The sequence below is a fragment of the Falco punctatus genome (genome assembly GCF_963210335.1).
Source record: "Falco punctatus genome assembly, chromosome: 6".
In the NCBI taxonomy this organism is placed as follows: Eukaryota; Metazoa; Chordata; class Aves; order Falconiformes; family Falconidae; genus Falco; species Falco punctatus.
In genome coordinates this window covers 9,660,516-9,804,694 of record NC_137585.1, presented here as the reverse complement: position 1 = coordinate 9,804,694, position 144,179 = coordinate 9,660,516, and the positions used below count along the sequence as shown (strand labels likewise).

At 44.4% G+C, this 144,179-nt stretch overlaps 1 protein-coding gene across 3 annotated transcripts; it reads left to right on the top strand.

Moving 5' to 3' along the window:
• The first annotated feature begins 98,841 nt into the window (after positions 1-98,841).
• On the top strand, positions 98,842-140,125 carry CCND2 (cyclin D2). Of its 3 annotated transcripts, none has more exons than XM_080391650.1 (6): positions 98,842-100,167; positions 102,008-102,228; positions 103,798-104,013; positions 106,650-106,809; positions 117,944-118,074; positions 135,941-140,125. In XM_080391650.1, the coding sequence occupies exons 2-6, from the start codon at positions 102,034-102,036 to the stop codon at positions 136,094-136,096; spliced, it is 858 nt and encodes a 285-aa protein (XP_080247776.1). In that variant the 5' UTR covers positions 98,842-100,167; positions 102,008-102,033; the 3' UTR covers positions 136,097-140,125. The 3 variants fall into 3 exon arrangements, 2 of the variants coding, with proteins under 2 accessions (XP_080247776.1, XP_080247777.1); XR_013928803.1 differs by lacking the exon at positions 98,842-100,167 and having other exon boundaries at positions 101,921-102,228; positions 135,941-137,645; positions 138,313-140,125; XM_080391651.1 differs by lacking the exon at positions 98,842-100,167 and having other exon boundaries at positions 101,800-102,228.
• Positions 140,126-144,179: the final 4,054 nt, after the last annotated feature.

Here is a 144,179-nt window from a genome sequence, read left to right as displayed (position 1 = left end):
TTTGGTGGCTTTCTACAGTTTGATGTTCTGAATAGTAAGACCGAGTTTACTAGCCATGCTTTTTTGTAACGTCTTAGTGTCTGTAAAAAGCCCCGAGGCCTGTACAGACTTGCTGGCGGATGCAGTCCCAGTTCTGGGAAACTTTCGTTCTCCATCAAGAGCCACAAGGCGTGGAAAAGCATACAAGCAAAGCTATGAGAACAAGGATAAAGTTAAGCACACCAGCCATGGCTTTCCAGAAGTATGTGGATGCTCAAGGTGACATCAAGTCCCGATACAAACGCATAATAAAAATGCACAAGACAACCTATTAATTGGGTTGGGTGTTTAACTTCCATGGAGGATTAGCAGAACTTAAATGAATTCTTCCCTCCATGCCACCACAGTGCCTAAGGCACGTAATCAGATACCTGCTGACTTTTAAAAATGTGCATCCATTTTTTTAACCAATTTTTTAATGTAGAGATTTCATGGGTTTATACAAGGAAAATAATCACTGGTGGAGGCGTTACTGGAGATGGACAGAGGATGAGAAATGGATGTAGAAGTAGTGCAGAAGAGAAAATAAAAGTGAGAGGGGAGAAGATAAAAGCAAGAAGAGAGAGGGGTTAGGGTGGGGTTTGCAGTGAGAACAGCTGAGTGTTTTCAGCAACAGAGAAGAGCAGGATAAAGAAATTAGGACCAGCAGCACTGCAGGAAAGAAATAAGTAAAAAACACAAAGAAAATATCCAAGTGAGTCCTGAGACTAAGAGACCAGTTTTGCTGGCTTTCTGCAGCTCGGCTCTCAGCAGCAGCCATGAGCTTTATGGTAACAGCAACTACTCCCTGCCGCCTCACCCCACCCCACCCCACCCCCCCCCAATAAAAGCAAAAGCAGCAAGTTGCACAGTAGACATAAATGCACTTTCTTACAACTCCAACCCTGAGCCTACCTGCCGTGACTCCTTTCATTTCTTTTCTCCAAGGACTGCAACATTTCACGCTGTGCAGACTGATACGGATTGTATTTGCTGTATAAACATTAGCAGTTGTGGGCACGGAGCTCAGAAACAGAGAATCTCCTTGGATCCAAATACCGTAGGTCTGTCCCCCAGATTTGCACCATGACCTTAACGATGTGAATGACACCATGTTTCCCAAGCAGGAGCCTTGAGTCTTCTGTCTTGGAGAGGGTATTTGAGATGGAGCGGGGAAGACTGCAGGGTGAGAAGGAGAGGAAAAGGAAGAGAAAGCCAAGCTTCTGCCTCAAGAGAAAGCCGTGCACTCGTGAAAGCCCTTGCCCATAACAAGCCATGCCATTTGAAGCCTGTAACTCCCCAAATGGCTGGCTCAGCCCCGAGCAGGCTCAGAAAGGTATTGGGGCTACGACTGACAGATGGGAGATGGCAGAGGGGAACCATTGGCTCAATGTACAAGGATCTTAGGCATGCACACCTGAGGTATGGAAATACTTTGCTTAGCATGTGTTCCCGCCAGAAAACATGTTACAGTATGTCTTTGGCCTTGATGATGATGAAAGAAGGATGGGTGCCACCACCTTGTGCATAACCAGACTCCTCTCTTGCAGAGCAGAGGCGAGTGCCCACAGACCGCAGGCACAGCAGCCTGAGCCCTCTGCAAGGGTTCGCCAGGCAGCGCAACCGGCAGCCACTGGAAGGTTTTCATCCAGGTGACTCTGTGTGTAGCTGCGCTTTACTTTTTCATTGTTTTTTGGTTGGTGGTGGTACTTTTGTTTGGGTTTTTTTTTTTTTCTTTTTTTGGATATCTAACGTCCTGGTGTGCTGACTGATCTCAGTATCAGCCTAAGAGAGCGGACCACTTAGTGACACAGAGAAACCTTCCCTTTGATAAAGGAGAAGAAAACTTCATCTGCAGAGCCCAATTGTAAAAAGCCATGCTTTTACTCCAAACTTGTGCCCTGATTAGGTGGTCGGGAGTGTCATGGAAACCAGGAACATTGAGCATAGCAAGAGACAAGTCCAAGTGCAGATTGAAGAGTGTCCTCACATCAAGCCTCACTGGAAGGCTTATAAAGTACTGACAATACTTAAAAACTCCTGCAATGTTCTTTTTGGAGCTTTAACAACAGAAATTGAGAAGCTAGCCAGCTACAATAATTTCTACTGCTGTGGTCATTGTCCCTTGTTTAAAACTGACCTGGTTAGGACAAATAGCAAGATGTCACTGGAGATTGAAACACTGTGGTTTTGGTTTTGAAATTTCTGTAAAAAGTAAATATGTTTGATTTGGAGAAGTCCTGATCACAAGGTATGTATTACAGCCACAGAGGCAGACCCATCCTTTAAAATCCTCATTTGAAGCTATCAAACTTGCTCTCCACTCAGTTTATTCTAAACAGAGCCTTAACCACATGCAGAACTTGGCCAGCCAAGCCAAGCCTTTCACCTCTTGATGCTTTCTTGATCTCTTATAACTCACTGCTGACCATATTGTTTTGCCTTTTTTTATTATTATTTCTCAGTATGTGTGGGTGTGTATTAGCTGTTAAAAAGCAATTGACATACCTAAGCTTCACTCAGCCAAGCAGCAGCCGCAGAACCCAACCCAATAAATCACAACAAGGAGAAAACAAAGAGGAGGCAGCGGGGAGGTGCGGAGCCAGGGCAGCAGGGCACTCACGCTGCCTTTGGGGCTCTGGGGGCTGCCTGGCTCGTGCTCCAGAAGGATCTGTCCCCCAGCATGGGCAGCTACCACAGCCCTGGCTGAGCACGGCAAACAATTTTGGCCCAAAGGAAAGGGACACGAGTGTTTCCAGCAGTTTCTGTAAAACAGTACTCGCTTATTCAAACTCTGCCCCAGTTCTGCTCCAGAGTGGTCTCTGTTATCTGGCCAGCTCTCATCAGTACTTTCTTCTGGACCCATAAACCCCAGGCACATAGAAAGAAAATACTCTCCTGACAGATGTACCAGGCTCTTTTCAGAAAGAAAAGGTAAGAGGAAGAATGAAACTGCTTTTTTGGAGCATGTTGGCCACTGTTTCCCCCACCTCCATCACCAGGAGAGCACACCTGGTTTCAGTGAAGGCAGGTGATTTCATGGTCTCCCTTATCACAGCTCCACTAATGAAAGCAGCATTGAATAAAACTGTACCAAAGGCCAAAGAAGAACTGTGGTGAGCATGGCCATAAGCTCACAGCTTTGCCACCATGTGTGGAAATACGGCTTTCCACAGAAAATGCCATGGACAGGTTTTTATCCACCGTCTACCTTAGGATATACAAAAGGTCCAGGGTGATTTGAAAGCTTTTCAGTTTTCCAGTGGTATCAGGGATTCCAGCAAAGCAGACTGTCATCTTAGACCCCTTGCTTTACTTGTCATCTGAGATGGTATTAACTGTACCTCTGTTAGCTTAGAAATACCAACAGCCTTTTCTTCTTTCTACACACTGGGGCAGTGGTCTTGGTGAGATCTCCCAGGTGCCACTTGCTAGTCACCCGTCATGAAAAGTATCAGAGTGCTTCACCCTGCTGGTCTGTGCCAGCCAGCCTGCCAGAAAGCAAAGTGCAAGCCAGCCAGCAGAACAAAATGCAACATCTTCGGCTTCTGTGTTAAAAAAACCAACCAAGCAAGCCCAGAAACTGGGCCCGTGCCTAGAAATAAATAAATCTTTAAGATCTATGGAAATTGGAAAAGAAGAATACTTTAAAGTGGTCTGTATGTAGATTTTGTCTATTCTATGAAGTTTGATGGTGACCAAAGCCTTGAACTTTGGCTTTGATTTTAAAAACATTCTAGTGCCTGGTCTGTTTTTCAGTGATGCAACAAATCCAGCCCTGGAGTTCCTGGCCTGGGATCAAAAACTCCAAAATAAATGAGGCATGAAGCTGTGATCTTATACAAAATGCACTCTGCCAATTCATTTTTGCCAAGAAAACCTGATAGCTAGCATTCCAGGAACAGGCTTTGTGCCGGACCAGGGCAGGCCTGGGTGAAGGCTGGCGTAACAGCAGCGACGTCAGCATATCGCATACTCCATCTCCTTTGGTAGAAAAGGCACTAGACATCCGTGCCTAATTTGGATCTTGCAAAGGGGTTTAGTGAGCAGGAGGTGCACACATCCAATGTTAACGATGGTGGAAAGATGCTCTCATTGTGATGGGTGAGTAATTAGAGGCAGAGCTATGGTCCCTGTGGTCTGCTGTTGCATTAATGTTTTCCCAGTTAGCAAAATCAACGTGAGGCAGTTTGACCCTCAGCGTTTCCCCACCCAGCCCAATCAACCCTTCCCTCCCTGAGGTGCAGGTCACCACACCAATTCTGCCAGTACAAGCGTTCACCACAGATTGAAACAAGGTACATGGAGAAAGGCACCTTCAACAGTAGTCCTTTATTCATACATTCATACCTAACTAAACCCAGTTAATTTAAAAATACAGATTAAAACATTTATTTTTAATTAAAAAAAGGGTCAGAAAGCCACTATATAGGGGAGGGTAGCTGCCGTCATGTCTTGCTCCTCCTTCTTTCTGCACATTGCCCAGCCATGTGCCTTCCCAGCCATGTGCTTTCACTTCTGTGAGCCGCTGTGACTAACTGAACAGAAAGCTACCCAGCTGGGCTAGCTTTCTACTGCCCTAGCACATAACAGCAGCTTAGGCAACTGGGCAGATGAGCAGTGCCTCCCCAGTATCTTAGGGAGCTATGCCTTTAGCGTGGAGACTCCTCTTCTGGCCGAGCCAGATGGAGAGTGAGCTGCGGTCCATTCCCCGCAGCCCATCTATTCGTCTATTCCCGTTCCTCCCACTTGTGCTCGATGTAGCCACCGATCCCCCCCTAGAACAAGTCATTTTGGTTCCCCGCTGTTAAGTAACTCTATTTGCTGTTGCCAAATGAGTTTTCGGTCAGATAAGCCACTGGAAGTGACTCACGCGGCGGCCACGCGACAGCTGCTTTCAGCCCAAGGGGAGCAGAGGCACCACGTACCTGAAGATGTGCAACTCCCCTTCAAAGACACAGCTTCCACCCAGGCAGCAGAACTTACATTAAGAGCTGCTCTGGTCCCTGGCTCGTTCCTGCCCATAGCTATGTGTTTTTCTCCTTTCTTTTGCACCAGCACTGATGCTCATCCCACACAGAACTGTTCCAGCTTGCTAAATGGAAGAAAACTATTTGATGACTTTTTCGAAGGTGTTTGCTGCAGGTTTAGCAGGCTGGACTAGGTTACCTGGTGAAATACAGAAGGGAAATGAGGAGAGGCAGAGGGCAGCCCTGGTTCAGATCGGCTGCAGTCACTGTGGAAGCTCAGCTACAAGCAGAGCCCTCAGTGAGTCTGAGACGAACGATGACGCTCAGGATTTACCCGCTTCTCGTGGAAGGGGTTGTTAGCTCTGAAACTGCACAGTGGTAATACAGATAAGCTCACTGGCTGCTGGTAGTTTTATTAGAAACATCCATCTAATAGGATAATCCCTAACTCAAACAGCTCTCTCCAGGGTCAGAAGCCACAACTATGCTCAGCCCATACAGAAAAACCTCAGATTTTCTCCACAACAGCTTCCTGTAAATGTCACACATTTGTCAATACAAAAATCTGCTGGATATTGGAAACAGAGAATGTGGAGACAGTATGAAATTGAATATAATTTAAAACAAATATCACAGGAATTACCACCAAGTGTACTACTGAGTTTTATACACAACCTAGCGAAACCCACTGGACTTTTCCCATTTAAATGAAGCTGCCACATAATTTTCAGTCTGCTGCCCCCGGTGCCACACATTTTAGGAATGTGGGAAGAGACTTTGGCTCCATCTGGCCACAGATCACATGCAGTCTTACCCAAAACCTAAATTCAAGCACAGAAATGGATAAAATTAAATACAAAGGGACAATGACAAATAACTTAGGCTTTAAGAGCAACCAGAGATGAGAAAATGGAAAGTGAGGCACAGATAACCTATGAATAGAATTTCTTCCCTCAACACTGTATTTTAAAACAAGATTCTTTATACAGGCATATTAGAAACAAAGCAGAAGCAAGCTGGAAACAGCAAGCGACATTGTGCTGCCCACTTCATTTTCACTGAGCAAAAGTGCAGAGTGAACAAAAAGTGCAGTGAGAGAATGCAAAGTTTAGTTCAAGACGCTTTTTAGCTTTAAATTATCAGCACTACATTAGCTTTAACTCCGTATGTGTCTCTTTGATCAAGGGAAGCTTATTTTAATATTTTTTTTGAGTGCTCCAAAGTTCTGTCTCTATTTACATCATTGCTTTGTGGGTTATTCTGACGCTTTACTTAGCATGTGCTTGCCTTTCTAACAAGCCAGGGCAGCCAGAGCGATGCACTCCTCAGTAGCATTAAAAAAGAAGAAAACCACTGCAGAAATACATGGCAGGGATGAGTAAGCAAGCCTTCCTGATTGTTGATCTGTGATATACTCAGCAATTCCAGCAGAGGAAATATTTATCTTAGAAGGGTGCATAGCTTCCGCTGGGTTTTCCCTCCCGCGCTGCAACTTGGTGCTGAAAGCTTTAATGATCAGATGATTTTCTTTCCCCTTTGAGCCACAGCAGTGACTTTTGCTGTGTGCTTTACCTGCTTAAGCAAACAGCGAGGGCTATTTTGTGTATTTCAGGGGTTGGAGCAGGAAATTTCTCGCAACGTGCAATGACAGCGCAGAATGTTCGCCTCCCTCGCAAGTTAGCAACATGGATAAATAGCAGAGCAGATTGGCTGGGTCACAGGTAGGCGACCTCCCCTCCTCCAATAAAATCTGCCTTCCTAGGCTGGGTCGCTGGAATCCTAACAGTGCTGTTAGGCCAAGAGCAGAGATCCTCATGCCTGTGGTATTTGCTCAGAGGGCATGACCACTTTGGGCAAGTCTTTCATGTGAGTCAGCTTTAGCTGATCCATGGGAAAATTCCTTTGTGTTGTCAGGCAGGGTTTGCTCACAGTTTCAAAGGATAATCCGACTGAAAGGAAAATGCATCTAAATTTTGTTGTATTTCGGTCAGCTTTTTGATTAAACTTGGTGCAAAGCAAAGGATGCTCAGTTTTCTTTGCAGATCAATTTTAATAAGGACAGCCCGCAGTAAGGGACCTGTGTTTTCTGAAATACACCACCCTCTCACGGGATTCTACATCATCTCTGACCACACCAAACGTCATACATGCAAATACCATCAAAATAATTCAGAAGAGAAGTATAAGCTCTGGCTATGACGCCTGAAGAAAGTAAACTAAAGAGCTAATCCTGCAAATGTTTATTCATTTGGCTACCCTGTGTCCTGTCAGGTTCTTTAGTACCAAAGAAGAGGCAGCAGGGTCAGGGCAAAATCAGAGCAGGGTACCTTCCACTCCCCGTCCATATTCCTGTGTGAGGCACATCCAGGAGCCTCCACTCCCCGTCGCTGCAGAAGAGCTGTTCATTCAGGACTGGCCACAGGCACTGGAAATCCTTGTGGCATTTTATTGCCCAGTCAATGGCTGTGACAGTCAGGTCTCCGTCAGTTGAATTCACTGCTGATGATGTGCAGCATGAATAAGAATGGCAGAATACGGGCTCACCTTTTTCTTACAAAGCCTACAGTAATGCACACCTTGTCCATCCTTGGGATCCTATGCATTACTGCCATGTAAAAAAATGGTGGTCACTGTATGATGGTAACACGTACTGGACTTTCACAGCAATTCTGCGCTGATTCTGCAACCTGGCTGAGTTATTTTCTAGTGCAGTTACTGCATTCCTGAAAAAAACACCGTTCCTATTCCATGATACCTCACCTAAAGACAAGGTCAGGAACTAGAAGGGTTTCATATGTAGGTCAGCAGAGAAATCCTGCTCTTCTGACACAAAGAAGTTGAGGACAAGTGCAGAGAATAAAGAACTGACAGACTGGGTGCATGGACACAGTAGTTCCATTGCAGACCTTTGGCTGGTATGAACTATCATAGCAGATTGACTTCAGAGGATGAAGTTGCTCCACACTGGCTGAGAAGGGCAATAGAATGTATTGTAATCACTCAGCCATTAGTCATGTCAAGAAATAAGTTGCTAATCACATTTCTTTTTTTCCAGTGTGAGTTGCCAGTGCTTTTTTTATGAAGATAACCTTCAAAATGCCTTCAAACTCACTACCACCAAAAGCCTGTCAAGGTGAGCTTTCTTACACAAACCAGATTAGCCACAGCTCCTCTTACCTCTTCTCACAGCAGGCTCTGAATCTTCAGACAGTCAAAAGCACAAAATCCACAGTCTGAATCACAGTCAAGCCCCCACAACCTCATGAAGTGATAGTGCTTCAGGGATCTGTGTGCTGATCTGAAGACGCATTGGTCTGTTACTGGACCTCAACCACGGCATTGGACAAGTCACTTCAGGCTGACTTGTGGAAGAAATTAGCATAGCTCGACAAGTTACTGGGCATCCACTGAGCTCCAAGGAAAAGCATGGTTTCTTAAACCTTCTCCATAGGAACATCAGTATTTCACCTTGTTCTTGCAGGGAGCTCTTCCTGATGTAGTAAGTCACAGGTAAGGTGAACCCTATGGGAAGATTTCTGATGGCCTGCAAATGCAGAGAGAGTGGTAATCCCACTAGATGTCCTTCTGCCCCTTCATGCACTTGCATAGCTTTAACATTATGAACTGTCACAGCTGTGTTCAGGTACTGGACCTGTACAATGGGATCAGTAGATACTTCCGTCTTACACAGAGCTTAAGGAAGGAGCACTACATAAACAGCTAGGAGATGCTTGGATACTGCAGTAATGGCAATTCATAAACAGGTCTTGTACGTGCCTGATGGCTGATGGCCGCCCTTGCAAATGACTACAAATTACTAGATTCTGCCACGCTTGTTTCTCATAAGAGTCTTCCTGCAGTTTCTCCTGTCTGACACCAAGAGTACTATTTGCAAAGAAGAAGGAACAGCCTGTGGTCCTCTGGTGCTATAAAGGATGTCCTCATGGGTACTGGAACTCTGCATATGACCAAATACAATATTTGGTATGCAGCCCTATCCAACTTCTAAGCTGTTGATGAAGAATTTCTTGTGGCTACTCTTTGCATACTTGCTGTTCCCACAGATGTTTGCAAAGACTTTGTGTGTATGTTACTCACTACAACATGAAGAACATGAAAAGTAAATACAGTGAGAAATTCAGGACATAATGGTCTTCAACACAAGGCACTGGAAAATTGTTTGGAGATACTGTCATATATGCAGAAGCTTCCAGACGTACTCTCTATAAAATGCTGAAACAAAGTCCTTGTCTTACGAAGGCTCCTATACAACCAGTCTAAAGTCCCACACGTTCAGACCCTTCCAGTTGTGTGAGGCTTCTCTGAGGCCAACCAGGTTATTGTTTTGCTACCACGGCCCCCGTCCACTCACATTTTGGAAGATGACTGAGTCTGTTCCAAAGTGTGGAGGCATCTAAAACCCATTGAAATAGTTGACAATTAGACACTTAACCTCACTACAGAATTTGATTTGTGGAGAGTGTACCAGGTGGAACAGGGCACAGCATTCACATTCACAGACACAAAACAGTAAATGGCAAAATGACAGCTGACTGAGGTATTATCCTAGAATTGGCATCAAAGTGATCAGTTGCATAACAAATTAATTTGTGAACCAGCAGGGGAAAAACCCCCAAACAAATAAATGATTCTGAATCAGAGACAGCTGTAGAACCATGCATGAGAGTCATGGGATAGTCTTGTGTGAGAATCAGACTCAAATTTCTTTTCATAGCATTTTTCTGAGATGCTGTTACAGTAGGACTGCTCTCTGGAAGCTATCAAGTCCTACCACCACTCATCAAAAAATGAAAAATTAAACTGTTGAGCCAGAGAACATTTGCCTTGTATCTCTGAAATAAGCTCAGTTCTTCTGAGAGCATCCCCCACACAAACCGTCTCTGCAGGGATTGCCATGTATTTCAAGACCCCGTGTTCAGAGCTGCATTTGGCTTTGAACTTTTGGTCTTCCACTGCTTACATCCTCCTCTGTCAGTCATCCTTGGCCACCTTATATGGCTAGTGCTCTGAATTTCATCCAGCAGTCCCCCAAGCCCTGTTCTGTAGCTGAGGGGAGCAGCCTACATCAAACTTTCCTCCCTCTACCACTGAAGTCCAGCACTCAGCTATTCAGTATCTTTGGTTCCTGTAGAAGTGAACGTAGGCTTCCTTTAAAGACAGAGGAATTAGAGAATTAAAGGGCAGGTGATTAAATAATCATGTAACCGTTTTGTGTTCCGAGTAACTCAATTGTTTTATGGAAAGATAATGTGTGGTCACACAGCTATAAGCTGTATCGTAACGGGGCTGGGGTGAGAAAGGAATAGAATTAGGCTCATGTCTATAGCCTTGACTCTGACATTTCTCATCTTTTGAATGTGAGGCACCCTTTAGACAAGGCGTTTTCTGTGATAATGACCATCTGCTTACTTAATTTCTTACTGAAGGGACCCTCTCATTTTGGTGATTTTATGTCCTCTATCACACTTCTCATGACTGTTGAAAATTATTTGGAAGTGACCTTAGTGTCACCATGAAAACACAATAGCTTGCCTACTAACACTGCACACCAGGCTTTACTAAAGGTACTACTCAACTGTTTCATCTTTGATACATGTGATAATTTCTGCCTGATTTTTTCAGGCTTACAAACTATTAGCAGCACACTTTTGCCAGTCAGTAATTCAGGTACCCACACTCATCCTCACAAGCATATTAAGTGTAAGCCAAAGGGTGTTTACAGATACGTGCTTACTAGTATTTCTGATACCAGGGCGGAGAATAATTTGCATATGACATAGGATCCAGTGCTCAAGTTTGGGCCTGTAGAGCACATGACTTTCACCTTTAGTTTTGAAAGCAGGGATTGCTTTCTGGGGTACTGAGATTACTTTCACAGAGTCTGGCAATAAAGAAGCCACCTGTCTGCCAATGCCCAGCTTCTTTCTGAGTCACTGCGCTACAGTGTTGTCCAAAGACCTCGCTAAAAGGCAAAGCTGTGGGCTCCCGCACCCATTAGTGAAAATGAGATCTAGGAGGCAGGGCAGGTAGCTGGCAGGGCACGGAGACAGAGGGCAGGGAAAAGGCATCATCCCAACACCTCTGAAGGAGTCAGAGGGGAAAGAAACAATGGGACTTGGAGTCTCTGTTGTGGGGACCTGCCGCTGAAGAGCCATAGCCAGAGTCCTGAGCTTGCTGCCCAGTTTTTGGCATAGCCTTCTCTTCATCAAAATCTCCACAGAACAGCTATATCAGGTCATCAAAGTCCCTGCTTACAGATAACTGTGCCTTCTGCAAAGTATCCGACCCCGCAAAGGCACGTCTGCAATAGTCAAAGACAGTGGCCAATTCACCCGAGTAGAAGGACGTAGAGCAGAGACCAGTAAGCTTCTGGCACTAATAAAGAGCTTTCTGAAAGTCTGCAGCATTTTTCTTTCCCCCTTGCTTTACACTTAGTTCACAGCTTGGGCTTTTCTAGCAATGGCTGCGAGCCAAATTCCCTAAAACTGCTAGAAAGGCAGTTCTCATACTATTTACAGCATAACCGGAAGCCAGAATTAGCAGATATCTCATGAGTAAGCTCATTCTCATGAGATTTCTCATCCAACTTTGCACACTGGAGGAGATAGAAGTGTTATGGCAGGACCACGTTAAGCTCCATACAAATATTACATGCCCAGACCAGTGCATTGCTTTAAACCCAAACATTTTAATAAAAGGTGTGCCAGCACCCAAGAAATAGAAGTGAGGGAGTTCCCTAACAACCAGGTTATCTCGTGTTCTGGTGGGGAGAGCTTTTCAAAGCCACTTGGCTATGTGCTACCCACAGATGGGGCCAGAAAACAAGATGTTTGCTGACTACTTTTGGTGAGGTGGTCTTTTTCCAGGAGATAAGAGATGCAGTTTTGATTTCTCCCACTTTTTTCCCAAACAGACCTCTTTCTTTCTCTATATGAATATTTAGTTATTGGGCTATGAGGAACAAAGAATACAAACCAGATCAGTCCACTGGGCTTCTCCTGCATGCCAGTTTTTCTGAGGATCCCTCTGGTTTGGACTCAGAGGTGAGAAAAGCTGGGGTGAGAAGCCCACTCCATGAAGGAGAACAGGTATGCTGACAGCTGCAGGTCATGGGGGTTTGCTGCATGCCCCCCACCACAAAAAATTCAACCAAGCAATGTACCTGGAGAGCTATGGTGCAGTAAGAATTGAGTATTTAAATACAAATGTATTTATTTTTTTAAATGACCTAAGGACCCAATAAGCACATTTTATGGTTTGGGACAAATGTTGTTTCCCTTTTCCAGTTTCTGGATTTGATTCCACTGTCTGCATTTTGTCCCAATTTACTTTCAGGTAGCAAAAGTGAATACCACACAATTATTCTAGGTGAACTCCCAATCTAAATTATCTCTTTCTTTAATCTGAAAACACAAGATAAACCTAAATTCTTAATAGCTTCTTCTTGCTAAACAGATACTTATTGAATGATTCACTAGCACTTAAGGATCTCATGTCAAGCTTTAAAGCAATTTGAAATGATGACTTATGAACTAAAATGGTATAGAAAAGTCAAGAGACACATATTTTCATGGGCCTTCCTCAACAGCAGCAGTAGGAGTTCCATATATTTCAGTGTATTTAAACCTAACTTTTAAGTTGTGTTTTGTGAAGAGGGCTTTTTTTGTTACCCTTTTTGTTAGAAAGAAAGATCTGTTTCTATGCATACTACAGGCAAGGGCAAAATTATTATTTTTTTATATATGTTTAAGAGCAGGATCAGACCTCTATTTGTTTATACACCAGTTAAAAAGTTCCATCCTTCTAGCTGGGAAAATGCTGTCAGACCAAATTTGTTACGTACAGTACATTTTATTTTTGGAGCAGAGAGCTAACAGTAAGTTGAGAGATTTTTTTCCCAGCAGAAAAGATATAGCGTATGTTTTTAGACATTCCTGGAATTAGATCAAGTTTTGAACTGGCAGCAAAATAAAGTGGCTCACATCATGGAAAAAAAAAAAAAAAAAGGAAAAAGCAAAACCTGTGCAATTATATTAGATAAACTACTATTAACATCAATTATTTTGGCTGTTATTTATTGACCTATAGCTATCTCAATTGGCATTTGTGAGACAAAACTGATTTACATCTACCTGAGAGATAGATCTCTGTGTTTTCAGGAAAAATGTGGCAATTCTTCAGAAAATTTTCATTCACTGTTTCCAGCACGTCAGTTTCAATTCTGCATCTCCTTCATGTTTGGTCTTCATAAGAATCAGTACAGTGCACTTTTGATGGAAAAGCTTTTATGTTGCAGGGTAAGTTCTAAGCAAATGCTGCAAAATATTCTGTGTACCGTCTGGAATGCACATTTGTGATATGCTTTAGAAACCTAACTGCAGAATTTACATTCCTCAGGGAATGGGAACATTAGCTCTAATGACATTTTTCCAGTAAACCAGCTTGAAGTTCAAATATTTGCAGCAAAACGTTTCTGTTGACCATTGGGGTATGTGTATGGATCAGAACACTGATACAAATAAATACTAAATAAGTCAATGAGACAATTTCTAGAGCTAGTCAGGAAACAAGGTTTCCATTCCACACCTAAGACAAAATTGGCACCATTGAGAAAGGAACTTTACACATCAGTGAAACTACATTTCCCAACAAAAGCTGAAATCCAGCAAAAATATATGATCACCATTTGCAATTCAAAAGAACGAAGGTTAATAAATTATTTCTTTTTATCAAAAATAAATAATTAAAATTGTTTCTTTTACCTCCATTAATCTTACTGGACAAAACACCCAAATTATGCTTTTTGAATCACATTCTGGAAGAAATTTTCTCAATCTGAAATAGTTTTCTGACAGCTCCTCTTTTGACCCTGGGACATGAAGAGAAATGGGGTAGCTAAAGAAAATATTTTTACATCGTGTCCCTTTGAAAAAAGCAAACAGTTACTTAATTTTCTGATTTGTGGTTATAAAAAGAAGGAAAAAAAAAATAATTGTAAAAGCAGTCTGATCTAGAAACTCCACAAACTTTTTGTACGCTGGCATCAATGCAACAGCAAAAGGGATATGGCAGCAAGGGCATCACATGCTGTGGTAATACCTGATGCATGAGCAAGTGCTCAGAGGGAAGGATGCCCAAAGCTTTTTATAATGCCTACAGTAAACCCATATAGACTCATGCCTCTGGCTAGTACTTCATTAAACTTGATACATTGGACCACCATATAAAGACCTTGATGTAGTAAAATTCTGAGAAACTCTCACATTACTAGTAGGGAAATGTTAGGATAAGAGCACTTTTAATTTCCTCAGTCATTGCTAAGAAGTGACAACTTTCAGCCAAAGGAGAGGCAGCAGGACTTTCCAAAAGCAACTCATGCTCAATCAAAACAAGTTCTGAAGGGAGATTTTGGACATGCAACCGACACGTGTATTTGTGTCTATTACACCTGTGCTAGAAATGCAGCTTCAAGGCAGTGGGTTCATTCTGCTCACCCTGCCCAAACAAATCACATTGGTCTGAAAGCAAAATCCAGCCTCACAGATGTGATCTGCCTGCGCATCCTCACTGTGCGAGAGATGCTATTACTCCACCTCCAGGACCTCAGCAGATAAGCAAAAAAGAAGGCGATATGCCTGAGAATGTCTTTATCGTGAAAAATTTGAAATCTTGGTTAGTTTTTATTATTCCCGAAGCAAAAGAAGGTCATCCTTTCTTTTTAATGCCAGAAGCATTTTTTTATTCAAAAACTTCTAACAAAATTACATCTTTGGGATTCTAAACTTCTATGAAATTTCACCTTTTCCCAGACTGAGACAGGAAAATAACCTCCTCAAAAATGAAAGCTTTGGAAAGCTGTAAATGTCAGAAATCAACGTGTTTTAACAGATCACTGCAGTTCTTAATGACAGCAGAGCCAAAAGATGCTACACTCAGGACAAAAAAACAATCCCACCTCAGTTTAGTATACCTGACTTCTTTTGTTTTTAAATCTCCATAGGTTGTTTGTTTTGGCAACCTGAGAAAGGCTTTATAGCATATATGTATCCTGGCCCCTGCTGTTTTTCTCCAAAATTCTAAATTTCTTTTGTGGGAAGCATGAGCTGCTGGTGTGAGGAGCAGGAAGAGGAGCAGGTCCACTTGGGTTCTGTCCATGTCACTTGGCCTCTGAAGTTCCCCTCAGTTTTTTATATTGTCAGATTTTGTCAGTGCCAGACATCTTGTTTTATCAATTTTATTAAAGCTAACTCAACTGTGTGGTCTGTAACTGACCAAATATCTTTGTGTTGGATCACTGGGACAGTGTAGAAAAAATAAAAAATATTTGAAAACTTGCTCATTAACTTCTCTCAAAGTCTAGCATTTGTCTGAGTGGGAGCTCGACTCTGCTGCTTTGCAATAGGAGAGACAAGAATTTACTGTTTGTGATCTGGTATCTCACAAGCACTTCTCAAAAGGAGACAGTAGAAAAGTTGCTTAAATATCCCGACCTGCTAATGTGTTGATCCTGCACCAAGTTGCGCTCTCCCCCTGCCATCTGTTCGGTGAGGAGTCAGAGCACCGTAAGAGTTCTTCGTTTCAGCCTGCCAGATCGAAAGACACTTTTATCGGGGAGAAACATGCCCTCAGGGGGAAAAGCTAAGAGATAAGCCTTCTGCTAAGACCGAGCTTGCTCACATGCTGGCATCGCGGACAATATTCAGGAGCGCTGAAGAAAAGTGGGATTAGAGTAAAACTGCTGACACATGTTTGAATGAGACTTACACAAGACCATTGGTCAAATAGCACTTTGCCTAAATTTGCATCTCTTCCAGGTGCATGCCATGATCGGTCTCTGCAGGGGGGAGGGGCAAGCCAAAGGGAAGCAGATCAGAGAGTTCGTTTTTGATATCCATGGATTTGATTGCACAGCCACACGCAAGTGTGACCTTAGGTTGCCATATGGACAGGGCATCTCCGTGAGGCAGATTCATCTTCACAGCCTGGGTGAGCAAACAGAGCATCAGGAAACGATGCCAGTGCAGGAAGCCAAAGACTTGCTCAACCGAGAGTGTCTACAGGGGTGGCTGCTTCCATCAAACAGCCTCAGCCTGAAGCGACAAATTTTGGGCGAGGACAGCTATTGCTAGAGATGTAGCAAAGCTGGTCAAGAGCCAGAGCGGGTTCCTTGCGTCCATTCCACCATTTCCAATGCAGGTTCGTGGAATGCAGGTTTGTGGAAGCAGTAGAATGGTTGTCACCTCTGCACCTATCCAGCTGCTTGCTAGGCACCGGTGCACCCCCCCAGGCTTTGGCTGCCTGCGCTCAAGGCCTGCTCAGCTGTGGTGCAGCTGTGTGACCTTGGATCTGACTGCTGAGAAAGAGCTCTGTGGGAAAGAGCTGGGAGAAACCCCACTGGGAGAACTCTCCTGTTCCCTTGGAAGCTGCCTTTTTGCTCAGGCCTTCAGTCCTGGTCCTTCCGTGAGCTATATAGTAGCTGTGCCTGTGCCTGGCTATGCACTTCACTGCTCTGGACCTTGACTCTGCACCCGGGTCCTGCCTCATTTCTCCAGACTTGTCTGGTCATCATTGGTCAGCTGGGTGCTCCTGCTCACCTGAGTTCAGGTCCTGTGGCCCTTGGTGTTGAGGTGCTGCAGGGCTGCACCCCGGTGGGTGACATACCGCCCTGCCCACCTGCGGTCACCATCGGCTCCCAGCCTGCCTTCCCATGGGGAGCAGCCCTCTTCTGCTGCTCCCTGACACCCTTCAGCTCTCTGCTGTAGCCACCTGCTTCGTCACATCAGCTGACGGTCGGGACTCAGCACAGAGAACAGCTAAGCCAGGTTTATTTTTCATTGCTTTAAATCCACTGGTTTTAGGGACCTGTTTCTGATGCCTGGTAACCAGAAGAGAACCACTGGATGTACATTAAGGGTGGGAAAGGCTTGCTCATTTGTTTTTACTATCAGTACTGTTCTCTGCAGTGTATTCTCCAGAGATGTGTCCTGCTCATCTTCACATGATCAAGAGATTGGAAATTTTGTCATTTCCTAGGAAGACTACCATACAACCTAAAAAAAATCTTACTCGTAGGAAATACTAAGCAAGCAAACATCTTCTGGGGAAAATAAATGTAATCAGAAGCCTGTGAATTGAGCTGTTGATCCAGGAACAATTGCTGTGTTAACCTGGGCAATGTTTGTTAACTCTGTGACTCATGGACTACTGGAAGTGTGGCCCACAAAAGTCCCAGAGAAACCAACCGTGTTCCAGGGACCAGCAGAAGAGCCCAGCTCTCCCCATTGCTGAATGCACAAGGACCACAGAAAGCTATAGGAACTAGGATATCTGAGTTGACAAGTCTGTACATTCCCACCCCTTTGAGGACTTGGCATGGGTTCCGAAGCAGTTTGGGGACCTCCAGAGATTGACCTGTTGCCTCGTGGTTTGTTGCAGTTAAAGTAAACAAAACAGGTAAAGGTGTGTTTCAGGTGAGATTTCATGGATGTTCATAAAGACAGTTTGCTGTTTAGGGAGAACTATCTTCATGCAGCTCATGAAGACCTGATCTTCAATGATTTTTCTCTGTGGTTCGACCTGTATAAAAAAGCCAAAGTCCCATGCAACCACTTCTTTTCTTGTTTCAGTGACCAACTCAACCTGACACAGTTGTCCGCTAATGTCCTTCCCCTTTTAAGGCTATACACTTATTATCTCCTATTGGCACAGTATTTTTTAAGCATTATTGCTGAAAGAAGGTGAGAGAAAAGAGCTTTTTTTTAAAGGCAGTGCAGTGCCTGCCTGGAAGCTCCTTGCCCAGTCCCCGTCCAGGTGTTGGAGGGTATGTTTCTTTAAGGCTGGTTATGTGTTCATATAACAGGGCAAGTGCATACGTGAAACAAGCTTTTGCTGAAGCTTTAAGTCTGCGGGGGAATTTTCTAATGATCGTTTTTAGTTAATAGGCACAAGTTGTTAGCCTGAGTTGGGAAAGCCTTTTTTTGTGTGTGCCAATTCCACCCACTCTTTTTTTTTTTTTTTTTTTTTGTCATGGATTTAGTTCCCACAGCTAATGCACCTAATAATGAGACTGGGCAAGCGAATGCCAGCGTAATGATATGGAGCTTGTTTGGCCTTGACAAAGAACACAGAGAGCGGCTGGATGGCCTAAACGACAGGCCAAGGGCTCTATTCATCCCAAATGATCTCTCGCCTTGCATGCCACCGAATCCCACAGACGGAAGGCTGCGTGGCCGGGCTGCACCTCGGGATGGGAGAGGTGTCCAGCAGGGACTCAGCTGTGCCCCACAATGCCCCCCCGAGCCCCTGGCGTGGGGCTTTTCACTAAATGGAGGTCGAAACAGAGAAACAATCAAGGGTTAAGCCCTTGACTGAACATTTTAATCGCTGTTTCCTAACACGCATACACACCAACCAGTTACAGAGAGGGAAAACATCCTTTAAAACTTACCAGACAGGTTACAAGGACTTTGCTCAGCCCTGCTCCCCCAGCTTCGGTGGAAAGCGGGGAGGGGGTGGGTGGTATTCTGTCGTTAACCAGCATTTTCCCTTCAGTGTTTTTTCTCTCCTCTTCCCCTCCTTTTTCAGACTGAGTTAATAAACACCTAGCGACTTATCCCATGGCGTCTGTGTGCAAACAGCTCCCACTGAGCCAGTGAAAACTACTCCTGCGAGAATTCCATTAGGGCCTTTTCCTCCCCAGCCTCCCAGAGCACTCTGCAAAGGAAGGTGGTGTTCCTGCCTACGCTCTGCTTCATGGATCAGGCCAGCCCCAACCCTTCCCACGGCTCATGGCCCGCCAGTGATGGACATCCCGAGTGGATGGAACACCAACCAAGCCTCCTAACTGCCAGACGTCCTCTGTTTCTATGGCTTCAGCTTCGCGTTTGTTGCAGCCCACCAAATCCTCCTCGACACAAGGAGCTCCGAGCACGTGAGAAAAGAAGGTTAAAATCACTGTGGGCATGAAAGATGTCAGGGTGGAGTAGGGCTGGCAGCAGCTGAAAGCTTAGTTGTGTCCTAGAAGACCCTGTTAGGACTCCTTCTCTTTAACAGGGATCAACACTGAGGAAACTATTATGGGCTAAGCCTTGAAGTGATAATCAGAAATATTTTGCAGCACATAAAATGTATTCTAAATGATGCATTTTCCCATAGATAACATTTTTCTGAAAATCTTTCTTTTTATAGAAAACGTGCCTGATATTTAAAGAAAAAAAAAAAACAAAAAAACAAAAAACAAAAAACAAAAACAAAACAAAATTTTTTCATCAACTGTAGATCTTCTTTCAAGAAAGAGAATTAACAGAAAAAAGTCCATCTAATACTCTCATTTTTGTTCTATCAACATTTTTGGTAGGAGTAAACAACATCATTTTAAAGTAGTTCTATGGATAAGTAATTTGAAAGAAACCATTAACTTTAATGTATTTTACTGCTTACGGGGTATCTGCCAGCAAATGGTCTTATTCTCCATATTGTACAAAAACATTCGTCACTGAGGAGATTTTTGAATAGTTTACATAGTATGCATTGTTTTAAATAGATTTCTCTCTTCACTAGAGGAAATAAGTTGCTTTGGTGTAATTGGTCAGCTGAGTCTATGGCATATGTTTCTTGTCCCCAGCTGGATGACCATGTTTCCTCTATGGACATTAACGTCCATATGCGAAAAAACTGACCTATCCAAAGTTGAAACCTGTATAGACTGGTATAAACTGAACTGTGTGAACGCTCACAGGAAGCTGAAATGAGTGGAATATTAGTACGGCTGAAGCAAATTCACGTATAGATTTTAACAAACGCTCATGGAGAAATGTTTGCAGAGCCAGTTTGATCTGAAAGTATCTGGTGAGATGCTTCTATGTGCAATCGGCACTTGACACATCAACAGGGCCTCTGTAAAACTGCCTTGCACACTAATTATGATTTTGTTATCAGGCACAGGGTAAAATGCCATTACACAGACACATTAGGTTCTTTGCTTCTCTGGGAAGAAAAATACTAATATTGGCATTGCCTGTGGTTATGACAGGCAGGTAGATTGCACATGAGGTTATGGATTCTGCTTTGCTACTACATGCTCTAGGAGGAAGCTCTCAAGAAACAATAGTCTGGGTTAGAGGTAGTATTTGAGGTGTAGCGTTATTATTTTTTTAATCAGAGCCTTTTACTGTACACTATAAAAACCCCTATTAGCATTTTCTTTTCAGATGCTTTTCTGCACCACAGCTGCTATGACTCTGCAGTCAGGAAAGCAGAACTGGTGTGACTGCAATTCAGGAAAGAAGTTGAAAAGAGAGAAGAAAAAAAAAAATAAGGCTTTCTAAGACAGCTAGAAGAAAGCATGCCAATTAAATTTTTAAAAAGAGACAGAGGGTGGGAAGAAAAAAAGAGCTAAAAAGCTGGAGAAACCTGGGGAAAGTTGGGGAGGGGAGAGGGGAAGGAGCACAAGAGAACCATAGAAATGAGAAATGGAATGAAGGACAAAGTGAGGAAAGTTAAGGCACTGTACAGCAGCAGTGCACACATTGAACCCGATTACTGAGGGAGAAGAAGGAAAGGAGGACCAGAAGACATGATGAAACAGGGAAAGTCCATGCAAAGAAAGAAGGGAATCCACACAGAAATGAGAGAGAAAGCAAAGAGGAACATGACCAGGACAAGAATCCTTTTTCAGAGCAGTGGTGTCTGCTGAGCTGGGAGGGAACAAGTGAGAACTGATATGCAATTGGTGTTACTAATGCAGTGGGTTCCCTGCATGTGCTCAGTCTATGTACTTGATTGCAAATTTAAGTGATCAGGAGTCATTGAAGATGCATTTCTTGGATTTGGTAGCATGCTTCTGAAAAGGCAATCTAATATGAAGAACATTTTACTGAAATGAGTACAAGAAGACTCATCCTTCATCATAATCATGTTAGAGTGAATACTAATGCATACGCCAAGAACACACCAATGTTAATATTATTTTAGAAAATCCTAGCTAATTTTCTACAACCTGTTAAGTTAGTACAATGAAGAAACATAGCTTGTTCTCTCCTTAGGGCAAGCCTCACGTATCATACAGCACAGTTAGATACTTAACTTTACTGACAAATAATTTAATCAAAGAAAATGCGATTTCTTGTGCCCACAAGGGTAAGCACATACAGAAAGCTTTGCCAAGTCAGAACTTAGACTTCCTGCCACCAAATCAGCCCCTTTCCATTAAAACCTTCAGAACTGCAGATTAACTCTCAGGCATTAAACCATGGATCATGTACAAATACTCATTTTGCTAACTATATACCATTGCTTCTGTAAGAAAGTCTCGGAATTCAGGGCTGATAAAAGTAAGGCAGGAAGCTTACTAGTGTTAGTAAGCTTCACAGTTGTGCTCAAAGCTAGGGAAGGATGGAGTTTTGCTTCATCCTCTGGTGATTAAGGAGCAATATAAGAAGCAAGAGAATAAATATATCCCAGGAACCATCCCCTACAGACACACATTCCCAGCAACTACTGAATTAGAATACGAAGTCCCATTTTCGTCATTCTCTAACCTACTAAAGATTTTAAATTCTAATAGAAGTCAAAGAGATTTGGGCCCTTTCCCACACTTTCTTTTCAGGAATATGACACCTAGAAAGTCTGTTCTCCATGTATACCTTATATTTTACTCAATTGTTACCCTTGTATTTCAAAGGAACTTGATACTAAGCTTTTGGCTGTGATTAAGCTAAATTTTTCAGGTATGTAGGTGCTTAGAAACGAAGATGAACATTAGTTCTAGACAGGATCTAGAAATCCCTGTCAATGAGGGACTGTCAAAAATTATATTCCTTCCCTTCAAAAGAACCCAGAATCAAACATGTGAAGAAGTGTGTGCAGATGGACTTGTGCACACAGCCAAATACATGGCTTGTTTGTGGCTGCGCTTCCTATCCCGGCAGCCATAAATTCAGAATTCCCAAGAGAGGTGGCCCATGGTCACACACGTAGCATATACAGTTTGAGAATTTTCCCTCTTTGAGGAAAAATTTGAAATACTTCATACAATTTCCTGTGCTTTCTGAGGACTTCACAGCAGCTCAAAGGCACCAGTTACAGGACAACAAATCAGTAAAAGAAAATCAACTGTCTTCTGATTACAGCGTCACATATTTTGAGGACAGATGAGAACACTGGCCCATCTGAGCCATCACTATTACAAGTCTCAAACTGTCACCCATCTCAACAGTGGCTTGTCAGAGAATGACATCTGGTCACAGCACCAGTGCCTTTGAACACAACCCCTGCAACCCATGCATGAGGCTCCAAGAAACCACAAGTTTTTGTAAGCAGCACCTTGTTTTGATCTAGCACTTCTCACCCAGAACTCTCAGCTTCTACCAGTAAGGTCAGTGCCTCCTCCAGTGCACGAACAGGAAAGCAGAGGGATAAGAAGGCGTACAGCCTGATTAGCCCGAGAATGGCACTGAACCCCTGTCCTCCTCTTTCTGCAATCTTCCTGTGCTTTGACATCTATATGGAATATAGACATATGATCCATTTCACTTCTGTGGCACCAGAAAATCTGAAAGATATTTTTACTTGTCTCCTACGTTCACTGTGCCTTTTCTTCCTCTCTTCATTCTCTGACTTTTTATGTTTTCACCTTTGTGAAACAAGTTAACAATTTGGGTTAAAAGACCTGTACTGCATAAGCAGCCCCATGAATGCAGGTATCAGCTAGACCTTCACATGTTGTAAATTATTATGTATCTGCTAACCGTTAGGACAATTGAAACAATCTGAAGATCCTGTTGACTTACCACCAAGTTCCTTTGCAGTAGGAGGGTAATAATTGAGTATAATATGTGGTGTGCGTGGAGCACAGAATTTCCAGGCATTAGTGTTTCTTGGAGGATGCTGAAGCACTCAAATGAAAATGAGTCATTACCTTACAACAGTATTAGGGAAAGAGCTACTTCTGTTGGTTTGAGGTTTATTAAACTAAAGCACATGTTGAATGCAGGCAGTAGCTCTAAAGGGGACGTCTCAAACATAGCTGAAATCACAGCACAGCCATGTAAATGATTTGCACACTGGTACCAAGAATAAATATTTATTAAGCCTTCCTTAAAAAATGTTACAATTGTTTTGCTTATCACTATTGTAGATTGCAGGATGTCACGTATAAATATTTACATTTTCTCATTGTTCCCACCAGTGAGCATTTGAATTTCACTGTAAACAATGGCTTTGCATTTGGTGGGGAATGTCGTGTTTCACATCCCACCAGTGGTGGCAGGCACAGCCGTTCACATGGCACGCTCAGGTGCAGGGAGCCAGCCTGCCATCAGCCTCACAGTTCAGGTGAGAAACCTCTTCAAGGAAAGGTGTCTCCAGGAGGGATGGGGGTCAGCCTGCAAGACTTTGCTTGTTCTTTGCAATGCTCGTTGCGATGCCATGCGTACCACAGGGATGTGACACTACAGACTGCCACAGGGTAACTCCTGGCAGAGTAGCTGTGCTGTAACAACATTTAAAGCAGCCACTGAGAAATGACGGGGTTAAAGTTTTACTGCCTACAAATGGCATTTCTGGGGCTCCCTTGGATTTCCCACCCAGCTCAGTTTAACCACATCCTGGGATCTCAAGAAGGAAAAGGGGGCAGCTTCTGTGCTCCCTGTGCCTGTCCAAGGGAGCCTCTGAGTTACAGCTGCTCTGGAGACCTCTCCTTTGGCCAGAGAAACAAATCATAGCAGCAGACTGTTGAAGGTATGTGGGCACCTAAAAGCATAGCCAAACACCCACAGGATTTTTCAAGAACACCTCAGCTGCCTCGGCACTTTCAGAAAACCTTCCTAGTGCCTATCTGCATCTTTAGGCGCCAACGTGCCTTTGAAAAGTTGGCCTTTAGCCCCTTATCCTTATAAAAGTATTTCCCCTGGAATAAATGACTGGCAATTAGTTTAAGAACGAGGCGCTCCCTTTTGAATCCAGTACAAATAGCTACAGTAGATAAATCACCACAAGACCAGTGACTCCAGATAGATATTCTGCCAAAGTAACTCATAAGAATATAATTTTTAAGCTGCCTGACTATGTTAATGCATGGATAAAGTGTTTAAATCCTGTACAGGAGGATTTAAAACATAGTTGTCACTTAGCAACTGTTTTCCAAAATTAAGGTGCTAATGTCAGAATTAAAGAGTGTTAAAAAGAAGTTTCCTGAAAACTGATTTCCACAATGGTTTAGTAAGTTGCAGAAGTGAATGAACAATTTGATGTTTTAAATAATAAAAATCTGATAATATAGAAAAGAAGGGACATAAGATCCATTAACTAGCTGGAGCAAGGAAGAAACTTCCTTCACAAGCACAATGGTGCAATGTTCTCCATTACAATGAATGCTACCAGCTCCTTTCAAAAATACCAAACTAGACGGGTACCTGATCAGATACAATGTGCTAATCCCCACAGGGACGTTTTTCACACGTATGTGAGTGGCATCTGTGTGTTCTCTTCGCAACACTGAGCTGCTGTAATTCTCCAAAGTGATTAGGTTTTGAAGTCCTGAGACCTTTCTACATGCTACAAGTTTCCTGCAGCTGAATGAGCACCCTAGAGTTTGTACTGGACTTCTAATCCCTTTTGGCATTATGAGAACAGCAGACTGTCCGTAAACCAGGCAGAGAAAAGGTAAATGCATCTTTACTGAGACATCCTCATTACAACTACATCAGACTATAGTAATTACTTCCTGCCAGAAATATGCAAAGGAATGGAAAATCACTCCTCAAAAATTGTCATTATGTTTTTGAACTTGAAGTTATAACAAAGACATAAAAAGAAAGCAAATACAGTGTACTCTTTCTGCGTCAGCTCTATATTCAGGGCAGCATGCGCTCCTTTTTTATATCAGGGCAACAATGTTTTTCATGCCCATCTGGGAGGGAAAAGAAAGGATATCATACTTGCCTTTCCCCCACATTGAGTAAGAAGTTGTAGTAGAGCAAATGAACACAAAAGGGGCAAAGAGGTACCTGGACCTCCTGAGCATGACTGACTCATTTCAAAGATGAATGTCTAAGGTGCAAATACACTTTGCAGTATATGATTAGTCTAGGCTACACACTTCTGTTTCTCAATAATTCAAATTAGGTGATGAACTGGAGAACTATGCAAACAACGGGACAGCATGATTCAAAGTATTCACCATGGCAATGCCCTTACTTCCCAAAGTACACTTCACATCATGGATCATGTGCTGGGTTTAACTACTACATGCACATTGGTATCCTATGAATTTTTAAAAGATGCTTTATGGAGGCACAAGCAAGTTCCCCCTGCAAAACAGACAAAACAAAGAACAAGAAGAGTCCAATACAGCTTTGTGATTGCTTGTGCCAAGATCTCCAAAGCAGAAGAAAAACCAGTAGCAAAGATGAAGTAAATCAACTAAAGATGGCTAATTTGAATACTAATTCCCTGGACTTTGAAGCAATGGTACCCATTAAGACAAAGATTGTCCCTCCTTTGATTAGCAAGACTTTTTTTTACTTAACCAATCCCAGTTTCTACAATTTTCAGCCAATACTCTGTTCCTCAACACCTTCATTCACATAGTCAATGTTCACATTCTCATGGAGTGGCTGCCACTGGCCATATGCAGCATTCGGGATTACTCCCATGCTGCAACTAGATAACCAGGAATATAAATGGCAAAATTCTTGTACTGGTTTCTGGACAAAAAGTTGTTTGTGCTAAGAAATGTGGAAATGTGGGATTCACACTGATATTGCAAGGTCCTTTGAATTAGCAAATGTTTCCCCAGCCAGAAATCATACTTATTTTCTAAAAGATATTTCTGAATCAGCTGGTGTCACACCAGTTCTGGCTCACAGATATGTAAAGGGATAAAGACACATACATGTCAACAAGTTAATTCTGACGAAGAGGTGGGGGGACTACAGAAGGTATTGAAATACACTCAAAATACTGAACTATCTCATATTTTTGTGACCTATCATTATCTCCCACCCAAACACTCATTCCTTTTGTGCATTCAATGCACCTTTTCTTAAAGTTTGTAAGACCTGTGAAACAGTATGTACTGGCTGTGTAGAGTGCACCCTGACCTAGGTGAGCTCCCTTGGCATTGCTGCAGTACAAACATTAATAATAATAATAACAATAAAAATACCAAAGTTTACATTCATCTCTATTAATGCTCATTGTCAAAGATTCCAAACGACCACCAGTTATAAAAAAAAACAACTTACAGCCAATTCACACATTCACAGATGACTAACTTCTAAGGAGGAATGAAGTCCATTAACAAATGAGGACAAGGGGGAGGAAAGTTATTGTTGAGTTAAAGTGAGCAACAATGAACTCCTTTTCAAACTGTATCATCAGCTCCAGAAGATGGACAATAAGCCAGAGTTCCCTATAAAGGAATGAACATCCTGTAAGTATAAACTGTTGGTAAATGGCAGGAAAGAGAGCTCCTGGCACTTGTGAACATGTATAAAACATCTGGTGCTGGCAATAGACGTACCAAACTTCAGCTAACATGCAGTGCACAATGACACCATGGACTTCAGATGGCAAGTAGTGCGATGAAATTACAAAACCAGCGGATGAGAGGGTGTTGGAGATATATTTGGATTTTAGTACATCATGTGTTTGTCTAGTGAAATTAAAAAAAATAATAGTCAAAAGTTCTTAAAGTTTGCTTGAAATTGAATGGTCTTGCCAAGACAGAAAGCCCTCTGAATCCCACTGAGATTATATTTACCTTGCTGTAATTTAAAAATTTTTGGCTGCAAAAACCTGATGCTGATTTACACCTTCTGAAGTACCAGCCCCATTTCTAGAAAGTGTTAAAAAAAAAATAGAAAAATGCTGAGCATGGGAGAAGTCTAAAGGGTTGATTTGGGTTTGGTTGCATTTCAAGAGTGCCCAAGGGGGGAGATGAGCAAAAAAATGCTGTAATATGAGTTGTGAGTCTCTCCACATTAGGAGAAGAAGGGATGAATAACAGAGGAGAAAGGGAAATAGTCAAAAGAGACAGTGCCTTAAAAAACAGAGATAGGAAATAAAATAACTTTGTTGGGAAGCACATCTACTTTAGTTAAGAACTTCCTATGTTTTATTTTGACTGATTACATTACTGGGGAAAATAGTTTGGGGTCCTTAGAAGAGAAGAGATGATGGGAAACCAACGCAAAGAAAAAGACCCTGGGAGAAGGAAAGAGAGAAACACGAGCAAGAGATATTGCAGGCAAGAGTTGTGGCAGTAAACTTCTCTTTACTGAACCATAACCATAATGAGATCCAATTGCTGGAACAGTGAGCAAGGCCAGCTTCACAAATAAGTCGTATCAAGACTAATAATGGCAACCACCCACCAAGGGAACTGGTAGAGACTCCAACACCGTAGGTACTTAAGTCAAGAATGTTTTTCTAAAAGCTTTGCTTTCAGTTGTCTGAAGTGTGTGGGGCTTTCTGCAGAACAGAAGAAAGCTCTAAATCCTGCACCACATAGATGATCACACTGATCTTTGCTGTCCTCATGCCGTGACCATGAGACTTTTAGCCCTGTTGCTGGGATCGGCATCCTCAGGTGGATCCCTCACAGTGGTCAGTCGCGCTTCCCAGACCCCATTCACTGCCTGCTGAGAGATCTTTTGAAGTAACTGAAACCCAGGAGGTCTCCCAGAGAAGACCTCATCTGAGCACCATACTTACACCATAAGCTTCTTGGTACACAGAGGCAAAGGCTGAAAGATACCATGATGAATTCACAGCTCCTCGGTCGCTGGCACAGCTTCCAGCTCCCTGCAGTGGTGCCAGAACTACCTATTAAAATAACTGTAATTTGAGCAAATATAACTGTCCTTCCAGAAAGTCATAAGGCTCCTCAAAAGCACACTCCCCTCCATTTCTCAATTTGTGGACAAGATTTTCTTCTTATTACTAGAGCTATTCAGCACAGCTCCACAGAAACACGTGGAGCAACAACAGTGTAAAGCATGTGCAAGTGAGAAAGAAACCAGCCCTCTCACATTCAGTCTTCCCCGCTCAGAAAGCAGGGCAGCAGCAGAGGCTCAGCGTAAAGGCGTGGTGCGTGCAGTGGTGACCCAAGCCACAGACTCTGGTTATAAATGCATGCTTCTTCAATGTAGAACAGAAAACGCTGGAAGAATTTTTATGCTGGAAATGTGCTTCAACCTCATACCAAGACAATAACCTTTTGTGACACCCAGATATAGACTTAAACTTGCTGTTCCTCCAAAGTATAGGTATGTCCAGTGAGCACTGTATCTCGTTTTCGTATAATTTTCTAGTTACCTAGCACTGAAACGTAGAAATGTATGTAAATATACATATACATGTATATACAAGTAGCCTTGGCTACTTCTCTGATGCTACCTCAGGAAAGAGGGGTTTTTTTATTTGTTTATTTTGTGTGGGGGAAAGTGTCTCCCCAAGCATGCTCATATTCTTTAGGCACACCAGTTTTGTCCTTCCTCATCTGCCACCAGGTGACTTCAGCTCCCACCTTAGCATCTGCAGCATTAGTTCTTACCTTGTGATGGCCTTTTCACCAATTTGGCCCAAGACTTGACATTCCCTTTGCATTTGTACCGTGCCTCTGGTCACTTAAACACCACGGCCACCAGCAGAGCTATGATCCAGAACTCTGGAGATACAGATCCTCATCGGTCAGGCTGGGAAATAATGAGGGAAGAGCTTGCATCTGTATATGCTTCTCACACAAAACAGTGCCATGTAACAGATTTTCAGACCAAAGGGGTTTCATTACGATCGCCTAAGACTGCAGAACCTAGGCAATAACATCAGTATTAAGGCCAGAACTTCTAGTTGAGTAAGGTCAAATCATTTACCGTAATCCAGGGAGGCAACACAGACCCCCTCAGAACTCCCCTGAGAAGCTGTGCCAACAGTTCATGCTCCTCCTTGTCAAAAATGGGCATCTTATTTCAGACATGAGCTATCCGGGGAGCTTTACGATGGCTGGATTTTGTTATGCTTTTGTCTACATGATTAAATGGCCCTCTCCCGCCACAGCTATCCCCCGACCTGGAGGAACTCTCAACCGTTATAGCCAGCACTTCACCTGAAGCGGGTGGTTTGTGGGTCCCACCACCCCGATCACAGGCTGGCACCAGCACGCGTGACTGTCAGTACTGCACCCAAAGCATCTTCCTGGGCTCTCCCTGCCAGTCGAAGCTCCAGCTCACCGGCAGCAGCCATAGCCTGAACAGTGCCATGCTCAGCCACCGCCGTGGCTTAATGGTGAAAAAGCCGCATGTGTGGGGGGTGTGTGTGTGTCCATGGGATCTGCTGGTTAAATGTTTTCCTTTCCCAGGGGATATATTTGACATCAAGATAAAGGGGCAGCGTGGAAAACAAACTTACTTTCCCCCCCCCCCTCTCCTTGGAGTTTGGTATTGTAAAACAAGCCGCGCTAGCTGGGATTCTTTTTGAAAGCTCCTGGTTATCTTAGCAGCTGCAATATAAACCACAGTCTCCTTGAAGTATCTCCCTGCCACAGCTCCCTTCCTAGTGGGGGGTGGAGGGACAACACATACCATACCATTCACAGGGAATAACGTACTTTTTTGTAAGTTCAGGCATTTTTTTAAGCCGGCTAATGCAATACCGTATGTTTTCTTTTGGAGCTCTGTTAAACCCGCTGGTTACATATGTGCAAAATGTGATAGCGTCCGTCTCTCTGCACCTCGTTAACGGTATCTCCCTTGCCTTTTGTTTCAGTCATGACAAACTACAGTGGGAAGTAAAAGGGGTGATGGTTATGAAGTGTGTGGGTGAAGGGCATAATCAGAGCGGTTCTGCATGAGTGTTGCTTGTTTTGATGTTAAGGCTGTTCGAGGTGCCTCCTGCTGAACCATGTCCCATGCAAGCCGGCTCACATCCGTGTGCCGCAGAGGAAACACTCCTGTGATTTTGGCACCCTGCAAGGATGATGCCTGGAGTACAAGCACCTGTGTGTTTAGTGGTCACAAGACTTCCAGCCGGTACCTCTTGTGGCTGCCCAAGGGAGCCTTCCTCCCCTTGCAGCCCCTGGCCTTTGAAGGCAAGGGACCTGGCCCCATGGGAGGCTCAAAGAGCTGGTTGGGCTGTCTGGCAGGCAGCGATCACACCCGTGCTCCTTAACCCACTCCAGTTTTATTCTTTCTTCTCTGTGGGTGTGAAAATGACTGGGGAAGAAAGAGGGAAGTGGAGGTGCCAGGCTGGAGAAGACATTGGCTCCCTCTTCTGCAGCTGATTTGCCACTACAAGCGGTAGCCAAAACCTTCCCCCTCCTCCTCCTCCTCCTCCTCCTCCTCCTCCTCCTCCAGCCCTGGGCCCCCTGCCAGGCCGGGCTGGATGTTCCCAGCCATGCAGCGGCGGAAGCCCTGCGCTGGGTCAAGCCGAAGGCACAGCAATAAAGGAGCAGGTCATGGAAACCTGTTTCCATTATGGTGCTTGTAAATAGCCTGCCAGATTATCTTCTTGATTATCGTACCCTACCTGTGCTGTTTCCAGCTCTGAGGAGCTGAGCACTTTTAGACCTCACAGCAGCCAGTTACCTGCAGGGGCAGAGGGCCAGCAGGAGCCCAGCTCAGGGGTTTCGTTGTCAGAGGGTTTCTCCCTCCTCTCAGGCAAGTCCATTCTTGACTTCCTAAAAGCACTGGAGGAAGGAAAGGCGACAGATCTGGAGACCACCCCTCAATCAAGTGCATCATTAGTGACCCTCTTAAAAGCTACCTCTGTCTTATCCCATCTTACTCTACAAGCTGTGTCCTACAACTGAAACCTTTTCCTCTGGAAAACAGATCTGTCACTCTTTCAAGTCCTTCAAAAAAGAAAATAAATGAGTAATATTTCCAAAGCTACTCAAGTAACTCAGGAGTTTGCATCCCATTATTTTTCATGCTAACCAATTCTGATTAAAAAAAACAAACAAAAAAAAAAAACAACCAACAAACTCGGACCAAAATCTAATTTCCCAAAGTAATTAAGGTGGTTTGGAGTCACAAAATCTAACTGTAAATTGAATTTGGTCTAGTAAGACACTTGCCTGCTTTGGAAACACTAACCTTGATGTGGCAGACATGGTGTAACTGGCAGCACTTGTTACAGGCTGAGTTTTTTTTGCCTCGTTCAATGGTGGGACTAGAGGGTTCAAACACCACCAGATTAAAGCACCCCAGCTGAGCCAGGGTAGCTGGGTATGTGCATATGCCCTTACTCCCTGGCCAACATGAAGTGAAAAGCGCTTAAACTTCTGCCACTTTCTTCTGAGGTTTAACACAACCTGCTTTACCTCACATTTGCCAAAGGCTAAGAGCATGCACGCAGTTGCCATCGTGCAGACGACAACCGACAACCGTTAAATCATTAAGCAGCAGTAACATCCATGCATTTGTGCTCCTCCCTTCCAGTCTGGTCCTCAGGCTGGGTCCCTCTAGCCCTGCGGGACCCACCTCCAATGATCTGCTGGGACCTCTGTTTACGGGCTCAGCCAATATGTCACACATTGGCATGGATGTGTTTCAGTAATGAAAAATAAAAATGCTTTTGTCAGCTTTTCAAACCAGGGTGAAATTTCTCTTTATGACATGTAGCGATGGCTTATTGTTTTTCCTTTTCTCCAGGTGCCCTGAGGCACCATGATAAATGGAGCTGTGCTGCATCAGTGACCCACGGACCCCAGGAAAGGGGCAGCTCCTGCTGCAAAGAGTGGCCAGCCAGCATGGATGGGAGAGGTGAGGATGGGGGATGTGGCACAACCAAGAAAACAAAGAGATGGGAGAAAAAAGGCAAAAAGCTCCCCAGCTTCTTGGTGTTCATTCTCATCTTTCTCTAGCGCCACCAAGGAGATGGAGAGTCTGAGGAAAAGAGAGGGCAGCAAGAGCTGGAAAAGACCATAGCAGGAAAAACTTCAAGAATGGCACAGGGGACATCACCAGCTTCCATCCATCTTTGCCTCAGCTGCTTTCTTCAAGTGCTGAGCTTGTGACAGCATCTGCCCAGCTCCTTGCTGCCTCCTTCCAGAGGTCAGAGTGAGGGAGGACACCACAGGGTTCCTTCCTCTGTGCCCTTTTTCCAATGATGCTTCATAAACTGCAGGTAATCTCAGCCAAGGCAATCATTTTGTCGAAGTCAGGGAAAAGGGCGTCATGAAAACTGAGGAAATGCACATTGTCTGGTAGCACCAAACAGTGAGCAAGTGTAACAGGGGGAAAAGAAAGAGACATGCTGTAGGGTAATCATCAAGGTGCTGTTGGTGGTCTTATGGTATAAGCTGGCAGAAACCTCTGCAAAATCAGTGGAAATATACCAGGACACCATATCCATAATACAAAACTGAGCCCACAAAGTCTGTGCTGTCAATTCTCAGATATTTCATTTCTTTATTTTAAATTTGAATGAAAACAAAAGAGCTTTCATGCCTCCAGAGAAAGCCTTAAGCTTTTATTTTTGCTACCTGCAGCAACAGAGATGTGTTGTATTTCTGAATTTCTACATTAATGTATTTCTGAAATTCCTCTAGTCTTTATCGCTCCACGTGTTTTGCACAAAAAGGTGCTTCACAGAAGTGCTCTGACATGCCACATCTGCACAACCCCATGAATAACAATGAAATGTGAAAACCCACGGATAACTGCAGAGAGAAAAATTCACAAAATAAAGAGCTTCTCAGCTGTTAAAACAAAATTGTTGCTTTGACATTAGTCCATTGTGCAGCACATCAGAACAAGATGTAGCTGATGCTGACTTGTGTTCATGCCCCTGGCATTGGTGTCTCTGCAACTCTGGCCAGCTTTTTAAAATTCTCTCTTCCTCGACTAATACTTTAGAATAAAAAGTGTGAAAAATGTTAAGGACTATTAAGGACTTTAAAAAAAAATATATATATATATATATATAAATTGCCAATACCCCAAACCCAAAAGTTTTTTAGGGAAATGGCAAAGTTTTGAGAAAACCTTGGGAATGGTTAATGGTTTCTAGGGTCCTGGACTAAGCCTGCTGCAGCAAGACAAACCCAAGGGCAACGGTGGGTGGGTCGAGCACTTGTGCTGTCCCACTCCCCTCCTAGGGAGCCATGTAATCCCATGGCAATTCCAGTGGCAGAGCTTCCCCTCCTGAGCCACCCACTGCCTTCTCATTTGCAGCTGAAGCACCCCCGCAGGTATTTACAGGCTGAGGAAGCCAGGTGACCTCTTGACAAATGGTGAATTTAAATTCCTTCCATCACTATCGATAGTTGCTTTTTTCCCCACTCCCAAATGAATACTTCAGCTTGCATCAAATAAAAGTACTCTAGACTTGAAACAGGATGCTCTCACTTTCCAGTTAAAAACCTCCAAAAAATGAGATAGAATGAACAGTGAAAAATGTTGACCAGGGAGAGAAAGTAGTTGTGTCCCCCATTTCCCAGTAGTAAGTGGCAGAGCTGTTCAGGTTTAGAGGTTTAGACCCCTCCTTTTGCCTTAGGAGACACATCTCGGGGCAGTGCCTGCACCCTCTCGCTGCTTTCACTGGGAGAGGAGGAGTGAAAGCTGCTCTCAATCCCTTGGCTGACCTGAGTCCTCTTTCCCTAAACAAACATGCAAGAGATCAGTCTGTGACTCAGATGCTCCCTCTCTTCGATAAGCGTCCTCGGGAGGGGCTGGCGATCGCTATTTCTCACCCACATCTCCCCTTCCCCACTTCTGCCCACCCACCCCCCCCCCACCCCCCCCCCCCGGCCTGGTGAATATTTAAGTATTCCTGACAGAGCAGGATGGCTCCTGTAAGAGCAACTGTGAACATCACCAACCCAAATACCCGAAACATGACATTACGATGCAAAGTGATTTAGGATCACATCACCTCAGGAAAAGGAGAGGCTTGATCTTGTCTCTCCCACAGCATTGATGCTAACAGATAAAAAGGGGGACATATGTTTTCCCTTTGGTTTTGTCAGTGTATCTTAATAATTTTTTTCTCTGAACATCTTTTCAGCAAATACCATTAAAATTTGTGAATGATATTGTAGACAATAAAACTGCATTTTTTCAGCAAAATTCCCATTCGCCACAAAAAGGAATGAAACATCACCCAGCTCTGGTTTTCTATGTGCACATGAGCTACAATTTCACATAGGCTCGCATCCTAGCGTGAAATTCACCCAGCCTCGGCCCAAAGAAAAGCTGCAATTAACCAAGACCAGCACATATGCTTGAGGGACCTCAGCATGGTGGTCAGAAGGTCCTGACACACCAATCTCATTTTGAACATTTCCTGCAATGACAGGGAGGATCTGGGGCAGGGAGAGGGTTGCGTCCCCTCCCATTTTACTGGAGCGGTGAACACCACCTCCCTTGCACGCCCCCAAGTATTATATTCCACTTCTCCTGGTCACGCTCCATATAATGTTGTTTCTGTGCTGTGAAGGGTGTCTGGCTCTCCCCTTGACTAATCACCGGCCACTGGAGGGTTCTCTCTGGAGCTTGAGAACTTGACCTCTGATGACACCCATTTGACAGGGATGCAGATACATGTGGCTCCCCTCACTCATCCCCACTCGCCCCAGGAGTTCTCCTCCGATGCCCTGTCAGCACAGGCTTTCAGACAAAAGATACTGGTGAAATCAACAACAGCCAAAGGAATGTGGCCTTCTGGCCTAACAGCCTTTGATTGATATTCTTTATTTCAACAAAATCTTAACTTGGTTAAAAATATAGCGTACAACCTGTTTTGGCATTTCCAGGCAGGACGTGCCTGCAGAACTAGCAGGGTCACTGAGGCAATGTCTTCAAAGCAAACAATGGGTCTCGCTTTCAAAATCACAAGGTCGCTTTATCTGTACATATTTCTTTTGTAGTCTGCCAAGCTGCCGCTTTAAAAAATAATCATGTCAATACTCTTATTTACTATCCGCCTCACAATAAAGCCCGGAGGCCCAGCAAACGAAGGGTTTCCCAGTGCCAGATGCATAACGAGACGCAGCCCCTGCCCTGCAGAGCTTCCCGTCCCACCAGGCTGTTTGCAGACAGGGATTTGGGGCGCGGGGCCGGGGGAAAGCTAAGGCTGCGGAAGCAGAAAGCTCAGCACAGAGACGAAGGCTGAAGCCTGTCGAGAGCCCCTCACACATCCTTCTCTGAAACAAGAGCTCTTTTTTCCCGAAGGTGACCCCCTTTAATGCCTTCCTACACGGAGCTTTCTGCACATACCCTCCACTGCAGGAGCATCCTGCCCACCGCGCCTGGTCGCTCACCCCCCAAGAAAGGGGGTGAGCAACACCAGCCCCTGAGCAATTCCCGGACAGACATCATACCCTTCACAGAATGTCCCTTACACGTGGGAGACACAGGGCTCCTTCACACACTCTTCCTGCTCTCCACAGGAAATTTTGTGGTCCCATTTCCCCCCCTAAGAAAAATTGCAACTCTCTCACATGAAACTGGAAGCATTTAAAAGCCCAAGCTACAGCTGGTGTCTACTCTGGGCAGAATTTTGATCTCTTTAATGAAGAAATGCCAGAATTTCCATGAGAGATAGGGAGTCAGGAGAGACTCCATGTGCAGAGACCTCTGTCCTACAACAATATTTTACTGAAATGCTAACTATAATACCAAGGTATTTTACAGCTCCACCCTTCGGAAATTATTTTCTTAGAGAAGAGGAAAAATGTTTAATGCCCTGGTTTTTCTAACAGCTATTCGGCCCCCGCTTGCAAACAAAATTTTTTAAAATATTTTTCTTTCCTATCACACCCTTTCTCGTTTCTTTGGGTGTCAGCAACTTCTTCCCTCTGTTGCAGCAGCACTGCCTTCCACCAGCATGCCTGGCTCCTGCTGCTCTCACATTAGGAAGGAATCATTTATTGTCCTTTGCAAAGCCTGCCAGGTACTCCCTCATGAGAAAAAAGCCCCAACTACGCTTTAGACAGAGCAGCTACCCCCCTTCTGCACAGTTCTAGCTAGTTAATGAATAGAGCAATATCAGGATATCCCAATATTTGAGAGAGGCACTTCCAAAGAAAACAGACAAGTGCAGGGAAATGTACTTGCAAACCAGGAAGGTGGAACAGCATTTTTTCAAAGTCTGTCTTTAGTCCATCCTAACTAACAGAGGACCTTTCTGCAGCCTGCAAAAATAGGCTGCTGATGACCTCACGTACTCAGAAATTTAGCTTTTATTTCTGCAAATGCTGACACCTTCACCACATGGACTCTCAAGCTGCTGTGTTAGGTACTCATTGCCTTTACTCATTGCATTTGTCTTTGTAACTTCCATCCAGATGAATGCTTTACCTATGTGAAAAAGACCCCTCGAAAACAAAGAAGGTAGCACTCATCTCTGGAGACCAGGAATACAGGAAGAAGCATCAAAGTAAACGATTCAGAATTTGTACCTGGAGATTTTTGCAGAATATGTACAAAAAAACTTCACCTATTTTCAAGCTAGAACACACTTAAATACTGAAGTGGTGAATTTAATCTCTCTTAATGAGATTGTGTCTGTTCAGCTGCTTGTAACATATTTTTGGGGTGGGCTGCACGATTTTTTGCCCTCATTGGTACTACTAAACATAATCAAGTTGCCTCCTACCTTTCCTTTGGGTAAACCAGACCTGTTCTTCTCAAGTATAAACACTACAACAGATACCAGGAATTGTAACATTCATTAAGAAGTATTAACTAAATTGCTTGCACTGTTGAGAGTCCTATCCGTGACTCCAGAGACAAGAACAAACTTTGCATGTAAGAAATATAATGAAGTGGGCAAAAGCTGCAGTCCAGTCACAGTAACCTGGAAGTGCCTGCAATATAAGATCAATGAAGGTGTGAGCAAGGTCTTCAGCCAGTGCAAACTGATGCTGGTGGGGCTACAGCAACTTGTATAATTTGAGCACAATCTGGCCTAAAGTAGATGTAATCTTTTAGCAATTCTAACAAAAAAATCTTACTGGTTAAACTGCTTCTCAAACAAACTACTAAAATATGCAGCCTGTGTTGTAATCACCTTGGACTAGCTGATCTGTAACAGCAGTATCAAGGCATAAAAATGTCCTTTTGCCCAGTGTAGCCTTAGTCAAAATACCCTCATATCTTTCTACTCTTCCCAGACAAGTAACTAATTGTTTAGTCAAATACGCTGCCCCCCAGCCCAGGAACGTAAAAAGTAGAGGATAGGACCCCACGATCATAATCCTGGGATGTGGACATCCAAAATCAATGCAGCCACAGCTTATTTTATATGTTTAATATCATGACCTTTTTAAATTAAAGCCACATGTAATTTAAGACAGCAACAAATTACTCTACATTTGTCTTCTCAAGTTGCTTAAGAATGGGTGAGACACATTCACTCACACCTATTTACCTACTCTGCCTTGGCTGCATTCAGAGAATTGTTCCTGTAGCCATGAACAGGCTGTATCTCGCTGAAGGATCTACTTTGTTATCAGGGCTACTTATTGCCCAACACCATTCTCCCTCCAGAGCTAAGCAGATGAGAAATGACAGCTTTGTGCTCAGCAGACTTCCATTATGAGAGTCCCATCTCTGATCGGATGGCATTTCACAAGCTGTCTCTTTCTGATTTCCTGTGCTACACAAATATCATTGCTTCCTTGAGGCTGTAGGAGATGTAGGATTGTCCACTCCATTCGACTGAAAGCCTCTGGACACAAAACAGCTGCGTGGAGAACCATTGCTTTTACGGAGATAGATGGTCAGAAGCTGCTAGAGGCTGAAGTCCAGAACCACTTTGTTACCAGTGATTTATGTGACATCCTTAATTTCTAAAAGCCAGCTGCTTCCAAAAACAGCTACAAACAAAGAGGCCAGACTCTACTCTTGGTTATGTCAGTTTATCTCTGCAGTTACACCCAATTTACACCAAGTGAGCAGAGATCAGAATCTATCTCCGTCTCACTTTGCCTTGGCCATAAATAAGACCATTAGGGTTTGTCCTGATGATGTAATGCTTTAATGCAGGACGCCACATCTATTTGTGTCAGTGGAGTTGCTGTGGGGGCAGACAGAGCTAGGATTAGCTATTTCCCGTGTTTCTCACACAAGGCAAATTAAAGTTCTATTCCAACCACTGTCCCCATGTTCTTAACTCTCTGCTCCAGACAGCTGTTTGACTGTTGTTCCAAATGTGGCGTTAGGGGCAAACAACAGTGATACATCCTGCTCACTGAGTCTGGAAAATCCCAGAATGAGACAGCATGGACAATGATCATGCTCTTTAGTACAGTACGCTTTTAACCATAAAACCCTAGGATTACAGGACAGGAGGAGTTTGTCACTCTTGGCTAGGCAGCCTCCAGAGGGATGGTTTTTCAGACAAAAACATCCTAAAGGCAGTTGCTACAATCCTGGACTGTAACTAGCAACACAGGAATTTGGCCTAATTAAGACCTCTGTATGATCAAAATATTAAACAATCATTTAACCATCTGCAGCTAAATATAAAGGTACCTAAATACATGAGGAAACAGCAGTAGAAGGAAAAAAACAGGTTGCAGTAGGAGAAAATACGGTGCTTGCTATTAGGATGTGCTGACGGCCTTCTACAAAAAGTCAGATACTTTCAGGTTCTGTCTGTGTTCACAGGAGGCAAAAGGCATATCCGCGGTGCAGCATCTAATTAATACCTGTATGTAGAGGTCCTTGATTTACATCCAGAATAAGAGCACAAAATACTGCTGCTTCTCATCATATGCTTGTAAATCTCACAGTACTCTTTACTGAATTTCCATCTTGAGCTGCTGGGGTGCTGTAAACCAGTGTGAATCTCAGCTCTCATATTAATAAATAGTAGTATTTTGTCCCCTAATTGCAGAGAAGTGCTTGAAAACATATATTAAGTTAAGACTACTAGTGCAAAGAGTGAAAAAGGAAGTAAGAACTCAGCAGGGTTTGGGAGAGGTCCTCAGAAACTGGAAGCAGTGCCCAAGCAACCTTTGTCGCTCTCTCACATACACCCAGAATGCTGCTAGAGGAACCCGCCCCACCAGAAGATGCTGCCATGTGTGTTGCAGCACAGCAGTCTTTTGCCACCCCGTACTAATTTGGGGAGATGCTGAAATTTGGATGCAAGCACTGAGAGATCCAGAAGCATTTTACAGGCTACAGCGCTCCCGGGGTTTGCATCAACACTCACAGTTTTCAATGAATCAACAAAGAGTGGCTTTGCTAGAGAAGCCAGAAGAAAATGCTGCAAATACCCTGGGCACAACTTCTGCAATGGTTACAGAGAAGGAACAAAACAACCCTTCCTAGCCCGGCCCCTGTGGGCAGACCATGCAAGAGCAATAAAACAGGCATCCTATTGGGATGCTTCCATCCCAGTGTCTTGTCTGCGGGCCAGGGCCCTGTGTTCCTCTGCTACAGCTATGTCTGGTCCCCCGCCAGCTGCAGGGAGGGCCTGTCTCCCTTTCAGGGTCCTCTGCTCCCACTCCTCCAGCTCGCTGCTCTCCAGCCGTCCTGCACCGCCAGCTCCCAAGCTGCTGCCCCCGCGCTGCCGCTCCTGCTCTCTTGCAGTTTCCCATTGAGTGGGGCCCCTTCCGCCTGGAGGGAGCTGGGAACTGGTCAGTAGGAGCAGCCACCTCATGCAAACCAAATGACTCCAAGGTAATGCGTCTGTTAAGAAAGCCTGACCTTAGAAACAGGGCGAGTGTCCTATGCCACGTGCTACCAAATTTCTTTCTTGTTTTCCGCCCCAACAGATACTCAATTACTTACATGGAGCAGCAGAGCAACTCGGAGCTGGAAGGCTGTGAGAGCGACTCAGCTCTGGGCTGCGGGAATATTCCCACTGGATGTGGGAGAAGCAGTTTCTTTGCTATAAATCTGGCCAAACAGCAACTCTAACCCAGTGGCCACAGCCCAGATCAGGCACATTCAGCACCCCCACAATCAATAGCAGGTCTCTGTTTTTCCACCCATCATGACTTCTTTGCTTTGCAGGTTGGACCTCCACAGAGATACTAGATGAAGCCTGGTGACTTCTGCAGACCACCAGACTTTTTCCTTGTACTTATCCTTCATTAAAGCAAGAAATGCACCTTACAAAAGAGTAAAGACTTCAGATAATTGTAAACCATGCCCCAAATATGTAAATAATAACCCAGTACCTCTGAATGTACATTTAGAGAAGGCAACGTATATCTGGCTTCCTTAAAGACAAAGCACACGGCTCATTCCGGGTACTTTCTGTCAATACATACCAACACAGCAAGTACATTCCCTGTGAAAGAGGCACCGCACGAGGTTATGTGGTTATTTCTGTGGCCTGTCCTTGTCGGTACTTCACAGCCATGTTCCTGCTCATGAGGGAGGGTGTGACTGTCCAGCTTTATAAATGAATAATGTCAGTGTTTCATTGATCCACGGGCAGTTTGCTGAAGCTGATGTCATTTGTTAAATGTGAGAATACATGCCGAAATTAAATACCAGTTCTTTCCTGTCTTCTCCCAGCAATTAAAGCTGGGGATTAAAGCTAGCCTTCATATGAACATCAGCTGGTTTGTAACACCGTGTAAGTGGAATGTTAAGGATGTAACGTTTTGAGCTATTCAAGCGCTTGGGTGAAACTCATGACTATTTCTTGGGCATGCAACGTGATTTAGAAGTAGACATTCCTTGCAATACTAAAAGCATGTCAGAAAGAGCACCATCATGATTTTACAATGCTGACTAATTTTAGCAATCGACACAAGGTCACTCACACAATTCTACGAACGAGCTTTATACGCTGCATACTTCAATAGTCTTGTAAACCCACAGAGGGTGTAATTTTATGGTACTGATAAATCCACATGGAAGCTTTGGTGCTAGTACTATTCTTCCAACACACTGAGTAATACCTTTCTCCACATAGAGGCCCGCAGTGGGACTGTTTACAAATCAAGGTGCTGCTCAACATGAGCTCAAAACCAGCACCAGATACCTCAGGTAACATTACAATTGGCATGTTAAATTCAGAAATCCAAGTGTTAAAAGTTTGAAGAATCATTGTCCTATCATACCACGTTACAGACAAATGTTTGCAATGTAGAGCTCAATTTTCTTTCTATTTTCACTGTTATATAAACAACTCTTATTCCAAGGTCCACGCTCCTTTGAAAACTTTAAAATTTCCAATGTAAAGGCAAACTGGTTACACAGATCAGTCACTGCTTCGAGTATTTTTATCAAAGCCATCAAAGAACCTAACCCTGAAAAATGACAATTTCTGACCCTGAAGTAAATCCCCTCCTAAGGGAAAGATGACCTTAATTCCAAGTAGATAGACTATTATTTTCCTTAGCAATTTATACCTAACTAAAATGCAAATATCAAGAAAATATTTAACCTGATTTTCTTCATGCATTGTGTATGTCTTGTGTTCAATTCAAATGCATACCACAAAGAACAAACATCTAAATCCAACTCAGAAACACTTCATTCACAGGCAGCATTCCCATTCTTCCTGCTCTTCTGTCTTAGAAGCATAAAATTCCTGCCATATTGTGTGACAGTAAGGCAGATGAGTCCAAAAGTTCTTATGGAAATTTTATCTGTGACTGCACAAAAAAAAAAATGAAATACTTTTCGAACTCACAACAGCTCCTCCCAAGAACACTGGGAAATGAAAAAAACTACCTGTGAGTTACAGCCATATTTCCCTAGTCAGCCCCAAGGGATCTGGAAGAGGTCAAACAGCTGAACCTGGGAAGAACACAGCAGGGGCAACACACAGACAATAAAATGAAAAGAAAAGCACATGTGACTACTACCCCATGGGGCAGAGCAGATGTCCTCAAGCAAGCCCTCCCTGCATTGCTGCTGAGGTAACCAGACAACCTCCTCCCTCCCTGGTTCTGTCATACTTGCCATTTTGTTGTCCGTGTTCTAGGACATCCAAGAAAGCCAGTCCCTTGATTGATAACCACAAAATGCCTGGGGATTCTTGTTTCCATCCCAGCATTGGGTGATGCAGAGCTTCACTAGTTAACTAATTAACTAGTTCTAGTTAAATGCACAAAACTCACACCAACAGCCTTGAAGCTGAGGGCTTTACACCAAGTGGTGTAAGCATCTCAGCTCTTCCCCTTTACTTCTCATCAGTAACAGCAAATGGACCACGTGAACTGGCCTTCACACTGTGTTTCTGGTTTTAAGCTCTGCAACATGGACCCCCTTAGACAAGTCCATAATTGGCAAGAGTTTCCCAAACAATCTCTTTTCTCAGTGCTTTTTCCATTCCTCTGCCACACACTGAATGTAAACCATGTTACAAGGGGAAGTTAGCCTGAGATCATCAGACATCATTCTCCATCCACTGGTCTTCCAAGGTGAAAAGAATTGTTTTATGCACTCACCAGCACAAATTTCCTGCTCTGATGGGATCCTCTGTCTGCTTGAAGCACCTCAGGGAGTTCTGGATTATTACCCTGAGTGGTTGCTATTGTGTTTCTGCAGTGATCGCTTCTCTCTCATCTTTCTCCTCTCTGCCTAAATATGCAGTTGTGGCTACTGAATTCATCCTCAGCGGAAGATAGCTCTGAGGTCTGAAAGAGGAATACAGGACTGTGATAATAGGAATAGAGGAGGAAAAGTATTATGAGTCCAGGTTGATGGGGAAATTGAGTTTGGAAGGGGACCTCATAAGGTCATCTGTTAGTCTCCTGCCCAAGGAAGGGTCAGCTGCTTCAAGCATGAGAATAGACTCTGTTGTTCAGGGCTTTATCTGGTTGGGTCTTGAAAACCTCCATCAATGTAAATTGCACAATTTTCTCTAGGCAACCTGTTTCAGCTCTTGAATGACCTTGTGATGAAAAGACTCTTCCCTATATCTAGTCAGAATCTCCCTTCTCTCAATTGATGTTCATATTCTCTTGTTCTCCTGATATGCACCACTGTGAAGAGCCTGGCTCCAACTTGATAGCCAAAGCCTTCTCTTCTCGAGGCTGAAGAAGCCCCTTTCCTTCTGCATCTCTGCATGGGGTACATGCTCCAGCCTTCTCTTGGTGTCCTTCTGCTGAACTCTCCCCAGTTTATCAATGTCCTTCCTGCTGGGGGGCCAAATAGTGAACACTGTACACTTGTTATGGTCTAAAAAGTGCTGAGTAGAGGGAGATAATCACTTTCCTCAACATGCTGGCTATTTTTTCTGCTAATACCACCCAGGGCACTGTCAGTGTGTTTTCTTGCCAAGGCACACTGCTGGCTCATGTTCAGCTTGCTGTCTACCAAGACTCCCAGGTCATTTTCAACAGTTCTGCTCCCCAGCCAGCCAGTTCCCAACCTGTACCATTACCAGGAGTTATTCTTTCCCAGCTGCAAAATTTTGCATTTGTCCTTGTTGAGTTCTGTAAGGTTCCAGTTGTCCCAGTCCTCCAGCCTTCCTAGGTCTCTTTGAATGGCATATGTACTAACACCAGCAATTTGATAACATCTGCAAACTGTTAAGCACTCCATCACCCCTTCCATGTCGCTGATATTAAACAGGACCTATTATAGACACCTACAGAGTCCAGTTTGAGCCTCCAGGTAGAATAGCACCCGTTAGCCACTACCCTTTGAGTTCTACCATCCAACCAGCTTTTAACCCATTTTACCCATCCAGATCATTACATCCTGACTTAAATACAAGAATACTGTGGGAGACAGTGTCAAAAGCCTTGCTAAAGCAGAGGTAGATGACATACACCACTTTTCTCTCACCCACAAACCTAGTCATTTTGTAAGGGTAGTCAGTCTGGTTGAGCCCAGTTCACATTTGGTAAATCCATGTTACAAACAGCTTCTTCCCTGTCATGTGTCCGGAAATGTGTTCCTAAAAGCTATTTCAAGAAAAGACAAGACAGAGCCCATGATTTTTCCTGTTCCTGTGCAGATAAAAGGTGATCAGAGGAGCAGTGTTAGGGGCAGAGGTGATGCTGCCTCACTGCCCTTTGCTTCTAGTCGTGTCACAGCTCAGTAACAATGCTCAGGGCTTGCCAAGGTGGCCTGTCCAGCTTAGCTCTGTATGCCAAATAAAGGCACTCAGAAGGATCCAGGTGATGCAAAAAATCAAATTAATGACCTGTGCATACCGCCAGACATGTTACCTTGTCCCACCAGCCTCCTTATTCAGCACTGAGCCCCACTTGAGGCTTTTAAAGCCCTCCCTGACATTGTCCCTACTGTTGCCTCCTTCCTGAAGGCCACAGTCTCCCATGACAGCTAGATTTAGCAGAAATAACAAAACTGGTGTGCAACCCATGGAGGCTTATTAACTATGCCAGAACTTCCATAGGAAATAACCCTGCTGTATGCAGAGCTCACGTGCACATAATCTGTACATGCAGTTGGTCTTTCACTGGTGATCGCTTTGCTTCTGCTCCTGCATTAACTCATAAACTGGAGAGCAGAAGGGGTCATGTAGCAAATACAGCTGAAGTTTACTAAACTAAAATGACTGCGAATGATCCATGTATGAAGAATACATCAAACATTTTATGCTGGGGAGGAGAAAAGTGTTTGAAAATAGTTTTGAATTAATCCATATGTTCTGTAAAAGTGTGTATTTTTATGGATAAACCCATTTTTTTCACAGTTTGACAGGCAACATTCAAATATATGTGCTGATTGTGGAACAAAACCCACTAAATTTTTCTGGTAAGACACTGAGAAAATCAGATTTATTTTGAAATCAGCCAAAAGGTTTACTTGCGTAATTTCTAAATTTTTCTCAGTATTGCTACTTGATAATCAGTTGAGCAAGTTTTCAATAGAAAAAGATGTTCATTACTCCTTGAGTTCAAAGGGAGTCTCCACCTGCCTCACACTGCTTTCGATTCTCCACCTCATGCCATTGCCCTCCAAACCAGCACTTCAGAGTTGAATGGCTCTCCTGGCAGATTGCTGGGAGCCTTCTCTTCTTCGGATCTGTAAGTGTGCAGCAGCCAACTGGCCTGCAAGTACCAGCAGAAAATAGTTAAGTTAAAGAAAGCGCCAAAAAGTTTGGATGCCTATCTGAATGCTAGCTGCTTCCATTAGTAATAATCCATTGTTCCGTGAGAGAGCTAGTGCTAATGACCCCTGTTCAGGAAAGCATTTAAACAGAGGCTTAACTCTGTCCCTATTCAGACTGGCACTTATGTCTCAGTTTAAGTGCTGTGCTGAATAGACTTTTTTTTCCTGAATCAGGGCCAATTTCAGTTCATCATCCCTGAGGAACAGATGCATTCTTCCCCCCTTTCTAACAAACACTGAAAAACATGTAGCTAATATTTAACATGGGAGAAGGAAAAATCTAAGATAAAAAGAGGAATCTCCTGCCTTCCCGTCAGCACAGATCTACCTACCCTGTGCTCCCCCGGCGTTCGGTGGCACTCACGCGGGGCTCCTCATGGGTGGATGGTGGAGATCACTGCAGTTCTCCACCATGTGAAGCAAGAGGATGAGCCACATCAGGTTGGGTTAATGGAGAGCACCTCCTCCCAGATCCATTTTTGCATTCCCAGGAAGCAGCAACTTTTTTGCAAAATGCTGTTAAGATTCAGTTGAGAAAGAGCTACAAAGTGCAAAATGTTATTACTTACTATTCAGTGAGTCATGGCTGTTTACCCAATATCAACACAGCGATAAGAACACGTCTCACCTCCTAAGGCTCAGCTGTGGTCTTTTGAATAGGAAGGGGGTGCAGCAACTGCACTATGTTAGGGGGGAAGTTTATGACGATACATTGAGAAGAAAGTATATAGTATAAAGAACTATACTCTAAAAGATATAAAGGTCTGTTAAGCACCAAGATCCTACATATGTCTTCCATAGTCACCCTTTAAAAACTCCAGGAGTGGGGGGTTTTCAGCAGCATATTTGTAGGCAGCCACCATTACCTCAGCCACTACCGTTCTCTGCAAGGTTACACACAAGGGTCCCATCCCACGAGACACTTCTCCCCACAGATCCAGCGAAGCAGGACTACCTGAGCCCCTGGCAGGGCTGTATGAGGCACCTGAGCACTGACCACAAGGAAAGGTATCTTTCTGTAGGAGTTCAACCCAAGAAAAGAAAAGTGGCATTGAGACTTTTGACTTTGTGGAGGAACTTGTGATGCTAGCACAATAGATACTGTAACTTGCAGAGTTAACGGTACTCGCAAATTAAACACTGTTTATGTTCAGCACAGGCAGGGGAGGAAGGAAACAGGAAGATTAATTAAAAGTTTTCTAGGTGGTAAACACGACAACTAGAATCCATGGAGCAGCTCTTGGTCCCTCTGGAAAAATGGTATCCTGATGTCTTTAACCCAGTACAAATCAAAAGCACCCCTGTCACTCAGATGCTAAAACCAAGGTAAAAGGAAGGTGGACATTTTCCTTTTAATTTCATTGAGCTCATTATTAACATAGGAAGGAAGAAGAAGGGGAATGTGAGGAAGGTGCCTCTAAGGTCACTGGAAGTTATGTGCTAGGAGAGCTTTGGAATCTGCTGCAGGGAGCCTGGAAAAGTGAAATCCACATCAAATGCTAACATTGGACTATGACAATGTTTTCATTGCATTCAAAGTATTTCACAAGGTTCAGCTATGTAAATATAAGGGCTGCTTTTCCCCTCAATACAGGGTGCAGCTTGCAAAGCCTAAGGGATTTTGGGTTGTATTTTCTCATACATGATCTAGTAGCCTTCCTTCCTCTTTCATATTATAAACATATTATTACAAATAGGCAGTGAATAGACCTTTATTTTTTTTCTTGCATTACTTTAAAAAAAAAATGAATTGTTATCAGATTTAATGATATGATAAGCTTTAAAGTTCCCCTGGGAAGCTACCACAGCCATACTGATTTACATAAGCATTTTCCTACACATAATACAGCATGCAAGCTCTCTGATCTCATTATTCATTAGAAAATTAATGATATCTCTCAAACGTGAAAGCAGACCAGTTCTGCAGAGAGTACTGGAAATTGGCTAGTTCTCGACGCGGTAGTCATTTTCAATTTACTGGCTTGAAAAAAAGATGCTTTTAAGCAAATAAAAGGGTGCTGACATCAAACAGATACTTGTCCTGCTGCCAGGGAACGAGATGCCTTTTAAGGCAGGAAGGTGGGACTTGAGTGATGTGAATAGGAAGAAAAGAAAACAAGCCAGTCAGAGTTAAGCAGCTCTGCCCCATTCATGAAAAATGTCTAGGCTCATTTCCTCATTGCCAGAGGTCTTTTTTGCTTAAATTCTAAAGCCCGTGCTCTGTTCTTGCCAATAATAAATAGCAGCCTGTTGTTAGAAAAAGTGCAAACTATGGAGTTTTTTTAAGTGCTTTTCCCCAAGCTACATGAATTGTGGCATCCCATAGATCAGGAGACAATGTTAATAAACGCCTGAAAACTTTGTTGATAACTATATCCTGAAATTGAGACTGTCTGAGAATGTTGTGGAATGAATGATGGCATATTCGCTCATGGGGAGCAAACGCTGGTAATCAAGGATGGCATGAATTGCCATATGACCGCCCAGATTAAGACCTGATTTTTATCCTGGCTCTATTTAGATTATAGAACCAGCAATTAGCAAAGGCTAACTCCACTATGCAAATCTTCTAGTTTTGGATATGACTAACAAACAGAATGATTGTTTCTGTCGCTGTAGTAACACAACTGTCAGGGTGCTGGGAGGGGGGGGTTTGCTGCACAGTGTCTCAAAGTGGAACACCTTTGTGTCTATCTCTTACAGTAATATGGATGAAACCTGCGCCTGCTGCTTGTTGAAGTAGATACAATCTTTCTTTGTGAGATTTGATTATTGCTTTTTAATGCAATTCATACCTCAGATAGCAACAGAAATTGTTCTGGGGTGTGGTAGAAAAGGGATATTAGACATGCACTGCAACATCCTGTTTTGGAACCAGTTTACTATGAGGTTTACAGGCTCAGCATTACAAGATTCTGCACTCAAGCTGTCACTTGCCAAATTTTTTGCACATTAGTTTTGTTTTTTTCTTTCCTGTGATCAGTAGCGACATAAAAGGAAACATCTGGTTCTGCAGTGTTCAAATTAGGGGATGCCATAGGAAAAACACACCAATCTAACATCAGATTTGAAATAACTAGGCAGTGTGAGAATTTGTGCAATTTTCAGACTCTTCCAGTAGGGAACCAGAAATCTGCCTCTGCAGTGGGAATTCCACCGGGCTCCCGTCAGTGCAGAAAGAGCGCTACTGTTGTATTGACGTTTTGACCACATCTTTGACCATTATGATACCCAACAAATGCATTATGCAAAATCACAGAATCACAGAATGGTCAGGGTTGGATGGGACCTCTGGAGATCATCTAGTCCAACCACCCTGCTAAAGCAGGTTGCACAGAGTTCCATCCAGGTGGGTTTTGAACATCTCCAGAGAAGACTCCACAGCCTCTCTGGGCAGACTGTTCCAGTGCTTTGCAACCCTCTAAGTAAAGGATTTCTTCCTCACATTCAGGTGGAACTTCCTGTATTTCTGTTTGTGCCCATTGCCCCTTGCCCTGTTGCTGGACAGTACTGAAAAGAGCCTGGCCCCATCCTCTTACACTCACCCTTTAGTTATTTATATACATCGGTAAGATCCGCTCTGTCTTCTCTTCTCCAGGCTAAACAGGCCCAACTCTCTCAGCCTTTCCTCATAAGGAAGATGTTCCAGTCCCCTCATCATCTTTGTAGCCCTCTGCTGGACCATCTCCAGTAGTTCCCCATCTCTTGTGAACTGGGGAGCCCAGAATTGGACACGGCACTCCAGATGCAGCCTCACCAGGACAGAGTAAACAAATAAAAAACATCCAGTTATAGCTGTCACCTGGATGTCAGCTGTGGTTTGGAGGATAAGACTTGCACAACTATAAAGATAAATGTCCTCCAAGAGAAGCAATGGTTCTACTGGAGAACATTGCTATGGGGATCTAATGACTATATATGTTTGGAGTTTAGATTAAAATTTCTCATGCGTTTTCAGTAACAATAGGAGCTATTAGGCTAAAATATCAAGACATGTTTGGAGAGTGAAAGAGAGATTTCTAGTCCAGAAGGAAAGGAAAAGCTTTGTTCTTACCTGATTCATCAACTGCAAGACACTTAGATGAAACTCCTAGGATGTATACTAGAAACTACCATATATGAAATAGAATTCTCCTATCCACAGGATAAATCTGTGCAGCCGCAAATCTTGCAACCAAGGACAATGTGGTCAACATATACAAATATCTGGAGAAGGTCTATGGTCTGCAAAAACAAAGGAACTGTCCCACTTAAAGCAGCAACTGGGCCAAGCACAATCTGTCCAAACTGTTGGATACCAGAACAGAACAATGTAAAGATACTTTGCAAGCAAGGTTGTAAACCCCTTATACTATCCATGGCATGAACCAGTCCCTGCCCCAAAGAGCTTACAGCTGAAATACAGACACAGACAAACAACATAACTTCTCTCAGGCAGCTGGAGACAGAGTTGGAAACAGTATGGAGGTTTAACCAATACTTTAACCCAACAGCCCAGCGGCCTGCATAGCCTTTAGATTATGATGATTATTGCTGTTCCATTGATATCTAGGAGCTCCAAGAGCAATGATACTGTTGTGCTAGTCTCTGTACAGTCACACAACAGAAAGATACTCCCTGCCCCAGACATCTTTCAAGCTAAAACACTAGATGCAGCAACTAGAAAGACAGGGGACCACAGGAACGCAATGAGGTGAGACTAGTATGACTCAGTGCCACAGAAAAAGAGTAACCAGCAGACACAGAGCAAGAGTGGGAATGTTTCTTTAGGCAGAAGTGCTAGCTGGTTTTAAACATCTGTTGAACCCAACGTTGCCTGGGCAACTATTGCACCTATAGTGAGACCTGTTAAATGATGAGGGTGCCTTTAAAGGGAGTGTTATAGGTAAGGATGCTCCCAAGACTGTTGAAATTAAGGCCTTCCTCTAGAAATCTCAGTGAATGTGTGTAAAAGAAGCATGCACTATCTTGCCTTTTAGTGATTAGTTGTGCTTTCCGTGATGGCAGAAGCCTCACATAATGATATCCCCAAAGGGAAGGAAGATTAAGGAGCAAAATTCCCTTTAAAAAGCTCAAAATGCCAACCAAGTATGCCACATATAAAATCAATAAGACATGCTTTATCTCTCTGGAAAGACGGGAGTCATGAGTTTTGAAAGAATGTTATGGGTATTGAACACAACTCACCATAGAAGAACTATGAAGTATTATAATGGTCTTAAAAATGTGAGCAGCAAGAAAACTATGCAACCTCCAAAGAATTTGCAAAGGAAGGCATGCAAAAAGCACCATAGGATGACAGAAGGTCATGAAGGGGGCAGGAGGAGTATCCATTCTGCTTTTGAACTGAGTGACCACAAGAGTTGGAAAGAGCAGTCTTAGGTGAACAAATAAAGGTGAAGAAAAAATGCAAAGGTGTAGCTAGCTTCAGAGAGATTCACTTGTGTCCAGCAGCCCTAAAGCTTAACCGTGACAGATAACCTTTAAGATATGAGATGACCCTAGATAGATGACCTGTCGATTTCTACAGCTGAGGAAAGCCTCAGTGAGAACTCACTCTGAAGTCAGCGCCCAATGAAAATAGGTCATTCCAGTCTGGGGGAAATCCTAGAGGACAACTAAGACTATGAACTGAGGCAAGGGATGCTCTGAAAGCTGCATCTTGTTTTCTTGTAAGAGTTAAAAAATGCTCCAAAGCTCTAACCAAATCCCAGACATGTGGGTTTCCCACAATGATCTTTACTCTGTCCCTTGTTGGTTTGCCTGGTGCTTGCAGTTAATGCAGGAGGATCTGATAAAGCCAAAGTACTTCTAGTTAGTACCATTTCTCTAGTAAACACGGACAAATCCTTGGGAGATTACAGCCCAAGGCAAGATGGAAAATCAAAGGTAGTGGGTAGATTTGTCACCAAACCACCGCCATCGCTTTGAGGGCTGATATTACCTTGTACTAGCTCTTGTGGGGGCATTTTCTTATGGAACTGCATAAGCTCTTGTCTCTTCGGCAATAAGCAAGTCATGGAGAGACGGTGACACAAGACAAGTGCAGAGTGTCATACATCTAGTTCAGTGCCCAAGTCTGGAGTCTGGAAAGTAACACACTGCTGTGGGCTACATTTTTAAGATGGGTGCCTAAATCCACATTTCTGCTTCTAAAAGCAGGTACTTAAGAATCTAAAAATAGGTCTGCATAATTATCCTTTGGAAAGCAGTTTTTAAACTGTGCAGCTGACACTTGGGAATTCCAAGTGGCTGATCAAACTGAATAGAAAACTGTAGCTATAAAGTGAATGAGTGACCAGACTATATTGAAAAGACCAGCTTATTATGACGAGAAAAGCCAGTAGCACTTTTCCCATGATCACCAACACTCTGATTTCCACAGTACAAAGTCCAATGAAGACAAGAATTTAGCCCAGTATCCCACATCTGGATATTGCCTTATTCTGTAGTTTGCTTTGTGGTTTTATTAGACTTAAATTTTATTTCAGTGGGATGTTCTCTTTAATTTGCAAAACGTATGAGGCAGCTTGTGCATTCAGGAAGCTATTAACCACAAACCTCTGATTCCAGGGGAAGAGAGGGGAGGGCAAAATTACTGGGAATAGAGATTTCAGGGGGAAAACGGTATGGATATTAGTTGAAGAAAGTAGAAGGTATTGTTGTATGAATCACACTGAACAGAATAAAACTCTGGGTGTGGAAATCTATTTTCAGGAGTCTCTCACAGAATTCCTCTCTCTCTTGAGGCAGTCATACCCACGATATGCACCCGGTACCACCAAAGTGTCACAGAGAGAGAAAAAGTTGAGCTGTAGCATTAGAGCTCAAAAAACCAATAAAAATCTAACATTAGTTTTAGTATTACTATTCCTGATGCGGCCACTGCTTTAAGAAGCTTCTTGCCTTTAGTATTGATTTGGACCCATCACACATACATGGTCTAGCACAAAGCTAGATAGCAACAGCACACAATACTTGATGCAGCATAAACCCTGCTGGCACGGGATTAACCTACTCAACAACTTCTAATGCACTTGGACCAACAAGGTGAGATGGCACAATGCTTATCTTGGTGTCCTGTGGAGGTGACGTTTGTGAACTGATGTTACAAGTCCTAAAGCTAGGTTCATCATAGTGTCAGACTACATCCAGAGATGTATAGTTTCAGATAAGCTGAATGATGGAGATAATTTTTACTTTCAGAACAAGAACATCTAAAAGAGATCAGAACACTAAAACTAGGAGTCCGTGTTTCTCTCCATTGACTCTAAGGGGAGCCTATACAGCTAGCTCAGATGGAGATGCCTAGAGACAGGCAAGACCACTGTCATTCCTACTGCTGCCTTTAGGTAGCTACATCTCTGACGTTGTCTCACCCAGACATTTGGGAATAGGTGAGCTGAATCCTGACTTGAATTTCCAGAGAAATATGGAATTGTATAGGAGTTATTCTGCAAATCATATAAACTTCTCTTTCATTGGCTCCTGGAAGGTTTTTCACGCTGTCACTGCTGGTACCAGGTAGCGTGGTATAGAAATATTTCAGAGGCACGAAATGTCTGATACAATGGCCCTAGTTTGCCACAGATCCCAGAATAATAAGGCTGTGAATTAGATCTGAAGCTTATCTTACAGGACAGAGAAGGCAAAGAAAAATTATAGTCTTCTCTACTGAATCTGTGCAGGACATGATCTGTAAAGGGTGCCTCACAGTTTTCTTTTCCTCTTTTCTGCAACCTAAGAGCCATCCAATGTTTTCATTCCAGTAGACATGCTAATGTTCATTCATATAATTCTAAATGAACGTGTGATAAATATAGATCTATATTCTATTTACAAAATACATTTTACATGTCACTATGGAATTTCATGCTGTGTAGGAAGATTAAGTTCACCATGGCTGATTAGTTAACGTGACCATTAAACAAATGTGTATGTGCACAAGCACACAGCAATGAGAGAATGCCAAGTACAATGCAAAGTGATGGATCTCCCATGATAATATTGGTATCTTTCTCATAGACAGAAAGCTGAAAGGGTTATTCCAGCAATGAGTCCCTCCTGTGGATCTTGCTTAGGTGCTGACCTCAGTGGTAACAATAGTAGTATCAATCTGTTGGAGAAAACTTTCTTTTAGCTCATCACATCTCGAAGCTAAAGACAAGTTCCAAACTCCTGTAACATTTCTTACTTATTATGCATCCTCCTGGAGGGTTCTTCAAGTCTTCTCATTGCTGCAGCAGGATTTGAATTGCTTGGGTGATAGGAAGTGAATTCTTGTGGGCATTTCAGTACGTGTACTATGATGTAACTGAGAGGCTTTAACTTAATTTGGGCTGTCTGAGACCAAGCAAGAAGAGTTCATAGTGACATTACAAAGGACAGGTGCAGTCATCAGATACACCAGCAGGGAAAGGAATACAGTGAAAGTGGTGACAAAGTATTACTGCCTATTAAGTGGAAGAGGGTAAACCAAATTCTTCTACCTGGTGGTAGAAGCCCTGCTCCACCAGTGCAGGAAGGGGGAAAAGACAGAGTGGTGTCATCTCTGCACCATTGTCCTTGGTTCTAGAGACAGCGAATTGCCAACTCAGCCCTGGGAAAAGAAAAAGCTGCAGAATCACTATGCTGTACCAGCTGGTCAGTTTCCTGCTGAGACCACTGATGTATCAGCACGTACAAATGGCTAACCAGAGTTCTGCGGATCCCACTCCACTGTTCAGACCCCTGAAGTCTTCTGCTTTGTACTGGCGAGTGCTGCTGCACCAGAGATTTTTCTCAGTTCTCCTAAGAGTGTCTTCCCACAGACCTACGAGACATCTGTACAAAAGCCAAAAACAAAGGCCTAGCTTCTGAGCAGAGCTAGCAAAAATTTTCCAACAGAATACTTTTATCTCAGAAGGTGTCATTTCATCAAAATTCAATCTTTCCACTGGAACTTGCCAGTTTTGACAATGTTGCCATGCCAAAACCCAAACAAAATTAAAAGGAGTGTTTTAATAAGATCAAAGCCCTTCTGTATTGGAACAAATGCTGATTTTTTTTCCTTTTAAAAGGAGTTTTATTTTTGTAATTTAAAGAAATAAAAACCAGAAGTAAATGCTTATATTTGCTTCTTCAATGTTTTAATAACTCAAAAATATATTTTTACAGTAAGTCTGTTTCATAAGATATTTTTTTTGTTTTGTTTGATAGCAGGGAGATCAATCAAATACCCACTGCAAACTTGGCATGTCCTCAGTGATGGAGGTTATGGAGTCCGACCAGCAGTTCTTCTAAGACAAAATGGAAAGCCAGAACTACAAAGCTCTCTCTCTTTTCTCATTGTGTGCTGTTCCTCACAGATTTTGAGGACTAATTCTGTTAGGAGAGACTCAGAGATGATGTCGGGAGGCCAGGAAACTTGGAAAACCCTTGGAGTCAACAGTCAGTGCAAATCTGTGTCAGCTTTGTGCCTACAGGATTTCATGGCACCAGAGTCCCAGATATTCCCATGGAAAAGGCCACTCACTGGGGTGGAATTGAGCTCTTTGCAAAGGGTCCACATGACAGCTGTGCAAATCTCTTTTCTACCAGGCCTTTTGGGACCTCCTCATGAGGTCATTTCACACTTCAGAAATGGCCCTTTCTTTGAAAGTCCTTGCTGTTTGAAGGGGATTTCTTCTCCCGAGCTTCTCTTCTCCTTGAGAGTCAGTCATCTTCACAGCTGCAAGTCTGTTAAACAGCACCACACATCAGCAGACCTCTGTGCCCAAGCAGGGTGCTGATCACAAACAAGGAAGACATCAGCAGAACACTCCCGGGTGCTGGCTCTTTACCAAGAATTAATTCCACCCCCAAAGTGCACAATAACAAAACACACTGTCTTTCAAAAGGGCTGTCTGCACAGCGCTATACCAGGCCATATGGAGATAATCAAACCAGCCTGCAAGGCTTTTAGGGCACCCAAAGCAGTCTACCTGCCATAGTGCTCAGCCTTTGCTAACACAACCTTCATGTCAAAGACCTTCAGTCCTTTGGGCAGACCTGCATTTATGGATCCTTAGGGTCTATGCCTGGCCTGACACCTATGTTAGCTTATTTAAGTGGGATACATCTGCACACCACTGTATCCCACCATATTAGCCTTTCCAAGACTCATATGTCAGCATGAAAAGTACCGGGGCACCATCACCACCCATGCACTTTGGCACAAACAGCTGAGCAGCCAAAGCAGCAGATCTTGTCACATGGAATATGGGTGACTGCATTGCATTTCTTTTGACTTCTCTACAGCTACAGCTAATATTTATGCTCTTTTAGGGAAAGCTGTTACCAAGCCCATGGCAAACACGCACTGTATGTGTGTAGTGCCCTTGTAAAACTGTTTTTTGTGCTCAATTTGGCAGAGATAAGTTTATTGGTATGAGCTGCAGCAGCAATAAAACCTCGACACTTTTACATAATGGCACTGGTGGCCATCATATAGTTAACACTAATTGGGTTCCTAAATACCAGAGGAACAAATTCTTGTAAAAGGATGTAATTAGTGGGGGTTACCAAGCTTTAATTTGTCGCTTAGTCCTCCCATGAAATTGCTTCCTTGGGGCACATCAGAGAGGAGAAGAAGTAACTGGAAAAGATGTTTCCCAAAACTTTATTCCTGTGACTTGCTCCACTGAAGCCAATGAAAATACCCACATCAGTAGCGGAGTTGTGAAACTGATTTCTTTCTTTTGATTAAATTATACAGAGAGGAATGTAAGTTACAAGATGATAATATCGATTCCCCAAAGCCAGCCACTTCTTCCTGATACTTTGCATCTCGGCTGGGTATTTTTGCAAGATTTCTTATCTCAGCAGCCTGTAGTCAAGCAGTGGGAGCTGGGAACAAAGACAATCAGGAAAGCTGGTGGTACCGTTGTTTCCCTCTCTGAATGACAGTCATCTGAAAGCCTAGTTGATAGCTCAGAGCGCGATGCTGAGCGGTGCATCGCTCCACAACAAGAACAGCAAGCCTGAGAGTGTTTGCCTCCACTGCAATTCAATCAGGGTGCCTTGCAGCTCGAATTGCTACCATTTTGTGGGTCACTACCTCCTCCAATATTCTGTGTGCCCTCTCTTGTTTTCTTTTCATTTGCTATGCAGGCTCGCAGACCTTCCTGCTAGGTTTCACTTGGGAGGCCCAGAACCCCTGTTCTGCAAATCCTAACAGGACCTTGATGGATGTTAATGTCTCTGCCTTTCATATCATTTTACCAGTGAAACCTTTGATCTGTCAGCAGTCTTTATATCAAGGCAGTCATCTCATAAAATGGAGAATATGACAAAAATATCTGTTGTGCTAACGTAGAGTATTTCCCCCCACCCCTCATAAAAATGCAGCATTAGGGAGTTTAACCTCCAGCAGCCAGATGTGCTGTGAGGGTAGAACTGGGAGTAAAAACTTTTTTCATTTTATTTTATTTTTTTTTAAAAAAAAAAAAGCAGTCTGGTAAAGGAACTCATAAAGCAACAAGTACTGTACATTACGATTCCGAGCAGCAAGGGACAGCTGGAGAGACTCGATTGGCTCCAGCCCAATGAAACAGAGGCTTCTTGTGACCAGCTGCTGTGCTGCAGCATGAATGACAAGGGTAATAATTGATTACTAACTGGCAGCTCAAAAGGAAGAAAGAATTAACAAGAGTGATGAGGTGCTTTACAGCTTGGTAACTGTAAAACCAGTAGAACAATTAGGGGAAAAAGAAAGGGTTTTCACTTCTTACCTTAGAGTTACAAGGACAGTGCTAGTTATTGTAAATCGCATGACAAGCAAGGCAGAGGGGCAGGTCAGTGAGTAATATGGGGGCTCTGCACACCCACAGGTCCCGCAGAATCGTTCAGCAGAATTACCGAGAGGCAGCTAAAACTCAATCAAAAGCATCCAGCCATGCCAATTACATTGGTAGTCAAGGCAAGGTCTCTGAGCCGTCAGCCATAATATCATAGTGGATCCGAAACCTCCAGCGAATGGTGCATTGTGACAAACCAATTCTTTGCTTTTCAGTGGGTGCTCGATAGCACATACACTCTTTCTGCCCTGAGAATAAACGCACGCCTTTTTCTTTTCCTTCTTCCCCGTACCCCCCGCACCCCCCCCCCCCCCCCCCTTCTTGTAAATGGCTTTTGTGTTCACCAGTAAATGCACTGGGTGCATTGTTGCTACACCTTTCTTTAAGGGGCTTGTACTGACCTCATGCTCTGGGCCATATAAAGCCTTCTGGCCACTGAGAGCCAGGCTCTGCCCCTTTTTCATGCAGAGTAGCACCTCACTTTGGGCCAGATCATGGCCAGCATGCCAATGCAAGAAGCAAGGGGCCATAACATGTCCTGTGTCTTGCTTCTCACACACAGGGGAATAAATAGCCTCTGTGGACTATGCCCTTTCCTTAGCCCAAGTGGGACGAAGGGAGAACTTCACAGGCCCTTCATTTCCTTTCCCAAGGCATCTGGCAGCAGGAAGCACGTGCTATGCCAGCTACAGACCCATCACGGTTTGCTCCTTTCCCAGAGCAGCAAGGAGGCAGGTCTGTCCCAGCAGTAGCTCAGCAGTGGGTGGCTCTTTTCCTGGGGCTGAAGCCCCATGGTCTGGTCTAGCTCTCTGTGAGCAGAGCTGATAAAATCAATGGGACTAATCATGGGGAAAGGTATCATTCAGCATGAGCAAAGCTGGCAGCTTCTGGTCTGACATATGGAAAGTGCTCTTCTAGCTGGTTGAAGCCTCTTAAACCCAGCCCACCCTCACCCCTCCTCCCACTCCGGAATCTGCCATCCTTGTGCTTATGATGTAGCTTCTTACCACTGGCAAGGTCTGACACCTTCCAACTCAAAGTTAATGAGATTTGCCTCTCCTATCTTTAGCCATTTAAAAGCTAAACGACCTATCCAAATTGTGGTTTAGCCATCTTCTGCAGCTACTATAAAGAAAGGTCTCCCGCCAGAGACGAATTCTTACTACCTGCCTTAAATGACTACTCGAGAATGGTGCGCCACCCACCTTCTGCACTGGCATATGAGCTTGCCTTAACAACTAGTTAGGAGCTGACTTTGTATTTTTTTGAGGATAAAGATAGGGGCGAGACATTGTCATGCCTGTTCAGGGTCTTGCTCTAATGTTTGAGACCACTAAAGTCAATGCACTAAGGAGATCAGGATCAGTCCTCTCTGCAGCTAGAGGCACAATACCTTGGGCTGTGCAGCAGGGAAAATGGTGGGCTCAGGTTGCTAACGTGGCATTCCACCAACAAGAAAAGCTGCCGTGACAGAGGGGAACCAAGCTGCTCCAGGGTAAGGGTAACTGGGGCTCTCCTTGCTCCCACCGAGTGGAACATTGATGGAACAAATTTCAGACAGAGAATATTGCAGCGGAGCTCAGGATGCACAAATTCAAATGCTACAAGAGGCATGTCTTCATCAGTTCACCCTTGAAGATTCCCCTAAGGACTGTAGAGGGAATTTTACTAGAAAATCTACCAAAAATTCAAGGCCTGGGGGTGGGTTGGCAGGTCTGGGTTTTTTGTTATTATATACATAGCGCAAAAATGTGCTTGACTAATCTAAACCTTGTGTTGCTTTCTTATACTGCTAGAGCAATTATAGTAGAGAAAAAAAACCCACATCACCCAATATGGAAATACTTTTTTTTTTCATGTTTGACATTTTTACATTTTTACTGACAGGGCAAAGCCTATGATTTAATCGGTCTCCATTTCCCATAACTTCTGAGAAGGGACTGGCCCCTCCTCCACATTTCTCAAAGAGCTGATGATTAGAAAGAAGGCCGTGCAAAACTCAAAGGAGTGAACTCCATCTATTATATAGCACTGTTGAACTAGGGAAAAAAAAATAATACTTTCTCCCAAAGGTCTTGATGTGTGCACTGCAGCGTACATAGTGATTGCGAGTGTCTGTGGCAGAAATGGGATCATTTTGAAGAAACAAGCTATTTTTGCCACTCATTCAGGAAAATGAGAAGCTATTCTGCTTTTCTTTTACTGAAGCAAATTCCTTCCACATCCTTTTTTTACATATCTTATTACTCTTTTTAGTAGCAATGTCACAGCCTGCTGGGAAGCATGAAAGAATGAAAGAAGAGAAAGAGAGAGGAAAGAAAGGAAAGAAAGGAAAGGAGGCAGGCAGGAAGGCAAGAAAGAGAAGAAAGGAAAGGAAGGATGGAAAGAAAAGGAAGGGAAGGGAAGGGAAGGGAAGGGGAGGGAAGGGGAGGGGAGGGGAGGGGAGGGGAGGGGAGGGGAGGGGAGGGGAGGGGAGGGGAGGGGAGGGGAGGGGAGGGGAGGGGAGGGGAGGGGAGGGGAGGGAAGGGAAGGGAAGGGAAGGGAAGGGAAGGGAAGGGAAGGGAAGGGAAGGGAAGGGAAGGGAAGGGAAGGGAAGGGAAGGGAAGGGAAGGGAAGGGAAGGGAAGGGAAGGGAAGGGAAGGGAAGGGAAGGGAAGGGAAGGGAAGGGAAGGGAAGGGAAGGGAAGGGAAGGGAAGGGAAGGGAAGGGAAGGGAAGGGAAGGGAAGGGAAGGGAAGGGAAGGGAAGGGAAGGGAAGGGAAGGGAAGGGAAGGGAAGGGAAGGGAAGGGAAGGGAAGGGAAGGGAAGGGAAGGGAAGGGAAGGGAAGGGAAGGGAAGGGAAGGGAAGGGAAGGGAAGGGAAGGGAAGGGAAGGGAAGGGAAGGGAAGGAGGGAGGAAAAGCAGGAGGCCTCAGCTTTGCTTTTGTGAAAGGTGATGGACCCACCTCAGTGTGTCAAGCAAATTGCCTTCAGTATGGACCAGAGACACAAAGCACTAGCATCCTGGCCCAGGAAAAGGCCAGTGGCAGCTGTTTCCTCCAGAGAAGGTGTAGAGACGCAGCTGCAAGCAAGAAAGAGCAAATAATCAGATGGTCACAGAGCAAATAAAAATTGGAAGCTAAGCACAAGTTATGTCATTGATCAAGGTTTTTGGAGCTTGGAAAGAATTAGAAACTATCCCAGAAAAGAAACTGATCTCCTCAAACCTGTAAGCACAGCTAACTTTCCCTTTCAGCCCTCCCCCATGCATGCTGACACTGTCCCCTCCTGCTGCTGTGTTCACTCACAGGAATGGGAGGGTGCCACAGGTGACGAGAAGAGATCTCACCCTATGGAAATGTAGCATAAAAGTGCTGTGAGCATCTGGGGGCAGCCAGAATTAAGATACCTACCTGCTCTGCAGGCAGAAACATCAGTTGTAAGTGCTGTTAGCAGGTGTGACCTTGCTTTCAGTTGCTTATCACTTTGCCACATTACTAAGATCAATTATTACCTGTGCAAGACCTTTGGCCGTAGTGGAGAGCTTTACTGTTTGTTTGGTTTTTTCCTAGACATTAGCAAAAATAGTTTAGCTGATTGCAGGAACAAAGAGGCAGAAAGCCAGGTTGTCTTGACCATGTCAGAAAAAAGGTATCTATGTGGTGATTTTTGAGCTGACCTTTTCAAGGAGTCCATACTTTCAGCTCCTCACAGCCCTCACCTGAGGTCTCTCTGTGCATGCACAGACTCCAGGGTGAGCAGGAGATGCCCCTCAGGTCTCACCAGGAAAACAGGAATGGACTCAAGTTTTCCCCTGTGTTTGCCTCTGCTGACCAGCCTGAGCCAAACGGAGGAGAACCAAGGGCTGTTTCCCAGGGGCAGCTGGGGTGGTCTGGCTGCCACTCCAGCAGAGGGAGAGGAAAGAGATTAGTGATCAGGAGACCAAGGAAAAAGTAGCATGACTGAACCAGACAAGAAAAAGACAGAGACGGATACGGGGACAGAGTGAGGAATGAGGAAAGGAGATGGAAGCTCACCGTCAAGGAGAAACCGGACTGGGACAAGAAGCCAGGTTTGTTGTGGGAAAAGGACAGTTGTGAGTTAGTATTGATTTGGGACATCAAGTCTTGAGAAAGACTGTAGGAGTGGATGGGCAAGAAGAGAGGGGCCAGGAAAGAGGTCTGAGAAGGGAAACTGGAACTGTAACTCACCAATAGCGTGTCTCACAGAGGATTTATTCTTATATCATGTTACAAATAAGGAAACTAGAACACAAGGACATTCAGTGACTTCCCCAAAGATATGCAAGTAATTATGAAGTCAAATATAAATCCTTAACATTTCTACTCAGACACAGAAGACTGGGGTTTGCCATGTGACCACCTTTCTTTCTGAGACTGGACTGATTGCTTCTCATACCTTCACAGACACAGATTCGATTGTGGGAGACAGAGTCAAGCCCCAGAACATGCCCAACCAGAGAGAAGTAGGGTGTGAGGTTTTCTCATTTCAATGCTGACTGCTTATAGCTCAGAGGTCTCAGGTTTTGACGCAAAGCCAAAATTCACCAAGGCAAAAAAGAAAAAAAAAAAAAAAAAAAGAAGTCTGGTAGTCTGCAATATTAAGGATCCTGAAGAACAGAGCAAGAAAAGGAACTACCTACCTGCAAGTGTACTCTCCCACCTTGCACAACTTTATTTATACAAATAGGTCTGGCTCATGTGGCTTGTTCAGACAGCTCCAGTGGGACTTATTTAGTGAAAAGGACAGTACAGGAAAGGATTTGTAAACTCTGGGAGAAACCCAAATTCCTGTGTAAAGCGTCTTTGGAATGTTTCAATAGCTTTCCAGTGACTTGTCCTTTCATTGCAGGTTTCTAAAAACATGCTAACAAGAGGACAATAGCTTACCAGCAAGCAGACTAATAACAATGTTGTTGTTATCATCATCATATTCATTGTCATCATCATCATCATCATAATCGTGTTATTATTCCACCAGATTTACCAATAGGGAAAGAAGGGTAATTCCTCTTTGTAAATTATCAACTGCTGCTGAAAGTGCAACACTGCCTCACAGAAACCTCCAAACACTTTTCTCTGCTTTCATTATCACATGCTAAATGCATTATGATCCACCATGCACTCCCACAGTTTTAAGCTCATTTTGTGACCTATTCTACAAACTTCTGAAATAAATTCAGATATGTGTGCATTTTGATAATAATATTCCATGCCTCCATTTAAGGAGGAGGAGAATATGGAAGTATCATTAGATACTAGGAATTTGCTAGTAGAATGAAGTGGGTAGGTGTCACACGAGACTGCAATCACATTAAAGTTACCTGTGATTCAAATTGAAAGTAAAAGGCACTGATACATTCATTGCTTGCACGACATGGTGTTGGTATTATTAAGCAAAACTGAAAATGTTTCAGATAAAACACCTATTTTGTTAATCTTCCGGTTAGACATTCCCACTTCTTCACTTCACCTACACATGTACAGGGCTTCCCCTCTGCTGCCATCAAACTTTCAGAATAAAAATCATTATTTCTAAACGAATTTCATAACAGTAAAAGTTAGCAGCACAGAGTGCAAGACCATGAGAAAACTGCTCTGAGAAGAGCATTGGTATTACAGTGAAGCACTGGGCAGAGACTTCTGAAATGGGTGCATTTCTAGGTCCTCTGTAGATTTCCTGCGTCTGTGCATCTGTGCTTCAATTCCCAAATGTCAAAAGGGGGTAATATCACAGCGTTCCCACATTCAGCTTGATGGGACTGTATCAAATGTATGCTTTGGAGGCTGGGTTTGAGACCTCACTTCTGCTTAGTCTCTGATCTTTGTGAGCAAGTGGCCCATTTGTCTCACTCAGTGCCAAGGAAGGCTCAGCTGGGCACCGGGAACCCTCTGCCCCTTGACAAGCTACTGCACATACGCAGTGCAGTTGTTCTCTGCCTGCACCTCCCTGGAGCATCAGATTTACCATTTGGGCACAGAATGAATCCATGGCAAGAGTACCATGACTCACCCTCTGATACTGGGCCCCAGGCAGCAAAGACTGGATAGTGCCAAGTCTGGGACAAAAGCACACGGGGGAAGAAAGTTCAAGAATTAGGGCACAAGGCAGGATTAGGGGACAGTCTTTGTCTTTAGTCTTGTGTATTTTTACATAAAATCATCAAATTAGTCATCAGAATAAAATACAAGCACAGTTTTGGGAGGTGAGGTCTGTAGGACAACCTTTGGACCCAGGTAGCTTGTGACAGCCTAGTAGGTCAAACTAAGGAGACTTAACCTTTTAAAGATGATGCTGAATCTGACCTTCTTTGTAAGGTGCTTTTTAGATGGGCTGTATATGACCGTTTCACACGGCCTGTCTTTTTGAGCTTACAACTCTTTCAATCCTTGTGCTGAGCTTCCCAGCATACATTTGTGGTTTTGTCTCATCCAGGCCAGGAAGATGTATTTTGCTAAAAATTCCTTCTCATATCCCTTTCCTTTAATACAGTGAGAGCAAAACAAGGAACCAAAACACAGCATGCAACTGTAGCCTTCAAGTTTAAGACCACAGTAGCAAGAATATATCTACATTTACATTAGATTCACAAGAAAAAGCCTGACAAATCCGTGTTGTTTGAAGTTATGAGTAAAGGAAGAATAAAATGGAAAGCAATAAAGCTATCTGGTTGGAGAAGAAATGAAAGTTGCATGCAGGAAAGCACAGAGTATGGGCAATGGCTTTTTGTTACTACTTGTCCAAAAGGGAAGAAAGAGGCTTTTTGAGAGTAGCTGATATCAGTAGTAGGGAAATTTCCCCATCAGTGGGAAAATTGCAGAAAAATTTCACAAGAAGAGGATGTGTAAGAAACAAGTTCTGATGTTCAGCACCACCTCACCACACCTTAAATCCCTCTCTTGGAGGAATGCCTCATGCCATGCAATGCTTTAGCATCGTGAGCTCTCATGCAACTGGCATTAATAGCTACACACCAACTCTGGGGGCTTCCAACCATACAACTGCCTGTGGGCTGCCAAGATCCTGCTCCATAACCCCTCACAGCCCTGCAGACCTGTCCCAGCTCCAGCCAGGGGACCTCACATTTACCTCTGGCCTTGCATGCTTTGTAACACCTGGTAGCCCAGCATCTTTCTCCACGAGTGAGTAATATGGGGACCATACCAAGAACTTAATTCAGGGCATTCAAAGAAGGAAGCTAGTTCATTAATCCTTTCAGAAAACAGCACCTAATAATAAATAATAAACATGATGTTGCTTTGATCCCAGGGGCACTGTCAACCCACTTGGACAGAGCATCTGTACCAGGCTCCTCAGGCCAGAGAAGCCCAGGCACCAGGCTGTTGGTCAGGACAGGGCTCCCTCTCTATCCATTGCATCAATGTCGTTGGCTTTATGATCTCCAGGAGGAGATGGCTGTGGGTGCCAGGCATGGATCTGCAGAATGATTGTACCAGGACACTGTGCATCCAGAAGTAAACTCAACAGGAAGGATACAATCTTGCAGGATGTGTTTGTCATATTACTTGAAGATTTAGAGACTAAATTAGGTGAAAGGTAGCTCTTTCACTCAAATACCCCTCCAAGACCAGGGACTTCACACGTCTCAGAAGAGTAGTGCAAGCACAGAAGGGTTTCAGTGCAGCTAGAGATGTGCCACTGATGACAGATGTGATGTAAGTGAGCACAGAGGAAAGCTCTTTCAGTTCATTAAAATCTAAGGCTTAGAGCCTGGAAGAGGGGAGGTTGGAATCAACCCTATGGAAAACTCCTGTGGAATTTAATAGAAAAAACTATTACAGATTTTGAAAGCTTATTGGGAATATTCCTTCCCCTGAAAAGGTTTTGGGGTTTTTGCACTGGTTTCCTTGAAATCTGTCTTCACATATTTCTGTGGACCCTCCTGGATTCATACCTATTACATTTCACTAGGCTTTTCCATGCAGACATGCAAACTGAAACCACAGAAAATATTTTCATGCACCCTCCACCCTCCAGAGCAAACCCATCATGTTCTCCCTGACTCCAGCAAGGTGTGACGTGGCAGCTTCCTCAGAGGTGCCAGCCAGCTGCAGCAGGCAGAGAGGCAGCAGAACCTGCGTGGAGGGAAATAAAGCCAGCTTTTAGGTAAAAATCCTGCGCTCACTGCCTTTTTCCTTCTTTCTTTTGCAGCCAAGCTGCACAGCGCTAAATCAATAGACTCACAAATCTGAGGAAGTTTTTAAGCCACTCTTAGTAGAGACCAGTGACAATCCTAAACATGAGGTGTCCACAAGCTAGCAAATCCTGCTCTGGTGAAAGTGAGCGCACCTCTTATCGAGACCAGAGGGAGCTGCTCCCAATCACACTCATGCTGAATATGGCCCTATTACTGACTTTTTTGTTGTTGTTGTTGGACATTGTTTGAAAAAAAAAGACACTGGAAAAATGTGCATTCTATCAAGTGTTGTGAAACTGTGTGGGTTGGAGAAGGCTCAGTTTTTAATAAAGAAAACATTCATTGCATCCCATTTCAAGGACTTCTGTTAGATAGAAAGGAGGCAGGAAGCTGAAGCTTTTCTCCTGCTAGTTCTCCCTTTGCTATTGAACAATAACATTTTTAATGAAAAAGAAAATAAAAGAAGAGGAAGGAGAAGTAGGAAATCGTGTGACCATGGAGGCCAGGGAGGTTTCCTTACCTTTGCCAAGGTCAGAGCCTGGTATTACATAGATTGCGAGAGTCCTGGGTGCTTAGCTGGCTCTGTGGGGATCCTGACTCTGCCCCTTTCACAAAAAAAGCTGACAGACGAGCCTTTTTCCAGCTGCTGTCAGGTTAATTTTTGAAAGGATCCTATGGAATGCAAATAAATAAATAAATAAAATAAAATACAGCATTTTAGAGACAGATTTAAACCAACCTGAAAACTCAGCATATGCTACTTGAGTCGTGTCCAGGCACACCTACAGACTTCAGCCCTATTACATCTTCAAAGGCATTTTCCACTGGGATGTATAGGCCTCCAGACTTTTAGGTATAGTTCATTCTTCACAACTTCCCTCTGCTCTGCTTCCTCCTTATTGTTTTCATCTGCTAGTACATCCCTGCCTGATTTGTCATAATTTCATGTTGACATACTGTAGTAAGACAATTGCAGCTGCTCTCTCTAAAGAATGCAAACAGGGATCTGTCATCTCCTCTCCCTTCCTCCCCCTCCCCCTCCCGGAAGGGATGGATTTCACTGGGAATGAGGGGACCATCGCCACCAAGATGTGGCTGCGGTCTGCTCACGCAGAGGGCTGGCGGATGATCCCTTGTCACTCAGATCTTTGTTTGGACATTACAGCCTATGCTCAGGCTAAATGCTCACCCGTCCAAGTGTGTGTATGTTTATGTAGTCAACTCTGGGATGCAAACGGCATTCCTCTTATCATACGGAGAGAGGATATGAGCTCATTCATAAAGAATCCCAGCTCTGGGGTGCCCCACTCACTTAATCCAAGCATCCCCTGCATGCCCCTTCTTCTGAGAGGGTGGAAGAAAAGCAAAGCACAGTGCTATTGGCTTTTAATAAGTGGGATAATATATTTCAGAGAGGAGCTCAGACAGGAGAGGAAATGAACTTGGCTAGACAGTCACTTAAAATAAAAAAAAAGGGGGGAAATTTGCAAAACTCATTCCATTATTTCATGTAAATACACTTGGCTGGGTTAAGATAGGCTGATATAATCATAGGATGCTGAATGAGACTAAAGGCCATCTCTCCCCTTTAGACAGATTTAGCAACACAGCATCGTTTATTAGTCTGCTTGATAAAGAAAGAGATTATTGGCTTGGCAATCGCAGACTGTCAAAATACGCAAAACTCCAAATGTTGTACTAAGCCTCTGATCCTGGAAAAAGGCCCCAGGACTGGTACAGCACCCAAATCAGCTCACTGGGGCTCCACCTGGGCTGAGGGATCAGCTTGTGTGGAATGCTTTGCAGGTCTGGGCTTAAAACAGGAGCAATGAGCAACTCATGTTGTAGGCATGTGACTCAGCATACGCACAAATAAACTGGGACGCAGCAGTGCATCAGAGAGGTTTTCTGCCCAGGGCTTTGGTTGAACACATAACCCCCAAGTGGTGAAGTAATTAGTAAATGAATTGAGGAGGGGAAAGAGCAAGGAAGAACAGGGAGAGAGCTATTGCCACTGAATGTGGTGTTACTGTTTGGGCTCATTAAAACAGAGGACATTAAAAAGCTGGGAATGGTTCAGCAAGGAGCTGCAACTCTCCTGAGAACCTGCTATGAGACCAGAGCTGTCTCTCACCATAGGCAAAGCAGGAAACTACCACCTAGGAGAGAGAGCTGACAACCACAGGCAGCACCAGGTCTGCTCTGCCTGTGCCAGGCTGACTGCTGCCACTGCCACAAAGGGAGAAGGCAGAGCACATGGCACAGCCATAAGTCTGTCAGGAGATATGGCTCTTCTGCCCCAGCTTCAACCCCTTTCCCTCGTCCTCCCCTTCCTTGGACAGGAATGTCTACGTCTGACATTCCCACAAGGTGAGAAAGCTCAGCTCTGTCTGCAGTACCACGGTGCCTTGCAAAATACTTGACTGACTTCAGTCTGCTGATGTTATCCAAGAAGATGTGCCCAGGCAAAGTTTTGTGAGCACTTGCATGGAAAGACCACAGAGCTCTCATCTGGCAAGTGACTTTTGACTAACAAGACCTCAGATATCAAAATGACATGTGACAAGAGATACATGTAGGCCAAGGGTAAAATTTCCACTCCAAAGAGAGTTATCCACTGGAACAACTCACCCAGATGGGAGGGGGTACAACATAATGAGACATCTCTGGGTCATGGTGACTGACTTTCCCTCTGGGCTTAGTCAAGTTCAGCCTCCAGGTACGGGGACATAACACAGGGACAGCTGGACAAGGTCTCTTTTTCAGTGTGATCAAGGAGCTTAGACAAGATCATTTTAGCAGTCTCTGCCAGCTATAGAGCTAGAGAGGCTTAGAGCAGCCCCAGTGAAGTTAGGACACCATCTCAAAGTCCCTGGGAACCTAGAGAAACAGAAGCTGCAGAGGGTAGAGGAAATGAGATGTTGGAATCTGCAGCTGAGGGGCAGACCAGTGCAGTCGGAGCTGGAGGGATGATAGTATCTCAAAGGGCATACTAGCACCACTCAGTTTCGCAGTGTTGATAGAGGGATGGAGCAGGTGCTGGGCGAGCCTGCACCCAGGACCACGTGCAGCCTGGATCTATGCTTGTCAGCCCACTCTGCAAGGGAGTCAGAAACAGCTCTCTTCCCAAACCCTGCCCCACTCTACCACCCATGCCACCATGCCCAGTAACCAACTACTAGTCCTCAGGCTAAGCTACCTCTCCTGCACTCCTAGCAAAGGAGCCATGCAGGAGCACTGTCACCTTCAAAGGCTTTCTCAAGATCATGCAAGAAGCCTGTGTGAATGCAAAGTGCAGAAATAACCTTCTGGGTCTTGAGCTGGTATCTAACCCATGAGGCACATTTTTCCATTGGGATTTTTTTCACAAAACCATGCCTGAAATGTTCTCATCTTGCTCCTGCAGAAGTCAATGGGGAGTCTGTAATCACTGTCAGCAGAAATACCATCATCCGTGTACAGCATTGAGTGGAAATGTTAGAAATAGAGACAGCTACACATTACAGTGAAGGCCATTTTGCAAATGCATGGAATTTATCATGACTTCATGATACTCTTCTGTTTAAATTTCCAGCTCCTGAAGATATGTGGTGACATAAGCAACTCACTGGTATTTCTTAAGTGAATCTTCAGGGCTTGTTGATGAGAAGGCTTAAAGATGTAACATAAGATGAATGAAAACTGAAAAATGTGAACAGAACTTGAACTACTTTCTAAATCTCATTTTTCAGCCACTCCCGTAAATACTTGCAGCCTGAACTTTTGGCACTGGCAATATTTCTTATGCTTATGCTTTAAAGTGTGGGGTGCAGATTATAGTCTTTCAAAATTAATGGAAATTTACTATCACAAAAATGCAAACACCTTTTTTGAGACTTGTAATTTTGTAAGTGGATTATAATTTTCAAAAAATATTTTTATAATATATTCTTTTAAATATAATCATGTGACTGAACTGGCCTAATTTTTTATTAAAGTTTTCTGCTACATGAAAACTGATTAAAGTTATTATTAAATAATTTGAAGGGAAAGTATAAATTAAAAATAAAGATTAATTAGTTATCATATTTATTAATTTATTGATGACTCTAGTAATTTTTGATACTATTATCAGAACCTAATCTTGAATTAATCTAAATGAGCCCCATTGTGAGTAGAATCCAGTTTCAGCTGTGAACATGCAGCGCACGGAAAATCTAGTCCCTCCGAGGTATCACATTATGAACAGCTGGAAGCAAGGAGGCACAGAAGTTCACCAGTCAATTTTAAAACTCTTGGCTGCAATGAATTGCTGTAGTTATACTCTTTAAAGTGCAGAGGGTTGAATTTATTCATACTATATTGCTTTTTCAACATACGTAGCTCCTTCAAATTCAAGCCAGATTTGCTTCCAGCAGGACACCACACACCTGGGGACACCTTTGACAATGTTGTAACTTCAACTCTCAGCCAGAAAATGCATGTCGTAGTAGATACCTTTTCCTGAAGGTATCTCTTGTCAATATTTGTGAAGTACTCAAGGGACAAGGATGGCAAGCATGACAGACAATCACAGGAAGGCAGTAATTGCTCTCTTCTCACAGCAGGGTCCAGAAGTGGATGGTGAGGTACAGGGCTGCACACTGACCCTGATGATAAAACAAATCCTGCATATCTGCCTACTAAGCAAGCACGATGGGATGGAGCTGGATGTTCAGTTGCTTCCCAGCCCTCAGAGTGCTTGTATTTAGTCAGAATAGCACTGCTCTCCCCGTAACATGTGGGGTATAGCTAGCTGAGAAGAGGTGCTTCCCCCTTTAAAAAAAATAAAATAATGAAAAAACAAAGTTTTCCCATTTTCACTAAAAATATAACTGAGTTTTCTCATTTTCATTAAAAATAAATAAATAAATAAATGAATGAATGAATAAATGAATAAATGAATAAATAAATAAATAAAAGACGACCCACTCAAACAAACCACCTCTTCGCTTTGGAAGGAATACCCCATAAGCTTTCTAGAAAGGGATTCTACATCCAAACTTCTACAGAATTAAGAAGCTGCTCTGTTGAATACATTCTGGCAGAAAATTTTCCACTGTTTCCTCAATTAGCACATACACTTGTACACAGAATTGCATGCATATTTCTTTCCATTTCTATCTGGTTGTCTTGTAAAGGTCTAGAAGACTCACAGCAGCTCCTGTGAATGAGGAAAGAGAGCACTGCATCCATTTTACAGATGTGCAGCAAGATTAATCAGATTTACTCAAGGACACACAAGAAGTCTGTGCAACAGCTGGGAAGAAAACCCCAAGTCCTAGTCATGTGCTTTAGCCACAGAATTATCCTTACTCTTGGAAAAACAGAGGGGTGCTTTTGTGGAAAACAATGAGTTGTAAAGCCTGAGGAAAATAAACTCTCCCAGGCTTCTTTTTAAGCAGGGCTGGAGAAAGAATTTGTCATAGAGGGGTTGCTTGTAGGGATGTTTAAATGCGGATTTTGGTCCCATTTGTCGTCTGGTTTGCTTTAGTAAATAAATATGTACATGTGTTTAGGTGGGCTTGAATAAATCTCCATCAGTGAAAGACTCCTTCACAAAACCACCGGTGCAGGGAAGAGCCCAGCTTCTCCCTGCTCGCATGCGACTCCGTGCCCGTGCCACCCCACTGACGTCATAAATGCTGAATTCTTTCATCGTTGTTTGAAACAAGACCTCCATTATAAGCCAAATTTTGACTCTCCCTCTAGATGAAAAACAATCAGCCCGAACTTTCACAGGCATATTATCGTAGGGTAGAATGCCCTTTTAGGAAAGTTGAGGCTGACTGAAGAGTTTTCAAGAGATTTTGGGTGAGAGAAGCAGGGAGAATGACAAGACAGGATACAAAACTGCGCTGGTTTTATAATTTCCTAGCTTACTGTTTAGGGAAAACCTCTTAGGTGGGAATAACCAGAGGGACTAAGGCAGGTTTTCTTGTCCACATAATATCATGAGATGTGCACACTGCAGCACTATCTTTAAGCCCTAACTGATGAAGTAACTCCACAGCAGCCACAAAGTGATGCAAGGTGGAAAGTGGCTCTAGAGGAGCTAGAACAGCCTGCACAAACTTCAAGACACTGAATAATTCAGGCAGGGAGGAACCTCTGGAGGTCACTAGTCCAACCCTGTGCTCACAGCAGGGCTAACTCCAGAGCTAGATGAGATCTCACAGAGCCTTGTCCAGTCAAGCTTGGACAATTTGCAAACATGGGTATCCCTCATCTTCCCTGGGCTCCTGCCTTTGTGCCGCACCATACTCACAGAGAATTTTTCCTAATAAAAAATCAGAATTTTTCTTGTTGCAATGCGTGCCCCTTACTTCTGGTCCTTTCTCCGTGCACTGCTGAGAAGAATCTGGTTCTGCCTTTTCTATAGCTCCCCTTTAGCTAGTAGAAGACTGTGCCCAGATCTATCTGGACCTTCTCCAGGCTGAACAAACCCAGTGCCCTCATCCTCCCTTCATACACCCCATGATCCAGCCCCTGCCCATCCTAGAGGCTCCTTGCAGGACTTGCCCCGGTTTCTCAAATTTCTCCTCGTTCTCCTCCAGGAGGAACACGTGCAGAAGTGGCCCCTGTTGCATGTATTGATTCAGTTCAGCCTGCCTCAAGCTAGCCTGATCTGGCCACACTGGCTGCAACTGTGGCTTCAGATGCAGTGCAGGCAGAGGGAGGCAAGAGGGAGGACAGAAAGGCTGATGCCAGCTCACTGCCCTGGCCTCAAGGTCCAGAAGTAAACAGGTGGGGATCTACAAGGGCATTTCTTCCTAAGGACTGCACAGAAAGGATGCTCTTCTGCTTCATGCCTAGTGTGGTCCAACCCTATTTCCCTTCCAGGCCTCTCCTTCCACAGCCACCTGCCGTTTCCCAGCTGCAGATACACACTAGTGTTTTGAGCACACGTGGTATCTGAAGCACTTGTCCAAGGAGTTTTCCAGGTGATGGGCACAGCTTTCCAGTTCGTTCAACTCCATCATGGTTCACTGCAGACTTCAGTGTCACTGCAGACAGATTTTCCTCTTGATCTGCACAGAAAGAGCATGTAAGGGACAACCAGGGCAGCACAACTGAGGCAGGCAGCTGCATGGCGCTCAGAACTGGCTGTTCCACACCAGAGGAATGGGCTGTGGTTTCTGAAGGCAAGCTTACGCCTAACGACAACTCAGTGATACCACAGTTATCTATAATGGACTACATGAAACTGCCCTTTGTCCAGCCTGGGACGAGTCTCGAGGACTGAAGGTGGCTGAGTTGTTCTGTCCCTCCTCGCAGTAGCAGGGTGGAAGGGAAAAGAACCATGATCAAGATGTTCACGGACGACAGTCAAGCCTTCCTGATAGAATTGCTTTGTGGGGTCATTCTTACAGGGGATAGCTGAAATAATATCTAACTCTAGGGGAGGTGCCTGGTCCTGGATCTTAGAACACAAAGAATTTTATGTCTTTTTTGTGGCCCTATTTTTCTTGTATAATACAGGCTGTAGGCTCTGACTGTAGGTGGGGACTAGGACTTTTGATATCTTCTAGAATCTTCTCCATTTCTTAAATAATCCAAGCAAATGGTATTAACACAAGTGTTACTCGGAAATTGAAACCTAACTATGTCTGGTATGTGGTAGAGATGATCAGAGCAATACCGAAACAGCATATGACAATTCTTCCTTTTCATGCATCTTTGCCTACCTCTCTAGCACTTTCGCTACCTAATCTGTCCTCCACAAATCCTCTGCCCAGTCTCTGTGTGGCTTCATAGTGCCATCTTTAAAAAAAACCCAACAAATAAAACCAACCAAAAACCAAACCAAAAACAACTTGTCAGGAGAATATTTTTCCATTTTCTTCAAAAATAAGATACCCACACACCCTAAAAGCTACATCAGCCAGAACTGCAGAGCCAGCAAGAAGGAGTCTAAGCCCAGTGGCAAATGGAAGACCTGATATGCGGAGGCAAATGATCAGAGAAATCAGAGCTTCTTACTACTGAAAACAGGGAATTCCCAGATCACCAGCAGAGCATATATTCTTCCCTCTTCAGAATAACCACTGACACCAGGCTTTTAAAAACACAATTTTATTCTGGCAGAAAAGCTATTTTGCTATAACTTTCTGTCATACAACAGTTGCAATGTTTTTCTCCTTCTGAGACTTATCCAGTTTCAGAGCCCTGGTAAGTAAAGAAACTTGGCTTTCCAAGCAATAGGTCTGCTAAAACCTCTGTTAGCCTTAGCAAGCCTTTTAAAAACTTTTTTTTTAATAAATACTTTGTTTTTTATGAACAGAAACCTTACTGACATGACCTTAAAGACTTGCAAGCACTTGTACAGAGCAAATCCATACATTAGCTGCATGCCTTCAACATCCATGAGTAATGAGGCATCTCCAGCCCTACAATAAGATTTTGATGCCAGACACCACTGTCATGTATTTTCTCCCTCTCATATATATGCATGTGTGTGAGAAAACCCCACCTTCATATATGGTATGTCTTTCTAGCGACATTTTCACATGAGAGGGAGGCTGAGGTAATCTTATTATCACCAAAACATTGTAAAAACAGCAGAGCACTGGAGAACTTTAATCCTTTTCTAAATTATGGACCGAGAACATTACAATCGTGCTGAGCACAAAGGCAGAGCTGTAACTTGACAGGCTTGTATAATTTACAGCCTCCATAGTAAAAGAGGTGTTTTTATTAAATGACTGCCTGAATTTCTACAGCCACTTCAGACTCCGATGATACTGGGGAGGCTTGCATTCTGCTGCCATCGTTCAAATCCTTCCCTTTCACCACATGAATATGGCTGGGATTCCAGTTCAAAACCCATATACAGTTATTTATCTATTACTGCTTGTCAATTCAGAGCTGAGGCTATTTATGCTGGTACCTCATTTCACACACCTTAAATAGCTTTTCTTTCTCATCTTATAAAGCTGAGTTTTCTTTATCAAATAAGCCTAAAACATTAACTAAACAATAACCAAAATCCATTTATCACCAGGAAAATGCCCCTTGCTGAGAAGGCTTGCATTTTATGTTCATGTATTCAAATTTCTATTTAAACTAAAACAACATATGACGAATAAAGAACCGAAGCTTTTTTGCTGACTGAACACTCATTTGCCATATGTACCTAATATTATTTTTCCCTTCTGTATTGTACAGAGAAGCATTTGTACAGTGAAAGTGGAAAAAATACTTTTATCAGCATCCACTAAAGAATATTTTTGCATTGATAAAATAAGAGCAGGCAAATACGGTGGGTGACTTCAATCTCAACGTTACAGTGCATACTCTACAAGGATGTTTACACTGCTGGAATGAAAACAATTCAAAACCAAGCTTTTAACTTAAAATAAGTAATATAAATATTTATCAGAGTAGTGTTTTAAGGCCTATATTACTAAACTATTTCTGTATTATATTGGGAGTGACAGCTACTGTTAAAATTGAAATGCTTTCATAGCAGAAAATTAACTGAAATCCATCTAGCCAGCATGAATTTTTGCATTAGTGAGTATATATTTACCGGGTTTAGAAAACTCGGGTCAGAAATTTCAGAGAGATAGACCTTATCCTGGGAATGTGTTTTGTCTTAGCTTGACGTCTTCTGTGGATCCCACTGATACTTAGTAGACAGTCTGCCTCCCTCCCTCTTTTAAGGCAGATCATAGAGGATGAATTCTGGATACCATTCCACAGTACATAAGCAGCTGCTGAGCTTCAAGCCTGCAAATGTTACCTGCAAATGCACTGACTGACTCCAGTGCAAGCAGATACACACTTAAAAGTTAACCAAATGCTCTTTACTGGATTGGAGGCACAGCACTCAAACCCTTGCAATATCAAGGCTTCATGCCTCCATTGGTCATCCTCAAATCATTGTTCCTCGCTCTCAGAAAGAAACTCCCTTACTTTTCTTTATCATCTTTGACTGACATCCCTCTAGAGTCTTCAAAATTAATTTTTTATCTACCTGCCAAGCACTCTGTTGAGACAACTGGAAGTGGAGCATAATATTCCCAGCACAAATCCACAAAATGAAGAAAATGCTTTTGAGGCTATTAACTCACATATGACACTCTCTCCTCACCTCCCACAACAACTAACACAACACACCTCCCATAGTCTGCTGTGAGTAGCTGGGCCATGCTCAGAAAGCCAGTAGTGCTCCATGCCTTACTTGGCACCATCAGTTCAATCCCTTCCCACCTTCCTAGCTCTTCCAAGACAGCCCCACATGCCCTACGCGGAGCTGCTACTGCCACCTCTACATCTATGTGTCAACACTGAGGCCAAAATAATAAACTTGATAGGACCACCTGACTCTATCGAAAACTCTAGAATTTCTATTTCCAGGAGAGTTAGGCAAAGACCATGAGCAGAGACTCACCAGTGGGACTCACCCACTCCAGTCCTGTGTAGTGCCTCATCTGAAAAACAGTTATGGCTGTTTGGGGACCATGGATGATCTATCACACCATCCTTAAATCCACCCCATTTGATGTGCAAACCTTTATTAGGTTGCTTTCTTTCCTCCAGCTCTGTTACACCTGGTGCAGAAGTATGTTGTACTCATAAATGCTGGTTTGGAAACAAGTGTTTGAGGAAGCGACATTAAAAGGAGAAAAAGAGACAGTTTGTCAGAAGGGCCAGAGATGGGAATAGAGAGCATGGTCATTGAGATGAAACAGTGGCAGGAGAGATGAAATGCGCTTCTCATGCATGGCAGAAGAAAGGAGAATGCCGAGTGTCTTATTGTTTTCCTGGCTTTACAAGTCTAAATGAGGTACGTATCATACTTACAGGAGCCTAATTACCTCCAATGAGGTTTTGCATAGCAATTTACATGACTTTTCAACCATTTAGGAATAAGAACTGCGTGCAGATGGATGGCAATAGAAAAGCCTTGCACTCAAGAACACACCTCCAAGCAGCTCCACAAGCACTAGCAGAAAATCATTGCTGTTGAAATCCAGGGTTTACTAGTTAAAGAGGAGTGTAGTTATGCCTATCCCAGTCAGCAAGATCTGTGTGCGCTCAGCCCCATCAATAACATGAAGGTGGTGTTGCTTACTTACGCCATGGATAATGGCTAGAAATGGAAGGAAATCTAATTTCAGTTTTACATCAACTGTTAAATCAGAAAAACTTAGCATCCAGGATGCTAGCGTTTTTTTCTTGACTATGTATTTATATGTCCACAAATAAAAAAAAATACTTAAAAAATCATATATATATATATATAATATATATATATGAATTTAAAACCAGAAGGGGTTGAATTTCACACAGCATCTCATTTCAAAGACTTTCTGTAAGAGTTTTAAGGGTCTTAAGAGAAGAAAAAAAAAATCTCAAAAAAATCCAAATGGCAAAACAAATGTCAAAGGGCATTAAAACTAAGCTTACATGAAATTTCACACCAATTGACCACCTAGATCAACCAAGGAATTTATGCTCCATTTTCATGACACCATTATAGCTTTGGAGTCATTTCAAGGCACCGCTTTCATGCACTTGAACAGAAGGAGTTGCATTTGCCCGCAGAAAGGCACACTCCTGATTGCTTTTCCAGGTGGCATCTCAGATACTGTGTCTGGTATCTAGAAGTGTTCCAACTTCCAGTAGACTTTTAGGACTCCTTCTATATTTGAAAACTCTGATGTTTAATAAAAGCTGATGCTTTTGGTTCATTTACTGATATTGTCCCACCTGAGCATTTCATTGTGGCTAATGAAGTACAAAGTTCTACATGAGGTCACTCTTACAGAAGGCATTATGTTGCAGCTTCTTTGAGATCTTCTCTGTGCTAAGTTTTTAGTAATATTCTCCCCAACCAAAAAATTGGTTCATGCAAAGAAAACTGGCAAGGTACGAGTCCCCACAGTAGCACAAGGACAGCATATATACATGGCACTGTGCTTGAATTAACAGGACAGTGCAGCTGTTGGACCGTGATAATCTCTGTCTGCTCTGCAGCACAGGGATGTACAAGTTCCTCTGGGCTCAATGATACCTTTTAGAATATTTTTGCTATAGGACATTGTCGACACGTAAAAGGCAATATCTGTGTTTGTGTTTTTTTCTTTTCCCACTCTGCGGTCTCTTTTTGTGGAAGTTTCCTGTTGTACTGCACTGTGTAAGTTTCTGGAGATTTGCTTCACTAAACCTTTTGCTTGATTCACTCTTTTTCAGATATCCTTCTGTTTTTCTCGACTTGCACTGACTGTCAGACTTCTCTGGTCTGGCAAATGTTCCCACTGGAGATTCCTTGTCTCAGCTCACAGAGTTCTGCTTTCTCAAGAACATCCTGTTGCAAAGGACCTGCATTTCAGCCATGATGTACTGGATTAAAAATAGATTTATACAGAAATGATTTATCTCCTAATTGTTAGAGTAGGAAATCCCGGAAAGGGAAAACATTGTGAAGGGTTTGTCATTCCCCAGCAAAAAAATACGGAGAATTTTTAACATCAGTTTGTGAATTTGTCAAACAGTTTTCAGATGGATGACTAAGAGCCTCAGAAAAGCCTGAGCTCTGCCAACCTTTCAGAGGTCTGGTTATGCATCCAAAGCCATTTATGAAGAAATCATTCACTATCCATATGATTTTGGGAAGAGGATAAGTCATCTAATTTTGTTGTCTTGTGACTCATCCATGAAAAATAAGGATTATAATCTTCACTGCTCATATCTGGTCTTTTTAGTCCATTTATGTTTAGTCCATGTGTACATTACTCAGAATGAGAATTTTTCTCTCTGTTCAGTAGGTATGAAACTAGCAGGAATTACTAATAGTGAGAAGATGGTTCTGCAATCCTGCAAAAAATATTAATGGTGCTTTAATTCTATTCTAAATTTTTATGTTGCCTAATTTTCTAGCCTAAACTTCTCCTAAATGCTTCAGTTGCTGAAAAAATAACAAATACAGGAGAAGGGAATTCCTTTTCCTCGAACAAACCAGAAGTGTTGATTAAAATGTACATAGCACTTTACAGAGAAAGTGTTTCAAGCTACAGTGTTTCATGAGACCTCAGAATTTATTGCAGGCTAATAAAATGAAGTAACAGTGACAAACTTGCAAGCCAGGTGCTAGTCTTTTCTCAGCTTCCTACTCAAATGTGCAGGACATGAAGTAGACAAATAAAGACCTAAACCTAATGACTGAACCACGCCAAGGAGATTACAGTACCTAGAAAGCTCAACCTGATTAACAGGTAGATGTATTCTCCATGTCCTCAATAGAAAGCATAGGTGAGAAATAAATCAATACAAGCTAGAAACAATAAGACTGTGAAGACAGAAGATAGTACTTTCACAAAATGCTTGAGTTCTCACTTTTTCCAGTCTCACCTCATCATGCTCAGTGTTGCAAGTCTCACCTCGTCAAGCTCAAATCAATTAACCATCACATGTCTGACAGACCTGAGAATCATTAGGAGAGATCACCCAGGAAGCTCTGTAACCTCCAATGTGAGAAACCACCAAAAGTAACGATAGAGCAGAGCTCCTGTATTAGTCAATCCATTCCCTGGAGTGAAGGCAATTGATTGGTGACTCTAAACTAATCAAGGTTAACAGTGATCAAAAGTCATTTTTGACTGCTGATTGCAAAGATCAAGGTCAGTGCAACACATCCATGAGGAGTTAAAAAATCTGAGTTTCCACTGAAGGGATGTTCGTCCAGTCACCCCTCAGTAGCACGTCAATTAAACCATATATCTAACACCATTGTCCAAACACTTCTTCAACTCCATCAGGCTTGGCCACTGCCCTTAGGAGCTTGTTCCAATGCTTAACCACCCTCTCAGTGAAGAACATTTTCCCTAATATCCAACCTGAACTTCCCCAGACACAGCTTTAAGCCGTTCCCTTGCATCCAGAGAGAAGAGATCATCACCTCCCTCTCTGCTCCTCCTCGTCAGAAAGTTGTAGATAGTATTTGGAGGGAAAAGATCAGGATCATCAAAATCTGCAACAGTTCAGAGACTGTTTGGGTGTGCTATATGGAGAAAATGTGCACTGCACAGTTTACCTCTTAATTCTGGATTTTAGCAGATTTCCTCAGACCTGTAGCTACTGCAACAGTCCCTTTTATCAAGTTTGCTGGCCTTGTAGGCCTTGTAGGAATTTTACCTGACAATGGTAAAACTCATGTTTTAAATAAAACAGGAAAGAACAGACAGTGGCTGGCCTACCCTGCCGTGTAAGATCCTTGCACATTTACCATTCTTTCACTTACCACAATCCCCACTATTAAAAGGTGGTAGAAGTAGAGGGCGCTTGGGAGGAGAAATTTGTGCAAAATATTTTCCAGTCAGATTTGACATCTCAGGCTGTCATTGACAGACTGGTGTAACACCTTTCATGATGAACAGTTCTAACCATCACTACCTCTCCCTCCAAATCTTTCTGCTTGTGTATCATAACTGAGAAGAGATCTAGGAACTTCGAATTCCTGTAATACCTGAACACCGTAAGCATCCATGACAGCTTTTGGCACCCTCACACACTCCTTTGCAGACTGAGGCATGTCCCGAAGTCCCAAAGTCTGCACCTAGCTAGGAATATAAAAATAGTTGTCCACAACCTGGTTAAGGACCTTAGCCACTAGAGAAACCTGTTGAGGTGTCGCCAAGACCAACAACCATGACAGGCAAGCTTATTTGTTCTTCTTCTTGCTCTACAGGTCTAGGCAACCACTGCAGTTGCACACAGACACCTACAGATACCATGACCCCCCCAAAAGGCTTTTTTTTTTTGCTCAAGAAAAAATCAGTGCCTCTAAGTCAGCCATGAACTGCCACACCAAGTCACTGCCTGACCACGCTGTGCCTAGGAGCTATAACCATCCAGGTACTACAGCCAAGGCAGGGCCACAAATGTTGGCAAAGGATTTTAATGACACCTACTGCACACAAAAAGCCACAGAAACTCCCCTGGATCATCCACCACACAAACGATGGCAGCGAGTGCACATTATCCCTCAGCACCTTGGGAAGGACAGCGGGCCACATCTCTCCGCTCAGCCGTGGGGCAGTTTCAGCAGCACTCAGCCTCTCCCCAGAGGCGTTTTCCTGGTTGTAAATCACTGGGCAGGCTTGGATTGACTCTTATTTTTAATACTACTTTGTTAGCAATGTGTTGCCTTCAGGAACTACAGTGCGATAGAAAACTAAACCAGTCTTAAGCAGCCCAGAGGAATACAGTGAACGCACGAACGGCTGTAAACAACGGACCCAAAAGTTGGGGGCCTGCCCTGCACTCCCTTCACGCTGGGTTTCGCACTACCTGTGCGAACCCAAACACCCTGGGACGTGCAGGCGGCTGTCTGTCCTTCCTGCCCTTTCAGTCACAAGGGCGAGGCAAACACCCCTTGGCCAAACGTTTCAGGGTTTTTTGCAGAGGACAGGGCATTGCAGCCTTCCCCTGTGCATTGCAATGAAGCGCGCCCCGCCATCACTGTTCAAGCGGTGGCAGGAAAATCTCCTGCAAGCACAGGGCCTGGCGGCGGCCCAGCCGGGAGGAGCTGGAGCCGTGGCAGCACGAGGAACCCTCTGCCCCACTGCCCCCCTTGACACCCCAGCTGCCTAACTGCTGAGGGGCCACCAGGTGCTGGAGGGGTGGGTGGACACCGCACACCACCCACAGGGCCGGGGCACGAGCCACCTGGTGGGCCTGGCCACCCTGCCCTTCTGCCCAGTGGCACGGGGAAGGCTGGGGGCCATTGTATGTAACCGCTTGACTGAGGCCAGACCAGGGTTATTAAAGTCGAGAATTTCACAGCCCACATGCAGAAGCTTCCCCCCCCCCCCTTTTTTTTTTTAAATATGGGACATTTTCCTGCCTCAGGATAAGCCATCAGGACTGCCACACCTCAGAGAAAGTCCTCAGCTGCACTGGGACCTGCCTGCCAAGGGCTTCTGTGCCTCAGAAATTTTCACATTGGAAAATCTCTGCTTTTCTCTCCCGTTGGGCTGTTATGGTGGTGGTATTATTTGCATTACAGCGGTGCTTAGAGATCTCAGCTAAAGGCATAAGTCTCACACACCAGACATAACACACAGACTGTTCCAGACTGCCCGTTCTCCAACACATCGTCACCTAAATGGATACAGCAGACAAGAGCCGGAGGAAGAAAATACCCGTGAATCCATGACAGCATCATGGTAAGTAGGAATTGTCTCTACTTTCAGGGCAGTTTGCTGAAGCGAGAAGAGCATAAATAACAATTGTACCCAAAGAAAGTGAAGAATTTGTCTAAAGTCACACAAGAGTTGTGCTGTGTAGCCAGGACCTTAAGCATACAAGACATGTTTCTAAAAGCATTATATTGTTAAGTACAGAAGCACTAGGCCAAATTATAATTAAAAATGTACTACTCTTTCCTTTGATCATTGCTGTCTACAACAGGAGTGCCTCAAATGAGATTGGAGCCACATTGTTCTGCATACCCTACAAACACTGTGAAGTAGTGTTTTAGTTTCTTTTTTGCATAAGTCTTTCTGCTGAGAATGAATTAGTTTCTGTATCAGTACAAAATATCACTGGCTCTTTTATTTCTATTGAAAAGTTAACTATATATTTGTGGAACACAGTTTATTAACAGTTCCCCCCTTGGCTATGCTGTAGCAGTTCATATGTCACTTCATTAACAAAAGCAGTTAATGGTTACGAACAAGATCAGGACCTATGTCAAATCCCCAAATTTGCAACAAGGGGCAGATTTTACCTTGTTTTACAGGTCAGAAATTTATAATCTTGGTACACCAGTCTCATTTCAGTGAAGATGACCTAGATTTATGTCAATCTGAAAGTTAAGAATGTGAATTTGGGATTCTCCAGAGGCCAAATAGAGGTTGAGAGGAGAGGACAAGGTTTATGGTTGTTCTTCTTCATGTGAAAGCACAAGATGAACCAAAGCAATCCTCTTGCAAACTTTGGCTTTTACTCATAACACCTTTTCTGAATGGAAGAACTATGGAAGATCAACAATACCTTAATGGTCCTGAAGTGAAGACCACACTTTTAAACTCAGATGGTTGTTCCACACAGACACCTGCATTTAGGTATGGAGAAGCCTATCAAAACACTGGAGTAAAGATTGAATGGCCAACAATTTGCTCCTTTTGCTATGGGGGGGGCGGGGGGGGGGGGGGGGGGGGGGAGGGAAGCCTTTAATTGATTACATGCTATTTCTCAAACTCAAAGAGATCTCTCACCTTTTAACTGAGCTGCAATTTCACACAAAGATTTTCTTTTCTGTCAATAATGGATTCAATCCTGCAAGATTCAGAGAAGCCATCTGAGCGTTATTTTGTAGGGATCATATTTTTCATGTCATGCCTGAACCAATGTGATAACCACTTGTCACAGAGCTGAGGCAATCCTCCTGTCCTCCTGCAGATCTGTGTGCCACAAGCTCTGGAGATCAGCTGACCTCCTGCTGAACTAATTTGGGTGATGGGGGGGGGGGGAACATGAACTAAACTGGTAGCAAACTAGCACAGCTGCAACAACTGAACAGCTTCCTGCTCGGGTCAGACCCTGGCGCTGGCTCCCTGCCTGAGCTGGGGGCTCCGTCACTGGTGCAAGCCAAGCGAGCTGGGTGACGCAAGGTAGGGACAGGACTGCCCTGTTAAGTGGCAGTAGTTGTTTGGTCAGGTCAAAGCATACGGCACCCTCAAGTACACTAGCTTAGTCTTTTCATGCTGGGGATAGTGATTTTTAATTGTTTTCCAGCTGTGGATTTTCCAGAGATGGACCTCATCCACAGACACAGATCAGTGCCTGGAGTGCATTAGCCTGTAGTCCCTCCTTGGAATTAGTCCACCAGCACCACAGGTGTCTGTATGTAGAGTGCAATGGCAAGGAGCATCATATACTTTCACATAATCAGTTGTCTTGCTTCTTTTGAAATTACTGCGAGCTCCAGCTGATCAATGAGAAGAAGGGGGAGGGGAAAAAAAAAAAACAAAAAAAAAAACAAAACAAAACCAAAAAAACCCACACACACAAAAAAACCCAAACCAAAACAAAAAAAAACCACAACAAACCACAACCAAAGTTTAAAATATATTTACCTTACTGCTGGCAAAGAACAGGGAAAAGTCATGTTGGAAGTCGTGTGGTTTATCCTTGGCAACTCCGCTTTGCTAATGCACCAAACTGGAGAAGAAACCATCATTGGCACCACAGCTTTGGCTCTTCAGCACGCAAAGCTCCTCCTTGGGCATCAAGCACAAAGTCTAAGCCCAGCCCATTCACATCTGCTATTGGAGAAGCAACCAGGCACCCTTGGGAAGACAAATAGGTTAAGCCAGGTAGAATTAGGTCATGGGGAAAACATTTTAGGTACATTAGATCTGTATCTAATCCGACTGTGCTGCACGGACATCTCAATTTACTAAATGCCAGCAAAAATTAGAGAAAGCCTCTCTCTATATAAAAAAATTATAAATGTGTTTTCCACAGTAACCTATGGGCATTCATTGGGTTTTCAAAGTATAAAATATGTATCCCCAAAATGAGATGGAGACTTTTCATGGAAAAGTTCACGTACCTACCATTTGATTGAAGAGTCATTGGTGTAATCCTATGTGACGGGCAAACTTATGCTACAAAGTACTCATTTTGTATCGGTGCTTACTGAGTAGCCAAACACTGTATCAGCCAAGATGTTTTTTCAGAAGTATCTGGTAAACAAAAAGTACAGAGCAACTGGCCAGGCTCCTTGGGTAGGGTAAAATCCCATTTTGCTGCTATTTACCAGTTAAACCTCAACCTGCAGGATAGTCCACCCACAGAAAGACAGAATGAAAACTCCGCATTTGGCTCTGAGTCATTTCCCAGAGGCTGGGTCTTTGGCAGGGTGGCCATAGTGTTGTATTTATATGGGCACCAATTTAATCAAACGTAATCATACCTGATAAAAACCTAAATAAAACGAAGTAATGACTTCAAGATTTAACCCACGGTTTTAAGTGTTAACCAACCCTCCCTACACTTAGAATAAACACTCCTACTTTCTTCCAAGGTTTCAAGATGCCTTTGCACGCACACAACTTTGGAGAAAAAAGGAACTAAGGTTTGGCATTAGGAGAGAGCAGGTATGCAAGGACAGAAACACCTGTGCTGGAAAATGAAATCATTTAGAAATTGAGTTGAAGAGAATTAGGAATTTCCACCACTAGGAAAACATCACATTTATCTTCCCCCTGCCTCAGGAGCGATTAATCAAATGCAAGAGTAAAAATATTACATAGAAATTGCGAACCTCTTAATTTTGTCACTCTCTATCGAAACAATTTCAGCATCCCTTGACTGATATGTTTTGATTTGGTCTATTGAACTCATCCTACACATTCCGTTTTGAGCTAGCTCAATATTCAGCAGCACTCTTCAGTGGTGCCAGAGTGGTGCCTCCTGGGAAGAAGCAGTGAAGGAGCTGATAACCTTCTGCATTGCTACAGGCCATCCCATCCATGTGCTCTTGCTGCCTGGGGTTCCTTGCTTAAAGGAGAGACTCCATGACACCATTGAGGGACATGGTCTGATCAGAGAGCCCAGCCGCGAGACTGCAGCTCCCCTTCCCGGGAAGCAGTGCACCACAGTTTAATGTGGTGCCTCTGCCAGTCAAAGCATCTGAGGCCATTTCAACACCAAACTCACCTGAAACAAAATACTGTTGGGAAGCCTGTTAGGAAGATTTGGCTGGTTTTGAAAATCACAGCAAGATTTAATTTTGTCCTTGGAATAAAAGAATTATTTTGTGGTCACTGAACTGCTATCAAGTATGCAATGCAAGTAGCTCCATTGGAGCATCAACACACTTGGAGAAAATGCTTAGTACAAAATGCCAGATGCATGATGACCTGGGTTTGTTTTCCATTGTTTTCTCTACCAGATGGTTTTATATCACACCCTTGACCACAATTTGCAAAGCGCTGAAAATTTAGCTTTAAAAAAAATTAAATTATTATTTTCAAACTCTCATTTTACTGCCTTGGATTGTATTTTGTCCTTAAATTTTATTCTCTCCTTCCATACAGTCTTTTCTGTTCTTGCTACTTGCAGCACCGTACATATTACAGTTACAGTAGACCCTTTTGATTCAAACATTTCTGTCTCCATTACTGGCTCACAAGACTGTCCTTCCCCCCTTTGCAGTGGCTCCTTTCCTTAGAAGCCCTTTTAAATGAAGGATAGTTCAGAGACTGGTCACTCCAACATACTTTTTTCCAATCCTAACTGTGACATCAAGGGCTTTTTCAAGGTATTTTTAGGTGTAAGAATTTAAATAACATACTGTCAGCCTATCCAACACTGATGGCTGGGTTGTTTCAGACCGTAAGTGAGAGACCGAAATGTCCAAAGTGCTGAGCGATTTTATTTGCTTTCCTTTTGACTGATTAAAAGTTGATGCCTACTTTTTTGAAAGCGCCCTTTGGAACACAGACCAAGGATGACACTGTGTGAAAGTACTCCCAGTCACTGCTTATTTGGCAGGGAAATGTTTCATCTGGTGGCACATCCAGTAACACACCCTTCCCGGCGGCACTCCTTCCCAGGACTGACAGCCCAGTTACTGCAGGGTGGCCATGGGACTCCCTCATCCCGTAAGTCCAGCTTCTATCCAAAATACAGTATGGAAACAACTAGGGGAGGGAGGAGGGGGTGATACATTATTAGACAACTCCAGGGTAAGCAAATCATGAGAAATAGGCCACAAGAGGTTGAGAAGACTGGTTTTTGCCAGATAAATTTGATTAATTTTTGGATGGGTTACACAATCAGTGAGTGAAGGGAATACAAGGGATAAAATGTTTTTGGATTTTAGTAAAATATTTGATCTCATGTCCCATGAAATTAGTGGAGAAATTAGTCCAAATTGGCTTGGAAAAAAGATATCTAACATGTGGCTGCAAACTGGAAGGAGACCAGAAACAAAGGGTAATGATAAACAGCAATGAATCAAATTGGAAGGACTTTGGTTTTTCTTTCCTGAGGTGTTAAACGATCGGTGTTAGTACCAGTGTTACTGAACTGCATTCATCATGTGATCAAGGATGAATGAATCATCTGTGCATGAATGAAAGCTGCAGGTGATAATAACTCGGGAAGAAATATAAACACAAGGAAGGAATCCAAACAAAAAAAAAAAAAAAAAAAAAAAAAAAAAAAAAAAAAAGGCAGAGGTGTTAAGCAGTTTCTGATGTAGCCTGGAAAATGAAGGGGTGGGAGAAGAAGAATCAAGTAGGGATCTGGACTAGGGCAGTGGTACTGAGGAGGGTAACAGTCTGGAAGTGGTGCGTTAAAAACAGACCTGATCCCAGGAGTGCCCAGTGCTCCGGCTGCAATCCAGCAAAATCCCTAAGCAGGTGCTTAACTTCAGGCATGTAGGTAGTTACTGAGTCACTGAGAATGAACCTAAGCCTGCTAAAAGCTTTGCTGAACCGAGACCAAGCTGCTCAGCACCTTGCAGATTGAGCCTTTCGCCACTTTCCCCCCATGACACATCTTTCATCTGCCCAATATGCATTTAGGCTATGGGCTCTGTGGGCTTGAGGTGGGGGGCAGAGGGGCTGTCTTTTAAGAAGCTGTACCCAGCAGCTGTGGATTCTGCTCACACAAAAGGATTTTGGAAGTCCAAATTCAACACAGCTTCAAGCAGAAAGAAGACTGAAAATTCCACGCTTCTCTGCGGACAAAAGTTTCATCAGCAATGATAAATTGCTTCAGAACAATCCAGAGGATTTGGGTTTGTGCTCAGATTTTCTTTGACAGCGAGATCATACAAACTCAGCATAAAGTTTTGAAAGAGTTGTTTTAAAATGAAAGATGACACTAAGGTTAGACTGGATCTTTCCCCAAATTTTCCTTTACACAATTTCAGAGAAACTGAAACCAGTTTACAAAAGAACGCAACATTTTACAGAATTGGCATTTTCTAATGAAAACTGTCTGATCTGTCCTTCTCTGCTTGCATTCACCTAGTGCTTTTTTATCTTTGTCATAAAAAATACTGAAATGCTATTACGGATTTTCTGCATGCTTTGTAAAAGAAATTCTGATTTTTTATTCTCACCAGCAATTCACATGCTACCCAGTTCACACTGTTGCCACTGCTTTCCAGTCCCCAGGACTAGCAAACAGCCTTTCCCTTCCCGCCTCATCAGAAACTTCACCTCCAGCTCTGCTTGGCCCTGAAAAGTCTATAGAGTTTGTCACTTTTTTCAGGACGCTTCTGCTGGGTCAGCATTTGTTTTTTTAAGGGGAGACAGGGAAGGAACAGAAAAAAACCATACCAAAACAAAACAAAAACCAACAAACCCAACCATAAAACAGCATAGAACTTCCTCCACACACTCACAGTATCTAGAATGTTTTATTAGGTCTTGTGGCTTTTTCTTATGACCCCAATTTCTAGAACTAGAGATTATGGAAGAATCTTTGCCATCACAGAAAAGAAAAAAAAAAAAACCCAAAAAAACCCCAAAAGCTTGAAAGTGAGACTTCAGTGCCCAAACTTAAAAGTAATTAAATGTACTACTGTTTTTAAGCTCATGTGTTTCAGGGGATCCTTGCTGATGGTATGCTAAGGTTTACGCTGGCAATGTAGCAACCATCACATCAGGATACCATCCAACAACTTGCTACATTAGTATTTTACCTCCTTATCAGAAGGCTCCATCTTATCACCTGCTGTCTTGAAGATCCGTATCAACCATAGCTCTGCCTCAAACTCCAGCTTAGACTGCACTAACCACTCAAAGAAACCTCCATCACTGGGAAGAGAAAATGCACAGGAAAGTCTCTGACAACTTCTCAGAAGTGCTTTTTCCTTCACACCCAGGTGGTTTTGACTTGATGGTGACTCCAGAGGATTTCTGGGAGGAAAGCTTATGCAAATGAAGCCCTATCACTGATCCCTCCCCTTAATCAGCAACAGGTGGGAGCAGACAGCTCCCTCATCAAAGCAGTGCCTCCCAACCTCCCCCTAGTCCCTGCCCTCCTTGCAGAGAGGTCTCTTCCATCCTTCCTAATACTGCCAGGAGAAAAGAAGCTACTGTCAGGCTCACAACCTCACCCATACCCCACTTAAGGTTGTGATCTGTAACTGGGAAGTTACTACTGTGTCACAGGAGGAAAAAGCTTTATCAAAAATGTCACACAATTAAACACCTCAAAAGTGGTTGAAACAAAGCAGGATGGTGCCTACCAACAAAAGGTACTTTGGCTCCCAGAGACTTCAAGGGACACAACAGGCATGCACCTTTTCTTATGGAATACCATGCGCTTTAGCAAGGTTAAATTCCATCTGCCCTTCCAATCCTCTTTCCTTTGCTTTTCCCCAGTGAAGATGAAGCTTCAGAAACCTACTAAGAAGAGATTATAACTAAATGGGAAAACTCCCAGAGGGAGAAAATTATGCCTCTGACTGGAGTCCATTGGCATCAGCATCACGTCCTTGGGAGTCAAAAAGAGGATCGAACTGCTTTTCATTTGCACCAGCTGATGAATACCGTGCTTCCATGAAAACCATGGGTTTTGCCTTTCCCTGGTCAGCCACGGTTTGAAGGCAGATGTGGGTCACCATGCAGAGCTCCTCAGAGCGCTGAAACCTCCAGCACCCCTGGCCAGTGGTCATGCTGACAGTCTCTGAACATGAGCACTCTGCTGACAGACAGAGCCTTTTGAAGCTGTTCAGTGAAGAACCAATTTTTAGGATCAACAGGGAAGTAAAAACCCTGTTAGTGCAGTAGATGACCATCCCAGTGAAGTCATTGATCTACCCCACTCTTCCATGATACGGTCTTCCCATGGCCTTGCTTTGGGCTTTTCCTGTAGGATTTTCTTATGGAGTGCTAAAAAACCTTCTGAGCTGTGGAGGGGACCTTGGGAATAAATGTTTGATGAACCCCTTTGAGCTCAGCACCTTTGTTCAGTGGCCTGTGATTTGCAGAGGACTTGCCTTGGTGATGAAGGTGATCCCTTCCAATGCCATGCTACTTTTTAGAAAAAAAATTTTATTTCTTTTGTTTACAAAGTACTGTCCCCATTAATAATGTTTTATAGATTATAAGAATTCCTTGGTGCAAAATATTAAGTGTATAATATATCACTGTGTAAGCAATCCCCTCAAGGTATTTTGTTTTCTTTAAGCTTTAGCTAAAAGCATTTTATAACATTTGGGTTGTTGCTGATACTGTGTTCCTTCACCTCCTTGGTTTGCTCAGATTACTGCCAGATTTCTTAATTCCCCTTCATGCCAACTGAGATGATGCAGTATCTCCGGGCCAGTACCATGTTGCAGCCTGTCAAAATGTGATGGAAGATGGCCCTGAAACCTTCCTTGACTTAAACTGCAGCTGTCGTTTTCCATCAGTGCCCACTGTTGTAGCTTAGCTCCTGCTGGCACAGCACCCTATGCAGAGTTTAAGCTGTGCTTTTCACTGCAGGTCTCCACTTTTCACACAACTGACACTTTTAACTCTCCCCCTTTCCCACCACCGAAAAGCTTCCTCTTGCTCCTCTGACTTTTCTTCTCTGACCCTGTTCCTTCCATGCCTGAGGTCCCACACTGTTCTCTCCCCTCACTCACACTGCCCCATCCATGCTTTCTCCACAGTATTAAGCCATCATTACTGGGAGCAGAAAACAAAAGCTTTCAGGGGAACTTCTTCCTAGGCTCTCAGTGTCAAATGATGAGTATTTGCAATAGGGGACGGGTACCAGCAACGTCTCTCCAATATGAGATCCTGCTCTTAAGATGACAATTCATCCACACTGACTGAAGAGCACCATCCCAAGCAGGGCTGGTAACTATAACCTGGGCTCCCATTATGGTACCGGCCACACATGCAGCAGTACAATGAGAGGCAGCAGGTGGGTCTGAACTGAAGGGCAAGGAGCCCAGGGAAGAAATTAGATGGTACCATTCAGCATGCTGAGCTGCAGTCACAGGACACCAGATGCATTGCGACTGCCAAGTTTCTGCAGGGGTCGAGGAAGAGAAGAGCAGCATGGAAAGGTCTGCGGGATGGTGAAGAGGCTCTGCTATGTTTTATAAGAAGCACTTTCCCCTTGTAAAGACCAGTAGAGGAGAAAGGGCACATTTTTTGGGAAGTGCCAACAGTGGACTAGCGGTGTCCCGTATATCGCTTACCCCTTTGTGCTTCTTTTCCTCATCCCCTTCAATTACATGTCCTGATCTCACTGATAGGATGAACATGGAGAATAACTTTTCCAGCACAGAAGCTGTCATTATGTCAGGCTACATGAGAGCTAATTCAGCCAGAGCATTACATTTTTTTCAGTTGACTGCAAGATAAATGCCTCTCAAGTCTGCTTCTCCTTCACAAGGCTGTAATTCACGTAGACCTACACCAACAGAGCAATGCGTCTTGGCAGGCTGACATATGCCCAAGGCTGGCTTCACTGTCTTAAGCTGTTAAAAACCACATAATATTTTCACTCTGTCCTTCTATCCGTTGCAAGCATTTTGTATAACAGGTGAATGCCAGAGAAACATTCACATGTTTCTCCTCACAGCTCTTGTCGCTGGGGAAGGGGACCACAGGTCTAAAATGACTGGGCTGCCCTAAGAGAAGATGGAGCTGAACCCAGGTCTCCTTGCCAGCACATGGACATGTGTCCCTGGGTGTCTGAGTCTGCACAAACACAAATCCATGGCACAATCTTTTCCCCAGCAACCTTGCAATACCGCATGTAAGACAAGAGACAGATGAAGCAAAGCAGGAAAATGGGACACAGTTGAGCCACTTCAGACCAAGGATCCACCTAGCCCTGTAGCTTGTCTCCAGCTATTCCCAAATTTCTTTTATTGCTTTCTTTTTCTGTTCCAGTATCAGGCCTGGGTTTGGTGCTTCCCCCTGTCTCCCACTACGCTCACACCAGAGCCCACCACTGGCAGTGTCCCAAGCAGCTGTGACACAGCACTCTCTCAGGGAGGCTGAGCAGAGCTGGGCATAACCCTTCTACCCTCCCTTGTCCATCTGTCTGCATATCCCTCCCCCCATCCTGAGCCCATACTGCTCTCCTCAGCACACACAAATGTCCATGCTGGCAAAGCCCCTTGGCAGAGGGGGCAAAGGGTGGCCAGCTCTGTGCCAAACCCATCGTTATACACCCTGGCCTTCCCCTTCCCTCATCAAAAAAGCCTCCTACACTTTGCTTGGGTTGAGCTGACCAGAGAATTCCCCATGGTGCCCCCTCCCATGGCACCGGGATCTGCCTCTGTCCTTGTGCCCACTTGTGCAAGAGTGGACAGTGGATGGTGCCAGCTGAATGGGTCAGTTGCTGCTTCTTTGGTTTTTTTTCTCATATGTGTGGAAGAATTACTTCAAGAATGGAAAAAACAGTTAAGGAAACATGAAAAACAAACAAAGAAAGCTGATGTCCCCAGGGTCCACAGGAAAAACCCAGAGCTGTAAGGAAACATGAGAGATGCAGGAACGGGACAAGTGCACACGATACTTCCCCACGTACACTCCCATTTCCATCCTGCTCAGGAGACAATGGCAGCCAGTGTGCCTGGCTGAGCCCACCGTTCCCTGCCTGCAGAACAGCTGGCAAAATTTACTGAATCAAACCTCAAAGTGCGCCAAAGATGGACATACATCGAGATAGCTGTATCTGCTTTCCTTGTAGACAGAGGGAAGCTATGTGATTCGCATGTCAGAGCTGGAACCACCCAGGAAGGCCTGATCCTCTTGTAAGCCCTGACCATAAAAACAGGGGCTCCCCTTAGAAGGCAACATCCAAGTTAAATGGCAGAAAGAAATGTAAGCATTAGTCTGTGAGACAGCATTTCCCTTTCTGTCACATGAAAGACGAGTTCATTATAGAACATCCTCTCTCAAGCCTGTAGGGAAAAGCTTGGAGGCTCACAGATAAAACAGATTGAGTTATGTCTTCCTTCGTTTTCAGTGAGTACAAGTACAAGGATTTTTATTGTCCGCAATGTTAGCAACATTGCATCGTCCAAAAGACCTTGTTCATTTATCAGCTTTCTTCAAAATCTTTTGTTCACAAGCCTGCTTGTGTGTGAACACAGAAAAAATCCAGCTCTATCTAGTATCAGCCTGCAGCTGTTCAGTGACAGAAGGATTCAAAAGCTACGGATATGAACATGGGAAAATCCACCCAAAGCAGAAGGAAGACACTGTAAGCAACAGCTGCATGACAAGAATATGCTGTTTCTGTACTGTGAGAAGGAAAAAAAAAAAAAAAGCTACAGTTACAGTAAGCATCAGAAAGTTGTCAGCAAACATTACAACTGTGATTCCAGTCAGAAGAGAAGCAAAATTACTTCTCCTTCTAACTTTCTCTAGGTATCTGATGCTCTTCTGGACATATGTTCTGATTCCCAGCAGGGTTTGGAAACTCTGAGCCAGGAGCTGGGTCCTTTGAACCATCTTCTAAGTGCTGGAGTCAGCAGATTTCAATCTGTCCCTGACTTTCACAGGAAAAAGGATAAAACAAGCAAAAAAATAACCCACGGTCCCCCAGACCTGCTAAATCCTTTCAAACCCCTACACATAATATTCTCATTAATCATAATAAGGCTGTGTTTGGGTCATAGTATGTTGGACACATGCTTTTTATGCTTCCTTGAACCAAACAGATCCCAGGCACAGTAGATTTCTAAGCGTGTTCTCAGTGCACAGGTCTTCCCTCAAGTACTTCTCCCTGAGACCCCACAGCCAGAACCAGAGACTAACAGTGGCTTTCCCAGCTCTCCAGGAGTTTCAGCTTATGTTTCTGCATGCACTCCACTCTTGTAGGTCCTCTACTTTATATTTTACCACCTCAGGGATAAACAGCTATTAAAATACATACCAGATCGACTCTGTCACATTTGCAAAAATTATCACTCTCTCCTTGAGATGCACAAGAAAATACACAGAGATAAATAATGCAACAGAAGACCTCATGTGCACTTCCCTGCATCTGGTTCTTCACCATCCCTTTCCAGGTCCTCTCAGGAGGACCTTCTTTCACTCCTGCACAAGGTGTCACCACATCAAATTGAAACCTTTCTTCTGCAGCTCGCCTTCACAGGTGCTGTCTCATTATAAAGTATTATGGTTTGCAGAAGTATGTTCCTCTCTTGTTTTTTACCTTCCTAAGCTTTCTTTTAGCCCTTCTTAGCTTCTAAGGGAATGCTTGTCCCTGTATCCCAGCCCACTCCAGAGAATCTGGATAGCCTGACCTTCTCAAGATGGAGCAATTCCTTTGTTATCTGAAGATAATGAGCCCGTTCAGGTGCCAGCAGTCTCTAATAGTCCATCTGTTCACAGACAGAGAAACCAAGTTCCCTTCCTTCTTTCCTAGTGCAACGTTTGTGAGATAAAGGCACAGCAGAAGAAAGTGCTACAACGTAAGGGTGGGAACCATCTGTAAAATGAAACAGGGATTCTATACTGCACATAGATTCTTTAAAAATACTACCTATCCCATCCACTTTGATGAGGGAGATACTCAGGTATTACTCTGACATCCGAAAGGCAGTAGTACTCCAAGATATGCTGTGAAGCTCCTGTAGGATGTTGCTTTACACCACAGAGCCTCAGCTTCCCATTTCTAAAACAGAAATTACACCTCCCTAACCTGCAGGTCATTTTGAAGCATCTGTTCTGAGGATGGTGGTTGCTACCAATGAGCCTTATAAACAAAAATTTGAAACCCAAGAAAGAAATAGTTCATGCCTGGACATCAGAACAGCGACCCAGGCAAAAGGTCCCCTAAGCCAGTGCTCTGACTCTGCCAGCAGACAGTACCTAGGAAAGAGCTGAAGAACCCGATGAGGAGCTAGCAACGTTGCCCCAGGAACCAGCTCCCTGTTCAAAGAGGCTACTGCTGCATTAAGATGAGGCGGAAAGCCCAGGTGAGAGTTTCAGCATACAGAGAAATGAGACAGTACAACAGTTTTGCTAGGGGTACGGATCTGCAGTAATCAGGGATGAAGGAAGAACATAGCTCACTACCAAGAATGGAGCTGAGGGAGGAGACAAGTGGAGATTTCAATGAAGGAGAGCAGTGTGGAACATGTGCTAGTGATTTTCTTAGTTAATAAAGCAGTTTAGTTCAATTTACCAATAAACCCCACATCTACAGATCCTGCACACTACATCCTGAGCTATGTATATGGAGTTATGCCAATGGACAGCAAGCAGCTACCACTGCTTCTTGCTGTTCCTCAAATACTCGGGAAACTTCAAAGTGATAGACTAACACTGCAGCCAGGCAAACTCTGACCAGGCACAAGTGAAAGGTTCTTCCCTGAGACTGATGCAGCACTGAGACAGATTACTCAGAGAGGCTAGGGGATCTCCATCCTTGGATATTTTGGCTGGACAAGGCCCTGAGCCACCCAATCTAGCTTGGAAGGTGGCCCCGCTGTGAGCAGTGGATTGGGCTGGATGACTTCCAACCTAACCCTTTCTATGAGCAATGTTTCTCCCAGAGTTGTGTATATTTACATCCAGTAAGACAGCTGAAGGGCAGCACCACCCTTTAGGGAGCATCAAACCACACACAGGAAGCTGTGTACGCCTGTGAGCACCAACTTCAGAATCAGGGAAAACAGCAATCGAGCAAAAGTGTCTCCTAGCCAAGAGCAAAGCAGAATGCTGTAGAAGTGAGGTAGCAGAGCTGCAGAGAGAAGAGAAAGGCATCTCTTCTGACAGCCCTGGGGAGAGGTAGCTCTTGAGAAATTGCGTGCCATTGCTCAGCTGGTGCAGAAGTGTTTTGCCTGTGTGGGGTAATGGAGGAGCTTTGGGAATTATCCAGGGGCAGCAGCAGTGAATTTTGCAGAAACTGGTGAGAATTTCTTTCCATTTCATCAGGAGAGCAACTATCATTTCAGCTGCCTTCCTGTCTCAGTCCCTGCACAAATGACCTTCTTACCCACATCAGGAGTTTTGCCCGGACCAAACAGGAACCTCTTTAGATTTTGGATGTAACTCAGACAAAGCAGACATGACTTTCACCATGCCTAGTGAGACACCCCAGTCAGCCAGAAGCTACCTGTATGAAAGTGCTAGGAGCTTAGATCTGAAACAGCTGAGGGTAGGGCTTGAAGCAAAGGTGTTCATCGCCCCATTGTGCCAAGGCAGAGGGCCAGTCCCTGAGGTCTTTGTTCTCCACTACTAGGGTAAGCACCAGCAAAACCTCAGCAAGGGCAGCAGTGCTGAGCATGAGGACTTGGGGTAGCAAGGGATGCTAACATGCTCGTACGTGAGAGGGGTTTCACACCACCCACATTTTCTTACTGAAAAAAAGAAAAACATGTCTTCAAAAGCCATGTGGCACTCGGCAAGTGACTGAAGACTCTGGCTGTAATTGCCACTGTGAGAAGGGGCACAGCCTTTCAAAATGCATTAATTTCATGATTAACTTCAAAATGCATACTTCTTCATTTGTAGCACACCGGTGCTGAGACACTCCATTACAGAAATGAAATACCACATTCCCAAAAGAGAATGAGGGAAAAAAGAAGCAAATTATAGTACCGCATACAGGTGGTCATTAATATTATATGCAACGTAGTATTTTAGACTATTAATGTGTTTAAAGTAATTCATTTTCCCAGGTGCAGGTGTAATTGACACAGAGAAAAGCAGCAAAATATCTGCACTATTGAACCATGGGAATAGATTTTAATTCAGCAGTTTCAGAAGAGGAAATTAACAAGTAAAACTCTTTACTTCAGTAGAGGACATTTATTTACACTGCTTTATTTTGGTTTACTCTTGTTTTGTTTTTCATGTGCTTGTCAGGCAATAAAACTTTCCATTACATTGGTTTGACCATGTTAAGAAGACCAAAGTCAACAGGTCTAGAGAGCATTTCATAGTCCCTGAAATGCAAAGAGGACATATAAAATACTGTATTGATGGTTATATAAGCCAGAATACTTGTGAAACTAATATTTCTTTATGAACAGTTTTTGATGCTTTTACAGAGGAAACAAGCCAAGTGCTGAGGGAAAACAATTTTTCTTCCCTTTAAAGATCCCCCTGTTTTCAGAACTCAGTGCTCTGTACATCTGCACAAAATGAGAAGTCCAACTTATCCCCTAAACAAGTTGTCACTTAACACAGTTGTTCACATGGCTTCCAAAACAAAATCTCACACTGATGTAGCTTTGTATAAAATATCTTGCTATTTGCCAGACAATATATGCCTCATATGTTTCAGCAAACTATTCAGCGTGGGAACCTGTATCAGGATAATTCTCTTCCTGCAGATTAACAGAATCATTACCCTTTACTTTTAAAATACAGCTGCTTCTGGGATTATTTAGCAGCTCACAGCAATGTTAAGACAAGCAAAGCATGCAGCATCCCTTCCCAACTCCTCATACAGGAGCAATTTGTCCGAAAGTCTTCCTCACCCCTCCCATTTGTATAGACCTGGGCATGTTACACACATATATTGAATGCACAGTCTTTGTCTCCATGTAGACAGAAAGAAAATAAAATGGAATTGAAGCTCCACGTTTGTTTTGGTAAGAGCAGAACCGCATGTGTTGGATCAAGATCAAGAGACCACAGAGAAAAGTCAGAACATTACTTTTGAAGGAAGGTGTGTGTGACAGAAAGACGCTTCAAATGTTGTTGATAAACTGAAGGTCTGGGGACAGACAGTCTTTTAGTAACCTCCCCTAACAGTCCAGAAAGAAAAAAGATTGTGCATTTAACGTCAAAGCCATCTTTGAACTAAGGATTGATACAAACATCCCAGACAGCAGGGAAACCACAGCGGAATGCAAGAGATTAACAGCAAAGTCAATTTTAAGCAGAAAAGCAAGCTGGTTTATAAGCAAAGAAAAAAAAAAAAAAAGGATTCCTTCAGATCACCTTCAGACACTATTCATGATGAAAGAGATACCAATGTTCATACCTGTAATTTGTCAGAACTGTTCCTGCTCTTTCAAATATCTCCTCCAAAAGCCAATTTTTTTTCCCAACACCCCTTAGCACAGAAAGAATAACGGCGTTTATGTACAGTTCTGCATACCGGGGGCCCGATCCTGTAAAAAATCTCAAGAGCTCTCCCTTTCAGTTGACTTCCTGGCTTGTGGGAGGCACCTGTTAAGTGTTCCTGTACCCTGTAAATGAACAGCAGCCTTATCACCCAGCTCACCAAGGACAGGATCGAGTCGGCAGCACTTGCTGCAAAGTACGTGGCACCTCTGCAAGATAAGGCTATGGCACTGGGAGAGTTTAAGCAACACAAAATTTTCCCTGTCTCCCTTATAGCAAGAAAAATGCCAATCCCAGACTTCCAGCTCCAGCAGAAATTTCTCATCCGTTTGAACTCTGTTGCTGCGGGAAAAACTGCAACATCTCACCTTAATTGTGCACGTGGCTGTGCTACCACAGGTTGTAGGTTCTATACAGATTCACAGATCGCCAGAAGGCAACACAATGATTATGGATCTGGGTTTTTTTTGGTGTAACACTGGTCACAGAACCCCATGTAGTAACTCCTCCTTCAACTCTGTGACTGTGATTTGTGGTAGAATATACTTTTCAGGATTTAACCCCACCTAACCTTAAAGACACAGCCCTAAATGAAATACCAAAGGATTAATTAAACTCGTAGTTGAAAAGTTCACATTATTGTTAGGCTCAATGTACCACCATCACCTCTACCATCCTAAATTTCCCTGAATTTCTCTAGATTTCTCTAGCTTGCATTCATGTCAAACCTGGGATTGTCTTTGGGCTAACGGTGATGAATTTATGAAGTCTTCCAGCCTAAAACATGAGTCGCGGGTACATGATCATTCTTGTAGCTCTTTTTTGAGTCCCTTCCCATCCTGCCTAATAAAGAAATCTATGAGTGGAGTTGCATGCTCCTTGCACTGGGCATTGCACAAACACAGTTTCTAATTACTGCCCTGACGAAGTTTAAGTTAAGGAATGAGAAAGGATAAAAAAGAAACTTTGCATGAAACAGAAAGGAGTAAATACTTCAAAATCTGTTAAGCAATCATACAGAATTCATTAGTTAATGCTGTAACTGTTGTGCCTGCATAAAATCACCCTCTAAAGGCAAGTATAATTTTATTACAGGATATATTTCACATGCTCAGTAATTACATTGTTTAAGGTGGCTGTTAATGATAACACTGCCACTGCACAGGTATTTAGAGTCAAAATTTGCCTGTACAATTAAAAATAACTCCTTGAAAATACACAGGCAATGCACAGCAGTTCCTGCAGTATCCAAATCCTTTCCTTGTCTTTAATCAGAAACCAGAGGAAGGAAAAAATAATCTTTATTGTGTTGTTCATGTTGAATGCACAGCATGGAATTACAGAATTCACCTTTGGACAGCTAAAAGTCAGATATTAAAAAACCCCAAACAACCAACCTCCAAGACAGACTGCTTCCAGTGACTGAAGTTGGAATAATTTTATTTCAAATCTATCGCACATTTTATTATTCACGGTGTTTGTTTGCTTTCAGGGATTTCCTCAGCTTGGACAGTGGCAACACATTCATCTGTTTCTTTTTTGGCTTCCAGTCGGTTTCACTTTCAGATTCTCATGTTTCACACTCCAGCCTTCAGGTTTCAAGCACTGCAAGGGAATACTCATTTCATTTAAACAAACAAAAAAACTGCGGCCGGCGGGAGCACAGGCAGCATGTCTGTCGGTCAGCAGTTCAAACGCAAAACTTAATCCCATGCTGTGCCCCGAAGCATCTTCACGATGGTTCTCTGGGCTTTGCAAAGAAAAGGAGTGAAATAAATCGGAGTGATGACGAATTAAGGATCTATTAAAAAAAACACCAAGAGTCACCGCTTTTCGCTGCGCTCTCGGACCAACACCGGTAAAATACCATTACACATTACCGATGCCCTGACAACCGCGCGTCGGATTAACGCCGAGGAGCCCCGACACCAGGCTTGATGACCTGAAGAAGAGGGGCTCCCAAGGCACAAGCAGCGACCCCGGCGGCATGGCCCCGCGGGCAGCGGTGGCGGCAGGACAGCCCCCTGCCCGCCGGGCTGCGGGGGGCGGCGGCGGCTCCGCGCAGGGCGCAGCGCGGCTCCGCGGGAGCGCCCGCCGGGGTCTGCGCGCACCGCCGCTCCGAGCCGCCGGGGGAAGCAACGGTGATTTAATCACTTGTGCTTTTAAACGGGCGAAGCGGCTCCGCAGAAGAAGGAGAGCGTGTGCGAAAAGTATTTTTTTTTTCTTTTCCGGAGGGAGGTTGGTATTTAACATATGGCACTCGGTAATCTCTACACGGAGGCTGTTAAAACATCTGCTGCCTCCAAACGCATGCGGCAGCGCCCGTGGGCACGGGGACAAGGCGAAGGGGCACCTCGGGCACGCTGGCTTCCGCGGCCGCGGGTCCCCGCCGTCCGCCCCGGCTGCCCGCCCGCGGCCGGCGGCTCCCCGTTGGAAATGGGTACCGCGTATGTAAAAGCCGTCGAACCGGGGAAAAACAGAGGTTGTGGGTTTGGTTGTTTTTTTTTTTACGACGTCGCTGCACATCAACGGCACCTCCGCGTGCAGAGCTGGCATCCTTCCATTTATTGATTTTCGTGGGGGGTTTTTCCTAACGGGACACACACCCCCGCCAAGGTGGCGGTGAGGCAACGGCACGCCAGCCGGGGCCACGGCCGCTCCCCCGGCGGCCGCCCCATCGCGGAGCGCAGGGGGCCCCCGCATCCCTCCCCCGGTCCCCGCGGCTCCCCGCCGCCGGCAGCCGCGCCGTGCCCCAGACATCACCCCACTTCGGAAAGTCGGTGCCGGACAATTAGGACACCCGTTGTCCTCCCCCCCGAAACGCACATAAATCACAATCGCTGCATTGTCGGGCTACAAAGCCAGACGGCAGCGCTTATGAATTTAAGTTTGGAGAAGGAAAACGTGCGCTGACACAACACGCTCCCTGTTCACAGGAGTAGCCAGGAAGGGGAAATGAATGGTGGAAGTTAAAGAGCCTTTCATTGCGGAGCACGCCGCGCCGCAGCGGGTACCCGATCACCGCCCTCGACGTACGGCGGGGGGGGTGCTCCCTCCTCGCTCCCTTCCTTCGCCCTCCGCAAACGCGAGCCTCGCCGGTCAAAGCTCTGCCCAAATCCGCCTGCGGCGGGCTCGCCCCCGGTAAGCTTCCGCCTCGGGGGGATGGGGGTGCGAGGGGCCACACACGGTGCCCGACAGCTCCCAGACGACGCTTCGTTTTGGCGGTGGCCGGGAGCTGCTCGCTTCGGGGACGGGACGGGACGGGACGGGACGGGACGGGACGGGACGGGACGAGGCAGGCGCGGAACTGGTTTCGCGGAGACATGCTGCTAGCAAGGCGTGGGGGGCTCGGCTGTCCTGGCCCAGCCCCGCGTTTATCGGGGGTTGGGTGTGGGGGCGCCGGGGCGAGGGGGAGGCCTGCTGGCTTTTTAGTGATGCAGTGGCCCTTTGCTCCGACGGGCAGGTTAAGTGCGGGGCCGTCCCAGCCGGTTTTTGCAAGGGAGCCGCTGGACTCCGCAGATATTCAACCCTCGGCAAAGCCGGTCCCATCCCGCCCGTCCGTTTTGATGCAGACGGGCGAGGGCTGGCGTGGGAGGGGGCGCGTTTGCCCACTCGCGGGCAACGACGGCCGGTCGGCTGCCTTCCCCGATACCGGCAGGGCCCGTGCGGTTCCCGGGACCGGCGGTGCGGCCAGGTGAGGAGGCCCCACCTCGCCCCCTTCCCTCCCGGGCTGCTTTCGATGCCGGGCAGCACGCGTCCTTAAAATATAATCTGCCCGGTAACAATCAGCGCGCAGCGGCGAGAGCCCCAGAGCTATTGGCTATGCAAATGGAGGGAGGGGAAGCGGCGCCCCAAACTCCCCACTCAGCCTTTAAGGCGGTATTTTTTTCCCCACCGCCAAGCCCACCTCCGCGGCGCCCCGGCGGGGAGCAGGGGGAGGCAGGACGCCCCCCATCCCCCCCACCCCCTCGCCAGCCCTGCTCCTCGCATGCCCCGGGGTGGGCGGCTCATCCCCGGCTGGCCCCGGGCAGCTCCTTCCCCCTCGGGAGCCTCTGCTCTGCAGCGGCGGAGACCTCGCAAAGTTGACACATTTCAGGCGGGGAGCGACTGCGACGCCGGCGAAGCGGAGGGTGGAAGTCACCCGGTGCGGGGCATAACTCCTCTCCCCCCCCCCCCCCCCCCCTTCCTGCGCGGCGTTTCCTAGAAAGTTATATCAGTGTGGCCATGCAGTGCTAAAACGGTTCGCCTGCTAGAAACACGTATATGTGCCGGAGGAAGTAGCGTGGTGATTATTGTTAGATTTCACCCCGAAAAAGCCGAGGAACCCCCACTCGTCAAGGGTCATTTTCGGGTTTGCCGTGAGGCTGAAGTTCGCAGGGAGCTCTGTACCCCTCCAGCTGCAGATTAAGGGGGTGCCAGAGGGGAGAGTGGGTCAAGGGCTGGAGGGGTGGGGGTCGGGATGTGGAGCTGGCACCCCGCTAAGCCAGGGCGTTTCATCCTTTGCCCCAATCGTCTCAGTGGGTACCGAAGGGGAGCCCTTAGTTTCCTGCAATAAGAAAAGGAGGGGGAAATACATTCAGATGGGCTCCCACAGAAGGAAAGCATGGAGCGGATTTCATTTGGTGGCTGGAAGGAAGAGAAGCTGTCATTTGTGTGTGTGTGTGTCCCTATACGAGGGCCTCCTGGTTCCTTGTTAGCTTATAGAGAGGAGGGGAAAAAAAAAAAACCCGCGTTTGATGTTACGTCTGACCAGCTGCTGTTCTCCATAATAACAAGAGAGAACTGCCTGCCCTGAGAGTTGCGTCACTTTGCTTCAACTTTAGGCTAGAAATCGAGAGAGGGAGAGACGAGCTTCAAGGGAGGCAGGAGCGAGCTGGAAAGCCCTGCCGTCTTCCTCCCACCCACCTACCCCTCCTCCTTTACCCCTCTCCTTTCCCCACCCCCTTTCCCCCCTCCGAAAAAAAAAAAACTTTTCCATCAGAGAAAGAGGGAGATCTCTTTGGAAACATGGAGCTGCTGTGCTGCGAGGTGGATCCCGTGAGGAGAGCTCTGCCTGACCCAAACTTGCTCTACGATGACCGCGTTTTGCACAACTTACTAACCATAGAGGAGAGGTATCTGCCCCAATGCTCCTACTTCAAGTGCGTCCAGAAGGACATCCAGCCCTTCATGAGGAGGATGGTGGCCACTTGGATGCTGGAGGTTTGTATCCCGGCGCCTTCCCCCGGCCCCTCGGAGCGGTGCCGGCCGGGGGCGGGGGGAGGCAGGGCGGCCGGCTGCGGGCTCCCCGCCGCGGGCAGCACCTCCGCCGCGCCTCGTCCGCGCTCCCCCTGCGGCCCCTCGCCCCTCCGGTCACGGTGGGGTTTCTTCTTGTATCCCCCCCACCTCCTCCTCCTCCTCCCCCCACCCTCCTGAGCTCACCCGGTGCGGTGCGGTGGGGGAAGGGGCGCGGGGAGCGTGGACAGCCCGCGGTGGAAATGGCCCCTTCCGGGGGGCTGCTGCAAAGCGGGGTGCAGGAGGGGAGGAAGCAGAGCGGTGGTGGTGGGGAGGGAGAGTTGGAAAAGTCATTTGCAATTAAAAAGCAAAGAAATGCCGCCTCCGGCTGCGGCCGGCCGGGAGCGCTTGAGATTGAGGGTTTTCTGGGAAAAGGGAGCTGCGCCCGGGGCAGGGCGAGGGACGGGGGGTGCTCAGTGCCCCCCGCGTTTTGCCCAGCCGGGATTTCGTGCCCACGTATGCAGTAGTGAGGACGTGCCTTTTTTTCGCCATGTTGCGTTGCATGCAACTCTGCTCCGAGGCGCCGAGCCCGTCTGCCCCCCTTCCTTTGCAAGAAGGGGCTGGGGACTGCCCCCCGCCGCTGCGGCGCGGCCCCCGGCCTGGCGGGGGGCTGTCGGGAGGCCCGTGCAGGCGGCGGAGCCCCCCTTCGCCCCGATACTTAAGGCGGGGCGGCAGCGGGCCCAGGTCCCCGCAGACTCGCTTGCCTTGCCCTGGCCCCACCACCCATCATTTGCCCCTTCGGATCTCCTTTGGGGGGGACTTTTAGCGGACCAAACCCCTTGGGTTGGAAAGACCAGACTCCCCGCTTGGTTTTCATGTGCGATTTGTGCTTTTTCTCCCCGGCTCCGATTTTTGGTAAATTTTTGAAATAATTTTTTCGCTCGCTCCTGCTAAAAGGATCCGGGCTGCTCGGGCTCTCCCCACCCCACCTCGCCCTCGCTGTGTCTCCCGTCCTTACCCCCCCCGCCGCCGGATCGGGGGCGCAGGGCAGGGGGACACCCCCCGCGGGAATTTTTGCAATTGTCGGAAACGATAGGGGATCGTCCTGGGATGCCACCGGCACCAAAATCGGGACCCCCGGGGAAGTTGTAATATTTTTATCGATTTTTTGAAAATATGACGAAATAAAAAAAAAAAAAACGAAGAAAAATTGGGTCGCAAAAAAAAAAAAAAAAGTCGGAGACTGCTCGCTTGCTGCTGGATGGGGCTTTTCGGCTCTCCCACACAGTGTCTTGAATTCATTTCTTACTGAATGAACTAAAGGAATGTGAAAGCCGATTGACAGCCTTCCCAGCCTCTCCAGAGATCTCCCCCTCCCCCAAAATTTAGCTCCCCGGGAAACAAAAATAGCAGGAGCCATAGCAGGCAGGCAGTGGTCTGTTTCGTGGGATCACTCATTTATTTATTTTTTCCTTCTTGTCTCTTTCTCTCTTCCTCCACCGCCCCCCCCCCCCTCCCGCCGTCCCATCCTCCCCTCCCCACGCTCCTCGCTTGCAGGTCTGTGAAGAGCAGAAGTGCGAAGAAGAAGTTTTCCCTCTGGCCATGAATTACTTGGACAGATTCTTAGCTGTGGTGCCCACCCGAAAGTGCCATCTGCAGCTGCTGGGGGCGGTGTGCATGTTCCTGGCCTCCAAGCTGAAAGAGACAATCCCCCTCACAGCCGAGAAGCTGTGCATATATACGGACAATTCCATCAAACCCCAAGAGCTGCTGGTAAGCAGCCCCCTTCCACCTTCCCCCCGCCGGCCCCTCACTGGCCGCCTTCTCCCTGCCTCTCCCTGTCTCCTCATCACTGTTGCCACCCCCCCCCCCCCCCCCGCCTTTTTAAAAAGTCACTCTTCCCACGGGTTCTTGCGCATTCTGTGCATTGTCAGAAAGGGCTAAAGACACCGAGGAGGGTCGACCCGAGCCCGCAGGCACACGGTGCTGGGGGGGATGCTCAGCACCTCCCGGTCGGCTGCTCCGATGCCGTCCCATGCGGTGCGGCGCAGACCCGCCTCCTGCCGCACTCGCGGGCGCAGCGCTGCCGGCGGGACCCCGCGGGGGCTGGGGTGGCCGCGGGGATCTGCTCCACGCCGCGTGTCCCACCCTCCCCCTCCGTGGGCGCGGGTGTCCCCGCAAGGGACCTCGCCGGGAGGGAGGCGCCGGGCGCACGTGCGCGGGGCGGGCGGCGCGGGGCGGGGGCGCCACCTGGCGGCAGACACGCGGCGCCGGGCGTGACTTCACCCCCCGAGCGGCTGCCAGGCGGCCCCGCGCCCCCGGCCGGGCAGGGGCGGGCGGGGCGGGGCCGGGCCGGGCCGGGGGGCGCCGCCGCGGGCGGTGTGTGGCCGGGGCAGCGGCGGTGGGTGCGCGGCCGCCTCCCCCGGCTGGGTGAGCTCCCCTCCGTGCTGAAACCGGGGGGGACCTCGGCTGTGGGGTGGCGCCCGGGAGGGCTCGTGGCTGCGGTGCCAAGGTGGGAGGCCGCGGCCTCGTGCGGTGCCTCCTGGGACGTGGTGGCCGCCAGGCGACGGGACAATTCAGCTCGCTTAAACAACCCCCTGAGTAAAAGTCTGTCTCTGGTGCATCTGCGGAGCGAGTCCAACATCAGTTCAGACGTAGCGAAAGCAGAAAGTTAAAAAATATCAGAGTGATTTCAGGGAACAACTTAGTATTTGCAAAGCGCTTCGTGGCGCGGAGCCGCTAGACGAGCACTCGGGCCTCCCGGTGCGGTGTTACTCAGCCGGCCAGCTTTGCTCTCGCAATCACAGGCAAATCCCAGGAGAATTTCTCCTGTGAATCACTGGGTGATGGCAGTGGGAATTCCCCCGGGAAGGCTGGGAGCTCCGGCTTCTGCGGAGCGAAGAGCTGTGCACTGCAAACCCTGCCGTGGCTGTTGCAGCCGTCAGGTGTCCCTTGGTGTACGGACCCTGTCGGGGCAGGTGCCGCGGCCCTGCGAGAAGGTGTGGAAGGCTGTGCCTGCCTTTGTGCGCCGTGTGGATTTAAGCGTGTGTTTTAAGCGCTTTCCAGTATTCAGTCCTCTAGATTAAAGTGCTCTTCTATGTCAGTATCTGTCACATTAGCAATGTTGGGAAGATCGGTCCTTAATTAACATGATTGCCATTATATTCAAACATTTTCTAGGTTTTCTCGAGAAAGAGAAAAACCCGATCTGCTTTCCAGGGCCTTTTACATACGTGAATGTGAGATTTTTCAAGCTATAGAGGGCTCTGTCATAATCCAGTAGGAATGTCTGTAGGGAAGTAACTTGCTGTTAAAGTGGGCATCTATTCAGAGAAACGACTGCAGAAATGGCATTGTGGGGTTCATGTTTATGGTTTCTCAGCAACGCTGGTTGACGTCTCCTCGGCTGCAAAATTAAAGGACTTTTTTTTGACTTGCCAGCTCTACAAGCTTAGCTGGGGCTCCCCACCACGCTGGGCTCCATCAGGCGCATGCATCATCGGGACTCAAGAATCAGTGCATGGAATTTAGTTAATAGCTGATACTTGATACAGAAATGAGTTCAAGGCCTGAGCTTTGTCCTCTCTGTGGTGCACTGTAAGGTATCCAGGACTTATTTTAAATGTTGAAGCGTGCAGGTCTAGCCCTGCTTGAACACCATGGCTGGGTTTGTGGATGAGGTACCATTTCTACGTGTAGTCACGTTGCAGGGAATGACCAGTAGTTACATACGCGCCCAAGCCTTCCATTGATTTCACTGGGAGTTTTGGGCGTTCAAAGAATGTGGGAATGGATCGTACATGATTTATTGGCAGATAATTTACACAGGCTACTTGGCTGCATTACGTGCATTTCCTTTCTGCAAAGCCTGTCTTGGAGTAGTTTAAGCATCATCAGATTTATCTGCAGAAGCTTTTGAATACGGTTTTGGGAGAGAATGCCATCAAGCTAACTTCCCCAGTTCTGAAAAAAAGAATGTATATCTAGGTTATTTTTGTGCATGGTTATCCCTAGGGCTTGAAATGGCTATAAAGTAAGGACTATAGCCATTTAAAAGAAGTTACTAGGAAAGGACCACAGTGACCTTGGCAATATCTAATTGCAGGCTAAACTTTCTGGGTGGGCATTCAGCACTGGATACAAAAAAAGTAAAATCTTGGCAGGAGCTGCCAGGTCTCATTATTTTCAGTAGAGCCTGACATTTCCAGTGGTTTTTTTTTTTAAAAAAAAAAAGAATAAAAAGAACAAAGTCAACAACTTCAAAGCAGTAGGGGCATACAGAAAAAAAAGTTTGAGCAAAACCAATTTAGCAGTGATATAATTACAATCAGAGAAATAAGAAAGTGGTTTTTTTTTCAGGCTTGCTTATGGCTTTTCTTCTTTTCTCCTCTCCCCGTGCCCCCCTGCAGGAATGGGAGCTGGTGGTGCTGGGGAAGTTGAAGTGGAACCTTGCAGCCATCACCCCGCACGATTTCATTGAACACATCTTAAGGAAGCTGCCTGTACCTAAAGACAAGTTGCTTTTGATCCGGAAGCATGCACAAACGTTCATTGCCCTTTGTGCCACAGGTAGGCCAAGGTGCTCTGGGTGTGTCTGCTGCTTGCCGTGTGGTTGGAAGTGCAGATTAGTCACTGGTGGTGCGAAAGCTTTTCACCCCCTCCATCCTTACATGATGCGGGAAGAGTGGCTGAAGGCAATGGGACTGTTCGCAAAGGGCATCGTGAATTAGGTCCAAAACTGCATATAAACAGAATCCTTGCCATTGGGAACTGTAGTGCAGTTGCAATACTGCTCCTAACGCATGTGGTATTTTTGCAGTGAAGTCAGTAAGAGGAGATTAAACTGTACAATTTTCTACTTTGCCCATTCACTAATTTTTTTAAAGGGCCACAGATCGTTTGTAAGGGCAGCCAAATTATTGGAAGCTCTTATGGCCCATTAGCCCAAAGTGCATTGAGCTAATTCATTAAATGAATGTAAATTTTTCATTAACTGGACACTGTCCATATGCAAGGTAAAAATTGTATTTTAATATGTATGTGATACTACCATATTATTGAAGCGTAGGGAACAACAATCAAAAAAGTAATGCCTTTTTTAATAAACATTTGGATACTTTCTCTTCACTCCAAGAAAGCAGTGAAACTGGTCTGTTTCATAGGGAACCGTTATACTCTCCTTTTGTCGTATGTTTGGTTGAATACAGTTTCTGAAGATTTAGACGAGAATAATTGCTTCAGTGGAAGAGAGGCTTTTAATGTATACCTGGCTGAAAAACCTTGTTTTTTGTTTGGCTTTTTTTTTTTTCCCCCATTGACTTTTAGAAATCAACGTACTCCAATTTTCATCCAAAGGATTATCAGTTAGACCACTTCTTAGAAGCTAGACCTGGAACAGATAAACAATATGCAGTGTTTTTCCAGGGTTATTACCGAATAGTGTATGGCTCAATGTTTGAATTCACTACAGTTTGACATTCCGTGGTCCTTTGTGATAGGAACTGTTCTGCCTGCCTGTTTGCAGAGGCAGTAGGAAGACAGGGTGCCGCTTTTGGGTATGAATGTCTACTGCTATGCTTACTTCTCAATATTTGAGATGTAGAGACTGCTTTTACAGTGTAGGCCAGTTTTTACTGCCTCAGTCGATCAGTTTTAAAGAATTGTACATGGGCTGTGTTAGGATAATTGACTTTTTGGTTACCAAGATGTTCAAGCTTTTCCTTCTTTTCCTACCACTGTGTGATCCTTTTCAGGCAAAAAACCACAGGACTCAGTAGAAGTACTACTCAGTCTGCAGGATAACCCTTGGTAATTCATCAGACATTTCTGGACTAATTAGCTTTTAACTTCAGGATTAATCTGTTACATGAGCTTTGCTTTCTTTCTTTGCCTTCTCCCCTTATCCAGGATTCATTCACACCATCCTTTGTCTTCTGTAAAAGATAGTCTTTCCTGTGGACATTTCTCTGGATCCTCACAACACCATGAGACATCAACCTCCATCGTACCTGGATGTTGTCTTCCAAACCAGACCAGTCTTCCTTCTCTTTTGTTGCTTTCATCTCTCACAACACTGTATTGGTTTATTTTTTTTTTATCCAAGGGGACATTTTCTTGAGTGACCTAGGTTTCATTATGATTTAACTTTTCAAATTCTAGTCTGTAATTCTTTGCCGTTGAAGTTTTCCATATAACCAAACCATTGCAGGACTGTGGGCTGCAAAGGAGTTTCCAAAATCCATGGCTTCTTTCCACTCTTTCTCCATGAATTCTTTGACCGTTAGCACCATGTTAGCACTAGTCCATTTACTGAGATCCTAAACAGCACCCCCTTTCCAATCCTTAGCCCAGTTGTGCACTTCTGTCGTGTTTCCCTTGTGTGATCTGCTTTGCATGTCTCCAATGCATCAACCAAAGTCCTTTACGTAGAGTTTGAAGAGGCAACAAGTCAGTTTCTTTTCTTGCAAGTGAAAGACATAATAGACTGTATATGGAGCTTCCCAAGTCAGGGCACCACACTGCTGGCTGTAGATTTTCCTTTTTATTTTATTTTCTTCTCACCCCATTTTCCACAAACCACTCTGTTGGCATTTAGCTTTGGGAAGGACCCATAATCCCTTGCAGTTTTGAAAGCAGAGCTCTTACCCAAGCCCTTGTTCCAAGTTTTCTACCTCACTCCCAGTTTACTAGCAAGTTACTGCCCCCACTGGCATTATAGGAATGTTGTTACTACTGTATTTCACTTTCACTGCCACCCTTCTCGAAGTCATTCTTCCCTCCTCTGTGAAGAAAAGCCCCTTCTCATCAGACTTCCTTCCAGATCCAGTTGTCATTTCCTTTTCTTGTCCTGATTGTTGTAGGGCTGTCATCAGCCGCTGTGTTTCTTCTTTCTCTTTCTCCCTCAAAGCTTCTGCTCTCCACCAGCTTGGGTTAAGCCTGGTGTTTCATTTCCCCATTTGCCACCTTTTGGCAATATGACCTCCTTTGGCATTTGTCTGCCTCTTCCTTTGCTTCTTCCATGGATGTTTTTAGCCCTGTTTTGACTCTCTACTGTTACCAGACCTGACCTCACAGACTGGCTAACAGCTCTGGTCTAGAGCACAGCAATGAATCACTTTATTTCCTGATTCACCTCAGTGCAGCTTTCTCTGCTTTCAAGTATTTTTTCTTCTTCATTAGTGCAACATGCAAAATCTGGCATATTTTGCACTTTTTTCCTCTAGCCTGACTTGTTTTTCACCAACTGCTCCATTTTAATTTCCCAGCAAAAGCGTTATGCCAGAAATTCCCAAGTGTTCCCTGCTTCTACAGAGCCGGCTGTGATCTTGGTCCTGCAATACTTTGTGTCAGCAAATGGAGAGGGAAGTGGCCATTAACAGTTCTGGATGTTGTGCTGGATACGTGGGGTCACTTTGATATTCATCTCCATTCTCCTGTCCATTTGAACGTTATGCAAAAGACGATACTTGGCTCTTTTGTATATTCCTTTCAGTCATGTTTTATCATTTTGGCACTCTAATCTGTTTCTCCATCTTTTTTTTGAGTTCAGTTTCTGAAACAAGCTGTGTGGATGTAAATCCACAGCCTCTCCCCAGTCCTTGCGGTGATTAATGATTCACATGAGCATGACTGAAACTGGAATGTATCCCTTTTTGCCCTTGGTCCCATCAGAACATACAGCAGCTGAGCAAGACAGAAGCCTATTCCGTGAATAAAGTTTTCTCTTTCCCCTGCCCTTCACTGTCAATGCTTTCAGGACCCTCCTTCTCTGCTGGAAGTGGCTGACAGCAGCGTCCACCCACAGCCCATCCCTGGCTGTGCTGCCAGCGCTGTAGCCATGCAAACAGGGTACTGTCATTAAGCGAGAGCTCGATCTGTTGGCTGGGAATTGCCCATGCGTAGGACAGCTTTCTTCACGCTGCCTCGCTCACTGCACATAAGAGCATGTAGATTGAGACACACTGGCCTACCCTAGTTTGTCATGATGTCATTTGTTTTCTCATCCCACTGGTGGCTCCCATGCAAACTGAAATCTCTTTCAGGAGTCTTCTGAATTTTAAAGGCATGAAGAGGCTGCGTCTGGAGCCCTTGTTGTTAGAATATAGCTTGGCAACATTGATGCTGTACTGCTTTCTTAGCATGGGAGGATCCTGTTTATCCATGAGCCCAATGGAGATCATCCTTTTGCTCTCTGGGATCATGTTGCTCTGACTGCACCTCTGTCTGTTCGTTACTTTGCACCCTTCATTCCTCCTCTGTCTCTTTGTACAGAGGGAAATATTTTCTCAGGGGTTGCCTGTTTGCTTGTGTGTGCCATGCTCCAAGCCAGGGAATCACTCCTGGAGGAGTGGGAGAAGGCAGCAGTTATAGAGCTGCATGCAGACCGTGCCACACTGCTGATGAAGAGAACTGTGCATTATTTCCTTGACTTCAGCATGCTCTTCATTTCTTCTTTTTCCAGGCTGTTCAGTCACAGATGCTCAGCTGCTTCCTTGCTTTGCGCTCTCTTGTTGGAGGCTGTACATGCCACTGTCTTGGTGCAGGGTACCCCTTTTTATGGCAGAGCCTGTAAGGGAATGGGTTTTGAGGGAGGAAAGGCTGTGCAAATCAGGCTTTCAGAAAGAGGAGCTGTGCGTCTCTGAATGTAAGCTGTAATGGAGAGACTAATCTCAGTGAGGAGGTTTTCAGTGTTTTATTTAAGTGGCAAGCAAAAAGCTTTGCAGACTTGCAGAGACAGAAGACAACTTGTGTAGATCCCTAGACTCAGCCCTTTACGTGGTCTCTTCTGTGCTTCAGCCGAGTCCTATGGCAGGTGAGATGTTCCCATGAGGGATACAAAGCAGCATCTCATAGACCGGTAGCTTTGAAAGCCTGTGTCTGCAAAGAGTCTAAGAAAGAGAAGGAAAATTTCAGCTTTAAGTCAGTTTTGTACAGTGTGCCAAACCTCTGCCTGCCCACTGTTTCTGGGACATTAATCATCTACATTTGAAAGCTGAGAAGGCTTTTTTTTTTTTTTTTTTAACTTCTGGGCCAAATCCTGGGTCCTTACTCAGACAGAAGTTCTGTGGAAGTCAATGGGAGTGTTGTCTGACCAAAGACTGCAGGATGAGGCCCACAGCCCTAGTAGTGATCTGGAAGGTAACCACACAGAATGCTTAGTAACACCAAGAGACATGTTTGGTCCTCAGGACTCCTGCTGGGCAAGTCTACTATGCATCCTTCCCCTCTCAGCCAATATAAGAGTTACTGGGCTGTGTCCCTGCAGAGGATAAAAGTGATACGAGCTTTATTCAGAACCTGTTCTTTGCAGAGGGAAAGAAGGACATTCACAGAGGTTTTGTTGTGTGGATTAATCTCTTAGAAATAAAATACGTGTTGCAGAGTGGCAGTGGTTGCACGAACACTTCTTGCATGATAGAAAGAAGAATAATGCACTTGAATTTATTGACATACAAAAGAAGGCTCTTGATTGTTCCTGGGAGAGGCAGCTCATATCAGTGTATTGACCTTTGAAGCCACAAGAACCGTAGAAGCTCCATCAACAAGTAAGCAGGGCCTGGGGCGTGCGTTGTACAAGCAGACTCGCTCCTTAAGTTGTAGGACCCATCAAATCTGGGAAGATGATGTGGAAGGAAATGGAGGAAGAGAGACTTTGCTGATACAGACTGGCATAATTCCAGCACTGCTAGATAAGTTGTCCTCCTTCCTTCCAGCTCAGATCTGACCTCTTGGTGGTTCAAGTGCTAACAGAATCCTGGTCCTTGGTTATGCTTCCTTTTGTGAAGACGTAGAAAAAGTGAAAATAATAATAAGTGCAAGCAGTTGTTCAGAAATAGTGTTTATGATCAGCTAATAAGTGTATTGTAGTGAGTGCTCATATACTCTACATAGACCGTTCAACGTGTTTTTCTGTCTCTACCTCACTTGGGTGGTTATGATGGAGCATTAGCATTTAGGATACTTCAGACCCATTTGCATAAAGGCCAAATAATTTTGCCTTAATTTAGCCCAGGAACAGAATTAGGTGTCTGCTGTCTTGCTTACTCAAAGAACAGAAGCAGGTCTGCATCCTATTTTACTTGAGAGTTTTTTGTTTGGTTGTACTTGGCACTGCCATGCCCTTTTTTGAAGGGCTGAAGAGTCATCTGGTTTTGCCTTTGAAAGCAGAAATAGTTAACATGGGGAAAAAGTTGCAGTGTCTTGTAGAAATATGAGAGCAAGAGAAAAACATGGCCAATGCAGTTAAAACCAACTGCCTTTGTAAAAAAAAAAAAAAAAAAAAAAGTAGCACACTGACACTGGAGTTGCATTTGGATCATAACAGACAAGAATTAAATTCACTACTTATATTGCTTCCCTTAGACCTTTCTTTTAAACTTAGGTGGTTAAATATAGATCCATCCTTGTCTTCGTAGTACAGTCAGACATTGGCTGGGTGAAATTTGAGGCTGGGTAAAATTTGGCCATTACCTGTATCATTTTAAACACCAGCATTGATGACTGTCATGATTCTGTTCTGATAAAGGTAATATTCCTTCTTTCCCACCCCCACCCGCACCCCCCGCCCCCGTGAGAAGCATTAAGACAGCAGTTTCCAATTCTACATTCACAACTCTGGAAAGGAACCTCTATCAAATTATAGAGATTAAAACTGCTATTAAAAAAAACCAGCCAGCAGCCAGAGTAGTAACAAGGGTCATGTAAGAAAGTAGAGTTCCCACCTGGCTTTGACACACTGGGCATGTTCAGCCCAGATATTTGTGAGGCTCTTTTCCTTCCGGCAGTTTTTATTTATTGGCTGTGAGTTAGGTCTTCCCCTTGCAGGACCTCTCTGGGTCCCTGCCTCCAGTTCCCTCCTGCTTTAGACTGACTGTCAACCTTGCATTTTCTTGGCTCAGCGGTAGTGAAGTCCACTGGATCAGGAGACAGCCAGCAAAACAGCCTGGCCACGGTGTGCAGGGTCCTAGATCATGGATTACATGTGCCGCATGTGCAGAAAAATGTCCTCGACACGTGCATGCATTCATGCCCTGACCGTGTGAGCTCCAGTCTGCAAGCAGGGTGCGGATTCAGGGTACCCTGAATTTGCTTGGTAACTCTGGCTGAGCGGTCCAGAGGTGGCGTGTTTCAAAGGGCAGTGTTTCTTGTATCACCTTTTTTTATTTCCAGCACTGAAGGCAGTGGGGTTGTTCAAGATTGGCCCCTTGTTTTTAAGGTCCTTTATGAAAAAGTTGATGCCAAAACAGGAATGAGACGGTTGCTAGTGTTTATTGCCTGGAAATAGAAGGTAAAACAAGTCCTGCTTTCTGACAGCCCAGTATCTTCCCTTGAAGTGTTCATGTGCTCCCATTTTCATAGACGACATGTTGTTGCACTGCTTCTCTGACAAGAAACAAGGCTCTTGTACTTTCTCATGGAATTGCATGAATCACAACAAAGTTAGAGTCAGAGCCATGCCTTCTGTGCAGACTCTGTGTGCCAGTTAACCAAGGCTGCACGTACATCCAAAAGAAGGATTTAGCTTTGCTTCAGGTTTCCAGTAAGAATAAGATTCCCTCTGTAATTCAGGGTTCATCAACTCCAACAAGAAATTAAAATAAAAGCTTATGTTTCAGCTTCAAATGTTTAGGTCATCTCTGTCCTCCTTTTATTTTGATATTTATTTTTTAAAAGCTCAGGGCAAGCTTTTGACTTAATTCTGGGGACAGTTTTACCTGGGTTAAAACTGAGTCAGGATGGTGGGACTTGGTTTGTTGTCATGGAGGGAGCAGGGATAGAAGATTATAATTGAAAACAACATGTAAAAAGCTTGGTTTGAATTTCTTGATGGAATGTAAGAGACTCGGGGGGTTCTGCATCCCCTCAGATACGGTACTTAATATTTATGCTTTCGTTGCACCTTGACAAACATTTCACGTAGTTATTGCTTTGCTTGAATATGGAAATATGTTAATTACGGCCTTTATTCCACTGCCTGCTCTTTTCCTCAGCCTTTTCTATTCAACCCTCTAGGTGGCCCAGCACAATGTGGCTTCTTTTCTTTCAATGAGCTCTTTCCACACTAATAGGGTCCAGGGTGATGTGGAGAACCATGTGCACAAAATTGGTGCACCACCCCCCATCCCTTTGTGGGCATGTCAGGTTAAATTCATATCAGCAGGAGGGTCACTGCCATGATTTTCAATAGCGCAAGATGAGGTGATGACTTCAGACAATGGCGCCACACTCTCCAGTTGGAGACACTTGCCTCACCAGTTGCAGTAGTTAATTAATATGCTAAAAATAGAAGCCAGTGATACAAATCGCTGCCTGTTGTACAACAAAGACTGGGCATGTGTAGCTTTGATAGCCAAGTTTATGGTGCTTGTTATGGAGGGAAGTTAGTTTAGAGCTAGAGGCAACGTAAGACTTTCTGGATGCTGAGCTTTAGTCACTCCGGGCCTCTGGCCATTTGCTCGCTGTCTCATTTGCATTATGAATGACATTAAGGGAACTAACAAGGTTATTGGGCATAGAAATGTTCGCATGTGACCCCACGTGGAAGCAGACCTACAGCAGTGCTAGTTGGCAGGGGCACTGTGGCTCTTTATTCGGCTTCCTAGGAAGACGGCTTCTGGGAGTAGATACAAAATCAACCACGAGAAAACTGGTGTTCGGATAATGTGAAGGTCTTGATGCAAGCCCCTCAGAGGCAAGGAAGTTCAGAGGGCAGGCTGGATCTGTGTCCTTCACTCAGCCCGCTGTGCCTGGCCGGTGCTGAGTGTTGAGCGCAAGACATGGGAGCTCCAGGTTGCTTGGATCTCCCCACCAGCCGCTCAGGGCTGGGTGAAGCTGCTCCGTGGGGGCTCAGTGGCTGTGCATGAGGGTGTGGGTCCATCTGGGCCTCTGCGTGGGTCCGTTTCCCCCTGCTGCTGGCTCAAGTGACGTGTGGGAGGGGATGGACTTTGCTTCTTGCCCACTGCATCATAGCTTCCATAGGGACTGTCCAAACACCAGCAGAGATTGAGAGGTGTCACGTCATCTGTTTATTACATCTTCCCAAAATCGAGACAAGGAGGGGTAAATGATAGGAAGTTCATTGCCACCTTGTAGTTCCCATGCGTAACTAGGAGACAGGTTGTCAGGTCCAAAGGTTAAACGTGGGAGTCACTTCCCAACTTAGGGCCATGTTGGCCCAAGCGCAGCCTCGTTCACACTAATTCAAGCACATGGCATTCACAGACCCAAGCAAAATGCAGTGTGCACAAGAGGAGAAACTGACTCACGGAGATGTAGTCTGCTTTAATTTATCCCTTTTCTAAAGAGATTAGTGGGATTGCTGGTGAATCACTGTATGTAGATGAGAGCAAATTTCACATTTGAACATTCTTAAATCTTATAGATGTTTGTTATTTGCCAGGAGGAGACTGGACAGTCACAGAAGCCCATAAACATTTACAGTCTTTATAAAAACCTCTCATTATTGGAGTCCTTTAACCATTCCTGCTCTTCATATTGGACTTTGTAAACTGGTAGCCCAGCGATCATGCTGGCTACCAGATCAACCCACAGGAACGAGCTACTGCAGCAGTCACCAAGGGCTGAGTCCTGGCCCCCCCGTCAATAGCAATGAATGAGAATCACAGAATCACAGAATGGTCGGGGTTGGAAGGGGCCTCTGGAGATCATCTAGTCCATCCCCCTGCTAAAGCAGGTTGCACACAATTGTGTGCAGGCAGGTTTTGAATGTTTCCAGAGAAGGAAACACCAAAACCTATCTGGGCAAAAAGAAGAGAGGCAAAACGGCATAAAATGAGGGTAGTTTTGAGGGCTTAAAATCCCACTGTATTTATGGCCTTGTCTTGATGTCTGGCCCGATGATAAGTGCAACCACAGGCTGAGGCACTGGGGATAGGGCAGGCTCTGTGGGAGTGCATGTGCTGTGTGTAGGTAACTTTATCTGTTTTCCTTGGTCATCCATTTACAGGCTGGATGGGGCTACACCTTGTGTGCGTGTGTATGAATCCGTGTGAGGTAAATGTGAAAGTGATTCTGATATGAAAGTGCAGTTCATGTTACCTCGACGTGCTGAGATCAGCATCCTCAGGGCTGGTCCTGCACTGATGCGTAGGAGTCAAGGCTTTCCTGTTGACTCATTCATTAGTGGGGGCAGTATAACTTAATTTTCAAAGTCATCAGCTTTCCTATCTACAGTGGGTTCTTACTATTACAATAGTGCATAATTACTATTTTTGTAATAATGGCAGTCCATATTTGTTGCTTCAGTCACTGGGAATTTGCGCCTTCAGAAGTGTTTTTCAGAAAGAGTATGATGTCTGCTGAGGTTGCCTGGTAGGAAGCAGCCTGTAACAGTGGGCTTACAGATGGTCACCTGCTGGTGGCTTTGTGAGACAGATAAGTCCATGTCAGGGTCTCAGCTCCTTCTTTTCTCTTCCCCCATCTGACATCCCCCCTTCAGTTCATCTGGATGAACTTTATGACCCAAGTTCCATTCTTACCTGACTGCTTCTTTCCTTGCGGGTCCCAGTGACGTATTCCAGTCTGGGGAGGAACATGCCATCTCCACAGCTATTGCAGTATCTGCCAGCTCAGAGTCTGGGTGGCTGATAACAGCTCTGTGTGTCTAAACTTGAACGGTTATGCAGACATCAGCAGGGTTACAGAATTTGTGCTGGGTGAACAGAGGATTTGGGACCTGCCCTTAACAGAAGGGCAGTTTTCTGTAACAATCTGTTTCTATAAATAGACTGAATGTATTGATTATGGTTTATTTCATGTTAAATATTACTTGGGTTTCCTCTTCCTTCTCCTCCAGTCCCCCCAAATGAAAACTGGTGGGGAAGGATTTGTTAATGAGTTGTTGTTGAAACAAAGAACTTGCAAACCAAGTTTCATTTTAGGAAGATATTAGTAACCTAGAAAATCTCCTGAAAATGGTATTTAGTAGGACATGCCTGGTAAACCGGTGGCTGTGGCAGTATCATAAACCGTAAGATTGCCTTATAAAGGTAAACAAGAACATTTAATTTTATTTCCATTTCTCTCCTCATTTCCACAGATGTGTGAGTGGAAGTTTTGAAACGTATTTTCAACTTGTTTAGTAAGAAATAGTAATGACAAATGCGATCTTTGTTTTTTCTTTGATTACGTAGCTATGGGCTGTAAGTGTTCTCACTTCCTAATTGCAAAGGTGGTAAAGATGAACTGTTAATTAAAATCTCTTTCTCGGACAGGTCTTTAAATGCTCCAGTTAATTAAGTCTTTAAAAACTGACGTGACTAAAAATCTCAGTTTGGTCCTTTGTGATACCTTATTCCAGTTAGTTTTCCAGTTAGAGAGCTCTAATGTGACCAAGACCCAAATTTCTGACACAAATTACAGAAGGCCTCCTTCTTCTCTTTCATTTTCTTTAAAACTAAGGAAAGACTATTAAAAATTGTCCAGGTTTATTTTATGCATCAGTGAGAATAAAAGACCAAACCGCATTTCCATTTTAATTTGCAGATCTGTTACCCCTCCTTTGACTGCTTGTGATGAGCAGTGTGACTAATGAGCTCCGCTGGACCCAAAAGAGTGGCACTTTTCCCTTTCTTCTACTTCCCTGTTTTTTATTCTTGGGTGTGGTTTTTTATGTTGCTTGCCTCTGATGTTTTGCAGCTTTTCTGGTCTGGGCTTGGACTAATTCCCAGATCTATTCTTGCAGATTTTAACTTCGCCATGTACCCACCGTCAATGATAGCAACTGGAAGTGTGGGAGCAGCCATCTGTGGCCTTCAGCTTGATGACGGGGACAGCCTCACGGACCTCCTGGCCAAGATCACGAACACAGATGTGGTGAGTGTCCTGCATTCCTCTTCTCCTTTCACTTCTGAGGGCGTGGTGGAGAACTGGGCCATCAAACCCGGCCTGTTCCTGAAAGCCCAGCGGAGTGAAGGAGGGGCATGCTTCCAGAGTGAGTGGGTTGCAGGTGTGGGCCCAGCACCTTGGTTGCGGTGCTTTGAATGTCTAAAGCGCCTTGGCCTCCTGGGATCGATTTTCATTCATGCTTTATCCAGCAGCTTGGTGGGGAGAGTGTGCTCTGCCTGCCCTGGCTGATGGTCAGGCACGCTACAGGGGTGAGCTGCCTTGGGTACCACCTTGGGCGATGGAGTGAGCAGGCAGACAGCATCCCCCAGGGCATAAGGTAAACCGGTATGTGTGCTGGTCCCTTGTTCACAACCTTGAAACTGCTCTTCTGGCCCTTGTTGAGGTATCATCTAAAAATCCTTGACTTTATGGAAGTGAATAATGAGCTAATCCTCTGGCGCTGGCACAGTGTGAGGCAGGTGCAACCCAGGCTGTCTGTAATTAGTTTTTGTCTGTAACTTCACTAAGCTCGCCCCATGAAAGGCGTTTCTTGGCTTGTCAGAAAGTCCTGTCATCAGTAAGACAGGTGAATCTGGTGTCGTTTCAGTGGTGTACAGACTCACTCAGAAGTGATTTTTTTCATCTGGGGTCAGCTTCTATTGGGGACACCAGAAAAACCCAAACCTGACAGCTCTGTGTGGCAGTCTCAGCAGGAAGCTGGGAGGACCGAAAGGAGCGCTGGGAGTGCCTTCCCCAAGGGGTAGTGCCTCTTCTGCCTGCTCCTGTGTCGGGGGGACACGGGAGAGCTTACACTCCTGCGGGTCCAAACCACTTGGTCTGTGGATAAACAGGTATCATCTCTTGCAAAGCTGACATGTTTTGCCGTGATGAAATTCACTCAAAAGGAAGGAAGATGAGTGAGGCTTTCTGAAGTGCAGGCCACTAGTAAGATAATGCTTTTTTTTTACCATAAAAATGCCAGCTTCCAATGTGTAATGTGCTAACTATAAAACTTTTAATTGTTTTTACTTCGCAGAGTAAATACCCTGTGCATTATTATTTCCTGCAAATATTCTGCATTTTTGTTAAATAGGAATAATCTAGTTTAACCAAAAAGGGAAGAACTCCACTATTTCTTTTTTTCTTTCAATCAAATTGATCCTGATTTTCAAGCGCAGTTCCAGGGCTTCCCATTTCTTTTGCTTGGAACTGGGTTTTGCACAGAAAAATGAACATTTCCGGTTCTGAATGATTATAATGTAAATCAAGTAGCTACTGAAATTTAGCATATTTATTTCAGTGTAAATGAAAATTTTATACAGATAGTTGCTCATTTGTGTCTGTTTGGTAAGCGTGGAGAAACAGAGTGGTGATACATTACAGTAAGCAGCAGGAACGTGCAAGAAGAAAAATCCTATGTAACAATTCAGACAGCGTGGCCTGGTGCAAGTATTGCACAAAGCTTATTTGAACAGTTGTTACATTTAGACTGCATAAATACATTAAGTTTACTTCATTTATGTCGATAACAATCATTATCTGTTGCTGGTACCGATACTGGCATTATTGACTGAATGAAATTTTCTCCTTGGATGTTTGTCTCACTGGATATAACATGATGAGTTCTGGATGCTGCATCTAGCAAATGACTCTTGAGTGGGCAGATGTGAGAAGGGCATTAGAAACCAGTCAGAGGAAGATGAGGGTTTTGAATGAGACTTAACATCCTGTTAGCAAAGGTGCTGTCTTCAGCCAAGGTGGTGAATATCCACAGAGTAAGGAAAACAGTGCTAACCACTAGGAGCTTCTTGTGTAATTCTGTCTTAACTCCATGGAATGGGTGTCCCACTGCTGTGATTTTCCCTGTTACATGCTGAAGCCAGGTGAAGTTGTTCCTGCTCGGCTGCTGCTCATTTTCAGGCATGTTTTTGCTCATGTATGCTCATACAGCTGTTCATATCCTTGTGTTTTGAGCCCATCCTGGAATTGAGCCAGCTTAAAGAAGGGGGGAAGAACCACTTGTTGGTTTGGATTTAGGGGGTATGGGGGGCTTGTTTGCTTTCTCAGCCAATCAGTTCACTGATAGATTTCCAAGAACAGCCTCACAAACAGCTGGGAGAGCTGAGCACTAGCACAGGGCAGGAGATGGGGATGAGAAGAATTTCTGTAACCACTGTTGGCAGTTCTTGTACTGCAGCTTTACAAATTCCAGCCTGACAGACCAACTTGGTAGTCAGCAGGACAAGGATAATGATGAGAGCAAAAGAATGCCAGTGTGAGGTGAGGAACAGGAACACAAATAGCCCTTACTGTGGCAGGGGAGGGACAGGGAGGCTTGCAGAGTGCAGGGGGAGTGAATAACTGGAAAGTTCAGAGGGAGCTTTCAGAAGGTTGATGCCTGCTTCCACAGCTGTGAAGCACATCACTGCCCACAGAAGTCCCTGGGTAGTCATTTGGAAGGTCCTTTTTGAGGACAGAAGCAAGGGGTGCTGAGGCACCACCAAACCCCAGACCTAGAACAGCTACCCTCAGCAGAGCTTATTGCTGTGTTCCTGTGCCATCTGATTAGCCATGCAGTCTTTCCATCACTGGACCGTGTTCCCCATATTGGTAAGCTCCAGATAAAACTTCCGATACTGTTTCCACAGTCTTTTTAGTACTTTTTAGAAGGGAGATGCTAAGGTAGCCCTTGCTGGTATATCTGTATTTTAGATGTTTGGCGAGTTGTGATCAACTGTTGAGTAGCTGGGTTCTGTCTTTGTGGAGATTCCAGGGAGTTGTTCAGGGTGGTTCTTCATCTCCTCTAAAGAGCTTCCCTGTGCAGTCACAAGGTTCTTGTCCCTTCTAGCTCTTCTTCAGCATGGGCAGGAGGTTTGGTAGCAGTGACAGCACGGTGCTGACAATACTCAGCATTTAGGTGAGGGCAAGCAAGCTCAACACACGGGCCAGAAAGGCTACATCATTGGGATCCTGCAAGGTACTTAGCTGTGCCTTGATTCTCTGGTCACAGGGGAGAGCATTTCCCTCCCTCACCTGTCATTTTTGCAAAGGGATTTTGAGTATTCCTTCTTGATGCAGCCCTTGCTGCAGTAATCTGTTCCTTAGTCACTGTTCAGTTGGGTTTGTGCAGTTCGTGCTGCATGGGGATGATGATGCTCAGAAGGTCCCACAAGGCAAGGTGCAGCTGCTCGCTCATACAGCCGCTCCTTACAGTAGGGATTACACCCATGGGTTTTCCTGCTGCGCTTTTCTGCGTGTTTCTGGTTGCTGGCTGCTGCCTTGCTGCTCTACCTGTGAAGCCCTGCTTGAATCGGGATCCCATCTGATCTTCCCATGCCCAGTCTGTGTGCTGGGGATGTTTGTGAAGGCTTGTAGGGGCGGAAGAAAAGTCACAGTAGGGTGGCTTTTCTGGTGGAATTATTTCTCCTTGGTGTCGTAGAGCCATGTTAATTGACTCCCCAAGCATATACTACACACAGTGACACTTGGGAAGGGAATACATGGCTCTTTTTGCTGTCGGGAGTTTTTCTGGATTCTCTTCATTTGATACTTATAGATACACACTTAAAGCTCATGTTCTTTATTATAGGTGATACTGAGGCTTTCTTAGGCATCCCAGTGCTTCTTAATGTATGGCCTTTTTGCAGCATCTCGCAGACTGGACAAACTTTGTGTCTCAGGCTGAATTTTTCTATGCTGATTGTTTCAGTCTGAAAGAAAATACCTGCCAAAACAGCTTAGTAGTTCTTAAGTGGTTAGAAGAAAAAAAAAAAAAAGATACTGATTTTTGCATTGAAAATTTCTTCACACCTTTTCTTTGAAATTTAACAGATGTGGTTTTGTCAGAAATGTGCTTTTTGCCATCCTGGTGAAAATCTTCCCAGATCTGACTGAGCTTATATGCCTTTGGGGGAAGGGAAAAAAAAATCACTCTTCCCAAATAACAAAGAACTCTTTGCGTTTCACTGGTCACATCTCTGCTCCAGGAGTCTGTCAGCGCTGGGTAGAGACAAGCTTTCTTCCCTTTGCTCCTGGTCTCAGCCCACAGCAGCACAGACTGTGGAGAAGAGTCTTGCTTGACCCCCAGGTCAGAGCACACTCAGGACAAAAGGAGCTTCTGGGTAATTTAATTGCTGAAAAATTTAAGTCTTTGCAGAAGTTACAGGTGCTGTCATTTTTTCCAAGACATTTCTGTTCTTGTGGTAGTGGTAGCCTTAACTCAAAATCCATCACCTGCAAGCTGTGAAGTCTCAGCCCAACCATAGGTGGCCAGAACTTCTAACTTGGGCAAAATAGTGTATTTTTCATTAGCCAGCTATTTGGAAATGGGAGAAATATTTTGGTAGAAACTAACTTTCATCCCACATGTTAAAGCTTAGAGATAAGCAACTGAAGACAGGGTCTCAGAGAAGTATGGAGCAGTCTTAGCAATAGGTAGTAATATCAGCTTCATCTGAAAAATATAGATTAGTAAAAGATTGTGTACAAGTTATCCCAGGGCTGTGTTAATGAAGAGTAAAGACTATTGTAATACATTTTATGCTGATATTTAATTAAAGTTGAATGAACAGCTTCAGTTCTCTCACTTCCTAATTTCAGATGCCTGAGAGCTGTTCCTGCAGTGACACAATTAATTCATCATTGTTGCAGCACTCTCCAAACTATCAAGCTGCAACAAGGTCTTTTTACCATCTCATACCAACATACTCTTCATGCCAGTCCCTCTGCTGCCTTCTCCTTGTCCTTCCTCACCCAGGGCACCCTCTTCCTTGGCCCCTCTCTCTTCCTCAGCTGCCCAACCTCTTAACTTAACCAGCCACACCTGCTCCTTATCTACATCAGCCAAACCACCACCCCTGAAGCCAGCCCACAGTTATCTATTATCAATGCTAATTAACCCAGCTTCATTCCTCTACACATCATCACTGTGTGAATGATTTTGTTTTCAAAGAGGAGGTTAGGGAAGAGGAAGAAATGAGAGTTCCTAGGCTTCAGGAGTATCATGCAGCGGAAAAGCGAGGGAATTCACAGAAATAGCAGTTCTACAGAAGAAAAACTTGCTCCCACCGTGCCTTCTGGTAGCCCATAGGAAACCGCAGAGCTGGGGGAGAGTCCTTCCCAATCAGAGGGTCCCAGGGGCTTCTGCTGCTTTTTCTTTTGGTGTGTGTGATTGCTTAGCATGGAAACAAGATGATGGGACTTGCTTATTGGCTTTCAAAAATATGTCACTGTCTGATGTGAAGCATGAAAAATTTCAGCTTCAAAGTTGCAAGCATATAAAAATAGAGAATGATAATGAAATCCTGATGCAACTTAACTGCAATGAGATTTTTCTGAGCTTTTACTGTTTTATAATGATAATTTGAGGGTGCTATCTGTTTGCTAGGAAATAGCAGCATAAACCAGGAGGCTAGAATCAATGGAGTTATTTTAGATTTACAGTGGTGTAACTGAGACTGGAGTTTGGCATTTAGCGCTATAATGTTTTTAATGGAAGTTTCATTAAAACTAGACCAAAAATATGTTATTAATAAACAGCATTTAATTTAGAACCCAGCTGTTGGATAAGCAAACAACCAACACACGAGCGTATCTTTCAAAAACACATTGGTGTTGGCTATCCCTGTATGAATCCAAAGCAATGCTCCAGACTTTAGACAAGATAGTACAAGGCATTCTGCCAGTGTCATTCTAGCGATAACAGTTATTTCTGATAAATAGCTGCGCTGGGCCATTTGATGAAGGTTGAATCACAGTTTGAAGAGATGGTGATGAGGCCATGCAAACCTCAGTTTCATTACTCCTTCCACGTACCAAAATAGCAAGGAGCTACTCTTGGAGAAGTTGAGCAGCCTTAGGGGTAGTGAAAATAGCTCTGCATGGTATAGCTGAATTGCCTTTTCTGGTCATTATTGTCCCAAAGAGTCATTAAGTGCTAGTCCCACACACCTTCACACAGCTCTACAGGATGGCACTGCATGTTCTGATCTGTTTTGCTGCCGCAGGCTGCCACACATTTCCTTCGCTGTTGCTTGAAGAGGAGAGGAGAGGCTGGTGGGCAAAGAGTTAAGGAGACCTACTTACAGGAGGCAGTGAGCTCCCTGTGCATCTCTTGGTGGGTTATTGCAATGGAAAAATAAACAACTCAGGAAGTCAGGAATTTCCATACCACCCCAGACCTGCATCCACTGCACTCAGTATCCTGTCCCTGGTGGAGCCACATGCTTCAGAAAAGGATATGAGCATCCCCGCTGAGTACAATTACGGGATGTGAGGAAGGGTAGCTGAATAGGTAGGGCACGTTATTGCAATCGATATTCAGCTTTTGCCACAGAACCTGTCTGGGGCGAATCTATCTCCTCACCTCCTGGAAGAGCAGCCATCAGTGTGTCAGCTCACTAGCCATGGGTCTGGAAACGGCCATGCCTGGGAGCTTTTTCATAAATCATGTGCAGGGCATGCATGCCCTGGCCTGGCTACTGCTTGTACCTCCCTTTAGTCTGTGCTAGGTCCTTACATTCTCTGGTAGCCCAGATCTCCTCACAGAGGACAAATACATTAAGGTTTCTTGAGGATCTCAAAAAACTACGGCAGGAGTAGGTAGATGAGGTCTTTACCTGTTACAAAGCACCTTGGACCAGTATTTTGTAGGTAAACTCAGGGAGAATTAGGCACACAACTCAGTTTTAAAGCAGAAGTTTGAGCAGAAGGTTGTGTTAGGTGACCTCCAGAGGTTCCTTTCAACCTCTTTCTGTGAGGCCGAGTGCACTGAAATGTAGAAATTATCTTATACTAAAAATGTTCAGACTTACACCATTGGCAAAAGTTGGCAAGGTTAGATATAAGCCGGTTAGTAGCTGTTTCTGTAATAAGCTCTGTAGCACCACAGCTGCCAGAAGGGCTAGCCTGGTTCACTCTGTGGTAGAGAGGGTTGTATTTTCACGTAAGGAGCATCTTCTTCCTAGAGCCCAGCTCTCAAGGTTGCCTCCCCAGCGTCAGCAGCTGGGGAAAGGTTTTCAGGCAGAGCCAGTGTGTAGGCTTGTACATGGGCACAAGTCGTTTTTAAAAGTTTGTTCCCAGATGGGAACTAGTGTGTATTGAGTGGTTTTGAAAATCCAAAGCATATTTAAGGGCCTGAGGTAGAAAGAGAAAAGGAACTGAGCTTTTCTTAAAAATCTTGTCGAAACAGCTGGCTGTGAGCCCTTGAAAATATGGAGTCAGGCTGTTTTTGAAGACTGGATCCATAATAAATAGCATTGAAAATATCTCCACTTAAATGTGCTACATCTGTCAGTGCTGGGATTTTTTTTTTCCTCCCAAGGTCTGCGAAGTTCCTTCAAAAAGATCTCTGTAAATTCTGCACAGAAACAACATTCAGAACCATCACACTCAAGAATTCAGTTTCTGTTGAGCCACAGTATAAAATCATGGAAATCTATCTTGAATGGATAGCATTTGAACATTGTCCCTACAGCACATAAACCATTTATTCCCTCCTTTGTAGTGTTTAGGGCCTGTGGTTTTGGAACCAAGTAACAGGACTTGCTGTATCTTATCCTGCCTTATTTGTTGCAGACCACATTTTGTATGCAAGGAAACAACAGACAAAATAGCCTCCAAAAGAAAGGAAGAATGAGATAGTTTCCTAAGTTGTCTTTGCCTGAGTTGGCAGCTGCTCCGCTTCATTCAGCTTTTTGTTCCCCAGTGAGTGCTGTGCGTGTGTAGCAACAATGGGGTGATGCAGTTACACCGCGGGCTCATGGCGGAGTTCCGTCAGATCCATTCATAAATACAGCCTCGGCCGGCGCGCTGAGGAAGCCAGGCCCCCCGAGGAACCGGCTCCACAGCCCAGGCATTGCCGCCGGCAGAGCTCACGGGCCGCCAATGGACAGTCTGGTCAGAGACTTGCGCCCGACCTCCGGTGGGCAATCTTTGCTCGGCTCATACGGCTTTGTATAATGCAGGCAGGTTGTCACAGTTTTTTTAAAATCCCATTTTTCAATAAATGCTCGCGGCACTTATACAGCAGGGTAAATTTGTTTCTCACAGTTGCAAAATATACCTGTTAGAGATTATCAGCTTGAAATCCCAAGTCACATTAAGCAGGAAGTATAATTTCAGGCATGGCATGTGCCCCTGGGTCACCCTGCCAGTGTTTTGGCTTTACTCTCACTTTTTCCAGTTCTGAAAACATTGTTCTGGCCTGTTGCTATGAGAAATACCCACATGAGCAACAGGAAACCAACAAACTGACTGTTGAAGCAAACAGTGGAATTGAATCTAGAAAGTACACTGTTGAAAGTACTGAAAAGACAGAAATTGCAGAGAAAATTGTGCCTGTTAGTCATTTTATATATTGCATTATTACAATAATGTAGCAATAGAAAATTGTGCCTGTTAGTCATTTTATATATTGCATTATTACAATAATGTAGCAATAGTAAGTGGAGAAATTCTGGCATAGATGATAATTTTTGGGGTTTTTTTTTTTTTTTTGTTAGTCTGCATGAAATGCCCTTTGGAACGGCAAATCACTATTTTTTGCACTTGCAGATGGAAAAATAGAGACGTATCTGTAATTGATGCTCTTTGTTATAGTAGCAAAAATAGACACATTTAGGAGGGAAAATATTTCTGTTTTTAAACAGCCTCCATTAGATATGAGATCACTGAGATACAGTAAATGTAGTAAATGGGCATGATATTCCCACAGCAGCTTTTCAGACGCTTGTTTTGGAGAACATCAGCGAGCTAAAGGCCAGCACTCGGCACACGAAGGCCCCGCTCTGGGAAGGAATCCCTGTTTATGTCAACAATGAAGCATGTGCTTTGGAGAGGTTTGAATTGGGACTTAAAAGTGAACCAGCGGAGGAATCCAGACATCTTTTGTATTTAGGAGTACAGATGACACGTTCCATGCTGGAATTTATGTAAATCCCAACGCTTTAATGCATGTCTGCTTGCTGCTTGCTTAGATTATCCAAGCAATGCATACATGACCGGAGAACAGTGTTGTCACTTCAAATATCTCCAGAATCCTTTCCGTTTATCATAACAGGTCCTCCACCTAAAAAAAGTCCCTTTCTGGCTTCCATTTTGCGATTCGTTTTAAGAAAGAGGTAGAGATCAGGGGTGTTAACCATTATTTGTGAACTCATGAATGTGTATGTGGAAAACCAACCACCCTGTAACACAAAAATGGCAGAAGGCTTTTGTAGCATTCCCAGCTTTGAGACTTCGAGCACTCAGGAAAGCACCCAGGGTTTGAATCTAGGCTCCTAAGTCTGGTCAGGAAATGCAAGAGCGTCAAGAAGTATCCAGTAGAGTTACAGCTCATATTTTGCAGTGTTTGTGTGCATATGTTATATATAACAACAGTTCTACTGTTACTCTTCCGCTGCTGATTGTAGAGGAGAGTAGGGTTGCAGTCTGGCTTTTGAAAGCCCTTAAGAAATGACCCACTCAGTGGCTGAGCAGGATTGTCCTCAGCCTCAGCACTGCACAGGATTTCATGACTCTGCCTTGATGCTGGTCTGAGCGCGGCGCAGCTTGGGCTGTGGTGGTGATGGCGGGCGTGCCGATCCCTGCCGACTTCCTTTGGGTTACCAGGCTGAGTTCTTGGCAGCTGGACATCTGTACATCCAAGGTGGGGCTCTCAGGTGTGGTGTCACTTCTCTTCAGTTGTTTCTTGCTGGTCTGATCAAAGGTTTTTCACTCGTTCACGCTTTGGCTGGTTCTGGCCTTACTTATTCTGTGGTTGCGGATGCACGACACCTCACCATAAAGCTAAGATCTTGTCAAGGGTTAAGTGATTTTTACATTTAACAGAATTAAAATGGAACCTTGTTAAACAGTAGTTTTGCAGTGTTTGGTTTCTTCACTAAATGCTGCCATAATGCATTTTCTCTGGACACTGGTAGTCCTAAATAAGTGCCATCTTGGATGCACAAAAGCTGGGTGGCTGCAAGACTCAGGCCAGTTTCCACGTACCTGCATGTTTCTCTAAATTTAGTTTTCGATAAACAAACAAACATCAGGAGGCTTGCTGGTGTAAGCTTTCTTATTTCTTCTCCCAGGGAAGACCAAAACTGAGATGCAGAAGGGGAATCTAAAAACCACAATACAAAAAAGCACTGTGTCCTGAGGCACTGTGGAAGAGATCAGAGCTAAGTTCATCACTTCTGCACGGCACGCCTCCCTGCCTGCTGGAGTCAATGAGCAGCAACGCTGTGGTGGTTGCTGATACAAGGAGTGCACAGTCTGGTAGACCTGGGTGTTACGTGACCAGTTTGGATCCAGGGGTGCACTATCATTTCTCAGCCCTGCTTGGCTGTGAAATTAATCTGGTGTCTTAAACCTGGTTTAGAGTGGTTGTCATCGTGGGAGTAAGTGCAATGAATGCACAGCTGCAGTTTCCTTATGGTCACAGAAGCTCTGCATTGATTAAAAATGGAGAAAGAGATTAAAGATGCATGGCTGAAGTGTTCTACCTTCTTGTGATAGCCCTCTCCTATTAGCATTTGATAGGAGTGATCTTTTTTGTTGTGGAGAAGGTGGTGTACTGCTACTCAGTTGCTGCGGGATCTGATGCAGAGCCCATTGTCATCTGGAAGGTACCATCTATCAGCCTCGGTTTGGAAGGGCTGCCAAGAAAAACTTGAAAATGGCTATATAAAGTCTATGGCAGAAACACAACCCAAGTTACTAAAACTGCTATAAAATGTCTTTTCAATACCCTCCTTTTTTTTTTTCTTCCTCTTTTTTTTCCTCCCCCCCTTTTTTTCTCTCCTTTTTTAAAATTTAATTTATTTATCGGTCCAGTCATGATCTTACAGGATGGAGAGGATGTCTTGCACCTGTGTAACTCAGTAAGGCTGGGGTGACAGGCTTCGTGGGTCACTGTGAGGTAGTCCTGAAGCTTGGAGCAGTCAGGACTGAAAATCCCAGTAACTACTGGTGTAAAGTTAAGAGCCTGTTGGTTGAGTTGAGTGAGATGCCCCCTCCTAATAGCTTGCCAATGCACTATGAACATCAGTTTAAAACTGGAAGCTGGGATGATGCAGTATAGGGCATATATATTGAAGAGGTGGTGAGAAGTTTGAGAAAGTGAATTATGCGTAATATTCTGCAGGATCTTTGCTAGTGTTTGTGCTTTCTTTCAAGATTGTCATGAATGGAAATTGAAATAATCAATTTGTATTACTTAAATAAGTAGATGCTGCCATAGCGCTGCTGATTCCTCCTTCCAGTCATTTTCGCTGCCAGCATTTCCATCGCAGCCATGAGGGTACCTCATCAGACAGAAAAGCATTTCCTTTCCTTCAAATGCATGTCGAGTGTGCTAGTAAAATCATCCAGGGATGAAATACTTTCAGAAAAAAAAAAAACAACCAAAAAAAACCCCAAAGTTAATTGCTTTTTTAGTTCTGTACATGCTGAAGTAAAAATAAAACTATGGAATGGAAAGTACCTGAACTATTTTAATCATTAAAACTACTAGACCGTATAGAAGAATGGGGAAGTTGATCCATGTGACACACACTTAAAAAAATTTTTTATAAAAACAACAAAGGCAACCCTACAATATTATGAAGGAATGGCTCAGTCCCTGTATTGCAAAATCTAGGGCCGTAACTTCAGTGCATTATAGCGTTCTTTCAAGGAAGATTTGCTGAAAATAGTCTGATTCTTTTTTTTTTTTCTTTGATAAGTTTTTTAAAGCTTTAATTCTCTCTTGTCAGTGCTATCTAGAGTCTGCAAAGCTAAAGTCCACCAGTAAAATATGTACACATGCAGCAGATCCACATAAAACTTGGAGGGGTTAAAAACACTGCATCATGGAAAGGCCAACCTGTTTGTCCTGATAGGTTTTTTGTATGTTTTGTATTGTGTCACTTTGGATTGACAGAAAGTTCCAGTGAACCAAACAGAAGTGGTAGCTCCATCTATAAAATAAGCCACTTGCTGTGTCACACTGTGACAATTGGGATGATAAGATACTCATAATAAATTAATTTTTTGTCTTTTCACTCATGAGATTACCCTCCAGATGGTGTATTTCATACCATCTTAAAGCTAGTTGTGACTCTGACCGTGGTTCAGGTGCACAACAAATGTGATTTTAGGACTTCTCATCTAAGAGTACAAACACTTTGCTCATGTGCCACATTGGCCAGGTGTAAACTTCTGCTGCCAAGTCCAGTTTATTAAAAAAGCCATTGACAGGTTTAGTTGGCATCTCATCTGGCATAAAACACATTGCTCAGATCTGTCCGCAGCACTCTGACATTGTGCTGTGCCACGTATCACCTGTTGTCCGGCAGCTTCCACGGTGAGTAAAAACCCATCTGTGACCTGAATACCTGGGCAGAAGCAGCCGTGTGGGCCTGTGTGTGATCTTCAGCAAACCAGGCAGGCGGGCTGATGGGGTAGTGTGCAGAGCCAGGATTAATGATTGCACAGCCAACAGCCACAGGTAGATGAGTTTGTTGTATCTCCATCATCAGTACTGGAGAGTTTGGGCTGCATCTGCTGGTGCGTTCCAGCTCGTTTTGCTGCATGACTGAGGTTCTCTCCTGAATCTGGCACTGGGTTTTTTTTTTCCTTGCTAGATTTTGTTTGTAGAATTTGCCAACCTGCAAAATAAAGGTTTCACCGTTTTTAGTTTGTGCTGGCCAGGCAATTTTAAGCTCCTGGATGAATGCTTCATAGACAAGACTAATTAAACAGAATGTATTACTCAGACTAATAAAAACTTGAGTTTTAATATGCAAATAGCAACTCTTTTTCAGAAAGCTATTTAATGTTGAATGCAACATGCTGGTCGTTTTACCATAGTATTCTTTGTTTTAAAGAATTCAGTGGTACATTATTTTAAGTTCAAAATGTAAGTCTAGACCAGAGCTAACACATGACAGAAGAAATCTATCAGTGGCCTGTGGATCCCTGTACAAAATAAAATCCATGCAAACTGTGACAGTTCCAGTCTGGGCCTCTTCAGAAATGACCCATTTCTCTATAAGATTGCCTAGAGATTTAATTAACCTCTTCATACATTAAATGAAGTGGCATATTGACCATCAGAAGTTTGTATAATATGTAACGGTGTAAGTGATCATATTTAAGGGTGTTTAGAAACAAAAAATTGGCTCGAAATGCTGAAGCCTTCTGTTCCGTGTGTCACCACCCTTCCTTCCCCAAGGCTGGCTGCAAGGAAATTGCCTCATTAAGCTCTCCAGTCTGAAGCTGCTTGTAAAAACTCTGGCTTATTTTCAGAGCAACATACTACTTTGAAATTGGGCACCACTGTGCTTTAAAAGAAGAGATTCTTATACCCAAAACTCCCTGCATTACGAGTGTAGTCTGTTACAAGAGTCTCCAAACCGGTGTCCCTGCGCTTCCTTCCATTTGAAAATGCCTTGACCATTGACATGACTTGTTGCCCTCTCACAAACAGGTGAATGTTTACAATAGACCTAAAACTTGCCCAGGCTAATAACAGGGAATTTTCTTTATCTGAGTTTCTGATAGCTTTTGCTAGGTAAGTAGTTTGGGAAAAAGATGAGGGGTATTTCCAGCTCCCATCATTAAACAAGCGATTTCCAGTATTAGGAAATCACTAAGCCCCTGGTAATACAAGAGCAAGTCCCAGCTGTAAAAAAAATGTTTACCTGGTTAAACAGAAGTACATATTCTTGCCTTAAAAAAATCAGTTTTACCAGCAGCAGCAGGAAAGTGTCAGCAGACAGGGAAGCCCCTCTCCTTAGCTTTTACTAAATAAAGGAAGAACCTAATGAGGTGAGGAAGGTTAAATTTTGCTTATCTGTGCTGGATCTCATCACCAGAAGATCCACTGTGCTCACGTTTTACTGCATCTTCAAGGCATTTGTCTCAGCCTCTCACTTATGAGGCTTCCTGCTCTACTCCAGATAAGTTAGATACAAAAGTTTCCCTTCTCTCCAGGAGTGGGACTCCAGCAGATGGCAGCCCCCAGCTGATGGGAGTGCAGGCAGGAATGGGCTGCTGCCCAGTGCTCTGCCTGCCAGGCAGCTCCGGGAGGCTGGGTTTAGGTGTGCCCTCCTCCATCAAACTCCAGCTGTAATGGAGCCTGCGCATGAACCATGTGTTTGGTAACGGTGTGGCTTTTTGATGAACCGTCTGCTGGCGTGGTTGCCGCAGGAGGAGCTGTGCAGCAGCTGGGATGCTGGGAAAGGCAGTGGGCACTGGTGTGCGGATGGAGGAAGAGATGCAGCCCAGTGTGGGTCTACCCAGGGCCACAGCCTAGGTGCTGGGATGAGCTGGTGTCCTGTCTCAGGGCAGGGGAAGCAGTGATCTGGCACACCGAGACCAGTGTTTTCCAACACAGCCTTCCTGCTGTTTCTCTCGAGTGGTCATTTCTTTAGTACACCAATAATATCTGCATCCCACTGAGCTGACTTGACGTTTTGGGTGCTCTGTGGTTCCAAGCTCCATGGTTATTCACTGGTTGCAAATGATTGTGATTATGTGGTGGCTGTGGCAATGCAGTGGTAGTGCCCATGAGATACCTCTGCTCTTCCAAGAGCATCATTGCTGCTCACAGAGCATCAGGATGAATTGCAGGAGTGATAGAAATCAGGGCATGACCTAAAAGTGGCTACAAAGAGCTTGGGGTGATCTCTGTAATACATCTAATGCAGGAGACGTTCCAGTATACAGGCAAGGACTGGTACAACCAAGAGCAGGGTGCCACACTCTGTTGCTGTATTGTGGGCTACACTGGTGCCTGCTGGAGCTCAGGAGCAGAGTGCGGTGCTCCATGAGATGGCCTGCAACCAGTCACCTGAATTCAGTGTTCAGTGCTTCCCAGGCCAACTTCAAAAAACCCTCCACGTCCCAGCTTCCTTTGGCATCATGCTTCATTTGTATTCTGACTGTGCCAGTGGTATGGCACATACGTTCCGTTTTTCCTATAACGAGGAGGGAAACGTGGGTGTCTGCGCTGGCAAGAGAACTCCTGTGCTCAGCCAAGCATAGATGCAAACAGGATGGTGGTTGCCTTCCTCCAAAGCACAGGCCTCCTCCACCATAAGGGCTTTGAATGAATGCAACGTGCAATTTTCTGAGACATGTGTCCTTGTAGAAGAATGAAGCTGGGTTAATTATCATTGATAATATACAGCTTATATTATATTATCAAAATAATATTATCAATGATAATTAACCCAGCTTCATTCTTCTACATGTCCTTACTAACCTTGGGCTGCATTTCTTGAGGACACCAAAAAGTATTTGACCCCCCCTTTCATATGCCATGCCAAATTCTAATTACACTTAATCTCAGAAAAATACAACAGTGGGAACTGGTTAGAAGCTAGCTGATGTTGGTAAAATCACCGGCTTTCCTTAACTCTTTCCTTGGATATAGCAGCACTTTTTGTTGTTGTTGTGGTTTCTCCCCTTCCATAAAAAAGCCAGTCTGAGGCAGAGGGCAAAGCGTGGGACAGTTGTTCTCCAGTGACTGTTGCTTGGGAGAGGTGCTGGCAGTGAGCAGAATTGCCTACATGCCCTGGGCTGGGTGTGGGATGGCTGCAAGCCACTTAGCGTGACCACAGCTCCTCTCCCAGGGGCAGCCCCACAGTCCCTGGCTCTTGGGACAAAAGGTGAACGTGCGGAAGGCTTGGTCTGCCTGCCACGTGCACACGGTGTTGCAGCAGAGGTTTTTCATGTCGCCGTGCCCCGTACTTTGTTTTGCCATGGCGTCACTCACCATGCTGAGGGAAAAAACTTCTGGGTCAGGTTGTACATGAGTAGTCCAGACACTCAGGAGATTTCAATGACATTTCACTCTGACTTTAGCTGGTGTCATCCACATCACTATGAATACTTTAGTCTGTAATACAGCCAGCATCTCGTCCAACCCCTTTTTTCTGGGTCAGTTTGAGAAACTGTCCCTCATGGCCTCCCTTTGGCTGATGCACCTTCAGAGAAACGTTGTGATACTTCATTATATTAAGCAGGGCAGTTTCATGACAAGGAGAGGACATGGTTTTGCAGCTGGCAGCTGCTGGCTAGTAGCCAAGGAAAATGGGTGTTCGTGACCCACTGGAGCTAATTGCGCTCATCACAAACATAAATGTCGTCAGTGGGACATACACTCTGCATTTGACGTGTTTTCCCAATCGGGCTAGGATGACAAATTAAACCTCTACACATGAATATTTCAAACTCTCCTGAATAACCTGGTATTGTGTAGAGAAAGTGGGCATGTTGGTCAGAGCCCAGCTCCCCAGCATTGCAGTCACATCCCATACTGGGTTCCAGGGATGACACAAGCGCCTGTGGAACCCCATGGAGGTCAGTGCCCAGCTCTGTTCTTCACCTCCCCTGCCTGAGAGTGGGAATGGGAAAGTGGTCTCATCGCCCCTGCCAGATGCTGCCGGAGCTCTGGTTAAAATACTCTGCTTTAAAACTCCTGCTACCAAAACCTGTGTTTCTCAACTGCCTGAAGTCTTTGGGAGAGACCCAGCTCTTATGCAGGCCAAGGCTTCAGTGAATGCGCAGTATTGGTACCTTTTCCATTATTGTAGAAGGACTCCTCAGGGATGCATTTAGAAAAAGCCATTTATCCATCATAGCACCACCTGCCCACCTACACAGCGTTGTATTGATATGCTCACATTCCCAGCACACTGCACATAATTGGCATTGTGTTTATACGGTCATGGCTTGGCTTCTATTTTGCAATTTTTGTTACAACCAAGTGTTCATCAATGTTTTCTCACTCTTTGTTTAAATTATCATATTATTAGGTCTTCCAGCCTATTACAAAAATGTGGAACATCCTGTAGTATTTTCATAGTTGTCTTCTTCATCACTGTAACTGGTTTAAGCATGGTGAATCCTTCACATTTATTTGTTTATTCATACTTTATGTTTATCGCAGGACTTCTAATGTGCAGGGCCACAATTCTGTGTTGTTGTACCGTGTCCTGCTCTTTCTCCCAACTGTTATGTAGTATAATTCGTAATGTAGTGGTCTCTGAGGCTTGGTTGTGTGTTTTTGACTTACATCTTTTTCTATTACCTGTCTTTGCTTTAATGTCTTCTCTGAATTACTGCCAGTAGCTATTCCTGGGGCTGTCAAAATCATCATGCTCTCAGAAAGAAGGTGTGGGAGCGTACCCTACACCTCCTCTTCTTCCCTCCTCTGCTGCTGAAATCACTTTTCGTCTCTGGAATGTGCTCAGAGAACAATAATGTGGCTGCATGTTTGGGGCTGCATTGTTCTTTCCCCTTGCATCAATTTCCACAGATAAACAGACTCTTCTTTTGCCTTTGCCTCCAGGACCCAAATGCATGACTGATTAAAACTCAGCTGCAGAGCACTGCACATTTTCAGGGACCTCAGAACTTCTCTTTGATTTACCATCCATTTGCTTAACAGTAAAACTGAAGTGCCCCTGTCTGTGTGACCTCGGTAGCACACGTTGGTTATTTCAGGAGAAAAATGCAGCTTTTCTGTACTGAAGACCCACCCAAGATACTGAACCCTGCATAGGAGAATGCAAAATTTCATACACCTTGCCCTACGTTTTTTACATCACTTTGGATTCCTGCTCAAGAAAACCACACAAAGGAGCAAGGACAGGTAAAATACTAAGATTTGGAGAGTCTAATAAACGTGGCATTAGCATTGTTTAACCCAGGGAATTTGTACGCAGTGATTACCTGTGAGAGAGAATTCAGGGTCATTTTCTGTCACAGCAGACACTCCTTGGGAATACCAGATCGATGCTTTTCCAGCTTCTGCTAATGCAGTAAGGAAAAAAAGCCTTATCTCCATTAACAGATCAATTTGCTTTTTATCCTCTAGGACTGCCTTAAAGCTTGTCAAGAACAGATCGAAGCGGTGCTAGTAAACAGCCTTAGGCAAGTCCGGCAGCAGCAACAGCAAAGCAATCCTTCTAAGACGGTGGACGAACTGGACCAGGCCAGCACTCCCACAGATGTGAGAGATATCAACCTGTGAGGACATCAGCACAGAAAGTCACGCTTGCTCCCCGAGCCCTTTTATTTTTGTTATTATTTTTAGAATGATTTTTTTTTTTTAATCTGCTCCCACATAGAACGTATTTAAAGCTCTTTTAGGTAAAAAAAAAATATACAAAAACTGAATAATGAAAAAAAAAAAAAGCATTTGGTGCCTGTGATGTTCTACAGAAGGGAATCTCACAATATATTTGGTAATCGCTATTTGATTATGTATCAGTGATATTAAATGCTTATAAAAGCATACAAACTAGCTAGATAAATGTAAGCCTGCATTTGTGGGAACAAAGTAGAGTGTACTTGTCTGTGTTATTATGACCTAGTGCATACACCCCTTTTTTAGATTCAAGAAAGGAATCGTGTGTGCGATTTTATGGCTTGACTAGATTGCAAAGCAATAGAATAAGGGGTTTAGGGCAAAGTGGGAAAAGATCCCTGAAGCAATTGAACCATTCTGAATGCAGAAGAGATTTGCTGATCTGTCACCTCTGTTATTAGTCAGAAGTGTTTGTTGGATCTCTGTATGTTAGTTTTGTTTACTCTTGCTGTCTGTGGTAGCTGCTACCTAAGAAAGAAGATGCTTTATTTTGCCAGCCAGAAGAGCAGGTGGTTTTTTGTTTTTGTTCGTTTGGTTTTGGGTTTTTTGTTGATTTTTCTTTTTTTTTTTTTTTTTTTTTCAAATTCCCCTCTCCCCTCTTGACTTTTTCTACTTTTCCTTCAGAGATGGTTCATTCTAAACACAGCAGCATCTTTGGCATAAGGGCAATTCCATTTACCCAGCTGTGGGCCAAGCCAAAGTTACCGAGTGTTCATGTTAGATGGGGGAAATGCACCAATTAATTCCGACCAGTTGGCTAATCAGACCGCCTTTGGATTGCAAGATGCGGTGGATCATCTGTGAAAAGCATTATATTCCTTTACAGTGCTAATGCTTCACGTCAATGTTAACTTTTGGCAGCTCCTTAGCTCGGCTGTAAAGACATTTAAATGATGCTCTGTCCATCTTCCTTTTTAACATAACCTCACTGTGTTAAAGAAGATGAGATTTGGTTTGATCCCTCTTCTATCTACCCATCTTCCCCCACCACCCCCGCACACTTTTTCAGCATTTCATTAACTTTATTGATCCACAGTGAGTGTTTTTGTAAACCATTTCATTCGAAAAGCACTTTGAAAATTGTTCCTAAGGGATTAAATGAGATGGTTTATGACGATTTTGCTGAGCAAAAAAAAAAAAAAAAAAAAAAAAAAGGGAAAAAAAGAAAAAAAAAAAAAGAAGTCACAAAAGCAAAGCATATAGCTTTTTATAGTCGATATTTTCCAGTATCTGGTGTACTTGGTTAGTTGCGGTGTTGCTGGAAATACCAACACCTGCTTCAGATGACATTCCTGTCATGACATTCCGGATAAAAGCCTAATGATTTGTATTGTTCAGTGTCACAGAAGGATCTTAATACCACCTGCATGCATATCTATGGACAACGAAAGAAAAGTGCTGGTGCAAAACGACACGAGTGGTAAACATCAAGGTGTGTGACTTGGAGTTTTATTACAAAAGCGTATTCAGTGTACTTGAATTTATTTTTCTGCTCCATCTGTAACGAAGAGGCATTTAGATGGCAAAGGAGTGTTGGAGCAAATTTTTTTTTTTTTTTTTGCACAGTCGTATTAACAGTTTGCAAATATACAGTATGAAGCTGTTGGTTGAAATGTTAATGTTTGCATTTTTAAGACAAAAATCCAGAAAGAACATGCTACTTCAAAGAATATTATATGAATGGACTCAGCCGTATTTGGCTAGATGAGGGTAGAAAATGGAGTAAGATTCTAAGGTTTTGTTGGTTTTTTGGGTTTTGGGGGGTTTTTGGTTTTGGTTTGTTTTTTTTTTTTTGCGCTGCTAAGAAGCTATGATTTGTTTCATTCTTATTCACATTAACAGTACTTAGCTGTATTGTTTCACTGAGTGTGCTGCTATTTTATAAACATTTTTATAATATATTATTTTACTGCTTAAATTTCAAATCCTGAAGTAGATGGTTAAGTGGAGATATGATGAGTTCTTTGATTTACTGGAAATGCCCTGTACAGTTGTTTTTTTCCTAATAGCGTGTTCATGATTATTTTTTTTTAATTTTATTTTATTTTTTCCTTCTTTCTTTTTTTTTTTTCCTTCCTTCCTGATCACATCCTGCAAAGATGGTATACTTACCTCAGGTTTACTGGACAAAACAGAAATGGTTCCCATTTTCACAATACCTCACAACGTGACAGTTTGGTTTTTGCGGCCAGCGCTCCGGCCGTGCCGGGGAGAGGTTGCAGGCAGCCGGGGCACTGGCTCTCTTTCGGTCTTCGGTATCCTTTTCATAGTGGAAAAAATACACTGACTCTCCACCGGCAGCTTCGCCGGAGCAGGTCCATGTTTTCCAAAACCAGTGGTGGGGACAGACTTGTTACTCTCACCGCTGTCACCTCTCGCCTCGATGTTCCACGTTGGGAGCACCTGAAGTTCAGCAATGGTGTCTCTCCTGGAGGAAAAAAAACAGTTAATTTTGTGGAAGCAAGACTCTGGAACTACACTCAGCATGTATATGACAGATCAGATCATTCCCTGACAGCCTTCATATGTTAGCAAACGTGGCTTCACGGGGAGGCATGCCAGAGGGTCCCCACATGGTGGGGTGACCTCTCTGTGCGCTGGGCTGTCATGCAGCCGCCCACAGCAAGCGTAGGCACCACGTCCATCATGTGTGCTTGGTTTGTTCCCCTCCACGCTGTAGGTCGTAGGTCGAGTGTAGGAGGGAGGAGCACTGATGTGCGTGCTCCTGCCCCCCATCCCATCTCCTGTGGTGCCCTGGTCCCATGTGGGCATCCCCTCCTGCAGTATTGTCCCCCCAGGGTGCTGCAGCACTGTTGGGGAAGGGGGCTGAGGTCTGCCACCAAGCTTGGCTCCTCACGCGGCAGTCGGAGGGGTGGGCTGTGCTGGAAGGGGCGGCACTGTTCAGCAGCTCTGATGCTTCACAGGGACCCAGCAGGTCTGCATGGGTCACTGCTGGGGGTAAGAGTGTCCTCGGCTGCAGTGATGTACTCAAAACATGCTAACTGTCTGGTTACACCCAGCAGAGTACTGTATTTGAAGTCTGGAAAACCTAGAACTTGAGCATTATCACAGTAGCATTCACAATAAAAAAAATGCCTAGTTACTCCTTTTTAACAGATACTAAAAAAAGTATACTATTATTGCAAATGAGGTGTGAGATTTTTTCGCCTGAATTGCAGAAATCATAACCTTTCCCGTTGATTAATTCAAAAAGTACATTGCTGTTTATACCTTCGCAAGTGCCAAAGGATTGGCGCAGTTGCTAAAAGCGTTTCTCTCTCGGCTTCCTATTGATGGTACTTCGGTGACCTTCCCCTCCCTCCCGTTATTGTAGTGAAGGAGCACCTCGTAATCTATTTATTTATATTCCCAACCTGCTTGTGAAAGAGAAAAATACTATTAATCCCATTTCAATGTCAGTGATTTATGCTTGAATAATCGGACAGCTCCTAATTACTCAGCAGACCACCTGGCCACTGGATTTTTTCCACTATGTTTATTACCATGTTCTCATGTACCTCAGAAATCACTCTCGGTTGCACAGTTTCTGTTCTCAAACTTTTTTTTTTTTTTTTTCTTTATTGAGTGTGATGCCATATCAAGTCAACGTTATTCTCTCACAATGTGCTCTTTAAGAGGTGTGGATGTTTATATGGTCAGGGGATGCTAGAAAGTGCGGTAGTAGACATGTTCAGTGTAAACAAAAGTATTTAGAAAGTACGGGAGGTTGTTTTTGATGGATAAGACTCTGATACAGTGTAGTCTTGATTACCTTTTTAAAGGTCTTCTTTGTTCAGTGTTGTCATTTTTATTAATAACCTGTTGTTTTGACTAGTTTAAAGATGGTTTTAAGAAAAGTGTTTTGGCAGGATTAGGTATGCTGTATGGACAATAAACTCACCTTGACCTAAATTTGCCTGTCTTGGTTTTATTCATTCAGTGTGAAGATGGTGCCAAAGCAGCCTCTGATCTAGACAGGTGGTGTTAGCAGGCATATAAAACGTGAACAATCGAATGTTGCAGGCACAGAACAAGTTTTCCTCTAAAGCGTAGCTTGTTGCCTGCTGGACAGGCAAATTTTGACGTGTTTCTTCAGTGAAACAAATCCTGTGAGATTTAAGGAGAACAGTCCTAAAAACAGTAAGTTGCTGGATCAAATAATTTTGTGTAAATTAAATGTAGCTAGTGGAAAAGTGCTCATAAGTACACGGGAATGCACATTTTTGCAACTAATTGAAATATTATTTAAATCTGCACTCAGTTATTTGTTACGTTTAAATGCTACTGCAAAAAATTATGTTATTTTTCTTCTATGAGCTTTGGGCAAACTGTAAGTAAAAGGAGATGGCTTTGTGGTGAAGCCGGGGGAAAAGATGAGTTCCACGTGCCAGTCTCCCAGCCTGCAGCCAGAAGGCAGGATGCTCGCCCTCTCCCTCTCCCATATCTTGGGGGTGCTTGCTGTGGAATGAGCAGTGTAATGTGCTTGGCCTGATCTCGGTGCCTTTCCTTCACTGCCATCCAGTAGCAGTCCTAGATTTCAGTCCTTGGGGCACCCCTGGGGAGAGCAAAGAGGCACCGAGGAATGAAGAAGAGGTATTTGGGCAGAGACATGGAGGAAAAGGTAACACCATCATGAAGGGAATAATACAGCCAAAACAAGAGAAATTAGAAGAAGAAAAAAGAAACCCCAAGTTGTAATGAGCAGGGAGAAGGAAGAATACTCAAAAGGTAAAACATGTTGCTATAATGAGGAAACATACAAGCAAAAATAAATAGATATGAACAAATAGGAAAAAAGTCATGAATGGGATAGGGAATGTGAACTACATCGTGGGGTTGTGAGTCAGGAGGTACAGATCTTTCTAGCCTGTGGCTAGGGACCTGTGGCTTTAGGGAAATCTTAAGACGTCTTTGCAGTGACCTGTGAGCCTCATACTTCACAGGTTGTCTGCACCAAAGGCAGAGATTTTAAAGCATAGTGAGTACTCGTGTTCCTCTGGCCACCATTTAGCAACATGACCAGCAAGCTGCAGCATTTTGTTGGTGTAACGTAAGAGCCTGTGAGCCTATAAGAACTGGAATTTGTGAGGGTTGTTCTTCCATTTGTGGTTTAAAGCTCAAAGGGGTGCTCTCCGGCCTAATCTCACGTTTTAGGGGATGAATTCCTTTCTGACTATAATAACACCAGTAGTCCTCCTGGAATTGCAGGGATGTGCTCTGCAGCATTGTGTTTTAAGAGTTTTTACTAAATCTAGATTTAACAAAAAAGAGATTTTCTGTTGTCATTTTAAGTAAGTGTGTGTTTTCAGAATTGGTGGATATAGGGCGCAGACGCTAAAATTGAAATTAATTGGACAACAGCCTGTTCCCTTCTTTCAAAGAAAGCCGGGTGAATGCAGAGAAGCCACACACAATAGGGTTAAGTTCCATTATTATGTGGCCTGTGAAATTGTTTTGTATTGTTGTCTTCTTACCATCTGCAAACAATTTCTGCCCATCATGATCCTATACTTTACATAAGGCCAGCCCAAGGATTTTAAGGAGGGACGACACAGCAAAATAATGCTTTAAAACAGCTGCATGGTGGACTGACTTTTGTGTTTAAGGAAATTTCTGAGGCAAAAGAAAGAAAGCTTTAGCACTGAGATTCAAGCAAAAAAATGCAGCCACACAATTGCTCGGTGTTTCCAGTCTCTGTATATGAGTTAGATTATATTTCCCCAAATCTTTTTGTAGGGGCTAAAAATGCAGTTTATCTTTTGAAGCAGGGAATCTTCCTTTGTTTCAAAGAAGGGATCCTCAATGCTTGTTTCAGGAGCCTTTTCAAACACTTCTATTGCAATTGCTATATTTTTTAATTAGTCCATGAACTAGGTAGCCACACTTCATTCTGTGCTGTTCTAAAAAAGCAAAATACCCTACAAATCTCATGCAACCAGCACAAGCAGAATGAAATTCTATCCCTGCTGAAGACAGTGGGAGCTCCACTGCTGACTTTTAATAGGTTTAATAATTTTCCCACCAACTCCAGTTCATTCTTGCCATATACTGTAAATTACTAGTCACATCAATAACTGTAAAGCTGATGTAAAGGCAGGTAGAATTTCTGCTAAGTCTGGCCAAGTTGTCACAGCACTCTCCATCTAGCTGGCTGCAACATCTTTTACCATCACATAGCAACATATTCTTCATGCCAGTCCCTCTGCTGCCTTCTCCTCGTCTCTCCTCATCCAGGGCACGCGTTCTCTCTCTTCTCTCTGCTTCTTCCTAACCTTTTTACAAATAAACTTTTCATACAGTCCTCTTTAATTCCTCTACAATTCCCCCCTTTTTTTCTTTTTTCATTTTTCTTTTCCTTTTTAACATTTCATACCTTATGTTTTTAACAATCACCACAACCTTTTTACAAATAAACTTTTCATACAGTCCTCTATAATTCCTCTACACCAAGTCATTTCCCTTTCTTCAGCAGGCAAATCAGAATTTAGCTGCAAAAGGTACAAGAGATGTGGAGTCCATCTCTCTCAATATGGTGTTAACCCTTGAGCATTAATTACATTGGTCTTTCATCCTATTAAAATGGGCACACAGGACTTGGGTCGTTGAAGCTCACCGTCTCCAGTCACAGCCCATCAGTCACCCATACTCCCCCTAGAAGGGTGCACAGAAAGATGCACAGAAGGATGCATGAATGACGAGCATTTTCAAACATACCGTAACTCCAATGTCCCATGGGTAAACAGTGGGAGAGACAAAGCATGCACTGTCAAGTACATGGACTGCTTAATGGCAATGTAGATAACAAGGTAGAAAAGGTGTATTTTAACCTTATGTTTCACGGGGAAGAAACAGGCCAGGAAAGCATATGGCTTTGCTCATGTAGGCAACTGTTGCTGATGCACTTTTGCACCCTTCTGCAGTCCCTTGCAGGCATAACCGTAAGAGTAGTTGCATTCAGTTTTTAGAGGATTGTTTTAGAGCCTTCTCTGTGCTGTTTGCAAATCGAAGCCAGCCAGCTGGCACGAAGGGAAACAGGCTATGCTCTACTTCTTTGCCCCCCACAGCACACTGAATCGTTTCTCCCAATTAAGGGAAAGTTTATTTTAAAAAGACTTTGGGGATCCCTTTAGATCTTTGGAGAAAGCTAGCTGTACCACATTTACTTTGTACCTCCTTGAAATATTAACAAATAAAACCCCCACACTTTCATTTTTCTTAATAAAATGGTACCTTTAACAGGGTTCTCAAAGGTGATTTGCATTTCAACTGTGTGCAGCCACAGGGGCACAGGTACCACAATACTTTTAAACCAAAAAGAGCACGTGGCAGCTGATGTTACTGCTGATGCTGCCAGGAGAGAACAGTGAAAATTGTGGGGGTCTTAGTACAGACACTTGTCAGGAAGAACTTCAGGCCAGGGCTCAGCTGGGCTTCAGGTGCACTGTGGGGAAGGGCATCCATGCGCAGCACATACACTAAATCAAGACCTATCAGGCTTACAAATTAAGGTGAGTAAAGCTGAGGTATTTACACTTAGGTATGAGGTCTGTATGCAATATGCCTGGTATGAGGGTCTGCTCTGAGTGTTGCTGCAACCTGCTGAAGAGAGAGAAAGGAGCTGAGGCAAAGAGGGGAAAAAAAGGGTTGGGGTGGGGGGGTGGAATCTCTGTCTCCTTAAATGTCTGTCCTGTGAAAATGATGCAGTGATAGCTCTGTCTTGGTATTGAGTTTTCTCTAAAAATAAACTGGGATGTTATTTGAGCTCTTCCAAAATGTAACGTGCAGAAACTACAAGAAGAATTAGGGCAGAGCGGTGAAGGAGAGAGAGAAAGGTCAGCAGACTGGCCACGTTTGGGATTGTGGCTGCTCAGATTACTTGGTAATGCTTCTTAGAGCAAAAACCCTGGTTTGTCTGGCAGGAGACTAGCAAGCATCCCTGAAGAGCAATAGACTGACCTTTCTGATG

Excerpts from the sequence above, each read along its gene's own strand:
- CCND2 (XM_080391650.1), top strand. The coding sequence starts at position 102,034 with ATGGAGCTGCTGTGCTGCGAGGTGGATCCCGTGAGGAGAGCTCTGCCT. Across the intron at positions 104,014-106,649 it reads TCAAACCCCAAGAGCTGCTG|GAATGGGAGCTGGTGGTGCT; the intron begins GTAAGCAGCCCC and ends GCCCCCCTGCAG. Across the intron at positions 118,075-135,940 it reads AGATCACGAACACAGATGTG|GACTGCCTTAAAGCTTGTCA; the intron begins GTGAGTGTCCTG and ends TTTATCCTCTAG.